The sequence below is a fragment of the Odocoileus virginianus genome, chromosome 28, assembly GCF_023699985.2.
Source record: "Odocoileus virginianus isolate 20LAN1187 ecotype Illinois chromosome 28, Ovbor_1.2, whole genome shotgun sequence".
In the NCBI taxonomy this organism is placed as follows: Eukaryota; Metazoa; Chordata; class Mammalia; order Artiodactyla; family Cervidae; genus Odocoileus; species Odocoileus virginianus.
In genome coordinates this window covers 23,514,492-23,657,861 of record NC_069701.1, presented here as the reverse complement: position 1 = coordinate 23,657,861, position 143,370 = coordinate 23,514,492, and the positions used below count along the sequence as shown (strand labels likewise).

The 143,370-nt window shown below is 47.7% G+C and overlaps 2 protein-coding genes and 2 long non-coding RNA genes across 9 annotated transcripts in view; 2 read left to right on the top strand and 2 right to left on the bottom strand.

The window, feature by feature from the left end:
• The window catches only part of TMEM86A (transmembrane protein 86A), a 4,431-nt gene extending 1,821 nt beyond the window's left edge, over positions 1-2,610 (top strand). Inside the window, exons 2-3 of the mRNA XM_020893543.2 lie at positions 472-736; positions 1,102-2,610. Coding sequence (XP_020749202.1) covers positions 472-736; positions 1,102-1,538 — 702 coding nt within the window. The 3' untranslated portion in view covers positions 1,539-2,610. The remainder of the gene's footprint in view (positions 1-471; positions 737-1,101) is intronic.
• A 25,628-nt stretch (positions 2,611-28,238) lies between these two features.
• Positions 28,239-84,932, bottom strand: PTPN5 (protein tyrosine phosphatase non-receptor type 5). 6 transcript variants are annotated; one of them, XM_070457302.1, is made up of 17 exons: positions 84,453-84,932; positions 70,105-70,255; positions 67,290-67,362; positions 66,387-66,742; positions 62,117-62,195; positions 41,856-42,049; positions 41,201-41,308; positions 40,872-40,949; positions 40,139-40,380; positions 38,810-38,999; positions 36,143-36,227; positions 33,258-33,337; positions 32,935-33,072; positions 32,289-32,399; positions 30,034-30,194; positions 29,833-29,946; positions 28,239-29,422 (listed from the first exon to the last, which is right to left on the bottom strand). In XM_070457302.1, exons 5-17 carry the CDS (start codon positions 62,139-62,141, stop codon positions 29,329-29,331), a joined length of 1,620 nt encoding a protein of 539 aa, XP_070313403.1. In that variant the 5' UTR covers positions 62,142-62,195; positions 66,387-66,742; positions 67,290-67,362; positions 70,105-70,255; positions 84,453-84,932; the 3' UTR covers positions 28,239-29,328. The 6 variants fall into 6 exon arrangements, with proteins under 6 accessions (XP_070313403.1, XP_070313406.1, XP_070313404.1 ...); XM_070457305.1 differs by lacking the exon at positions 66,387-66,742 and adding an exon at positions 53,850-53,981; XM_070457303.1 differs by lacking the exon at positions 66,387-66,742.
• LOC110137286 (uncharacterized) lies at positions 74,181-77,104 on the bottom strand. The gene is made up of 4 exons (XR_002313891.2): positions 76,816-77,104; positions 76,112-76,318; positions 75,925-76,014; positions 74,181-75,755 (listed from the first exon to the last, which is right to left on the bottom strand). It is a non-coding gene; the product is annotated as an uncharacterized lncRNA (long non-coding RNA).
• On the top strand, positions 84,021-106,866 carry LOC139031813 (uncharacterized). Its single transcript, XR_011484332.1, has 3 exons — positions 84,021-84,110; positions 89,115-89,193; positions 106,262-106,866. It is a non-coding gene; the product is annotated as an uncharacterized lncRNA (long non-coding RNA).
• Positions 106,867-143,370: the final 36,504 nt, after the last annotated feature.

Here is a 143,370-nt window from a genome sequence, read left to right as displayed (position 1 = left end):
CACTGCTGAGGATCACGAGTTGGCCAGCTGTGGCATCTCTGTGGTTTGCTGCTGACTCCCCTCTATTCCAGACAGCTGGGGATTGATGCTGCCAGAGAGAGGCTGAAGGGGCTTTGTAGGGGGAGAAGGAAGGGGCAGAAAGGGAGAAGCCTTGGGCTGCAGGACGGGACACTATCCCAAAGTCTGCTTTCTGCCCAGTGACTATTCTGGTCCTGCCCCAGGGCCAAGAATGGGACGTGAGTAGCAGGCACAATGGAGCCCTTTGTCTTCCTAATCATTTAAGCTTCAAGTTAATGATGGGCTCTTTTCATACTGGCTGCTTGGGACAGGTCAAACTGGGTTTCTGTGTCTGTCCTCCCTGCTGTGGAGGTGGGCCTGTCTTTGGGGTGAATGCCTGGGCTGAGGGTCCTGCTCCGAGCCCCGCTCTGGGCTCCCATGCTCTGAATGCTGCCTTTGTCCCGTGTCTTCCAGGTGAAGAGTGAAGGACCCAAGCTGGTGCCCTTCTTCAAGGCTACCTGTGTGTATTTCGTGCTCTGGCTGCCCTTGTCCAGCCCGTCGTGGGTCAGCGCCCTCATCAAGTGCCTGCCAATCTTCTGCCTCTGGCTCTTCCTCCTGGCCCATGGCCTGGGATTCCTGCTGACCCACCCCAGTGCCGCCCGCATCTTCGTGGGGCTCGTCTTCTCCGCCATAGGCGATGCCTTCCTCATCTGGCAGGACCAGGGTTACTTTCTCCACGGTCAGTCATCACAGTCGCCACCTGGGAGGAATCTTGGGGTTGGGGGCTAGAGGACCCTTGGGAGGGGCCAAGGATTTAGGAAAGAGAATTTTTTTTAAAACAAGAACGTGGGGAATTAAAGGGGTTCTGAGGCCAAAGACTGTTGGGGCCCCTGTTGGTGGACGACCTTGCCAGCGATTCGGTGATCTGTCCTGGAGTACCACAGGAGAGTTTGGAGATATCTTTGCCTACCTGGATTTCTTCCCACCCCCGTTACTTCCCCGGGAGAGCTCCTGGGTTATCTTAAGCATTCCACTCCTACCCCGACCTCCTGTTTTCTCACCTGAGTTTGCCTTCAACATCCCATCATCCCCTCTCACTCCCAGGTCTGCTGATGTTTGCCGTGACCCACATGCTCTACGCCTCAGCCTTTGGCATGCGGCCACTGGCTCTTCGGACAGGTCTGCTGATGGCAGTACTGGCGGTCCTGTGCTATGCCGTCTTCTACCCAAGCCTCACGGGTGCCTTCACCTACCTGGTGGGGGTCTATGTGGCCCTTGTCGGCTTCATGGGCTGGCGAGCAATGGCAGGGCTACATCTGGTCGGGGCAGCCTGGCGCTGGACTGAGCTAGCAGCAGGCGGTGGTGCACTGCTGTTTATCATCTCAGACGTGACCATCGGCCTCGACAAGTTCTGCTTCCCTGTGCCCTACTCGCGGGCGTTCATCATGTCCACCTACTACGCCGCCCAGATGCTCATCGCCCTGTCAGCTGTCGAGAGCCGGGAGCCAGTGGAGGACTACCGACTGAGCAAAGCCAAATGAGGGTCAGGTTCTGGTTACCCCTCCCTTCTCCTGGGACTGGAGTCCAGAACCTGGGAGCCTGCCAGAGTTGGATTGAGATGGCCACAGTACCAACCTGGGGCAGCAGGTATCACCTGTGAAATGTGCAAGTTTGAGGGATAAGCAGGAAAAAGATCCTTCTAGCAAAGCATGGTCCAGGACCATGTTGAGAACTAAAAAAAGCCAGCCTAAAGCTCATTGCCGGAGCCAGGATCTTCCCACCTCTACCCTACCTGGACTGTCAGAGCCCCTCTGGGGGGCCGTGGTGCTCAGCCTCTTGACCTCCCCCACTTCTACTAGACGAAAGAGTCCGACTCACCCATTTCCACTCTTTCAGATTTACACAGAGTTGAGAGAGGAGGGGAGGAGTCTGTGCTGAGATGCCCAGGGCTTGAAGCCCCTTTCACAGGCCCCTAGATGGAAAGACTGGATGAGAGTGGAGTCTCCCTTTCCTGCATCTATCCTCATTACTTGAACAATCTTAATGTCTAAGTGTTGGGTGGGAAGGTGGAGGGGTGTCTGTCCAGGTAGGCAAGACTGGGGACTACTTTGGCCTTGGAAGTTCTGCGTACCAAGGATTCAAGTTGGTCCCATCTCTCAAAGGGCATCCTAGAGCTCAGGCCCCACACCACTACCCTCAGACCCTATCCCCAGGGCTAGGGTGAACCATGCCAAAGGAAGGGGCCAGCCTGTGTGTGTGTGTGTGTGTGTGCGCGAGTCTTGTCTGTATGATCTGTCTCCCAGCCTGCCTATGTCTTACTCTGCCAGCTGTCTCTGACCTGCTGTGTGTCAAAGTCTCACGGGGAGAGGGCCTCAGGGAGCTGCTGAGGGGTTGCTGAGCCTGGCTCCGGGAGCTGGGCCACCCCCCACATACACACCCACTCTCAGTTCTTTCCGCCCTGCCCCTCCTGCTCTGGGAGCAAAAGGAAGGGGCTCCAATGACACTCTCGGGTCATAAGACCCAAGGCACATTCAATGCAAGGGGAGCAAGAATGGGACTACTCCATCCTGTTGCTCACATGAAAAAAAAAATAAAAAAAACCCACAAGAGTCACTGGCTGCCCTGCTTGTCTGCCTGTGTGGCACGTGCTGCCTGTCCTGGAGAAGTGGGGGTGGGGGCATGGCACCAGGGGCCCTGGATGTCCTCACGGCGCGGGTCACAGTCCTGGCCAGTGCATGTTGGCGCCAGGCTGGCTCTGTGACTGGTGATACTGTGCTGGTTGGAGTAGGTCTCACTTTCTGGTCACGTGTGTGGGTGAGGACGTAGTTCAGGAGGATGGGGGATGGGTAGGAGTTGCCGCCATTCAAACTTGTCCTTAATGCCCTCCCCTATGCACAAGTGCCCCGCATCTCATTACTTGGTGCCCTCTACTGCGACCCACCTCCTGCCCTCCCCAGCCCAGACTTGCTACCTGCTCCAAAATAACCCAGATTCCCTTCACGCTCCTCCTCTTCCCTGGAGTCTGGGCTCAGCTGAACAGCTGGGAGGAATGAGATTAGATTGTATGATTCATGCTTTAGATGTGAAGCCCTGGCAGAATAACTTGTCACCTGACTCCAGGGGCATTTTCATCTTAATGGGCAGCTCCCTGACCCAGAGTAAAAAGGGAAGTCATGGATGGTAATGAATACTCCCATCAGTAGAGGGGTTGTACAGTTGTGGGGATGTGATAGACTCAAGCCCCGTATGGGTGTTGGATGAATCAGTAATTTTCAAACTAGCATCTGTACAAAGATTAGTGTTGGGAGCTGAAAGTGAAAGTCACTCAGTCACATCCGACTCTTTTCGACCCCATGGACTATACAGTCCATGGAATTCTCCAGGCCAGAATGCTGGAGTGGGTAGCCTTTCTCTTCTCCAGGGGATCTTCCCAACCCAGGGACCAAACTCAGGTTCTCCCACATTGCAGGCCAATTCTTTACCAGCTGAACCACCAGAGAAGCCCTGCTGGTGGGAACTAGCAAAAGAATAAAGTAGAGGAGGGAGGTTCAAAGACCCCCATCCTTGTTTCAAGTCCAGTAGCTTAAAATTTTTTAAGGAAGAGTTTGCTGCTGTCAAACATAGTGAGGTGGATGACCAATCCCTTCTAGCTTTCAGATTCTCTTGATTCTCAAAAAGAGTATGAATATGCATGAGTGTGTGCTCAGTCACCTACTTGTGTCCAACTCTTTGCAAGCCCCTGGACTGTAGCCCACAATGCTCCGCTGTCCATGGGATTTTCCAGGTAAGAATACTGGAGTGCGTTGCCATTTCCTTCTCCAGAGGATCTTCTTGACCCAGGGATCGAACCTGTATCTCCTGCATTGACAAGTGAATTCTTCACCACTCAGCCACCTGGGATGCCCAGATAGTAGGAACCCTGGACACTAAAGAGGCAAGGTCTTGATCCATTTAAATCCCAGAACTGAAGACATACCTACTTGTAGGCTTAGCAGGCTGGGGAGGAAGTTCAAAACTTCCCTGCTAAGCCCCGAGGGGAGGGCAAGGTACAGTGCAGTTGTGGAGGAGGGGAAGGCAGGGCAAGGCCCAGCCAAAAGGGGACTGGTCACTCCCCATGTGGGTGGGTTTAGAGCAGGCTCTCAGGGGTTGGGCTTCTGAGTATGCCCATCCCACTCTCAAGTCCTATTTCCTTGGTCCCTGGTGCACACCATGGTCAGGAATATACGCAAAGGCACCCTCAGTGTATTGTCCCATCCCTTCAGTGAATGTTTATGTTGACAAACACCACAGAGCATACAGGGCCTCCCTCACTGGGACCACACAGAGGACAGGCCAGGAAGCCCCACGTCACAGCATCCTCCTGATGCCTGGGCCGGGCTGGAGCTCACTTAAGGTACTTTGATTTCTTCTGCAGACTCTCAGTGACAGATGCTAGAATTGACTTGTCATCTTTGTCTGAAAGAGCAAAGAAAGTATTTGTCAGTGTGAATGACCCTATGGACAAGGGAACCTCCAAACTCCTGGACCTTGAGTCACTATGCAGAAACCAGGGGCTGGACCCTGCCTAGGATCCTCAGTCCTTCCCAGCTGCAGTCTGCCAAGGTCAGCCGAGTGTGTGGGACCAAGAACTGCCAGTTATTCATTTAATGTATGCCACGCATTGTGCCAGGCACTTCTATGCACTCTCATTTAATCCTCATAACAGCCCTAAGAAGTAGATGAGAAACAAGCTTAGAGTGGCTTGCCAAGGTCACATGGCTGATTAGTGTTAGAGCCAGGGCCTTGTGCCCATGTGCTTACAACCAGAATTAAGTTGTCAGGGATCTCTCTAGCTGTGGAATGAGAGCTGGATGTCTCCCATGGTGCCTTTCCTGGCCTAGTTCTGTTACACAGTTCAGCAGCCACTGTGGAGGCATCATCTCAATGCCAGGCACTTAGCTGAGTACTTGAGAGACAGAGCAACAGGACATGGTCCTTTCCCCAGAGAAAGACATCTGTAACAGGATGGTTAGAGTCTGTAACCATGGAGATTGGACACCAATACATGCCCTGGAGACTTCAGAGGGTGGCAGAGGAGGAGGGTGGAGAGGTAGGTGGTGGGGGGTGATTTTTATCTAACGGATCATGACAAAGCTAGGAGGCTTAAAGCAAAGGGGGAAGAGCAAGGTAGGTCATCTTTGCATTTAGAGAGTTCATGCAACTAGCTGTCTAGCTGTGAAAACAGTAGAATGTGTAGGAAGAAATAAAACATTTCCCCTACCTGTGCACACATGAGCGGAACATGGCGCATCTGTGTGCAGAGGGAGGGCCTCCATCCTATCATTTCTCCCTCGTGTGCTTCAGTCATGTCTGACTTTGCGATCCCAGGGACTGTAGCCCACCAGGCTTCTCTGTCCATGGGATTCTCCAAGCAAGCATACTGGAGTGGGTTGCCATGCCCTCCTCCAGGGGATCTTCCCCAGCTAGGGATCGAACCCTCCTCTCCTGCAGTGGCAGACAGGTTCTTTACCATTAGCGCCACCTGGGGGGAAGCCTTTATTCCCTTCAGCGCCTCCTGTCTATCCTTATCCTGGACCAGTATAGTTTTGTCTTCGTTGCACATAAAAATATATTGAAAATTTTGTCAATATAAAAGATTCCTTTTAGAACCCTGCCAGGGAGATTGTGCTTGTCAAGTCTGGTTTAGACTTGATCACTACTGTTTTTTTCAAGTGCACGTTTAGGCCCACCAAGGGTTGCAAACCACCCTGATGCTGGGAGAGATTGAAGGCAGGAGGAGAAGGGAACGGCAGAATATGAAATGGTTGGATGGCATCACCTACCGGAGGGACAATGAGTTTGCGCAAGCTCCAGGAGTTGGTGATGTACAGGGAAGCCTGGTGTGTTGCAGTCCATGGGTTCGCAAAGAATCAGACACAACTGAGCCACTGAACTGAACTGAACTGAAGGGTTGCAAACTACAGACTCTTGAGGGATTGCCAACTCCCAAGTCTGCAGGGGCCAGATACATAGCAAATGATACGGAGAAGATGGCAGAGTGGTTTGAACTATGGTCAGTTAGAGAATATTTACACCACCCCATGGCAGATTAAATAAAAGACTGTGTCAGCCATAGGAAAATAATCGATCACCCCCCCACAAGACTGCCATTTTGCGCCTCCGCACCAGGTAGGACTCAGCCCGGGCACCCACGACCTCCAGGCCTGCCGGAGCCGGGCTCGGCGCCCTCACCGTGGACGGTGGGCTTGGAGCTGCCGCCGTCCTTGCCCAGCTGTTCTCCACCAGCACGCTGTACTCGCCGCTGTCTTTGAGCGTGCAGGTGGGGATGACGATGGTGCACACACCGCTAGTGGGGTTGTGCCAGAACTTGGAGTTGGCCGTGATGTTGACGTGGCCCTTGCAGAGGGTGACGGTGGGCCGCGGGCTCCCCAGGAAGGCGCGGGTCACGGTGCAGTCCTGGCCACGCAGCACCGTGTGCGGCTTGAGCAGGGTCAGGAAGAGCGGCACGTGGTGCCAGTCCTGCTGGTACGGCTTCAGCTTGGCGCTCAGGTCCTCGACTGTGCGGGGGTCGGGTGGGGGTGGGGGACGTGGCGAGCGGTGAGCTCACCCCGAGGTCTCCACCCACCGCGCTCCCTCCTAGAGCTCGGAAGACGCCCCGGAGACCCAGCTCACGAAACCCCGATGACCTGGGTTAGATTCCCACGCACTGTCAGCTCTAGGGCCCCGACTTCATAGTGGTTCCTGAAATTCTCCCTTTGTCACTCGCCCACCCCCATGCCACTGCTGGTTCCAAGACCTAAACCAGGTTCGCGGGCTTTTGCGCTTTTTCAGACCTGGGCGTCCTAGACTTCTTTCCGGCCACCAGCTTCCGGACCGGGCTGTTGGCTGGCTCCCCCCCCCCCCCCCCCCCCGCCCCAATTAACTTATTTATTTTAATGGAGGCTGATTACTTTACAATATTTGGTGGGTTTTGCCATACACTGACATGAATCAGCCACCGGTGTACATGTGTCTGATCTCCCCACCCCCACCGGTCCAAGCTTTCTCCAAGGCGCCCCAGCCTCCCCGTCTCTGCTGTCTCCAATTGAGATTCATACTTCAAGTTTCCCGCAGCTATCCCAACCCTTAATCCCGTCCCTCCGGGGTTTCCGGATGTCATCTCCGCTTCTTGGACCCTCCCTGAATCCTCAATCAGGACTTCAGTTAGCCCCTCGGCTGGAACAGCTTGTCAGCTCCACATCCCCGTCCCCCACCGACATCCTCTCCCCTCCTTCCCGCCCCCTACCGGCATCCCCGCCCCAGAGGAATCTCCCCACCTCCACGTTAGTCCCACCCCTCAGAGTCCCCCGAAGGAATCTCCTCTCCTAGGCTTCCAGACCTTAGCTTTTCTCCCCAGGGTCCCCAACGTTAGCTCCTTCACCTCAGTGCTTCTCAGCATTGGGTACCCCTGGCAACCCTTACTTCATCCCCGCCATCAGGGATCACAGATCTGAACTCCTAGGTCCCCAGACTCACTCTTGTCCTTGTTGACGAGCCAGGCAGGTGTCACTGGAGTCACCGCTTCGTTCTGGGCCAGCACTCGGAAGAAGCGCTTCCTGCGGGGAGCGAGGCGAGTGGTTCACCGCGTACTTGTTGCTGAGGACGCGGTCGGCCGCCGTGAACCAGGTGGCTGTGCTGGCATCCCGCCCCACTACGGCGTAGTGGGCCTCGCCGCCCTCCTGCAGGTCGGAGCTGTGGTTCCAGGTCAGAGTCACCGTGTTGGTGACCTCCTCAAACAGCTGTAGGTTTGTGGGTGGCCGCGGAAAATCTGGAAGGGTCCGAAAAATCCATCAGCCTCCCTGGGGAAATACCGTGCCCGAATATCGTGCTCCACACCCCCGCCGAAATATCGTGCCCCCATGCCCGCCACCTGCCAAGTCCTAAGGATGGGATGGGGCACCTTCATCTTCTAAGTTTCAAGCAGCCAGAGTCTTGGAGCCAGAACTATTTATGAGTGTAGCTCCAGCTCTGTCATTTACTAGCCCTGTGAACTTAGGCAGATTACTTTCGGAGACCCATTTCCTCACTTGCAAAAAAGACTAACAATAGCTATCATAATAATGTTTGGGTAAAGTACCCATTTAATAAAAGTTCACCCCTTCAGCCCTTGGGGGTTTAGGGCTTTATTATAAAGCTTCCAATTCTCTTTAAGAGGTCACCCCAATTTGGAGGGGCTGTTATGCTTTTAACAGAGGGAGGTACAAAATGCGTCAATGTAAAGGAATGTTTCACATACTCTTTAGCATAGTGATTAATGTAAATTTAGAAATACACAATGTGTTAAACCTCAAAACCTGCAGTTTCCTGCGACTTAAGATGATGAAAAGGCTCTTTCTTAGGTTTTACCCACCATCTTTATTATTAAAGTTCTAAATGGTATCTGGGGGGAAACTAAAAATTAATAGGAAGCTCATTTCAGCTGTGGTTCAGGAATTCTAATGAAGCTATATGGCAGTGACACTGTGGGATTGTGAAGTTTCCCCAAAAGGGCTTTCTAGGTGACCAAATCACACGCTTTGACAGTATTTCCAATAACATACAGGCCAGTTACCCCAATTTTTAATGGACTCATTTCTGTCTGTCTCTCTTGCCTCTTACTTATTCTCACTGACCCCACTCTGCATATGCCCTGAAGCTCTCCAGATACGATTGCAGAAACTGAAACAAGGGCTTAGTCCTAGTTCAATGCCTCTGGGGTTTCAAGATTCTGAGAAAAAGTGGAAACAACTCTGTGCATTAAGGCAAAAGCTAAGAGTCTTGCTCTGGGTGCCAAAGGAGCCTGACTACCTTAAGGAACGCCGTTACAGTGGTAAGACTCCAGCAGCAGAGGGGAGTGGAGGCAGGGATGTCTACCCAGGCCTCTGCTCCTTGTCATACCTGCCACACGCACGTGGAAGTCGTGATACACCTCTCCAGACACATTCTGGAGCTCAGTGCGGTACACCCCTGAGTCAGAACACTTGGTGCTGTTGATGAGGAACTGGGAGCGGTTTTTGCTCTTGGTGATAACTTCCCGGCCCTTGGTAGGGATGCCATCTTTCAGCCAGATCACTTTGGGTGGTGGGGAGCCCTGGGTGGTATTTGGGGGCAGGCCCCCTCCCGTTGTCCAGGAGTCTCCTATCAGGCTCTGGTGCCAGGGGTCTGGCAAGGGGCAGAGGCAGAGGCTATGACAGCCATGGTAGCCATCTGTGTTCAGTGGTGGGCATCTGGGGGTCAGGGTCAGGAATGACTCACAGAGAAGGAGGCGTGGATGCAGAGGGCTGTCCCAGTGCAAACCATCATGTGACTCTTCAACCAGGCACTGAGGTCAAACTTGGGAGCAGCTGAGATGGAAAAGACAAAGATGGAACAAGCAGCGCTCTATCGAGAAGACTCAAGTTTAAGCGTCCCTTCTGAAGCCTTTCCCAATCTCTTCCCCTTTATGTTGTCACTTCAGGCCAGACAGGCAGCTAGGAACCCTGCAGTGCTGCAAAGCATTTGTTTTTTTCTCATCTGTCTCCCTCTATTATCATGTAAGACTTTTTAAGGCAGATCCTATGTTTTTTTCCCCCCTATATCCCTACCACCCCCTTTGACACACACTATCTGGCATACAATGAGTGAGATTTTTGGTTTTGGGGTTTTTTGATTCTGTTTTGTTTTTGGTGGGGAAGCCCCTGGGATTACCCCTAGCTCCATCCAGGCAGGAATATGGATGACTTTTTCTTGATCACAGCATCGCCCTATTGTCTCCTACAGGATGAGGTCCCAGAGAGGAAGGGGTGGAACTAGGATGCTGGGGCCTTGACCTCAGCTCTCTCTGCATCTCTCGCCTGCTGGTGGCATGGCACAGACCCCCTCATCCAGCTTTACTGCCTCCCCAACCACAGCCTCGTTCCCTGCCAGGATTCGGAAGAAGTACTTCTGCCCCTCGGTGAGGCCGCCCGCTGTGTAGCAGGTGCCTGAGATGGGGATCTCTGTGGACTTGGACCACTCCATGGTATCTTCAGCCCGCATTTCAAGGATGTAGCCAGAGGGTGGGTCTCCCCCTGCAGGCTCTCACCAGGCCAGGGAGATGCTGGTGTTGGAGGAATCAGACGTGCAGGCCTTGCACCAGGCCTGGGGTGTCCCAGGTAACATAGACAACTCATCCACCTCCACACTCTTCCCACTCAACCCCAAGCTCAATTCCCATGCTCAATACCCCTGAAAACTTTCACCACTTCAACTTTGAACACTCACAGTTGACATGTTCAGCACCTAGCCTTGCACCCTCAGTCAGTTCAGTTCAGTCGCTCAGTCGTGTATGACTTCGCAACCCCATGAATCGCAGCATGCCAGGCCTCCCTGTCCATCACCAACTCCCGGAGTTTACTCAAACTCATGCCTATTGAGTCGATGATGCCATCCAGCCATCTCATCCTCTGTCGTCCCCTTCTCCTCCTGCCATCAATCCCTCCCAGCATCAGGGTCTTTTCCAATGAGTCAATTCTTTGCATGAGGTGGCCAAAGTACTGGAGTTTCAGCTTCAGCATCAGTCCTTCCAATGAACACCCAGGACTGAACTCCTTTAGGATGGACTGGTTGGATCTCCTTGCAGTCCAAGGGACTCTCAAGAGTCTTCTCCAACACCACAGTTCAAAAGCATCAATTCTTCGGTGCTCAGCTTTCTTTGTGATCCAACTCTCACATTCATACATGACCACTGGAAAAACCATAACCTTGACCAGACAGACCTTTGTTGGCAAAGTAATGTCTCTGCTTTTTTTTTTTTTTTTTATGTCTCTGCTTTTTAATATGCTATCTAGGTTGGTCATAACTTTCCTTCCAAGGAGTAAGCGTCTTTTAATTTCATGGCTGCAGTCACCATCTGCAGTGATTTTGGAGCCCCCAAAAATAAAGTCTGACACTGTGTCAACTGTCTCCCCATCTATTTCGCATGAAGTGATGGGACCAGATGCCATGATCTTAGTTTCCTGAATGTTAAGCTTTAAGCCAATTTTTCCCCTCTTCTCTTTCACTTTAATCAAGAGGCTTTTTCGTTCCTCTTCACTCTCTGCCATAAGGTGGTGTCATCTGCGTATCACGATGCAACACTTTCAGCCTTGACGTCAGTGCCCTCCAAATTCAATATGCACTCTATAGTCAAACCCTCTGCATTCAAAACTCCAGCGTTTAGCCCAACCATCTCTACCACATCCATTCATGTGCAGTGTCCCCACCTCACCACCAGAACTCAGCACCTGCCCAACCATTTACTCATCACCCTGCTCAGTCCTCACACATTTCTCTACCACCTCACCTAACCAAACATACTCAACTTCTAATGAAAACTTGTTTTTCAGCTGCCTCCTTGCTGTTCCTAACACTCAATCTTTATTTGCTGGCTTTCTCCTTTGTGTCAAACTTGTCCCTCTCTCAGGCTGGCAGCTCCCAGAGAGTAAAGACTGTGTGACCCCCTCCTGCTAGACTTTCCTCAGAAGAAACCCCCTTTCTACCTCAAATGGCTATTCCTACTATGTGCTGGGGCCTAGCAGCCCTGCACTCACTCGCTGGGTGCTTGGCTACCACCGAGTTGGATGACATACTGGATGTCCAGGGCCTGCCTTATTCACAGCTACAACTCAGAATTCATATTCTGTGTCCCCCAGGAGATCATCCACAGTGTGCGTGGTGCCTGAAATTGGAATTTGAGGGGTCATGAGGCTGGGGTGGGGGGTGTCCATGTGGTAGGAGACCATAGAATGAGTGGATGTGGATGAGGGTTCATTGGTTTCCTATTAAAACCTGCAAAAGAATAGGAGGAGGAATTATGTTCCGAGCAGCAGGGGAACATGGGTCCACCCAGCAAAATCTCCCTTGGGCCCTCCTGGGCCCTTGTCTCTAGGACCTCACCCTGGGTGGGGTCCTTGTTGACTGGCACCCACAGCTTGCTGCCTTTCTTCCTTCGCTCCACAATGTAGCGGAGCACTGGGGCTCCCCCATCTTGGGGGGGGCATTCCATACGACGGTCAGGGGCTCATTGGTCACATCAGTCATGTAAGGCTGGGAGGCAAGACCGGGGGCTCTGTGGGAGACAGAGGGAGACAGAGAGGGTACAGGTTAGGAGGGGGAGCGTGTGGACAGTTGTGCACCTCATGCTGAACTCTGGTTCCCTCCTTAAAAACCTCAAGCCAATGATTCTTAACTAATTCTGGTTGTACACTAATGTCAAGTAGGCAGTAAAAAAACCCAAAACACCCCTCCAACAAGTAGTGTCTGGGTCGTATCTCCTGATTTAATTGACCTAGGGTGGAGTCCAGGCATCAGCATTGTTTTAGAGACCTCAAGTGATTCTAATGTGAAGCCAAGACAGAGACCCATGAAGCCAAGATAGAGAACCACGACTTGAATTTTCCAACGTGTATCATCCCCAATGGCACAATTTTTAATGTACTGTCTTGACACATGGAAACATGGAGATCAGGTGGGAGGCCTGTAGCAAGTAATTAACCAGCAATCATAATTAAAATGCCAAAGTTGTCAAGAGTTTTCTTTGGAAAAAGCAATTAGAGTGGGTTCAAGGTCATCCCTAAAGTAACATTGCTCTCCCTTGGATGAGGGATGATTTCTGGAATGGAGGAACAAGTGGAATTACTTTTCTGCCATTGTGCATGGTTCTGGATATATACACAGGAGCGTGTTGTACATGCGACCTCACTGGAAAACATTGAGAATTTCTGTCCAACACGGTTTTGCTCTTACTCTAGAATCCATCTATCTCATAGGGTAGCTAGAGATGACCCTGTGGAATCCCCCACTAGCATTTCTCACCAGCTGAAGGCCCGCGCACTGGCCTCTGAGGTCCCCAGTGAGCTATCTCACTGACCAATAGCGTTTCCTGCAAACACTTCCTCTTGTCTCCAGAGGGTAGTTTACTCCTTCTGAATTGACAGCCAGGATAGGAAACTGGTAGTCTTTCCCTTTTTCCACCCTGGTGGAGAATTTGGTGACTTTGCTGTCCACTTCCCCAATCTTAATCCATGACTTCTTGCCGACTGCCCACGGTTCCACTATGAACTGTGTTATAAGCCTCTGGCCATTGTCCTTAAAGGCCTTCCACTTCACGTGCACAAATTACCTGAGAGCTCCAGGAAATCCACCCAGCCTTGGGGAGGCTTGGGACAGTCTGAGGACAGAAGATAGCCTCAGAGAGGGGCTTTGGAGCAAAGAACCAGAAGGGCTTCATGCCACTGGTTGGAGTCCACCAGACTGGAACATAGCTAGATCCTGAGCTTTGCAGCTCTCTTGTCTGTCTCTGTGTCACTGTTCTCCTAAGACCTGCTTAAATAGCTTGATCCTTGCTCTCACAAAGATCCTCATCTGCCTAGGAATGGGTGAACTGGAGACCTGAGGGGCCCCTGCCTCAGCTGATTCCCACTTGTCCTCTTCTAAGGCCTCCCCTCCTCTCAGCTTCCAGAACTCCAGTATAACAGTTAATTTTGTAATTCCATGTCTGCTGGTTTGTTTTTTTTTTTTAATCCCTTTTAGGTTGGGGGACTGCTGGGGATAATTCATCCCTGTGTCCACAGCACTGACAGCACAGAGGAGGTGCTCAGTCATGCTGCTGAACTTAACTGAAACCCACTCCATCCAGCCCCCCACCTGATGGAGATGCAACTGGGGGAGGTGGTGATGGTATGTATGTGTTGCCCGTTGAATATGAGTTCACTAAGGCCAGTTCCACGTCTCTTTAACGTTATGTTCAGACCATCCCAAATCCCATTTCTACCTGCATTTCAGCTTTCTCTCCAATTTCACTTTATCCTTGACCCTATCTTACTCCCTTCACCCTGTTTCACTTCCAACTCCAAATTGCTTCCCAACAAACTTCGCTTTCATCCCTAAACCCCACCTCTCTTTCACCTCATTTTCACCTTACTTCTAACAGTGTGGTCATCTCCAACTCAATTACAATACTTCAGTAACATCTGAAGGTCAGTAATGTGCTGTGTACTCATCTACAGTCTTTAAATTCACTCAAAAAAGGCACTTTAAACAACCACCCTATCACAGATGAGAAACTGAAGCTCAGGAAAGTTAATTGACTTGCCCAAGGCCACTGAGTTAGGGAATTAAGAAGCGGTTGTCTTCTGGCTGCAAAGCCAGCACTCAGCCCCATTCTCAACCCAAAATCCAACTCTGTCCTCAGCCCGCCTGGTGCCCTGAGCCCAGGGCAGCGGGTGTCCCCAACCTGGCCGAGCCGGGGCCCTGCGCTCACCCAGCATGCTGAGGTGCAGAGTGGCTGTGGCGGAGCCATGGTCATTCTTGAGCCCGAGCAGGATCAGGCTGCTGTCCTCTCACACACACTTTGGTTTTCTATTTGGTTTTTTTTTTTCATTTATTTTTATTCATTGGAGGCTAATTACTTTACAATATTGTAGTGGTTTTTGCCATACATTGACATGAATCATGATTTACATGTGTTCCCCATCCCAATCCCCCCTCCCACCTCCCTCCCCATCCCATCCCTCTGGGTCTTCCCAGTGCACCAGCCCTGAGCACTTGTCTCATGCATCCAACCTGGGTTGGTGATCTGTTTCACCCTTGATAGTATACTTGTTTCAGTGCTATTCTCTCTGAACATCCCACCCTCGCCTTCTCCCACAGAGTCTTAAAGTCTGTTCTGTACATCTGTGTCTCTTTTTCTGTTTTGCATATAGGGTTATTGTTACCATCTTTTTAAATTCCATATATATGCATTAGTATACTGTATTGGTCTTTATCTTTCTGGCTTACTTCACCCTGTATAATGGGCTCCAGTTTCATCCATCTCATTAGAACTGATTTAAATGAATTCTTTTTAATGGCTGAGTAATATTCCATAGTGTATATGTACCACAGCTTCCTTATCTATTCGTCTGCTGATGGGCATCTAGGTTGCTTCCATGTCCTGGCTATTATAAACAGTGCTGTGATGAACATTGGGGTACACATGTCTTTTTCAGATCTGGTTTCCTCGGTGTGTATGCCCAGGAGTGGTATTGCTGGGTCATATGGCAGTTCTATTTTCAGTTTTTTAAGGAATCTCCACACTGGTCTCCATAGTGGCTGTACTAGTTCGCATTCCCACCAACAGTGTAAGAGGGTTCCCTTTTCTCCACACCCTCTCCAGCATTTATTGCTTGTAGACTTTTGGATAGCAGCCATTCTGACTGGCGTGTGATGGTAACTCATTGAGGTTTTGATTTGCATTTCTCTGATAATGAGTGATGTTGAGCATCTTTTCATGTATTTTTTAGCCATCTGTATGTCTTCTTTGGAGAAATGTCTGTTTAGTTCTTTGGCCCATTTTTTGATTGGGTCATTTATTTTTCTGGAACTGAGCTTCAGGAGTTGCTTGTATATTTTCGAGATTAATCCTTTGTCTGTTTCTTCATTTGCTATTATTTTCTCCCATTCTGAAGGCTGTCTTTTCACCTTGCTTATAGTTTCCTTTGTTGTGCGAAAGCTTTTAAGTTTAATTAGGTCCCATTTGTATATTTTTGCTTTTATTTCCAGTATTCTGGGAGTTGGGTCATAGAGGATCCTGCTGTGATTTATGTCAGGGAGTGTTTTGCCTATGTTCTCCTCTAGGAGTTTTATAGTTTCTGGTCTTACATTTAGATCTTTAATGCATTTTGAGTTTATTTTTGTGTATGGTGTTAGAAGGTGTTCTAGTTTTATTCTTTTACAAGTGGTTGACCAGTTTTCCCAGCACCATTTGTTAAAGAGGTGGTCTTTTTTCCATTGTATATTCTTGCCTCCTTTGTTGAAGATAAGGTGTCCGTAGGTATGTGAATTTATCTCTGGGCTTTCTATTTTGTTCCATTGATCTATATTTCTGTCTTTGTCGCACGCACTTTGAAATGGCGAGCAGCGCCTGGTCGTCGCCACGCTGCACGGACGTGGTTCCTCTTCTGTCATTTCCCTGCCTTCCTTGTACCACGTCTCTCTGGGCATCGGCTTTTCCCGGAAGGCCACCTTGATGTTCGCGGTGTGCCCCACCCTCACGGTCACCGTGTGCGCAGCCAGTGGCTCTAGGATGGACCATAGACGTTTGGCGGATCTGCAAGGCGGGGCGGCAGGAAGGCACGCCCAGCAGGGGTGGGGGAGGAGCCCACGGGGATGGGGGCGGGGTCACGGGGTGACTGAGGGGCTAGGGGTAGGTGGGCGGGCCAGGCGTGGTCTCGCTTTATCTACAGCGGGCAGCGACCTTACCTGCGATAAACACCGAGGCTTCCCTCTTTGCACCCTTGGCCCTGAAGGTGTATTTGCCCTCAAGGTCGGGCCCCATACTGAGGAAGCTGAACTTGTGTACCGCACCCTGCTTCAGGATCCGCGCGCCAGGATCTGCAGGGGCGAGGGCTAGTCTTGGGTGCGAATGTCTGCCTGGTCGGTCCCTTCGTTCTTCACTCCCGTCCCTGGCTCCTGCCTTGGACCTCTTTGCTATCCTCCAGTCTCAAGCCCTCCACCTTCTCATCGCACTAGGAACAGTTCAGCTGGGCTCCCGGTGGCCGCGTTCACGTCGGATATTGCGCTCTTGACAGTGGCCAGGCGCTCTGGCGAGAACCGGGCGGGGCTGGGTTAGGGTATGTGGTGGAAGGGAATTAGGTTATGGGAAAAAGGCTGGTGGCGTCTATCAAAGTCATTTATGATGAGCAGGATGTTTAAAAATGGGCACGTGGGTAAGGGGTCAGTGAGGGGATTAGGGCCGGTAGGTGGGGTTTGGGGGAAAGTCAGTGGCATTGGGAAATGGTAGGTGGGGTTTGGGGGAAAGTCAGTGGCATTGGGAAATGGTAACCAGGAATTCTGGGAGATGGCTAATGGGGGGCTGATCATTAGAGCATATGGTCAGTGGGAGCTCAGGCTGCTCAGGTGAAGAAGACTAGATGGTGGGATGCAGATGGTCTGCATCTGGGATGCAGAGCTGTGATTATGCTGGTCGGTGGGATGCCCAGGGTTTATTAGGAGTAGAGGGTGGCCAGGGTCAGTGAGAAATGGCCAGGGATAGTGAGTAGGGCCTGGTCAGGGTCAAGGGGTATAGGATGATCAGATTTGCTGGGGGTGGTCAGAGTCTCGAAGTAAAGGATGGACAAAGTCAAGGGATTTCAGATAGAGTTCTAAAGATGAAGGACAATCAGGGTCTACAAGGTCGAAACAGTCAGAATTTGGGATATGGGGGTGGTTAGAGTGGGGAGGTAGAAATAGATCAAGACCTGGAGGAGGGTTGATGTCATGGGGGACTGGTGTTCACCCCATGGTAGGAAAGCGGAGGGTCACTCAATGGGGACTGACAGGGTGGGTGTATGCCTTCCATGGTGACCATGGCAGTGCTGTAGTAGTCAGTGACGTCCCATCCTGCATGGCTGCCACAGTGTACTTGCCACGTCAGGGAGCTGGGTATCCTCAATGAACAGCTCTGCTCGCTTGCCCTCATGGTTCATGCTGTACTTGGAGCTTTGCGCCAGCAGCTGCCCATCCTTCTTCCAGTACGAGGTCACATCCTTGGATGTCAGCTCACACTCAAGGCAGGCACGGCTCCTCTCTTTCACATGCACCTTCTTGAGGGTGCTCACAAATTTTATAGAGATGCCTATGGACAGACAAATAAATGGTTGCTTCTGCTCCCAACCTCCTACAACCCTTTCTGGCAGCTAGATGCTGCCGTGGTCCTCTTTTTGACCCCAGAAACTACAGGGCCCTGTGACATGAAGTGTGTATCCAACTCACAGAAGTACCCGACAGGGAGATTCCCAGATCTGCTCCTCGCTTGCTAGTTGACTCTATGCAGTGTATTCACTTCCTAAATCTGTTTGTTTGCTCATATGCAAAACAGGGCAACAGCTTTTACCTCCTCACAGCACTGCAGTCAATATCTCTAATGCCCCCTTGGCTCTCCACCATAACTGCATTGTCTCTCTGGTGTCTGGACCTTTACACTGCTGGTCCTTCTGCTGAGAATGTGCTCTTCTCTTGCCCCTTCTCTGAAAATAGAATGCATTTTTGTTTTTCTTGGTAAAGCTTTGCCATCATCTTATCACATCTTTTCTGACCTTGCAAGGTGGTACCTCTTCTCTGGGTTCCCACAGCCTCTGTGTCTCCCCCCATCACAGCAATGATTATTCCATGTCACATGTGTCAAGAGTGGTTCACATGTGTGACCTACCATTATGTGTGACTCTCCAAACTAGCTATAAGAATGTATGTAGTCAAGATGTAATGTATGATAAGTGCTGTAATATATGACACTAAAGCCATAAAAGCTAATTTCTTGGCTCATGATCTCCTGGCTGATAGTAAGATCTTAATGTGTCTTAATTCCTTGCTTAAGAACTTTTTTTCTAATTCATTTCCACACCTACATCTCCCACCAGACTAGGAGTTAGCAGAGAGGAGAACTCTCTATTTTTCTAGTATCCATCAAAGGACCTTGCAAGGAGGCAATGGATAGATACATGGATGGATGGATAGATGGATGGATGGATGGAGGGATGGATGCCCACATGGAGGCTGCTGTGGCATTAAGTCCACCACTCAAGCTCTGGCCCAAACCCTCATGGTCAGTAGTGGGCTGGGTCTTCTGAAGCAGATCTCCTGCCTTGGCAGAGAACTTGTCACCATCACTGAGTCTGGCATCCTGAATCTTAAGTGTGTGGGTCAGACCATCCTAAGACACTGTGATTTCATACTTTTCATCCCTCTTCAGCTCCTTTCCATTGAACTTCCACACAGAGTCGGGCACTTTCTTAGAGAGGCAGATCTCAAACACAGCTGTCTGGCACTCTGTCACCTTCACCGGCTTCATCTTTACCAGAGGCTCATCTGCAGCAAAGAATAGGAAGGGCAGTCCTTGGGCTGCATCCCTGGTCCCTCCTGAGGGGTAGGATGGTGAAGGGGGGCATAAAGACTCAGGTATCATTAGCCTCTTGTAGCCCACAGCTGGGGAAAACATACTTCCTTTTGTTCTGCTTGTGAATCTTGGAGTCCCCTTCCATGATGTTCACATGGTCTCCTTCCCAATAACATTAACAGTACTTTTAGAAAGAATATGTATCTATGTGACTTTAGATACATGCCAGGCACTATTAAGGCAGGAAGGTTCTACAGTTCACACAGGAAGATTCTACTATTATTTCCCATTCTACAGATGGGAAAACTGAGGCAAAGAGAAGTTGAATCACTTGCCCCAAATACACAGCTCGTAAGTGACAGAAGGTGGGATTTGGACTCCAGTAGTTCACCTCCAGAGGCTGTACTCCTGTGCTACATTGCCCCACGGCACTTTATCTCATAGTCCTCTCCATATCCCCATGCTTCTCTCCTCTGTTAACCCCCAACCCCACGCAATCTGTGCAGGGCCCCACAGTCCTTCCTCCTGTGTCTCCATGGACACCGTACTGGGTTATTCCTTTGCCCTGACCCTGACCATGTCCTCCTTGTGGCCTCTGGTGCCCACACTCATACCCGGCACCGTGAGCTCTGCATTCATCCAGCTGTTGCCCACGGCCAAGCTGTAGGTGCCTGCATCACTCATGTTCACGTTGGTAATGGACAGCATGTCCACGGTGCCCATCTGCTTCACATCATACTTCCCCAGGAAGTACCGGATCCTCAGCGGCTCATTATCCTCCTCATGGACTAGGTAGAAAAACTGATGAATGGATTTAAGAGATTTCTATTCTATTCCGTAAGGCCAGGCTGAGCTGAAAGGAGCCATATCTGCCTTTCTAAGATTCTCAAACACAGTCAGAGGCCCCTAACATCTTTCTAGCCTCATTTTCTGGCTTGATGGGATCCAGGGTTCCTGCCTCCCCCAAAGCCTGAACTCTTAATATGCATGAGTTCACTAGGTGCTTTCTCTTAGAGGTCTAGATCATCAGTAATCTTCAGGACTATCTAATTCAGCCTTTCAGATGCGTAGGGTGAGGCACAGAGAAAGGAGAGTAATTGTCTCAAATCAAACGCAAACAGGTGGAACACCTAAAAGTAAAGCCCAGCTCCCAGCCCACTTCAGCCATGTCAGATGGCATCCTTTTGATGGGATGCAAAAGAGGACAGGGCTTATGGGTAATGAGAGGGTCTTGGAAGGAAAGGGGTGAAGAGAAAAAAATGATATTCCAATCATATCCCTCCTTAGGTGCTCTCCCCACCTTGACCCACAGCATTTTGACATTGGGGTCCTTCGGTTCCATGATGCAGTCAGAGACCACCGTGGTGTCCACCTTGGCTGTTATGTCTTCCAGGGGTTTCAGAATTCAGATGGCCTGAGGGAGTGTGATATCAAAAAGGCAGGTGTCAGAGGCATCTAGAATGTGCCCAGTCTGTGTCCCCAGTCCTGGAGAAGCCCTCTGAACTTCCGGGGACAAATGACTAGGCTGATTAATTAGATAGCTGCATTCCCCTCCCTCCACATGGAACAACTTGAAGATAGAGGGGGAAATAGACATGGTAAGGGAAGAAAAAGGAACACCATTCACGGAACAGTTACTGAGTACAGAGGTCCCATTGTATATAGGTCCTCTAATTCTGGTGCAGATGTTTCACAATGACAAGTTGATTGAATGAATGAGTGAGAACAAATGAAAACAAATGAAAAGGGCAAAAGTAATTTTCATTTTGCAGATGAAGAAACAGATTTGGAGAGACCCCCAAGTTCACTCAGTTAATAAGGCAGTAGAACTGGACTTGGAACCTAGGTCTGTCAGATTCCAAAGTCGATGCAAATATATTAGGGAGCAGTCGAGAGAAAAGAGGTGGAAGGAAGGCGACCTGAGTTCCTCACTGCCCTGTCAGTAGAGAATGCCCTTGACTAGGCATGGGCAGGGTGGGGAGAGCTTGCCACCAGGAGTCCCAAAGGCACTAGCACTTTTGGTAAGGCCCAGCCCCCGGCCTGCAGCCCCCATTCTCCCTGATGGCGACTGACCTCCACATCCACTTTCTTCATCCCTTTGAGCTTCTTCAGCAGCCCCCAGAAGTCAGTGAAACCATACTCCATGCAGACCTTCTCAAAGTCCTTCTTGGGCACCTTGGAAAAAAATCTTCAGCATCTCTTTCTCATCTGTCACCTTCTTCTGCCTCTTCTTGGAAGCAGGGGGTCCACTGGAAGGAAGGAAGTGGGTGCCAAGCCTGGCTTTAGTGCCTTTCTCTGAAGACAGAGAGAGGCTCTCCCAACCTTGAGATGCCCCTTCCTACTCTATGGATTCTTAGAGCCTGGGCCATTAACGCAGGGCCCTGTTGAAAAGCCTTCCAGAAGCTCCAGTCTGGAGGGTGGGGGGACCACACCCTGGAAAGAGGAGCCTCCCAGTCTCCACCTTTCTTCAACATCTTTTTGAAATCCAATTTTTCTTGAGCTGAGAACAGAGAAAGAGACGGGGTCAGACAGGGGGAGTCTGGTCCCCAAGAGGAAAGGCCAGGAGGATTGGACTGGCTCACCTTCAGTTACCAGCAAGGATATGGTGTAGATGGCATCTGCATGGTCATTGCTTGCAATGTACTTGTAGTTGTCAGAGTTGTCCGAGGTCAGTGACTCTAGCTGGATCAGAGTCAGGCCATTAGTAGGGGGTGGGGGAGGGAACCACAGGGAGACAGGGTGTTTTGGGGGGAGGGGGAGGAGCTGAGTGCTGGATGTATGTGTGGAGGACTGAGCTGTCTCTATGACTGGAAGGTGCCAGGGAGCAGTCAGTGTGAGTGTGTCTATGTGAAGCCTGATTCCACATTGGATTCTCCCGCTTGGCTGTGAGCTCCAGGAAGACAAGGACTTCCTCTGAGTTGCAACTTTATCTGCAGTTTCTGGCACAGTTTCTGGCACTGGGCTGAGTGCTCCTTTATTTAACACAGACTTACTCCTCTGTGTCAGGTATTGGGTTGAGCCCTGAGGAAATAGGGGTGAACAAGGCTGTCTTGGCACCTGTAGAAAGGTGCTTAGGTACCAGTGGGTTTCCTGAAAGGGGTTGCTGACTGAATGAGCTTGTGTAAGGAGTGGCTGGCCAGGAGCGGGCTCTGGGGCAGCTTGTGTATGCTGTGGGTGGTGCTAAGGTCCAATGATGGGTCTTTGGGAGAGGAAGGAAGCAACTGGCATGGGTGGGGAGAAGGGAAGCTCTGTCCCTTTCACAGTGGGAAGTCAGGGCAGATCCAGGAACAGAATTATAGGCCTAGGTCCCCCAGGGATCCATTCCACCCTTTCTCAAAGGGTCTGGGCCCAGAGGCTGCAGAACATGCTTAGACCTTAGGATGATCAGCCCTTGGCATTGCTCTTCTGGAATATTCCCCCGAAGAACCCAGGAATCCTCACCCTCACCTGCACTCTATGACTAGCCCTTCCCTTCGTGCAGATCCCACCTCACCTCAGCCTGGTTCCACCCACCATGGTCTCATTCCCTTCTAGCCACGCGCATAGCTTTGGTCTCACGTTCCTTTGGCGCTCATTCACCGGCTGGAACCTCTCTCTTTTCCATCTGGTCCTGCCCCCTCCTTGTTCTGGCATTGCCCTAGCTCTGCCTTGCCCCGCCCCTAATTTTGGCCCCTTGCTCACTCTGGCAAGGATGCCCTAGCTCCTGACTCGGCCTCTCTTATTCTGCCTCTCCTCTAGGGCATTGAGAGCCCCTTTTCTCATCTCCCAGCTCTTGGGTCTCTGTTGTGGATCTCTTGGCTGTGAGAGGACCTGGTGCCCCTCCCAGGGTCTCTGCCTCCGGCCTTAGGGGTCACTGGCCCTGGCACCTTCAACACGTGCTCCTTGTTCACACTGTCATAGGAGATCTTGGCAGACCCCTTGATGAGCATGCCGTTCTCTCTCTCTCAGGAGATGCTGGGTTTGGGGTTCCCCCGTGCCTTGACTCAGAACATGGCTTCATCCCCTGCAGTGGGCACCTATTTTTGCCCGTTAGCCTGGAAGCTGCACCTCTACCTGCTCTCAGCTCTGGGCTGGGGAGAGACCCTTGGCCTGTCTCCGCCAGTGGTTGTGTATTGGGGGGACAGCGGCGGGGGTGGCAGCAGCAGTGAGGGGCTGGGGCACTGGGACAGAAAGGGAAGCTCCCGGGGCCTTGGGGAAACTCGGGGAGGGACGCACCCTCGGGTGAGGAGACCAGCTGAGGCTTCTCCACCAACTCCGGGACGTTCTCGCCAGCAGAGATGTTTGAAGCTGAAGAACTCTGTGGAGCTGGAGAAATTCCTCCTCACCACTTCCTCTGTGCCGACAGGCGAGAGAGGTCAGAATGGGCTCCAGGCAGAGCTTAGCCTGGGACCTTTTCTTAAGGGGACAGTGGAGCACTTTAGGTCTGCGAGAACTGGAAATGCTTTGGCCAAGAAACGAGGACTTTAGAGAGTCGGTGGGTCATTGTGTTACGGCAAATGAAAACCCCTAGGGGAGCCAAAGCCTCATTCATCCCTCAAAGGTCAATCTTTGCAATCTTTACTGGGTCAAGATCTTGTGTTCTACTTCCCCCTCTGCCCGCCGGCCCCCCCACCCCCCGGCTTTTTTTAGAAGGAGATTTCTTTTTTAGATTTTATGGGTCTCTTTGGGTTCCTCTCCTGGAAGTTCTGGTCCCCCAGTAGCATTAAATAGTGACCAGAGGTCCACAGGCTGCAGATGGTTTACTGCTGGTTTTTATTTGACCTTTCCAATGTTTAAACAGGCTTCCCTGGTGGCTCAGAGGATAAAGCGTCTGCCTGCAATGTGGGAGACCCGGGTTCGATCCGTGGGTCGGGAAGATCCCCTGGAGAAGGAAATGGCAACCTACTCCAGTATTCTTGCCTGGAGAATCCCATGGACCGAGGAGCCTGGTAGGCTACAGTCCCCAGGGTCGCAAGAGTTGGACACGACTGAGCAACTTCACTTTCCTTTAATGTTTAAACAAAAAGGAGCCCTACATCTAAAAATTGAGAGATTTCACATAAAAATTCTAATTTCTGGATCCTTAACACTGGATGCATATTCCTACATGGCAACAGGCAGTGGGAGGTGAAGAGTGACTGTCCCTTTCGATGGGCTACATTCTGGACAGTTCACCTCAGACTGTCTTTTGCATTCATGTTCCCTGCTGGATGCTATCTGCCAGTGGTTTGCAAGTCTGGCTGCAAATCAGGGTCCCTGGAGATCTTAAAAACACTACCAGATTTAACCATCTGAGGTGAGACTCACATGTCACTGTTTTTTTTTTAACTCCCCTCTCCTCCCACCCGTACCCTAAGGTGGTTCTGGTGTGCCGTCAGGGCTGAGAATCACAAATTACAGTCACTTGAGTTTGCAGATTCTGGTCTTGAGTCCTGGCTGTTCTACTTGGTATGTCTCACTTGGCCTGGGGGAGTTACTGCTTATCTGGCCTTGACCTCTGTGCACAGAGGACTGACTGAAGGAGGGATGACTGGGAGGACAGGTATTCGATATCCTGGTCCCTGGCCATCTTTGAATCACCTTCCTCTAGAGACGACATGGCTAAAACAATCTGTTCTGTTCTGAGATCATTTCTCAGCTTTCCCTTGGATCTGCCCTCCCTTACGTCTGGTCCCCAAGTCTGAACACCTGGAAGCTCAAGTCACTTGTTTATGTATTCATCCTCTCTCCTCTGGCAGCACCAAGGCTTCTCTTAAGTGGAGCAAGGCCAGCATTATTCTTAAGTTGATAAGGCAGCTACCTCCCTAACTTCCTCCATGCCTTAAATTCTACCATCAGAAATTTGTGCATTTGCCTATGGCTTTGATCTCCAGCAATTAAGAGTTCAATCACTAACACATATCCATGTGATTGATTTTTCCTACGCTGTTTTCCTGGAGATAGCGTTTGTGGACAAGCATCTGGCTGGCTTAGCTTTATCAAATCATAGATTAGAAGCACAGGTTGGGAGGGTTGTTGGTGGTATCTCGGGCTTCTGAGGGGCCCACTGGTCACAAAGATGGGAGGAAGAAAGGCTGCCTCTACCTAATTCCACCCCCTTACCAGCCATCCCACTCTATTTGCCTCCCACGATCTTGGTTGTCTAGGAGAAGGTCTGCACGTGGGTGGTAGAGCTGGAGAACTCCATGGACACGTGCTCCTGAAGCATCTGCTTGTGGTGAATGGTCGTCATGGTGACAAGGCGTGGGCACTCACCTGGGAGGACCAGAGAGGGGATGAGGCCGTGAAGGACAAGGAAGGGAGTGGGAGGGAGGCTCAGAGATGTTGTGTGTGTGTGTGTGTGTGCGCGCACAGGGGGGTAGGAGAAGGGACAGAACAGGTGAACACAGAGAGAGATGGCTGTTTACAGTGAGGGTGAGGAGAGGCTGGGTGGCAAGCCTCTTCCCTCCGGCCTCTCTTCTCTTCCCTTGGTATCTCCCTGGTTGGTTCCAAGGACCAATGGGCCTGTCTCTCACTGAGTAACCGCAAACCATTCCAGATCCTTGGAGGGGGAGGAGATAGGGTTTAGACTTACCCAGTGAACCCAGCAAGGCCCAGAGGGAGCTAAGGATACCTTTTGATAGCTACATGGAACTGACGGGGTGGGGCGGTGCTGGATGCTTCATCAGGAGGGAATGAAGTCAGACCTGAGAAGGAACTTCCTGACTAAGCCATACTGGAGCTGGCCTTGAAAGGAAACTGGATCTTCTCGCTGGGCCCTGGGGAGCCCTGGCATTGGGGGAATGCTGAGACAAATGACAGCACATTCCTACAGCTCTGCTTTCCTTTCCAATATGATAAAGACAGAGGTCGAGTCTTTATTTCTTGTAATTTTTGAATTGGTAATTCAATCACATGGTTAAAAAACAAAACAATAGAAACATCTATGTAAAGAGGCTCCCTCCTTCTCCCAGCCCTCCAGCCCTCCACAACAGGTAACCACTTGTGGTCTTTATGCTCCTTCTGGAGCTCTTTCATGCAAATTTGAATATGTTTTTGTCTTCATTCCCTGTTTTTTTACACATAAGGTAGCGTATTATACAAGCCATTCAGCCCTCTTTTTTTTTTTTAATTCTTTTTATTTATTTAATGAATTTATTTGGCTGTACCAGGTCTTAGTTGTGGTATATGGGATCTTAGTTCCCTGACCAGGGATCGAACCCAGGCACCCTGCATTGGGAGCATGGAATCTTAACCACTGGACCACCGAGGAAGTCCCTCAGCCCTCTTTTTACTTTGTACATCTTGGAGGTCTTTCCATCCCTGTTTATGAAGTTTTCCCAGTCTTGTTAACACCTACATAGAATCCCATCGAATAGATGTACATACCATCTTTTATTTAACCAGAGTGGCAGTTTTAATATTTATTTTAATTTATTTGGCTGTGCTGGGTCTCAGTTGCAGCACATGGTATCTTTGATTTTTGTCGTGGCATGTGGGAATCTTTAGTTACAAGATAGTGTCAGTCGTTCAGAAATGTCCAACTCTTTGTGACCCCATGGACTACAGCCCATCAGGCTCCTCTGTCCATGGGATTCTCCACAAGAATACTGGAATGGGTTGCCATTTCCTTCGCCAGAGAGTGGCAGTTTTTAAACCCCAATTTTTTGTATATGAGAAACTGACATCTGAGAAATAACCTGTCCAAGATCACTTGGACTAGAATCCCGGCCCCTTGACTTCCAGTCCAGTGCCCTTCTCGAGGACCTCAAAGCCTTCTTCCAGGCCAGAAGGTTTGGGGCTAAACTTCGCCCCTTCATCTGATGCTGTCTCTCTACCTGGTCCCTCCAGGTTTGGAGACATCTCCCCAGCTCCAGCTCCTGCTGTCCCCTTCAGGGCTCAGAAGGCAGAGCCCCTTTCCTCAGGGAAGAGGGAAGCCTTACCTTCGCATCAAGAGTCCTTTCTAACCCTGAAGACTGTGTCCACCCTCCGGCTTTGGAGACCCAGCTGGTGCCTGGGCTGTAGACTGACCTTCTTTTGTCCCAGCAATGTGGCCGGCAGGAGTCACTGGTTCCTTTAATGTCTGGCCCCCTGGGGGCGATCCCTTACTCAGGCTCCACAGCTGCCCCAGCCAGCTGGCACACTGCTTTGGGGGGTAGCTGGGGCCAGGGCTGGAGGAGGTGCAGGGGCCTGGGCAGGCGGGTGGCCGAGCATGGTGGTCTCGGGGTACTTCTTCTGTTCCTTTGTGCAGAGGTTTGTGTTCTCACGCTGCTGGGCGGGACCTCTCTGAGCTGAGGGGCTCAGGGAAGTGTGTGCGCCCAATAGGGCTTGGGGAGCAAAGCAACAGGTCTGTGTTTTCCAGGGACCAGGAGCCGGTGACTGGGGGAGTCCAGGGAGCACCATTCAGGCCGTGCTCTGCCCTTGGTGCCTGCACAACCTGAGTGGCCTCACGGGGCCACCCCTGGGAGAGAAGGGGAAATGTCGGCTCTTCCTCCCCATCCCACTCTTGCTGCTCAACCCCCTGACCTGGGTGGAGGGGTAGGAGGGCCCATCCTCTTGTTGGAGAGCAGGCCCCCTTCTCTGGGACCTCCGTCTAAGCCACTCCCCTGTTCTTTCCTCATTGTCTGCAGTAAATCTGCAGCCCAGACCCTTGACTAGCCCACTCAAGGCTCTGTGACCTTGTAAGGACCTGCTGGCTGGCCAACAGTCCTGCCCTGGACTCCCTCTTGCCCTGGGGTGACCCACACCTGTCAGCAAGGACAGGACAGCTACATTTGCTGCATCCCTGGGGGCTGGGGTAAGAATAGAGGGGGAGTGTCAGGAAGGCACAGGATCTTGGTCTAGGGGCAGATTCTCCAGGTTCCTTGGGCGGGACTACTCTCAGCCCAGGCCTTACAAGGCAAATTGCCAGGCTGCAGCTGCTGTTGGGACCTGCAGGGCAAATAAGTGGGCTGGCTAACAGGGAGGGGCCTGTGTAGTCTGAAGGTCCCCCTCCTCTGGCCTTGGCATCTCTGGCCCCTCTGTCGATGTTAGTGGCCTGCCAGCCACTTTTCCTTCTATGAAAGCCTCCGACATTTGCCCCTGTGGCTCCGCAGGGCCCCTGGCTCCTGGCTGGGTGAGAGGGCGCTGGTGTGTGAGAATTCTGCTCAGTGAGTGGACTTAGGAATTTCAAATCTGGATTCACGCCATCTCCCAACCTCCACAAGGGGGCACTAGGGATCTCAAGGGCCTGGGTCGGGTGGGTGGGGGGTTGTGCGCGCGCGCGCAGATCTGTAGTAGTAGGAGGGGCAGGAAGATGGGGGTACCAGGAGGCAGGGAGTGGAGGGGAGGGTCAGTCAGACCCAGGAGGCCGGGAGTGGAGGGGAGGGGCAATCACACAGACCCAGGAGGCTGGTTTTGCTCAAAATGCTCCATTTATTGCTCTATTCAATGACCATGAGCAAATTATAAAAAGACACCAAATGTCTCTGTCTGCCGTGGAATAAATATTTAAAGTCACCAATAAAAACACGTGGCTCCAAGATAACACATGTTGCCAAAGAGTCATGCACGCCCTGCTGACGGGCTCTCAACACACGCATGAACACGGGACACACGCAGAGCTACACGTGGCGAGACTTCTGGGAGGGCCAGAAGCGACACAGAAAAATGCTTCACACGGATCTGGGGCCGAGTTCCCACCCTACCCTCGGAGCTCCCCGTCTCCCGCCGTGGCCCAGGTCCCCTGGGTTCATTCTCCCCTATGTGTCCCCCTTCTCACCATTGCCCCACAGGCTAGTCACTGCCTGCGGAGGGCGTCTGATACCTGGGGATCCCCCTGGATGCGATCCTCCTCTCCCACCCCCATCCAGAGACCTCTCCGCAGCTGCGATCTTTCTGCCAACCCCTCAGGACTTAACTGTGCCTGACTTCTGGGGTCTTCAGGCCCTTCCTTCCTTCCCATCCTGGTTCCAGGAACTAGGGGCAAAGTGCAACCGGTCTGCTGGGAGAAGCAGGGCTGGGGGCCTGAGGCAGGCACCTGTTCCAGGGCCACTGGGGGGCTGGAGCTCACGACCCCTCTCCCGGGCTGAGGAGACACAGTGTTCGGTACAGACAGCAGAGACGATGGATAGACAGAACACGCTGCGGCAGGACACGTGGAGTTGCAGCAGGGAAACGTTTTGGATCAAGTAGCAGTGGAACCATCGTTAAAAACTGAGGCCCCAGGTCACGCGGTTTGGGTCAGGCCCTGGGGCCCCAGGCCTGGCCTGGCACACCCCTCCCCCACCCTCCCCACTCCCCAGTATGTACAGTAGGAAGAGCTATGTTGGGGGGGGGGGGCAGGGGTCCGGCCGAGGCAGCGGGGGAGGGGGGAGCAAACTGAAGAGAAGGAAGCGGGAGGGACGGGGAGCAGGCCGGGACCTGAGGCAGGGTCCTGGGTGCTCCTGCGAGGAGGGCCCCGACTCAGGCTGGGAGGTACCAGAGGACCTCGGGGAGGCGCGTGGTCACTCCGGAGGCTGGCGGGACAGCTGCTTCTCGTAGAGGCTCATGACGTGGTGCACGAACTGGTACTGCTCGCACGTCTGGATCATACCGCCCCTGCCCGGCAGATGGAGGGACGGGGTCGTGGAAAAATGGCTGCGGAGCCGCCCCCAGTCCCACAGAGTGCCAGTCCCCCGGGACGCACATCAGGGCCTCTGTGCAGCTTACAGAGGTCAGCCCTTGCCAGCCTGCCACTTCCACCTGCCCTTCCTGGCCCTCCCCGCTCTGGCATAGACAGCGGGGACAGAGGCGACATGACCCTCCACTCAGCCTCTGCTCCTCTGACCACTCTGTTCCTCTCCCCTCTGCATCCCAGCCACCAACTGCCTGGATCCGGCTTCTCCGCCCATCTATCCACAGGTCGGTCCCCGTGGGGTGTGTCCCCCTAACCTACGCCCTATGCACAGGTCAGTCTCTGCTACCCCCTCCCCCACCCCGGGTCCCCACGAGCCCCACCCTCAGCTGACCTGTCCTGACGGAGCTGGCACGTGGTCTTCAGGATGTCCACCACGCCCTCGTGCCGCAGCTGCTGGCAGCAGATGCTGGTGGCGATGAAGCAGCCGGTCCTCCCAATCCCTGCGCTGAGGGCCCAGGGCACCGGGGTGAGGGGTGGGGCCGCCCGGGAGCCCCGCCCCGCCCCGCCCCAGTGGGTGTCTGGAAGGACCCACCTGCAGTGCACCACGATGGGGGCGCAGCGGGGCCCCTCCTGCTGGGCCGCCTCCTCCACCTCCCGCACCAGGTGCAGGAGTGGGGGCGCGCGGTCTGGGGTCTTCTGGTCGGGCCAGGACGTGAACCAGTAATGCTTCAGGCCTCGCTCTTCCGTCCCGCTCTGTCCAGGAGACAGACGCCCGCCCAGATACACGTGAGCGCTCTGAGCCCAGAAACCAGCCCAGAGATGGAGATGGCAGGGGAGGAGGAAACACAGAGGGAGGCCACAGGGAGTGGGACCTCGGACCTCTGCCATCTACACCGTACCGCCCAGGGGCACCGGTCAGAGACCCGAAGCCAGCTGGGTAGCAGGCACTGGTGGGCAGCGTCAGCACTGGTCTTCACATGGGTTCTGCCCTGGTGACTCCAGGATCTTCCAAGAGAGGTGAAGAGCCCCTTCTCCATTTCACTGCTATCTCCTGGTTGCCCCTTCCCAGACAGCCCAGTCACCCCCACAACAGGCAAGACACTTCCTCTTGCCTCAGTATACTTTCCTGCCCACCACCACCCCTGGCCCCCCCCCAACCAGTGTCCCAGTGCTATCCTCTCCACCACAGCCACCTTCACTTTGTTCTTCGCCATCTCTTGGCTGTGTGGGGCCCTCCCCTCCTCTTTTCTGATCACCCAGATCCACAGTGGTCCCAATGGTCTGTCTACAGCCCATGCCGTTCTACTGCTCAGAACGCTTTGATATCTCTTGTTGCTTTAAAGCTAAAAACCCACCCTCCCCACTCTTCGGTCGGGCAAATAAGACACATGGTACAGGGTCTACCTCCCCAGGCCCAAGTCCTCCTCCTGTAAACTTGTACTTGATGCTTTTGCATCCCAAATGGTTTGCAGATCAAACCGCTGCTTCCCCATCTCCTGTACATTTATTCACAGAGCTGTTCTATCTTCTGTGCCCTTACTTTTAGTTTCCCTTTGTCTGGAATGCTCTCTCCACATGTCTGCCCCCCGGCCAACTCTTATCCTTCGGAACCCCATTCGGCACCACCACTTCCAGGAAGCCCTCCCTGAGCACCCTAGCTGCCGACATGTCCTTCTGTGCTTTTACTTATTTCTAGGTCAGTACTTACCATTTTACAGGTGCTCCTTGAGAAGAGAGTCCAGGCTTTGGACAGCTCTCTGTTTTCCCAGTACCCAACCCAGAACCAGGCTCAGGGCAGGTACTTGTAAAGGTTATGGACAAAAGTAAATGCCCAGTGGTCCCAGTTCTTCCCTGACCAGCCCCACCGCACTGAGATGATGTGGCAGCCCCAGCCTCTCTTTCAGGGGAAAAAGGAAGCTGCTCTATGGGCTACCTGGCTGTTATAGCTACCATAGCCTCTGTTCTCCACCTCTGAAATGCCCTCAAGCAAGCCTGTATCCTGGAAGTGCTTACTGGGCACTGCCCTTGAGGGGCTGACTTCTCCTTGACATGCCGTCTTTCACCTTCTCCAGTGGGAGGGGGCAGCTCAGATGAACAAGTCTCATGCCCTTGACACCCTATCCAGACCCTGTGGCTGCCAGCATCAGTGGACCTCCCTGACTGTTTCTGGATAGGATGTCAGCTTCCTGGCACCTAGGTCACCTCTTCCAGACCTTGGGATAATTCCAGTGGTACCACTTTCCCCAAACAGTGGTCATAAGATTTCTCAAAAGCAGAATGCACTGATTTTCTTCACTCCAAAAGAACAATCTCCTCTATTATGCTGAGCCTGGAGGAAGCACAATCTTCAGGGTGGGAGGATACCTCCCCACACTCTTCTGGGCTGTTCTGTACTGCTCATAATTTTTAGGTCCTCTTCTCTTTTTCCTGTAACCACAACCTCCCTGTGCTACCCAAATGCAGCAAAAAGCGCCTGTCCTCTAGTGGAAAGATTCGGTACTACAGGTTGGAAGCCCAGCATCCCAGGTGAAGGGATGTTTCCGGGTAGAATATGGAAGCTGCTGAAGCCCCCTCTTCCAGACAGTCCTGGCCTTGGGTACATCTGAAGCAGAGCTGTAAGACATTGTGAATGACAGTGTGGATGGACAGATGCCAGTGATATGAAATATACTGAGAATTTGGTCCTCTGATCTGCAAGATCACTCACCCCTTTCCCCCTCATCCCTGCTCATCAATAAAGCCTGGAGTGACACATGCCTTAATTTCAGCTATTTCGGCCTCTGGAACCTTGTTGGCTGTGGAGTGCCCCCTCCTCCCAGCCCAGTCCAGCCCTGCCCCAGGCCTCACCCTGAGGGCAATGAGTCGGAGCCGGTAATCCTCAGTGTGGATGACTTTCCGCACGGTGATCTCCACGCCATCGTATACCACCTGCTCCTCCGGCCAGTACTCGGTGCACTTCTGCAGGGGCCCAGATCAGGCTGAGATACTCCCAGCACCCCAACCACACCCTCCCCAGTGCCTGTCCCAGGGCCAGTGGGGAGACAGATAACAGGGCAGTAGGTTTGCAGTTAGAGAGCTCAAATCTCAGCTTTGTAACTTGTTAAGTTACTTCCCTTTTCTGAGTCTCAGTTTCCTCATCTGGGAAAATGGAAGTAATACTCAATATGAAGGACCTTCATGGGACTTCAATTAAATGGGCTGTGATGAGTATGGAAGTAGCCAGCATCAGCCCTGGCAGGCTGGGCAGCAGCAGAACAGTGTGTTTAAGATCCTGAGCCCTGGCGGTGGACAGGCCAGCTCCAGGCCCTGCCTCTATTTGTGTGGCTCTGAGTAACTGATTTAACCTCTCTGAGCCTCACATTTCCTTCCCTGGGCAAGGCAGCAAGGTGAACATACCAACCTCCCAAGATTGCTGTAAGGATTAACACAGAAACAAGATGCTTGGCGCAGGGCATCAAACAGCAGGCACCTGGTAAGGTCCAGCGGGGCCTACCTCGTTCATCTCCTCGATGTTGGTGATCATGACAATGATGGGCGTGTGCTCCTGCCACACCATGCGCCAGAAGTCGCCGACCGTGCTGACGATGGGTCCCTGAGTGGCGATGTACACCTTCTCTTCCCCACCGTAGCCCTGTGACCAGCCAAGTCCAGGTCATCAGGGTCACTTGTTGTGCTCCTGGGGCCCATCTCCCCAACTCAGCCTCTTCCCCGGGGGGGTGGCAGGAACCGGACGGACTTAGGGACAAGCCTAGTGGATGGACCCCATTGACTTGGGCCTCCCTTTTAGGGAGAGACTGTTGGGATGGGGTTACATACCCGAATGTAGTTGGCGTTGATGTAGGAACTCAGAGGGTCGTCAGGGTCTGGTGAGGTCAGACATACTCTGCTGTGAGGGTCTGAGGTAGTGGAGACAGGTGAGGCTGGGATTTGAACGTGCAATCCCTCTGGTGTGGGCCCACCTTCTCTGGCCCCTGTCAGGGCACCTACATTTCTTCTGGGACCGGAAGTTCCTTCTTCCCTTGCCAGAAGCAAAACACTGCCCATTCCTGTGGCCCACTCAGGAAGGTGAGGACCCAGGCTGAAGAGAATGGTACAGGGAGGCCTTGGCTGTCTCCCTCTGTAGGGTCCAGGCCACCCTTGCCTGCATCCCTTAATCTGCCCCGTTCCTTCTGTGCTCCATGGTCTGGGGAGGAGACAGCTCAGACAGTAAGAAATTCCCTACGGGATACATCCTAGACAGCAGGGCCGGCCAAGAGTTTGAGTATACATTGTCTCCAACCTGCTGTATAAGCTTGTAAAGCACATGGCCTTTTTAAACCTCAGTTTTCTGATCTGTAATATGGGGTAAGGATGCCTAGTTCCTCGGATTGTTGGGAAGACACGTGAGAAAACAGATGTGAAGTGCTATGTCAACTGTAAAGCACTTTATAGCTAAGATTTGGGTAGGATGCCAGGGGAGACTATCACAATGAAAGGTGTAGTCTTCTGCGCCTGAGATGAGACAACACACAAGTCTACAAGGGTTCACCCCCACCCCAATCTAGTCACCGGTCAAATCCAGAGCAGCAGATTCTCACTACGTCGTGCTCTGCCCCCTAGACTAGGGTTTGTCCTGTTCCGCTAGAGCCTCCCTGTATTGATTTAGTCTGTTCTGGAAACTCGCAGAGGCTGGGACTGAGCCAGGAGGTAGTGGAGTGGGGCCTGGGGGCCTGGGTTCTGGGGCTCTGTCTAGCTTTGTCACCAGCTCACATCTCCTCCCTCTCTGGCCCCCACGGTCTTTCCTGTGGAAGGAGGGTTGGACTCAAGGCCCTGCCAGCGTGCCCCGTATGGCTCTCAAAGGCTGCATAGAAGCGGTCAGGAGTCTACACCGCCCACCAGTGAGCCTGGCTTCAAGTCCTCGTGGTGTCAGTCAGGCCATTCAACGAGTACTGTGCCTTCTCCGTAAACTGGGAACATTCCTTCCGTCACAACCTCACTCATCCTGTCAGGGTTCAAGAGTGGCCGTTAATAATGAGTCCTCAGACCCATAACTTAGGCCGGCACACAGTCACTGGAGAGCGAGTTGGTGCTGTTACTGATATCACTGCAAGTATAAATGAAATCAATATAGAAATTAACAGGTCAAAAGGAGGATCCCAAACCTGGAATATGAAATGGAAAGGGATACCCACAAACCTCCCCTCTCCAGTCCTTTCATGCCCCGGCCCAAGTGCCTGAGGTTTGGGCAGGGGATTGGTGGGGGTGAGGCAGCTCTCGCGGCGAGGGGCGTGCGGGAGAGTCAGGTATGGGGAAGCGCGAGGGTGAACAGACGGGGGCTCTGTGTGACCAGGGGACAGGAGCGGGCAGCCCTGCACGGGCCCCTCCCTCCTCTCATGGCACCCAGATTGGGATCCAGAAGTAGCCTCCGAATGAATGAGAAAGCAAGCCTCGGGGTGTCCCTGATCCGAGAGGGGCCTCTACCACCCACCCCAGCCCAGTCTCTGAGGGCACAGGGTCGATTCTTGCTGGCTATAGAGAAGATTCTCTGTTGGGCTCGGGGGCTGCAGGCGTAGGGTATGGCTGGAGGCTGGACTCCTCTCAGGAATCCAGTGGGGACCAGATGGAGTGATGGCCTGGCTCTCATACTCCCCCAGCGGCTATTCTGAGTGGCCGGCAAAGCCTGAGACTGTGGGGTGCCCGAAGCCCTGCCTCCAGGTAGGGCTGGGTGGGTGGAGGGGGGAGCGAGAGGAGGGAAGAGGTGAGCAGCCCTGAATCCTGGCCTTAAATGGTGCTTTGTTTAACTGGAACTACCTAGACACTGTGTAACCATAGCAACCACAAGTCGATATTTTAAAAGTTAAAAATAAGTCATGACATCTTACATGTTCTTGGAGATGCTGATGGCAAAACTGCTTTTTTAAAGCCTCCTTACTCCATAAACTGTGTGGAGTAGGTTTGTGGGGATTTGCTTTCGATAAGTCACCCCCCAAGCTAGCCCTAGGGCCTTGGGCCAGAACTTGGCAGGGATGACAGGCAGACAGGGGCCTGATGGAAGTTACCTGAAAATGACATCCCAGGCTAAACGAGGAATATCGGGTTCCCTGGTCTAACTACCCCCAAAGGGGGAAAGTCCCTATCAAACCTTCCAGGGGGACCACGCATGCATGCTAGCTTGAATACCCTAGCCAATGGGGAGCTTCCTACCTGACGGGCAGCTCGCTCTCTTGTGGGGTGGCTCTGCCTGTTAGAGGGTTCATAATCTAGCCAAACTGAACTCCAGGTGGAAAAAAGAGCACAATTTTGAGGTTACAGAGGCCTAGTTTCAAACTTGGTTCTGTACGTCTTAGCTGTGTGATAGTGGATGAGCCACTTAACCTCTCTGAGCCTTAATGTCCTCTCCTTAAAACCTGTCCACTCTGAAGAGACCAGGGATATGACCACAATTTTCAGCCACCATGCACTGTCTAGGAGCTGCCTGTTATTGTTCCTCTTTTTCTCTGACTTTCCACAGAGCCCAGCACAATGCTTGTCCAGAGCAAAGATCTGGAGAGTGCTGTATGAAGGAACCAAGAGCCCTCTGCCCTTTAAAGGGGGGTGTTTCCCTTCACCGGGCACCCCCACCTTCCATCCCTTTGCCTGGTGACCCTGGAGGCCCATGCTGGAGTCAGTCTCTTAATCCTGCCTCAGAGTTTAAGGGCACCCAGGTGAGGGGCAGTACTCACTGGGAAGGATGGTTTTATATCGGTTCTTTCGCACCAGCCCAGGGATGTCATACTCTTTTGGATCCACAAAATTCATGGGGATTTCCTGTAGGAGGAAGACACAGGGTTGAGGGCAGTTGTGGGCTGGCGTGATGCATGCATTCATTCAACAAACATTGACTATTAAATGAGTGAGTACACATGAAAAGCATCTAGAGCAGTCCTGGCACATGCTGAGTGCCTAATAAATGTTATCTCCACCACTGTTTTTGGAGGGCCGGCCTGGCACATGGTCCGCACTCAGTGAACGTTTGATGAATAGAGAAGTGACCTGGCCAATCACTGCCTTCTTCTGCACCCTGTACTCAGCCACATGAGTGGCTTTGCGGACTCATGTTTCTACCCCAGGTAGGTCTCTCCCTCAGGACCTTGGGTTGTGCTGCTTGCTCGGTAGTTAACATCCATCCCGTCCTCATCTTCTCCTGTCCATCGTAAATGCCACCTCCTTCAAGAAGCCTTCCCTGATTCTCCAGCAGGGAGGCAGCCTCCTGCTGCTGTATTTGCACCTCTCAATCGCTCTGCATGTCAAGAGCACCAAGTCTGAACTTCTCTGCCTGGAATGTGAGGTCTAGGAGCTGGCCTTTCTTTACCACCAGTCGCTCTCAAAAGCCCCACCTTCCAGCTGTGCCCATCTCTTCCCTGTAGCTAATTTGTCCGTCTCCGCCGAGCCTCCACATCTGAGTTCGTGGCACTCCACGTGTGGGGAGCACTGGTCGCATCCCTCTTCATCACCCCTAATCCTTCTCAGCCTTTACTCCTCAGTGACTGTCCTCTCTTCGCGCCCCTTCCCCCTGTCCACACACTTTAGCACCCTTATCATCTCTCATCATCATGAATCACAGTGTTCAGTGTGGTCACACTAAGAATGCACTTTGTACAATGAGGATCACCATACTCACTTTCTAGGGTGGTTGTGAGAATCAGAAGAATAAAAAGCAGGTGCAGAAGTGCCCGTGGGGTGGGTGTGTGAGCACCCCCACTTCCTCTCTCTCTGGGCGAAACTGACAATAAACTAGAAACAGGAGATGACAAGGACATGCCACACAGCCTCAGGGGAGGTGTGGCCACGGACAGCACTGAGGCTGGGTAGCCCAGGAGGGCATCCTAGGGGCCTCCAAGGTGAGGGATGATGACTGTGAAGGCGCGGGGGTGGGGGTGGGGCGAGGGCCAAGTGTGACGTGGACAGTCCTGCAGGGATGGGGGCCTGAGTCTGGAAAAGGCGGCTGGGGCTGGCTCAACTCAGGGAAGGCAGGCTGGGCCACACACTAGAGACTCTGAAGCTGCAGCTCAGAGGTGATGGAGGGCTGCCCAGGGAGGAGAGCCATCCGGTTCCGCTAGGGAGCAGGTGGCCTGGGGCAAGGGGAGCTGCGAGGGAGGCACGCAGGCTCCCCATCCCTCAGGCTTCTCCCAGGAGGACTCTCTCCAAATGCTCCTGGCTCTTGCCCATTCCTGCCCACAAGGTGGGTGAGTTATCGGATGAGGTGTTTGATTGAGGAACTCGGCTGTGGGGCACTAGCCCCTTCCTTCCTCCTCCTCCTCCCCCGACCCTCCCACTAAGAAAGAATTACAGGGCACCCCCATGGGGTGAGGCTGGCAATGTGCCAGCACCTCCTGGGGTGGTGGGAAAGTTGCTTCATTCTGGAGGTTGGTATCAGGAAGCTCACTACTGCTACATACGTAATCCTCATGTTAAACCTAGCCTTGGGACTTCGCTGCTGGTCCAGATATAAAGAATCTGCCTTCCAGTGCAGGGAATGTAGGTTCGATTGCAGCTCAGGGAACTAAGATCCTACATGCCTCTGGGCAACTAAGCCTGCCATGCCACAACTAGAGAAAGAAGCCTGTGGTCTGCAGCAAAGACTCAGAGCAGTCAAAATGGAAAAACAAAATACAAACAAGAATAAAAACTACCTAGCCTTTATCAGCAAAAATAAAGGTGGTTTTGTGATCTTCTCTATCTTAGCTCTTAACTGGTTGAGTGCCCGGGCAGGTAAAACAGGGGCTTCATTTATAGGCCCCTCAAAGTCCAACAGGAGGCAGTTGGAGGCTGCTGTAGGAGTCTGGAGGAGGAGGTGATCAGGACTATCCTAAGCTGAAGCCACAGAACTGAGGGATTTCAAAGGAGGACGAACATCGTTTGGTGATGCCAGGCAAAAGGAGAGTGGGGAAATGGGAGAGTCAGAAGAGAAGGCTTTCAGGAACTGTCTGGCAGGCCAGTGGTTAGGATTCAGTACTTTCACTGCTGGGCTCCAGGTTTAATCCCTGGTGCCGCACAGTGTAGCACCCCACGTCTCCAAATAAAGAAGGCTTTCTAAGGTTTTCGGAGGACAGTCCTAGGTGATGATGACTTAAGAATGCCACAAACACCAATCACCTGATGGGCACTTTGCACACATTCTGCATCTTCTGAATCCTTGCAACACCCTTGTTATCTTTATCCCCATTTTCTGGATGAGGAACTGAGGCCCAGAGAGGAAGCAGCTTGCCCAAGACAGTAGGAGAGGCAAGCATGAAACGATGTTCATCAGATGCTGAGTTTGGGGTACCCTGTTCCAAAGCCTTGCTCAGGGGACCAACATGAGCATAAAGGGCTGGCTCCTGCAGGGGCGCTGGCTCAGGGGGACTCACAAAGAATTCTGCCTGCAGCAGGAAGGGGTCCAGGGCCTTCTCGTGAAGCTCTTCGGCCTGGAGCACGCGGGAGGCGCTGAGCAGGTATTCTCGGGCTGACTCCTCACGGGGGGACATGAGATAGCCGAAGCCCTCCTCGTTGCAGCCCGGCGTGCACATGTCCAGGGTCAGGGAGACGTTGGAGCCCCTCCTGGAAGGACCAGGAAGGGGGTGGTGAGGATCAGGGGCAGGGAGGACCATTAGCTGGCGCCTTGGAGCAGGAGGATGAGGGAGTGGGAGATGGGGTGGGAACCGGATGGGTCCCAGGGAGAGGAGTGGGTGTGACATCACCCCAACACAGTGTGAGGCTCAGCCCTAAGGCTTAAGCCCGCCACCCGCTCCTGCCTCCTGCAGCAGAGTAACTGAGTATGGGCTCGGGCCCCAGTCCCAAAGATTCCATGTGAGGCTCCTCAATACAGTCCTTCCCTGCACTCTCCTGTGACCCTTGCCAGAGGCAGCTCCCAGAGCCAGGGGAAGCTCACCGAGAGGGCACGTGCCTGGGGCAGAGAAGCAGGGCCCCACCCTCTGTACCCCAACCCCCGGGGCTGCAGCCTCCAAGGACGTCTCATCCAGGAAAGGCTCAGGGAAGACGGGATCCCAGGGGTAGCACAGCGGAGCAAGGATAAGCGGACTGAGCAGACCCTGCTATGTGTTCAGAGTCTAGTGGCCCATTACCCTCGTTACCTAGAAAGGGAAACTGAAAGCCACAGAGGGGATAAGCATTGCCCAAGCACACACAGTAAGGGAGTGGCAGAGCTGAAACAAAAACCTAGGTTTTCTGACTCCTCCTCCAATGCTCTTTCCACGACATCATGTGGACTACACAACCCTGGTGGGATCTAGCTAACCCAGCCAGGCTCTGCAAAGAGGGTGCTGACACCTCCCAACATGTGCTTTGTGGAACTCTTCGAGACACCACGAAAGCAGGCTTCTGTGGTCGGATGACTTTGAGGAAGGCTACACGCAACCCCTTGTCAATTTACAATGACTACAAGTATGTTAAAGGCTCCTAACAAGTACTACGGCAAAGAAACCTATCCGAGCCACAGAGTTGTATGTGTGAGTGTGCACATGTGTACACCTGTGCATGCCTATGTGTCTGTGTGCAGTAATAAAGTTTCTTAGTGTTCACTTCGGGGCATTCAGATCTGCATGAATCAGACTTGAAGAGCACATGTCTGCATTGGTGGGGCTATGAGCTCAGCTCTGCCCTGGGCACTGGGAGTCAGAGTCAGGCATCTGCCCTTCCGACAGGGAGCCGAGAGCTCCATGCGCCTCTGCCGCACCCACCTCTCCTGCAGACCCATGGCCTTGACGGTCAGGGAGGTGGGGTCGGCCTCCAGCTTGATATCCATCACGCAGTCGAACACAGGGGTCTCGGGGACGGGGTCCAGATCCAGGAAGTCATCCTCGACTTTCTCCTCCATCCACTCCGAGTAGGTGAACGAGGGCTGACGGCTTACCGACTGGCGCCTGTCCTCAGGGGGCAGTGGGCTGGGTGGTTCTGAGGGAGTCCTCAAGAGGAGCCACACCTAGTTGGGGGCACAACTGGCATCATGGACCATGCTGGCAGCAGCCCCTGGATGATGGCGTGCCCAGGGGCTTGAGCTCCCTGCCCCTCCGTGTGTCTGGAGCAGGCTTGTTGTCCTGGGAACTGTCTGCAGGGCACCACCGCTCACCTAGATGGGAGGCTATCCCCCAACCACGTCCTCCTGGCCCCCTCCTTCCCCAACCCTCAGGTTCTTATGCTTTGAAGCTTTCTTGGTGGGGTGGGGTGTTCCTACTCCGGTTTTCACACTGCCTCAGCTCCCTTCCCCAGCCGAGAACACTGCAAACCAATTTTGAGAAAGAAGGTGCTTCTCCCTACCCCCACCCCAGCCTGGGCACATTGGTGGGAGAAGACAGGTGCCTCTCCTCAGCCCTACCCACAGCATCTAGTCTGTAGGTCAAATGGGACAAGGTGAGGACGGGGTCTTGGGGTCACGGGAGGGGAGCAACGAGGTCGGGTCAGGAGGAGCCTTACCAGGGTGGTGACGAGGATCACACACAGAGAGATCAGCAGCAGACTGGGGACGTCCCAGGTCCCAGTGCCCAGCCAGGCCTGGGGAACATCAGACAAACAGCTCAGGGTGATAGAGGTGGGGGGGTGGGGGGTGGGGGCGCGTTCTCATCTATTTCAACAGGGATAAGATTGAGGCTCTGAGAACTTTGTACCTGGTTCTGGGGAGGGGACAGTTTTCCAGCCTTTCAAGGTTTATCGTCTGAACTCAAAGAAGCCCCAGGCAGGGGCTGGTGGGACTGGAGGCCCCCAGGCGCTCCGTCCTACTCTGGGGCTCCCTGGAGCTTACTCACCGAAGGTCCCAGCCGCTCCAGGAACGTGAGCGCGGAGGAGACGATGTCTGTGGTGTTCTGCGTCCAGATGGGGCCAATGCCGCTGAGCCAGAGCATCCCACAGGCGAGCTGGGGTGGCCGGGGCCAGTGCACTGAGTTCGGAGTCTGGCCTCCTTGCCCCCCATATCTCCCCGTCCCCCCACCCTCAGGAGCTCACCTGGAGCCTCAACCTACCGCCTACACCCCCCACCCTCCACCAAGGTCCAGACCATGCAGCAGAGGCAAGGGCCTGGGACTTTTCCTGGAGAAAATCTGACTTAAGGGAGCCTTTGCGGAGGGAAGCCCGCCACCCCACCAGGTATACACATCACAGGAAGAGTCTCCTAGAGATACCTCCAGAGACAGGAAGTCCTCAGAAGGACCCCCGCAGGGCAGGGGGGCTGGGGGCCGGGTCTGCATTCCTGCTTCTGAGCTCAGAGCAAGAGGGGCTCAGCCCTCAAGGCTGTGGCTTGGAACTCCAGCCTTCTCCTCACACCGGAGAGGCCGCAGTCACGAGGGACACCGGGAAGGCCCCTCAGTCCTCTGTGTCCTGAGGCGGCCATCTTGGGGAGGAAGTGGAGGCCGTCCCTCAACCAGCCCTCCCTCCAGGACCCGGCAAGGCCTGTGATGTCCTTACCAAGAACTGGGATGCAGCCAACAGGCACAGGCTGCTTCTGGCAGTGAGGGAGTGGCTCCCGGCGCCTCGAGGTGGTGGCTTCTGAGCTGGCTCTGAGGGCGGTGAAGCAGGTGGGGGCGGTGGCATCGCTCTCTGTGAGGCCGCGGGGCCCTCGGCCTGGTCCAGCGCCTCCATCCCTACCGGCTGGGGGACACCTGCAGAAGGTGACAACGTGGCCGGTGACCCCAGCCCTGCCGACCCCGCGGGGCGCTCCTTCTGGGGTTGCCGTGGCTCCCTCTCAATCCAAGATCAGTCAGCCTGGCTCCACTTCCAGCAGTCACCCTCGATTAGCAAAGCAATATTCACCTACCTTCGTCAGAAAGAGCTAAGTGTGGGTGGACAAATTATTTCTCTTTTATTTCTCCAGTAACAGAGTTAAAATGGCAGGAGGTTTTTCAGGGAGTTAACATCGTGGTGTTTACGCAGCTTCATTCTGTTCCCATTTCTTAAGGAAACAAAAAACAACCACCTCAAACTCAATTAAAAGAGAGAGAGACGGGAAAAAAAGGCACGGCATAACCAGGCCGTGACCCTGAGCAGCTCACCCACGCCTGCCCGCCAGGTTTTTGTCTCTCATGCTCTGTACCCTGACTTGACAAGGTCACAGCCACATGCCCCTGCCCCACCTTGAGACAGCGGAACTGATGTCAAATGTCTGGGATCCAGTTCTGGGTCTTTCCCTGGTTGTGTGACCTTGGAAGAGTGGTCTCCTCCTCTCTGACCTCAGTTTCCACACCTCGAAAACGGGGGCAAAGTTCCTCACTTGGTTTTCTGTGTTTCAGGGAGCCCTGGCGTTTTTCTCGGGTGAGCCAGCTATGACCAGGTGCTCTGAGTCCCCCTGCCCAAGCCTCAGCCATGGAAGCTGTTTGATGGTGTTCTGTATACTGCGTATCCTCTAAGATCATTTCAACACAAGGCGCCACCACTAAACAAGTCTGAACAGCACTGGGCTAGAGCTGAGGCCCCAGTGGAATGGGGGATTCCGGCAGCATGACCTTACTGAACTCCCCATCCAAACTGACACTGGCTAGTCTACTGCCAAGAGAGGGGCCATGGGACTTCCCTGGCAGTGATCCAATGGTTAAGACTCTGTTTCCAAAGCAGGGGGCGTGGGTTCAATCCCTGGTCGGGGAAGTAAGATCCCACATGCCATGTGATTATGTGGCAAAAAAAAAAAGAGAAAGAGAGAGTGGAACCAACAAAACAGATGTGTATGGCTTGACAGTGAGGGGTTGGGACAGTTCACATATTATGTATATGGGACAATGGACTCCTTTTCTGGATGGGGGACTTGGAATACTCATAGCCAAGACACCATGTCTGCATGCTCGATTGCTTATGTGACAAATATTTACTGAGCATCTCCCAATTGCCTGGATCAACAGCGTGGTGCAGAGAGCTGGGTCCAGGAGATGCCTGTACTTCTATGCAAGTATTTCCCTCTCTTCCCAGACCTGACCCTATATGGCTCCCGGCCTGCTGTGGTCCAGCCACACTTCTTGGCAGTTCCTCAGGTAGCCCAAACCCTGTGTTCTGCATATCTTGTCCTCTCTGCCAGGAACATTCCTCCAACATCCTGCTCCCCTCACCTGCCTCCAAAACACTGTGCCAAGTTAATGCCTACTCATCCTGTAGAACTCCATCATTTGTCTCCTAGAGCAGGTCCTCCCCGTCATACACACCTGGCAACCCACGTCTCTGCTTCATACGGCCAGCAGAAACAACACACTTGGGGCACAGCCCTGCTCAGAGTGCTTTGCGCATGTTAATCTATTCACTCTTCATGGTACCCCATGAAGCTGGCACTCCTGTTAGCCTCATTTTACAGAAGAGGATGATGAGGTGCAGAGAGGCTAAGTGGTGGGTTTGAACTAAGCCACCTGGACAGGGATTTGCTTTAGGCCATACCTGAATGGTCTAGTGGTTTTCCCTATTTTCTTCTATTTAAGTCTGAATCTGGCAATAAGGAGTTCATGATCTGAGCCACAGTCAGTTCTTGGTCTTGTTTTTGCTGACTGTATAATGCTTCTTCATCTTTGGCTGCAAAGAATATGATCGATTATGGTATTGACCATCTGGTGATGTCCATGTGTAGAATCTTCTCTTGTGTTGTTGGAAGAGGGTGTTTGCTACAACCAGTGCATTCTCTTGGCAAAACTCTGCTAGCCTATGCCCTGTTTCATTTTGTACTCCACGGCCAAATATACCTGTTACTCGAGGTAGCTCTTGACTTCCTACTTTTGCATTCCAGTCCCCTATGATGAAAAGGACATCCTTTTTGGGTGCTGGTTCTAGAAGGTCTTATAGGTCGTCATAGAAATGTTTAAACTTCAGCTTCTTTGGTGTTACTGGTTGGGGCAAAGACTTGTATTGCTGTAATACTGAATGGTTTGCCTTGGAAATGACCAGAGATCATTCTGTCATTTTTGAGATTGCACCCAAGTACTGCATTTCAGACTCTTTTGTTGACTATGAGGGCTACTCCATTTCTTCTAAGGGATTTTTGGCCACAATAGTAGATATAATGGTCATCGGAGTTAACCACCCCCCCCCCCTTTCCATTCCATTTTAGTTCACTGATTCCTAAAATGTTGATGTTCACTCTTGCCATCCCTTGTTTGACCACTTCTAATTTACCTTGATTCACGGACCTAACATTCCAGGTTGCTATGCAATACTGTTTTTTACAGCATCACATTTTACTTCCATCACCAGTCACATCCACAACTGGGCAATGTTTTCGCTTTGGTTCTGTCTCTTCATTCTTTCTGGAGTTATTTCTCCACTCATCTCCAGTAGCATATTGGGCACCTATCAACCTGCGGAATTCATCATATATTTTTGCCTGTCCATACTGTTAATGGGGTTCTCAAGACAAGAATACTGAAGAGGTTTGCCATTCCCTTCTCCAGTGCAGTAATACATAATGGTTTTTATGTGTTCAAATTTATAATGTTAGTATAGTGCCTAGCATAGAACTAAAACAAATAATAGGTTTCTAATAACTACTGATTGATTATAGTTAAGAAGAATTAGCTATCGTACATGAACCGTGAACTTCCAGATGTTCAATCTGGACTTAGAAAATGCAGAGGAACCAGAGATTAAATTGTCAATATCTGTTGGACCATCAAAAAAGCAAGACAATTCCAGAAAAACATCTACTTCTGCTTTACTGATTACGCCAAAGCCTTTGACTGTGTAGATCACAATAAACTGTGGGAAAAGCTCCAAGAGATGGGAATACCAGACCACCTTACCTGCCTCCTGAGAAATCTGTATGCAGGTCAAGAAGCAACAGTTAGAACCAGGGAACAACAGACTGGTTCCAAATTGGGAAAGGAGTATATCAAGGCTGTATATTGACACCCTGCTTATTTAACTTATATGCAGAGTACATCATGTGAAATGCCGGGCTGGATGAAGCACAAGCTGGAATCAAGATTGCAGGAAGAAATAACAATAACCTCATATACACAGATGATAACACCCTTATGGCAGAAATCAAAGAACTAAAGAGCCTCTTGATGAAAGTGAAAGAGGAGAGTGAAAAAGATGGCTTAAAACTTAACAGTCAAAAAACTAAGATCATGGCAACTGGTCCCACCACTTCATGGGAAATAGATGGGGGAAACAATGGAAACAGATAATTTATTTTGGGGGCTCCAAAATCACTGCAGATGGTGACAGCAGCCATGAAATTAAAAGATGCTTGCTCCTTGGAAGAAAAATTATGACCAATCTAGACAGCATATTAAAAAGCAAAGATATTACTTTGCCAATAAAGGCCCATCTAGTCAAGGCTATGGTTTTCCAGTAGTCATGTAATGATGTGAGAGCTGGACCATAAAGAAATCTGAGTGCTGAAGAATTGATACTTATGAATTGTGGTGTTGGAGAAAACTCTTGACAGTCTCTTGGACTGCAAGGAGATCTGACCCATCCATCCTAAAGGAAATCATCCCTGAATATTCATTGGAAGGACTGATGCTAAAGTTGAAACTCCAATACTTTGGCCATCTGATGCAAACAATTGACTCACTGGAAAAGACGCTGATGCTGGGAAAGACTGAAGGTGGGAGGAGAAGGGGACGACAGAGGATGAGATGGTTGGATGGCATCACCGACTCGATTGACATGAATTTGAGAAAGCTCCGGGAGTTGGTGATGGACAGGGAGGCCTGGCGTGCTGCAGTCTATGGGGTTGCAGAGAGTCGGACACTACTGAGTGACTGGACTGAATCTGGACAGGCCCTTGAACTACACTACACTCCCTACAGTGTGTCCAAATTATTTGTTGAATATCATCTTTCCCAGTCCTCTGTAAGTTCCATGACAGAAAGAGCAGTTTCGGTCATCATGATTGGCCATAGCATATAGCATCAGTCCTAGCTTGTAAGGTCTACAATAAATATTTCCATGGTGAGTGAATGAGGATGGACAAGTGATAGACAAGGATGATAATATATTTGAAAAGTTGTGATGGGAACTTCCCTGGTGGTTCAATGGTTAAGAGTCCACTTTGCAATGCAGGGGACATGAGTTCAATCCCCGGTACAGTAACTAAGAGCCCACATGCCTCGAAGCCTGTGTGCTGCAACTAGCAAGCCTGTACACCACAACTGGAGAGCCATGCACTGCAACTAGAACCTAACACAACCAAATAAATAAGTGAATACATGAATAAATTTAAAGAAAAGAAAAGCTGTGCTGACGACAGTAGATACTATAGATGAAACATCCAACTTGGCACCTGGCATCCATCTTGGCACTAAGTGCTCAAGATATATCAGATAATAATGACCAACATAACTCCTGCCTTTAAAGGCTCAAGTCAGCTGGGTAAAACAGACCAGCGGATCCGTATTTACCATACAGCACATTAAGTGAAAAATCTAAGTGCTGGTGGAGTCTAGGGGCCTCTGCCTTTGCCCTGGGAGGCTACTGTTACTAAGCACATGAGCAGACACCTCAGATCCTGGCCAGCAAGGTGAAAAAGAAAAGCCACTGTTAAGAGAGAGATCACATAGGAAGTCAAAAGTTTCCACGATTGATAAACGGAAGGTCAGTTACTCAAGCTGCAAGTTTTCCACCCACACCCTCAGAAACAGTGGTTGATACGTGATGGCAAATATGGATTGGTGGGACAGGTACAGCTCAGAGGCCACCAGGCTTGACTTGTGACACACACACTGGACTCTGGGCAATCCCTCTCCTTCCAGGGTCTCAGTTTCCTTAATTTTAAGAAGAGGGAGAGCTCAGTGCTTTTCAGATGTTTCTCCCATCTTCAGAGCGGAGGGGACATGGGTCTTTGGGGGAAAACTACAAGTCACAAGATCTGGACTTTGCGGCATTGTTTTAAAATTCATGGGTGTTCTTTACTCTATTCTGTGGCATATCTGCGCTTGTTTTGATCTTAATGTTTTTTTCCCCTCCCAAAGCTTGGAATCAAATTTATGCTTCAGGAAAATGTTCTACATTTATCCTGTGGCTTTGCCCTCAGGGGTACATGCACCCCAGTCTGAGAAGCCTGGAATCTGCCTGCAATAAAACATCATCATGCTGCCGTTAAAAATGACTCTGTAGATGAATATTTAATAACAGGGGAAGAAATTTCGATGGTGTGGTGTAAGAAAGGCAAAGTTACAAAACAGCCTGCTCTGCTTGGCCTCAAAAACTAAGAAAGTATAAACATGCATATAAAAAGGTGGAGAATCCCTGATGAATGAAGAGAGGTTGGGGACTTCCCTGGAGGTTCAGTGGTTGAGAATCTGCCTTCCAATGCAGGGGACAAGGCTTCAATCCCTGGTTGGGGAACTAAGATCTCATATGCCTCAGGGAAACTCAGCCCGTGTGCCACAACTAGAAAAGCTCATGCAATGAAGACCCATTGCAGGTAAAATTCAACAACAACGACAAAAAGATGACAGATTAACTCAAGTGGTGCTCAGAGAGCATGAAGCACAGTGGACGCTGGGCACATAGTAAGTGCTCAATGAACCTCATACACGGTGCATGGGAAGAACAGAAGTAGGGTAGTAACAATAGTTTTTGGAGGATGGTGAGAATGGAGTGATATTTTTCATTGTTACTAAATTTCCTATAATAAGTAAATAGGCACATACATATAGAGATAAATATATATGCATATACATATATATTTATTAATATTTGTAATGAGGAAAAGTATTTTTTAAAGGAGGGTACTATTCTGATATTACAAGGCCTGATTAATACTCCTGGGTTCAGGGCCCTGACTCTCACCTGTCACATCTGAATCCAAGTGGGGGACTGGAGAGATAGAGAGGAAGTGCAAGGCTCTGTGAGACCCACCCACAGGAGTGCAGCCACTCAGAACACTGGCCCCCTGATGATGCTCCATCATCACTTTCGCATATGAAAGATGGCAGGTTAACTGCCTGGCACCTTATGGGGGTGGAAGAAAAACTGTAGGTTTGAAGGGGCCTGTATGTACCTTTCAGAGACAAGGGTGGAGGCTGGTCTTTTTTTTTTTTTTTTAAACTCACAGAATACCTGGCAGTCCTGGAGTCCAGGTGAATCCAACTAAGCTCTGTACCTTTCAGGGCCAGGCTTATTTAAAACCTTTCCTGGACAGAAATCTAACATGTCTTAACTCGGGAAGATGCCTACACACACACACACACACACACACACAAACATGCTCAGTTCTGTATATAGTTCTGGAGGGGATCCATGGACTTCAGGTTAAGAACCTCAGATCTCAGGGGTGGGGAGCGAAGGCCTGTGATCAGGTGGCAGAAGTGGGAAGGTAGAGAACTGGGCTGATTTTAGTCTCTGCTCACTCATGTGTGAGTTCAACACACGTTGAGCACCAATTTTATGCTGTGCCAAGCACCGGACTAGGTTTTGTGGATTCACACAGAGCAGTGAACGGGCTTCCTTGGTGGCTCAGAACCCGCCTGCAATGTGCGAGACCTGGGTTTGCACCCTGTGTTGGGAAGATCCCCTGGAGGAAGGCATGGCCACCCACCCCAGTATTCTTGCCTGGAGAATCCCCATGGACAGAGGTGCCTGGCGGGCTACAGTCCATGGGGTTGCAAGAGTCGGACACGACTGAGTGACTCAGCACAGCACATACATCAGTGAACAGCACAGTGCCTGCCCACATGGACCCCTGAGGTCTTGGGCCACTTCGCTCTTTGGGTTCTGTGCCTAGAGATCACACGGGCCCTTCTCCTCACTCTGCCCACCCTTCACTCGCTGTCCTGCTCTGGAACGAGCACGCCAGCTCTCTGGGCAGGCCCCAAGCAGCTCCCAGAGCGCCTGTGTGCACGCAGCTGCTTTTGCTCCTCTTGGCAGCCCCGTGAGGTAGGCATGAGCATCATCAGCCCCGTTCTGCTGGTGAGAGGCGGGTGCCTGTGTCAAGGACTGGCTTTACAGTAGTTCACAGCGAGGTAGCTCCTCTGTCACGCACAGAGCCCTGACTCAGAGGCAGCTTGCTGACAGCGACAGAGCACCCGGCTCCTCACCGGCCTGCCTCGTGCATAGGGTGAAGGGGATTTTTCAGGCATGGAAATTGGGCTGAGCGAGCTCAAGTGGCTTGCCCAAGTACAGGCAGACCCAAGAGGCAAACCCTGGCCTTCCTGATACCCAGTGATCTTTCTGCTTTCCCAAACTGCTTCTCGGGAAAGGGTCACTACGGCAAAGGCGGGGAGATGGTGAGAACCTGGGAGGGAAAGAGGGTGCCTCTGTGTCTGGGGGATCCTTGAACCCTAACCAGCAGCATGGGGGTGGTGGTGCGGCTTTTGTGCCTGATCCTGGCTGATGGCTCCTCAAAGCCTGCATCATGTGAAAGGGAGGCGAACGGGAAGGCAGGGGCTCTGTACCATGGGCCAAAGCTCTAGGGGCTCGGGTAGGGCATGCAGGCAAATGGCCTTGAGAGTTTACTTGGCAAGTGGAAACACCGCGACCCCTCTCCTGTCACCTGGCACCCAGGTCCCACCACCAAACTCTGCAGCCAGGGTGTGCCCTGGGGCTGGCAACACCCGAGCCTAAGAACCCACGGCTGCTCCTGCTGGTGACTCATCCTTGGAGCTGCCAGCTGCCAGCCATCAGGACTGGAGCCGGAGGCTGGCTCAGCCTGTTCCTGTTGACATGAGGAGGGAGCTCCTGGCCCATTCAGCTTTTCTTCCCTTCCCAAACGTGGCCAGGAAGGACCTCCCGACCATGCCCACACAGTCACAGGGCTGCTGACCAGCAGAACACCACACTTAGCCTGGCCAGGGCTTCTAGAACCACTGATGGGCAGAGCCTGACTGGCCCCAAGGGGCATCTGGTCTAGTCCGCTGCTTTCTCAAACAGGAAAACAGGCCGAGAGGGAAAGTGGCTTGCCGTAGGTCAGCAGCCAGCCGCAGGCAGAGCCAGGACCCCTGAGGACTAACGCCTACCGAGTGCTCACCACATGTGAGCGCTGTTCTAAGTGCTTCATATATATTAACCCATTTAATCTTCAACAGTCCTAGGAGGTACCTCTCTCACTCCCATTTTACAGATGAGGAAACTGAGGCACATGCGAGCTAAGTCACTTGGCCAAGGTCAGCTAATAATGGGCAGAAGCTAAGATTAGAACTCAGGCAGCTTGCAGCCAAAGCCCATACCACGAACCAACCCACCAGATAAGACTAGCTCTGGTGATCTGCTCTCCTTACCAGGGCATTCTTAAGAACGCATGCGTGACCCTCCATGCGTTCACAAGCATGGCCTCATCCTTGTGGGAAATGGTGCTTGGCACCACAGCCCAGCACTGTGTCTGAAACCTTACCCTCAGACATGGAACTTGCTTATAGGATCGCTGCTCCTACCTCACTGTGGGGAGGAAGGGAGGAGAGGCTAGAGGGGCAGGAGGATGAGTGCTGTTTGCAGACCCCCAAGGAGGCTGTGCTAGGGGGAGGGGGCCTATCAAGAGATGAGAATATGACCAACGTGTGGCTGCTCTTGGGAAGCAGATTTCCAAGTACCTCAGAGACACTATGGGTTCAGTTCCAGGCCACTGCAATAAAGCAAATAGCTCAATAAAGCAAGTCACACTAATTATTTGGTTTCCCAATGCATACAAAGTTACATTTATACTCTCCTAAAGTCTACTAAATGTGTGGTAGCATTATATCTCAGAGAAGGCAATGGCACCCCACTCCAGTACTCTTGCCTGGAAAATCCCATGGATGGAGGAGCCTGGTAGGCTGCGGTCCATGGGGTCGCTAAGAGTTGGACACGACTGAGCGACTTCACTTTCACTTTTCACTTTCACACACTGGGGAAGGAAATGGCAACCCACTCCAGTGTTCTTGCCTGGAGAATCCCAGGGACGGGGGAGCCTGGTGGGCTGCCGTCTGTGGGATCACACAGAGTCGGACACGACTGAAGTGACTTAGCAGCAGCAGCAGTAGCAGCATTATATCTAAAAAAAAACACAATGTACAACTTTAAAAAATAATGCTGCTGTAAAAATGGCACTGTCAGACTTGCTTGACACAGGGTTGCCACAAACCTTCAATTCGTGAAAAGCTGGAAAAAGCGAAGTGCAGTAAAGGGCAATACGCCTGTAGCAAGAACCAGCTCCTGGACCTGGCCCCACCCAGTCAGGCCTGCAGCCCCTGCAGCCCCTACAAGGGGCTTGTTTCTGGACAGGAAGCTTGTTCTGTCAGGACTCCCAACAAAAGCTCTGGAGTCACCTAACAGACTTAGGTTTGAAGCCCAATGCTGCCACTGATGGCCTGTGTGGCCCTGGGGAAGCGATTCAATCTCTCCTCTGGACAACAGATGCACTCAGCCTGGCTAGCTGGGGTCTGAGGATGCTATCAGGTGAAAAAATGCCCCGTGCTTTGCCTGGTCCCTGGCACACGGTGAACACTCAGTAAACAGCAGCAGAATTTAGAGAGGAAGGGGAAGACGGGAGGGGAGCATGAGGGGCAGGCAGCAGGACTTTCCTTTCATCTGCCAGGTGAGCCCCTCAGGACAGTGAGTGCCCCGCACCCCGTGTGGGCAGGGGCTCTGAGGCTGCCGGCGGGCACCTGGGGTCGGTGGATGGAGTGGGCATGGGCTGGGGGTGGCGGAAGTGGGGCAGCTTTGTCTCTGTCAGTTAATTAAATCTGAAATGCTAACAAGCTTCCAAAACAAAAGGCAGCTCAAGTACTCTTTGGATGGGATATAATAAAATGGTTCTATCTGAAATTGCAAACAGCGTGGTTGCTGCAAACAAAGGCTTGGTTCTTTGTGCCTCTCTGGAGCGGAGGCCCAGAAGTACAAGGGTGAAAAGGGTCAATGAAACTCTGAGGGTGCAGTGCCCTCCTCCCTCGAGCCCACGGTGAGAACTAAAAGAACAGATGGAAAGGCCCTGGGAGGTGGGTACCAGAGGTTCCAAGTGCCTGAGACTAAAGCAGCAACATGGAGTGAGGTGGGGGACAGACTTGGGAGAGCCTCTTGCTCATGCTCCCACAGATGAGGAAACTGAGGTCTAGAGAGTAAAAGGCAGAACCAGGATTGGCGTGCATGTCTTTAACCCTCTGTATCGGTTCTCACTCATTGATCCAGCAAGGGATGTTTCACAGGGCCGTCTGTGGGTGTCTGATAGCCTAGGGCCTCCCTCCCTGGAAGCAGGAGGCTGGGTCCTGACTTGGATTCCTTGGTGGGTCCTGGCAAGTGCCCTCAGAGGTCTTAGAAAGTCCAGGGGATAGGGGGTGAGCAAGGTCGACCCAAGATCCTGCCTCCCCCGTCCAGGGACAGATATGATAACAAACATGAGCCCAGCAGAGGCTACTGCCTTCAGAGAGCACTTGGCAACCAGGGAGGCTCATGACACTGGCCAAGTGTCAGGGGGCCTGGGTAGCAGTTCTGACTCTGTCAACTAGTGGGCTGTGTGACCCTGGGCATCTCATGCCTCTGTGGGCTCTCAGAGGTCTACTGTAAATTCAGAGTGTGCCGAGCGGTCTCTAAGGGTCCTTCTAGAGCTAAAGATCCACTGTTCCCTTAAAAAAAAAAAAAAGCAGACAAATCTGAGCTCTTGCTGTAGTTTTGTTCAATGGCTTCCCCTCATTCTTGGGATAAGGAGCCGGATCCCTGCCATGGCCATCTAGAATGGCCCAGCATGCTCCTGGGTATCTCCCCAGCCTCCACCCACACCACTTCCTCCTGGTTTTCTGTGTTCCGGTTTCTTTCCGATTCGCTGCTGGAACCAATCTGGGAAGTAGAAAACTCTGGAAATGAGTGCTTCTGCTCAAAAAAAAAGAAAGAAAGAAAGAAAAAAATCCTTACACTGTCCCAAGAAACACATGAGCTGAAGTTCCCCTCTGTGCTACCTGCGGTGGGGTGAGAGGAGGGGGGCACCTACATGCCCATCCTTGGGGGAGCCAGTAGGCCATGTGCAGAGCCAGAGACACACTGGAGAATACACTGGCAGGCCTCGGAAGCAAAGGGTCAGAGGACACATGTCACTGTGGAAGGAGCTCAGAAACAGGGCTGCTGACTAAAAGAATGAGACTGAATGCAACAGACACAAGTTTAAAATACACACACATGCACACAATATTGCCCCCTGTTCTGTAATAGCACACAGAAACAAATGAACAAAATACACATAAATATCATTAATTACATGAAACATTAACTACAGGGAGAAGGGCCATGGCAGTGGGAGACAAAAGAGAGAAATAAATGAATGAAACCAGAGAGGGGCCTTGTGAGGACCTCTGAAGATAACCAGGCCGCACACAGGGGAGTATGCCTGACAGTCTTCTAAAGCTACCAACCATCATTACCCTCCCCTCTCCCAGGTCTAAACAAAACCAGCTGAGCTGGAAGTGGGGCCAAGGGCCAGAGTGGAAAGAATGAATGAAAGCAGAGGACCCTTCAAGCTGTCCACATCCTGGAATTGGGAGACTTGTAGAGAGAGGACTCCGCCACGATTCATAGACTTACTGAAACGGAGCTGACTGCCAAGGACCCCTGAGTTTCTCTTTCTCTGAACTGGTTCACCAACAGGCCGTCAGTAATTTCACTGGCTTTCTGCAGGGAGATTCCACGCCTTGGTGACTGTCTCCATAGATGTCCCTGCAGGATTAACCAACTCCTGTTAAGATCCCTGGGGTTGGGGCTTCCCTGGTGGTCCAGTGGTAAAGAATCCACCTGCCAATGCAGGAGACATGGGTTTGATCCCTGGTTCAGGAAGACCCCGTGTGCCATGGAGCAACTAAGCCTGTGTACCACGACCACTGAGCCTGTGCCCTAGAGCCCAGGGCCCGCAACTACAGAGCCCACAAGCCACAGCTACTGCAGCCCGAGTGTCCTAGAGCCTGTCTTCCACGGCAAGAGAAGCCACCGCAATGAGAGGCCACAACCAGAGAGCAGCTGCCACTTGCTGCAGCTAGAGGAAAGGCCACACAGCAATGAAGACCCAACACAGCTTAAAAAAAAAAATCCCTGGGGTTGGGTCAGCCCCAGGCTGCCAGGCTGAGCAGGACCCTGAGCTCCCTCCCTTCTGGCCACACCACTCCCCAGGAGATGAGAAGTCCACCGGGCCCAGGAGATGTGCCCATGCCCCTCTTTTCAGGCCATGTTTTGAAGGTAAGGACCCCAGGACCCTCTGTTCAAGTGGCCTGAAGCCTTCAGGAGGGCAGGAACACCCTTCTGAGGGGAGACAGGGCCTTCCACAAGGGTATCTTTAGGTCTGAGGGGTGACCAGGGGTCAGCTAGCAGGGTGGAGTGTGGACCACGCTTGCACGCACGGATTGACGTGCCCCTACGCATGCACACGAGGGCCCTCACTGCAGGACTGGGCAGGGGGTGGTGCCCCACCTGCGGTCTGACCTCGGTCCCTGCCAACGTCAGGAACAGGCCTGCCCATGAAGCTGCCTGCTGGAGGTGCTGTGAACAACACACGGTGACATCATGCCATCATCAGCACCTACTGTTGTCTTTTTAAAAAAATAATTTTCTCTTTGTTTATTTTTCGCTGTGCTGGGTTTCTGTTGCTGCGTGGGTTTTTCTCTAGCTGTGTCAAGCAGGGACTACCCTCCAGTGGTGGTGTGTGGGCCTCTCACTGCAGTGGCCTCTTTTGTGGTGGAGCACGGGCTCTAGGGTGCTTGCACTCAGTAGCTGCAGCTCCCCAGGTCTAGAGTGCAGGCTTAATGGTTGTGGAGTATGGGCTTAGCTGCTCTGCGGCATGAGGGCTCCTCTGGGATCAGGGATCAGGGATTGAACCCGTGTCTCTTGCATTGGCAGGCGGATCCTTTACCACTGAGCCACCAGGGAAGCCAGGGAAGCCCCTACTGTTGTCTTATTCACCTCCTTCCTCTGCCCCACACCCCTGGGGAAGCTGCTGGTCCCAGGCCAGGCCAGGCCTGCACTGGTGCTATTCGGCAGGAGCCGAGGCCCCAGCATCAGCAGGCTTGCAAATGTGAACACCTACACACAGAAGGGGGATTGGGGAGTGTGAGTTTGCATGTATAAATGTGTTTGGGTGACTGTGAGCAAGTAAATGAGCAAGGAAGTGAGCAAGCGAGGGGGAAGTACAAGAGGAGGGTGAGCATGTGGAGAAGAGTGTGCTCATGCTGGGAAAAAACCTATGTGTGCATGTGCACACAGGGGAGCGTGTGCACGCCCTTGTCCACCACAGCACCTGGGAACTGCATGCCGTGAGGGCTGGGGACAGGGTGGAGAAGCAGAGGGAAGGAACAAGCCTGCTTATCTGCAGGTGCAGGAGAAGGGGGCGTGGCTTCAGGAAAGAAAGAGACCTAAAGAGGAAACAGTGAACAAGCAAGTGTGTCCGCCTCTAAGCAGCATCTGTAGTGGAAAGGGCTGGATGACAGGGTGATGGACCTGAGAGGTCTTGGGTGTGCAAGAGGAAAAGACTCGCAGGTGTGGGAGCTGCGTGTGCCCAGGGGACTGAGTGTGGGTATGACGTGCACGTGAACACATAAGCATGAGGCTATGACAAGTGAGAGCAAACAGGAGCACGTGTGCACCTGCATGGAATGCCTCCGGGCATGCGAGCGAGTGTGCCTGTCCCGGGGGCAGCTGTGGGCTGCCTGCAGGTGTCGGCGATGCCTGATGATGTTTTCACCCAGAAATCTCAGTCTGGGAGGACTGGATGACCTGCTTGGCGCCAGCTCAGGTCTGGGTGACCGCGGCCCCGGGAATGTTGGCCGTGTCGCTCCCACCTGGCATCGCGTGTAGGAATGAGTGAGTCACCCAGGCATGGCTGGTCCTCACTCTGCCTTGCCTCTTAGCCTTGCCCAGTGGGGAAGACAGCTGGGAGGGGAAGAGATTACTCAAGGGCTGTATTTTTACACCATCATTATGCAACTGCTTGCCATGCCTGTGGGCTCATTCTAAAGGCCCAATGTCCCAAGTCTCTGGGCCTGTATATCTCCATCTCCTTTTAGGTCCAAGTGGAAGCTTATGTCAGTGGTATTGGCTGATGAAAACTGTGGAAATAAACTCCGGGAGTTTGTGATGGACAGGGAGGTCTGGCGTGCTGTGATTCATGGGGTCGCAAAGAGTCGGACACGACTGAGTGACTGAACTGACTGACTAACTCCTTATCAGGTTTCAGGGCTACCCTATTTATAATGCCAAGCCCCATCCCATCCCACCCCCTGAGTCCAACCCCTCCTTTCTTGACTTTAATTTCTCCATAACACTATCACCATCTGCCCTACTATATATTTTCTTTATTTATTGTCTATCTTTTCCTTAATAGCAATGCCTATGTATTTTTTTTAAACATTTATTTATTTGGTTGTGCCAGGTCTTAGCTGCAACACATAGGATCTTCAATTTTTACCGCAGCACATGGAATCTTTTTTAGTTTCAGCATGTAGGACATAGTTCCCTGACCGGGGACTGAACCCAGATCCCTGCACTGAGAACCTGGACTCTTAGCCACTGGATCACCAGGGAAGTCCCACAAATGTTTATATAATACTTGCTACATTCCAGGCACTGTTCTGAGCTCTATTCATTCATTTCATCCTCCAACAATTCCACATAGGAGTGAACATTATTCTTGCCATTTTTGTAAATGGAAGGCACTGAGAGGTTAAGTAGCCTGCCCACAATCACCCCAGTGGTGGAGCCACGTTTGGGTTCAGAATGCCTGCTCTTAGCTAGTTCACGATCCTGTCCCGTGAGGGGTAAAATTTTCTCAGGTTGGCTCACTGTTGAATCTCTAGTACTTACAGAGTGCCCGGCACATGGAGGTGGTCAATGAATAGTGAGTAAACAGATGAAGAGATGAGTGAATAAATGCTGCCACAGAGGATGGAAGAGAGAGGCAGTTGCCTTCGAAGAGCTCACGGCCCCATGGAGGAAACAGACAAAAAGTTATTTCAGTATCAATCAAGATGTCTAGAGGGGCACATAACTTGCCTGGGCCCTGGCAGGCAGGCTTCCCAGAGGAAGAGCACAGATGGAGACAGACATGGTGACGTCACCCAACTCCTCCTAACTCCTCCCTGGAGACATACACATCTTAGTTATTTCTGCCTCAGTCCACAAGGTGCCAGGAGAAGATGATGGCTTAATGGTGACAAGGAAACAGAATGGGGAAGTGGCTCCTGGGCTCCGGAAAGAAATTGCCTGGAGTGAAGCCTTCCTCTACCAAACACTGGCTAAACGAACCTAGACAGACTCTAACTTCTCTGGACCCTGGTCCTTTCTTCTACGAGACAAGTGAAAGTGTTAGTAGCTCAGTTGTGTCTGATTCTTTGCGACCCCATGGACTGTAGCCCACCAGGCTTCTCTGTCCATAAAATTGCCCAGGCAAGGATAATGGAGTGGGTAGCCATTCCCTTCTCCAGGGGATCTTGCAGACCCAGGGATCAAACCCAGGTATCCTGCATTGCAGGCAGATTCTTTATCGTCTTAGCAACCACGAAAGCCCCTTTCTTCTATGATATGGGGGACAGCAAATAATATCTGATTTCCCAGGGCAATCATTGTTTCCTAGGGAAACAATGGAACCAGTGACAGATTTTATTTTCTTGGGCTCCAAAATCACCATAGATAGTGACTGCATCCATAAAATTAAAAGATGCTTGCTCCTTGGAAGAAAAGCTATGACCAATCTCGACAGCATATTAAAAAGCAGAGACATTACTTTGCTGACAAAGGTCTGTCTAGTCAAAGCTATGGTTTTTCCAGTAATCATGTATGGATGTGAGAGTTGGACTATAAAGAAAGCTGAGTGCTGAAGAATAGATGCTTTTGAACTGTGGTGTAGGAGAAGACTCTTGAGAGTCCCTTGGACTGCAAGGAGATCAAACCAGTCAATCCTCAAGGAAATCAGTCATTGGAAGGACTGATGCTGAAGCTCCAATACTTTGGCCACCTGATGCCAAGAACTGACTCACTGGAAAAGATCCTGATGCTGGAAAAGATTGAAGGCAGAAGGAGAAGAGGACGACAGAGGATGAGATGGTTGGATGGCATCACTGACTTGATGGACCTGAGTCTGAGCAAACTTCGGGAGGTGGTGATGGACAGGAAAGCCTGGCATGCTGCAGTCCATGGGGTGGCAGAGAGTCGAACATGACTGGGCCACTGAACTGAACTGAACTTCCTAGGGCAGCAGAGAGGATTGAGTGAGATATGTAACAATATTACGATGCATAAGAAATTTATAATTGGTCATTCAGATGACCAAAATATATATTTCTCATATACACTTGGCCTTTAGCCACAGTTCCTAACTCACATCTTCCAAAACCTTCGGAATTTCCTGAGCTATAATAGCAATGGGATAATATTTGGTCACATCTTTAGTTCCTGAAAATGCTTCAGGGAAGGTGACTTTTGGATCCCACCGAAGGGTGGGGGCTGGTAGCCAGGAGAACCATGTGATTAGAGCACTGGAACTTTCCAGTCCCAGGTCGAACCTCAAGAGAGAGAGGCTGGGGATGGAATCATTCACCAATGGCCAATGATTTAATCAATCATGTTTATGTAATACAGCCTCGGGAAACATCCAAAAGGACAGGACCTGGAGAGCTTCTGGGTCAGTGAATACACGGACGTGGAGAGAGTGGTGCTGGGAGAGGATGGGGCTTCCGAGCCCCTTCCTGACACCCTGCCCGACGCATTGTCTTCCATCTGGGTGGTCATCTTGTGTATCCTTTACTATCCTCTTGTAATAAACTGGGGATCTAAACATGTTTCTCTGAGTTCTGAGAGCCATTCTAGCAAATCTGAGTGGGGGGAGTTGTGGGAAACTCTGATATATAGCCAATCATAGGTCAGAAGTACAGGTGACCTTCAGGACTTGCGGCTGGTGTCCTGAGTTGGAGGGGGTTGTTGGAACCTCCAGTTGCTGGTGGGTCACAGAAAAGCACAGGTAACAACCTGGGCTCGCGACTGGCGTCTGAAGTGGAGGGCCGACTGGTCGGTTCGAGCCCTTTACCTGTGGGGTCTGATGCTCTCTCCCAGTAGCAGTGTCAGGAAGGAGCTGACTCGCCACATACCCAGCTGGTGGCCCCGCCCCTTGGCCTACATGTAAAAGCATTTAGTACAGTGTCCTGGCGCCAGGCGGGCAATGTGCTGGCCTGTGGAGGTGACCACTACTCCCCTTCCATTCTCTGCTGGTTGCTGGCTTTTGGGGGGGGATGGGAAAGAGGGTTGGAACACATCACGCTTATTACTGCAGCCTCTCTGCACTGGCTATAGGCTATTTTCCAGAAGCAGCTCAAAGCCGGGCAAGGACTATGTTTGTTATTCCTAGCATATTCCACTATATTCCTAGCATAGCATCTGACACACAGTAGGTGCTCAACAAGTATTTGTGAAACGACTGCTCATGTGATTGCATTTACTTCATCCTGGTGAGGATAAATGTACATATTGTTGTCTCCATTCCCAAACAAAGGACCAGAGGACCAGCAAGCTTAAACGACTTGTCCATAAACACACAGCTTGCACACAGAACAGCCGGATTCTAAGGCCAGACCCAGTGCTCCTTCCACCACATGATGCTACTCTGGATTCCTATACACTATGTCCTATTTTCTGAGGATTTTTTTCTAGCCAGTGGGGCCATCCCTGGTTGTGGAATCATCTCTGAATTCTATGACTCATTTCTGAATCACAGAACTGTTTAATAGTTGAAAGGACTTGTGATGTCATCTCGACCTCCCACCCTTTGCGGAAATTTCCATGTCTGTCCAGACAATACTTGAATGCCTCGAGTGACGGAACACTCATTTTGTCTTGAATTATCAAGTTCCATGATCGGATTTTATTTAGAGTCAAAAAGAAAGTTCTGTAGCCTGTGGGCCAACAAGGCCTCTTTTTTTAATTTCTATGTATTGGATTTATGCCCTCTTCCTGAGACATACAGAATGGATATGCTGTCCCTTTCACAAGACAGCCTTTCAGATGTTTGTAGACAGCTCTTATAGCCCTTTGGAGAATTCTTTTCCTCGAGATAGCTGTTTTGGGTTCCCACAAGGACTCTGGGGCGATGGCATCCACCCTAGCCCATCTTAACAGGCCATCAAAAGTGTTTTGAGCAATGGCACCCCCTACTGGACAAGGTTTGAATTACGACAAAGCGCCAAATGCTCATTAGGAGGCTGGAGGAACTTAATCTGTCACTGGGGCCCCAGCTTCTGGTGTGAATAAAACAGCTGCTTAAACAGTCATGGCTTTAGAGTCACACCTAGTTATTTTCTGTGTCTGTCTTAAAGAGGGTCGCTGAAGACTCGATACTCTTAAGTTTCCTTACTAATCATGAGGTTTCTGACAAGCTACAGGTCTGAGCTGAGCGTCGAAGAATTGATGCTTTTGAACTGTGGTGTTGGAGAAGACTCTTGAGAGTCCCTTGGACTGCAAGGAGATCCAACCAGTCCATCCTAAAGGAGATCAGTCCTGGGTGCTCACTGGAAGGACTGATGCTGAAGCTGAAACTCCAATACTTTGGCCACCTGATACAAAGAACCGACTCATTGGAAAAGACCCTGATGCTGGGAAAGATTGAAGGCGGGAGGAGAAGGGGACAACAGAGGATGAGATGGCTGGATGACTCGATGGACATGAGTTTGAGTAAACTCTGGGAGTTGGTGATGGACAAGGGGGCCTGGCATGCTGCAGTCCATGGGGTCAGAAAGAGTTAGATGTGACAGAGCTGAACTGAGCAGGTCTGAGACTTCAAAATTAGAATTCAAAAGCTGTTGATTTTTCCTTAACAAAGAGGTTCAGCAAGGGAGGGGCTTCCCTGGTGGCTGCATTCCCTGGTGGCAATGCAGGAAACCTGGGTTCGATCTGTGGTCAGGAAGGTCTGCTGAAGGAGGAAATGGCAATACACTCCAGTACTCTTGCCTGGAAAAATCCCATGGGCAGAGGAGCCTGGTGGGCTAGTCCATGGGGTTGCAAAGAGTCGGACACGACTGAGTAATTAACAGTAACACTTCTGGAAAAGGAGATGTGAAAACGTATGCGGTGTGATAAGATTATGGTGATTTTTTTCCTTTTTTTTTTTTTTTTACTTGTCTTTATTTTCTAATATTTCTACAATGAATATTTGTTATTAGGAGGGAAAAAGCCAATAAAAACTTTCATAAAAGGTAAAAGCACACAAAAAACTCCCCCCACCCTCCTTCCTTCCTTCCTTCCAAGGCGGTTTATCATGACTTGGGTATCTGGTCTTTAACTGGGACGGGCTGCCACGTCATGGGCAGGAGTGCCTTGGTAAGGTCTGCGTGATGACAGCAATGGCCATGGTTCACACTCCATGCAAGAGCAGTCAATGGGACTCAGGCAGTATAATTGGACATTCACAGCCAGGCTTCTTCCCAGCCCTGCCAAGGAGTTTCTCCACGCCGTCCCCCTACCCGTGACTCATGCCATGCTAAGGCTGTATTTCCTCATCTTGCCTTTCAAAGTCTGCCCAGTGGTCATGTCCCAGTCAAGTCTGGACTCCCTATAGCTCTTCACCAGTCTCTCCACCCTCCCCACTCACCCTCAGCTGCCTGCTCTTCCCTGCAGCTGAGCCTCGAGCAGCTCCAAACGGTATCAGAGAGACATTAGGGATTAGAAAAACAAATCTTCACTGCAACGAAGACCTATGGACCAGCCGAGTCACTCCTCTCGAGCTGATTCACAGCCACCCAGGCTCTCCTCCAGCCCCAGGGTCCTGGGGGGCTCTCTGCCTCCATTCAGAGCTCTGGGAGCACCTGGGTGCTGGGAAGACTCACCGGGCAGCCTCTCGCTGCAGCACATGTCCAGGGCCCCTCCCTCGGAGTCATCAGCAGCGTGGTTCTCTCTCTCTCACTCCTGCAGCAGGACAGAAAATGGGAGGTGAGGCTGCTGATGAGTGGGGGATCAAGACAAAACCCTGAGCAAAGAGAAATAGCCTTCCTTTCTTGCACTGGGTCCTTAGGAATAACCCTGTTCCATTAGGGGGACCTGAGGAAAAGACCAACCTACGGAGGGGTCAAGCTGGAGAGGCAGGGGCAGAGTTTTGCAGGTGTCTTCCACGTGGAATAACCAGCAGCAGCATCACTAAAACCACCATCAGCGCCATATCTCTGCCACAGAAGGAGGGCTTGCTTCATGCAAAGCACTTTACAAACTTTATCACACCAAGTCTTCATCAGGACCCCATGAATTAGGGATCATTCCACTTGGCTCAGAGAAATTAAGTAACCTGCCTCAGGTCCCACAGCACCTCCGGGTAGAGCAGGGTATGAAATTACAGTCTAGGACTCCGGGCTCACATTTGCACTGCTGTGCCATTCTGCCTCCTGGTTTCTGTGGGTTTGAACCATGGGTGGTCAAGAGGCATCCGGGTGACATACAGTCTGTGTCCAGCCCTCCCCATGTCCTGCACATTCCCTGTGGCTCAAGCAGTACAAACTGGTATGCAAAACTCTTCTCTAGAAAGAGCTAGAAAAAGTAGCTGTCAATGTATTTGCATATTCTAAATGTTCTATTTCCTTCTGAATTCAAAAAACTCTCTTTATCAGGGTAACTTTCAGGACTATGCTGGGGTCTGGAGTTTCTCCTTTACCTAGGAAACTGGAAGAAGTTTGCTGGAGATTAGCCAGACCCCAGGGAGTTTCTGTGGACTTGCCTGGTGACTCAGACGGTAAAGAAGATACCATCTGGGTATCTTCTGGGTTGGGAGGATACCCCAGAGGAGGGAATGGCTACCCACTCTAGTATTCTTGCCTGGAGAATCCCACGGACAGAGTTGCCTGGTGGGCTACAGTTTGTGGAGTTGCAAAGAGCTGGACACGACTTTCCCTTTTTCCTTTCATTTTTCAGGAAGTTTCTGTAGCCTGACATGTCCTGAGATAACTGCTTTGCTCTCAGGGCCTCTCCTGCTTTGGGAAGGCCCTGCGGTGCGGCGCGGGCTCCAGTGGCTCCGCCTGCCCTCTGTGTCCGACCCCTAGCAGTAGCTGACTGGTCCACCGCTGGACAAGCCCACCAGCTTGGGAAAATCAGAAGCTCTCCCCTGCACTTTTCAAATGTATTCTGGGGGCTGAACCACAGTAGCCACAGTGTCCTGGAGAGAAGGTCCAGAAACATCTGTTGCTGAGGGCCTTGGAGCTGCTTCATTCCTGCTCATCCTGAACCCTGACCAAGCAACATGCCTGTTAAGACCATCAGATGCCCCAGGATCCTTCCAATTGTTGTTCAGTCACTCAGTTGTGTCTGACTCTTTGCGACCCCATGGATTGCAGCACACCAGGCTTCCCTGTCCTTTACCATCTCCTGGAGCTTGCTCAAACTCCTGTCCTTTGAGTTGGTGATGCCATCCCACCATCTCATCCTCTGTTGCCCGCTTCTCCTCCTGCCTTCTATCTTCGCAGCATCAGGGTCTTTTCCAATGAGTCAGCTCTTCGCATGAAGTGGCCAAAGTATTGCAGTTTCAGCTTCAGCATCAGTCCTTCCAATGAATATTCAGGGTTGATTTCCTTTAGGATTGACTGGTTGGATCTCCTTGCAGTCCAAAGGACTCCCAAGAGTCTTCTCTAGCACCACAGTTTGAAAGCATCAATTCTTCAGCCCTCGGCCTTCTTTATGGTTCAGCTCTCACATTCATACATGACTACTGGAAAAACTATAGCTTTGACTATACAGACCTTTGTTGGCAAAGTAATGTCTCTGCTTTTTAATACGCTGTTTAGGTTTGTCATAGCTATTCTTCCAAGGAGCAAGCGTCTTTTAATTTCATGGCTGCAGTTACTCTCTATAGTGATTTTGATCCCTCCAATAAATTCCAGTATTTTAGCTTAAGATGGTGGGATTTGATTTCTGAAACTGGCAGCCAGAAGAAACTTTAATACACCCTTGCCAGTATAGTACTTACAAGAAGTTCAAGAGGTCAGCTGCCTCTCTATCCACTAGCCCTGCAATCCTGCCTCTTGGACGGGTCCTGAGGCCGACTTCAGGCCCGACTGCAAATCTGAAACAGTGAAGGGCAAAGAGGTCGGGGTACAGATGTCCCTTCTGATTCTGACACCTTCTGCTCTCAACTGGCAACTGTTTTACTCCTTCCTCACTCCAGTTGGCAGGATCTCTGAGAATCCAAAACCCCAGGGCCTGGCTGTCCTGCAGAGAGATGAGTACTATCTTCAAGGCTCTTTAAATGTCTCTGGAGTCTCTCCACTTTCCCCCCTCTCTCTGCCACCTACATCTTGGTCCAGGGCAGCATCTCTTGCCTAGATTACAGAGGCGGTCTTTTAACTGGTCTCTGGCATCCACTCAGGTTGGCCTCTGAAACATTCTCCGTATAGTTCTGATATATATGGCTTTGTAGGTTGTGCAGTTTACAACTTGTGCAACTGGATAGAGCAGGCCTGAGCTAGAATCAACTCTTTCACACTTACCATACAAGTTGCTTCTTTTAAAAAATACTTAAATGGCAGCCTATTACACTCAAAACAAAGACAATAATCCTTAGATATGGTTTACTAGATCTTGAATGCTCTGTCCTGCATTCCTCCCTCCAGCCTTATTTCATGCCCCTTTCCCATTGAACCTCTGCACTCTAGCTACATCAGGGCAGGCCTTTTTCTACACGGTGCCTTTGCATATGCTTTTCTCCTTGCCTGGACAGCTCCCCACCCCCCATCCCCCAAGGTCTACTTCCCATTACTTTTTACTCACAGCCTTTGACAGAGTTTGAAATTTCATTTTACCTTATGCCATTATTTGACTAACATTGGATTATAAGTGGCATGAGGGCAGGGACCACCATTTGGGTTTCATTTATCACTGTAGCTTGAAAGTCTTGCCTGGCGCTTGCTTCATAGCGGGTGTTCAATACATAAACAAACACTCGCTGAATACGTGAACGCTGCCCTGACCTTCTTGAAAAAAACCTCAGGCCCCTCAAACATGGCCACTATCTGAGCTGCCTTTGTGAAGGCAGATCTTCGTGACGGCACTTGGAACCCTTCTCCCCCGCTGCGGTCCACAGCAGACCAGTATCACGCAGCCGGAAGCCCTCTTATTTAGCAGAGCAGGAAACGAAGGCACAGAAGGGAGGTCTGCCTGGCCCCAGGTTACACGCTGAGTGGGTGGCCAACGGATGGGGATGGAGAACACCTACCCCCTACCTCCTGATCCACAGCTTTTGCTTTCTTTACCTTGAAGAGCACCCTGGCGGGAGGGTAGCCCCAAAGGTCTGAGCCCTGGCTCAGTGCAAAAAGGTAACCCAGGTACATCCAGATACCTCTGCAAGGGGACCCAAGAGTGACTCACAGCTGCTTTCACACCTCAAGCCTCCCAGGCCCCGAGTCGTGTTCAGAATAGCTCAGCCCTGAATGTGTGCAGCAGACTCTATAAATAAGCTTCCTAGAAAATGACTAATTTCATCATCAGGAAAGCAGAAAGAGTAGCACCTCTCATCTGGAGAGGACAATGAAGCAAGAGCCTGCTCTGGGCCCTGCAGTCGAAGGACTCCAGGCAACCTGCATGTTGAGGCTCTTTAGGGGAGGGTTTGAATTAGATTTCCAAAGGGAAGAGCTGGTGCATTCAGGCTGACTCGAGAAGCCCAGTGTCTGGGCACTGTCCTCCTTCCTCCCAGCCAAGAGCAGAAATAGCTGCTTGCTGTGGATTACTGCAGGCTCCTCTCTCCCCTTATCCACTTCAACCAGCCGGGGACACAGGTGAAGAAAACTGGCCTGTGACCACAGGCAGCCACTTGCTAGACTGGCCCCTCACTGCTACTCTTAGAAACCAGAGAACTCCCGAGATAAAGGGACTTGGAGATCACCCGGCCTATCCCTCCCTCACCGATGGAGAATGTCTGGGAGGGGAAAGAACATTTCCAAAGCCACTGCCCCATTCAACAAGCGCTCACCGAGCAGCTTCGGGGAACAAGGCAGCAGAACTAGGAACACAGTGGCAAACATGCCAGGCCCTTCCCCCCGCAACCCCCAGTCTTCTGGGGAGACACACAGGCAAACACGATTGCTCCCACACCTGCTTTAATAGGCTGCATGCACATGGTACCTTGGGGAGCTCAGCTTGTGGTGAGGGGGTAGAGGGGATGTCTTCGGCAAGGGGAAGATAGCAGCCAGTTCTTAAAGGATGTTTCTAGGTGGATGAGGGGTCACAAGGAAAAGAACTTCTTTCATGGTGCAAGCAGACACAGGAGAGCATCCCGGAGGCTCGAGATGGATAGTGTATTTGGCATTAACTGGAAGCAGTAGGTCAGTAGGCTGGGGAAGTGATGTAGGCAGGACACAGCAGATGCACCTGAGCAGAAATCCTGCCACCCGGGTGGGGCTTCCCTTGAAGCAAGAGGGGCCCCGGGCTCCCGCGTCCCTGGGCTGAGGAGGTCTGTTGTAGGAACGGTGACTAGTGGCCTATGTTTGAGGAACAGACAGAAGACCCAGCTGGTGGTTACCTGATCTGGTCCCAAATGACAAATGGGGTAAAATCCACGTAACATAAAATTCACCATTTAAACCATTTTAAAACATACAGTTCCGGGGTACTTATTACATCCATAACATTGTGAAACCACCACCATCATCTAGTTTCTGAAGAGTTTCATTGCCCCCAAAAGAAAAGCCGGTACCCTTTAAGGAGTCCCTCCCATCCTCCACTCCCTCGGCCTCTGGCAACCACTAATCCTCTTCCTGTCTCTCACAGATTTGCCTGTTCCGTGTATTTCAACTAAATGGATCTTACAATATTGTAGCCTTTTGTGTCTGGATCCTTTCACTCAGCATAACATTTTCTAGGTTCATCCCCACTGTAGCATGTGTCAGTACTTAATTTCTTTTAACGGCTGGATAAATATCCGACTCCACGGGCAAACTACATTTCACCCATTCATCATCTGATGGACTTCTGGATTGCTTCCACCTTTTGGGTGTTGTGAATAGTGCTGCTATGATTCAAACTTACCTTTTAAATTCCGCTGCCCACTTGCTTATGACTTTGGGCAATCCTCTTTCACTCTGGACCCCTGAGGCTTCATCTATAAAATAAGGTGGTTTAGATCCTAGGCTCCTGGAACCTTAAATGTCATCAGTGTCATTCGTCCATTCATGTGTGAAGGTATTGGTGCACCTGGCGGGGTGCTGGAGACTCGGCCTGGACCAGCCCACCTTATCTTCCAGGAGCTCATGGCTCATGTGGGAGACAGATCAGGTAACACCGGGGGCTGGGTGAAGAGTGCTAACAGGAGGCCTGCCTGGGATGGACTGTGGGCACATCACCTCTGCCTGAAGGGTGGGATGGTGGATGCGTGGGTGCTCTTAGGAGGCGTCCTGGAGTGGATGCCAGCTTTGCCCAGGATGCATGCAGAGAAATAGCTGACAGGTTTGGGGAGGGAGGCAGAGGAGTCTTCACTCTCTTTCCAGGTGGGTGAGGAGGAGCTGGGACGCTGAAGCCAGCATCCCTGGGTGGGAGGCTGAGCCCCTAGGAACCTCCTGACCCTACCCCAGGCAGATATGCCCTTTACCTTGGGTTTCCTGCTCCTGGGGCTCTCAGAGCTCGCTAGAGCAGGAGTCCCCAATATTTGGGATCTAATGCCTGATGATCTGAGGTGGAGCGGATGTAACAAAGAATACATAGAAATAAAGTGCGCAATAAATGTAATGTGCTTGAATCATCCCAACACCATCCCCCACATCCATCCGTGGAGAAATTGTCTTCCACAAAACTGGTCCCTGGTGCCAAGAAGGTTGGGTACCCTGGCTCTAGGGTCTAGAAGTGTCCACATGGAGCCTCTACCACCTCCCAAAGCTTGAATCCCATTACACGGCCATGTCCTCAGAACAAAACCTGTTCACTCTCACTTCCAGGCCTCTGCTGATGTTTCTTTCCCCCTCCTTTCAAATTTTACTAATTCTCCCCATCACCTCTTCCATGAAGCACCTCCTGATCTCCAGGGAAGAATTAAGCTCTCCCATCTCCACTCCCACCCCACACCGGCACATGCTCCTCTGCCTCTGACTTTGTTCTGCTGCTATAGTTAGCTGTTTGTGCACCTGCCTCCCCTAGCAGTGACTTGAGAGCACGTTCACCCCGTCAGCCACCCCTGCATCCCAGGTGTTCAGGGCCCAAGCCTGTTGATGTACATGTTAAAGGTCAGATGGAGGGCAGTGGCAGGGTCTTCGGGGTAGTGGTTTTGAGGGTTCTGGGTGGGCAGAACCTAGCCAGGAGCTCCCCAAACTGGAGAAGACAGTCACGTCATGGCCAGAAAGGGACCCAGAATGCCACCCAGGTTTTCATCAGCATGTTCAATGTGCAGGGGCAGAGCACATGCTTGCTTCATGGAGAACCAGGCTGACCGCCTCCTGCAAATGAGCCTCGTGCTTTAGAGTCGGCAGGTGGAGCGGCCTCGCCTTCCTTCCCGGGGCGGTGGCAGGGAAGCACATAGGTGCTTGGTCAGCTCCTCATCACCATCCCCTAATGTCCAGATGGGGAGAGGTGCCATCTGCAGTCAAGGCAGAAACTTTTCTCTGGACAAAGCACACAAGACATGAATGGAGAAAAGAGGCCGGCTTTAGGATATCCCCAAAGGGAAACCGAGGCAAGGGAGATTAAGTACTTGCCTCAGGCCACAAAGGGTGTGAACAACTGTTTTCAGGTGGTTAAAAATCCTGATTCCCTTTTGGGAGTTGCCTCTTTTTTCCCCAGGTGCTCTGCTAGTCCCCTGCCACAGGGAGGGCCCAAGACCAGAGGTCAGTTACCTGCCATCCTGTGTCACACCCCAAAACCTCCTAACAAGGAGTTTGTTAGTTTCTGTTGCTGGCAACCACAGTGCTCAGACTGATGCGTGCGGCAAACTCGTGGATCAATAGGCTCTGAGCCCAGGACTCCCAATGCTTAGTTCACTGCTATTTCCATCCTGCCAAGCTGCCTACCCTCCCTGCCCAGCTGTCCACTGTCCAGCCATCTGTCCCCACGTCTGAGCAGACTGCAAACTCACGAGAGCTCTGGATCCCAAACACAGGGTCTGAGAGTTCTCTGCTTGGGACGTGCCCTGATGAATGATGACAGCTTCTCCACCCTGCTCTGATGGTGGGGGTCAGTGGCATGGGCGTGGCAGACAGCCAAGGGGAGGGGAGACGAAGGGGTGCTGGACAGGCCCAGGCTGCAAAGGGGTGGGGGCTGGGCAAGATGGAAAGGTTTTCCATCTTTCACGTGAGTCTGATTCAGGGTCTGGAACACTCCTGTGTTTGACTAGTGATGACCAAACACCTACAATGTGCAGGCCACAGGGTGAGGCCCTGGGGATACAGCAAAGTACAGGCTCTCAGAGAACAGAGGGGGAGCACAGGGAAGCAAAAGGCAATGGAAGACAGGTGGCCTGCTTGATGGGAGAAGCACAGGGTGTGGGGGCTGCTGGTGAGGCCCCGAGACAGGCAGGAGAGTCAGGGAAGGTTCCCAGGAAGGAACTGATGAGGAGGCATGAAGGAGGGGTGGGGGTCAGGACTTGTGGAGTGACAGAGGGGCAGCTGGGGTGTTCCAGGCAGAAGGGAGGCCCGTGAAGGGGCCTGGAGTTGAGAGGAAGCGGGGCTCGCTCAGACGGCTGGAAAGAGATTCAGTCTGACCAGGGCACGTGGGAAGGGAGTGCGGACAGGGACATCTTCCGAGGTGCTGATTTGTCATATTCTTCCTGTATGTTTTCCTCCTCCCTCCCCTTCTTTCCAGAGACATAAGGCAGACCTTAATCTTCACAACAGCCCTAGAAGGAACATACGATCATTACCTTGTAGTTTCTAGATGAGGAAATGGAGATTCGGAGAAGTCTAGTGACCTGCCCAAGGGCACACAGCTAGTAGTAACAGGTCGGCCTCTTGCTGCCCATAGTCCTCAGTTCTCTTCTCTTCTGGCTTTTGGTCTTCGTTGCAAACAGCACTCTGAAATAGGAAGAGTGAACATGAAGAAAACGGCAGACTACAGCAGTTACCTTGTGCGTGTTCTTTGAAACAATCCTCACCTAGTTCTTTGGGGGCAGCACCATTTTACAGATGAAGAAACTGAGGCTCAGGTGGTGAAGTGACTCGGCTAGACTCATACAGCAGGTGACTTAGTGAAGAAGCCCGGGGGAGACTCCTGTCCCCAGGGCTCTGAAGGAGTTCACAACTGCAGGGCCGTTACCTCGTATGTCCTCCCCAGGAAGAGAAGGAAGCCCTGCCCGGGACCCTGGCCTCAGGTTGCTCCACCTGAAGCAGCAGCGCAGACAGCCCGCCTCGGGAGACTGGCCGGAGTGCAGAGTGTGAGTGATAGTAGCAGCCTTGCTCCACGACTGGGGGAACACACCACTCCATGGCCAAGGGCACAGCAGCCCTGGGCTCTAGTCCAGCGTGTGACCCTGGGCCAGTCACTTCCTCTAATCCGAGTCACAGCATCCACAAGTGAAAATTTAAAAAAAATTAATTTAATGACATTTAAGGGCCTTTCCACAAGGTCTCAAGTTTTGATTCTGGGGGTATCAAGGTTTGATGAGGCAGGGCTGGCAGAGCAGCAGGGAACCAGCAGAGGGCGCTCCCAGCAGCAGGGAAACAAGGCTTTGGTCCATGGGTGGGGCTGCGGGGGGAGAGGCAGGGGTGAGGGGTGGGGCTGCGGGGGGAGAGGCGGGGGTGAGGGGTGGCGTGGGGGGAATGGGAGCTTTCCCACCCCAGTCAGTGACTGACACAGGCCCAGCTCCCCGTGTGGGTCAGTATCTATTGCAGACAGTTGCATCTGTGTGGTGGACAGGAGACCAGAAGATGTGCAATCAAAGAGTGGGATTTCAGGGCTGAAAGGTCGTCTGGTTTAACCCTCTGCCCTCCAAGATTCTGAAAACGCCCCCCTTCTGCCCCCTCTTTCTCCACTCAAGGTATACAGTTTAACTTACAAGAAGGAAACAGACAATTACAAATGTGAAGGCATGATCACATCTCTTGGGAGGGTAGTGTTTTTATGTTTCCATTCTGTTAGATGCTTTCTCCTACTCAGGATGCCTTGGAATGCACTTCGCCCTTCAGGGAAAAGCCCCTGTTCCCCTTCTCTGCTTGAAAAACTCTTTAAGACCCTTTCAAGACCCTGTTCAAATGTGGCCTCAGCAGTACCCTCCCTGACTCCCTTAGAAAGAACCGGGTACCCCCTCGGTTTTCATGCTCTATTCAGTGATTATTTTTTAATTATTATTATTATTATTTTTGGCCATGCCACATGGCATGCAGGATCTTAGTCCCCCAACAAGGGACTGAACCCGTGTCCCCTGCAATGGAGGAATCTTAACCGCTAGACAACCAGGGAAGTCCCTCGGTGATTATCTACTGATGCCTGTATCCCCACCTCACACGGAGCTACCCAAACACAAACCTGTGGACTGTAATCACGGCAGCTTCCTTTTATCGAGTGCTTACGGAGTGCTGGATACGGTGCCAATACTGTACATACGTTACATCACTCATCTCTCACCATAGCCCTATGAGCTAAACACAGTTGTCAGCCCCCTCCTACACACATGTGGAGATGAGGGCTTGGAGAGACTGAGTCACTTGCTCAAGGTCACCCAGTTGGTAAGCAGAAGCAGGCTTCAAATTCAGTTTTCCCTCCACCCCAGACCCAGGCTTTACTGAAACCACCAGGTGCATGGCCTCTGATGTGGACGTTCCTGTTTCCTCACTTAATACTCTGTCTGGCACCAGGAAGATATTCAAGATCTATTCTTGAAAAAAATAAATGCAAATAAGGCTAGGGTTTGAGTGTGTATAAATGGTTCATCAAAAACGCCACAAAACGCACGCTTTGGGACTGGGCAGCCAAATCTGAGTCAAGGCTCCCTTGTAGACTGCCTGATCTTAGATTAAGATAGACTTCTCTGCAGCGCAGTTTCCTCATCTGTGAAATAGGGAAAGCAGTGTCTACACTTCAGAGGGTCTCAGGGAGATTGAGTGATCCTTACATGAAGTTTTTACACGAGATGCATATAAAGTGCTTAGACAGGGTCCAGTCAGCTCTTAGAAAGGCTATCATCATATACTGTGTCAGGCGTTGCCCGCTTTTCAGTTAATACAATCCTTCTGACTCATAGGTGAGGTTCATGGAGGCTCTGGAATGAGCCTGAAGTGAAGTGAAAGTCGCCCAGTCGTGTCTGACTCTCTGCAACCCCATGGACTGTAGCCTGCCAGGCTCCTCTGTCCACGGATTTCTCCAGGCAAGAAAACTAGAGTGGGTAGCTGTTCCCTTCTCCACGGGAATCTTCCCAACCCAGGGATCAAACCCAGGTCTCCTGCATTGCAGGTGGATTCTTTACCCTCTGAGCCTTGTGGTATGCGAACAAACGGGTTCTCAGAAAATAAATAAAAATTTTTAAAGCTATAATTTGTGGCATGTGCCAATTTCCCTGGTGTAAATGCTCCCACCATGGCTGATGTCAAGCTGTGAATGTGAGGGGCCCTGCTGCCAGTCTTGGAAGAGATCAGAAGTTTGACTCAAACGCTTGGTACCTCAGTTTCCTCATCTGTAAAATGGACCAGTAGCACGGAACGCACTACACAAGTGCTGTTGTTGCTGTTTAGTCACTAAGTTGTGTCCAGCCCTTTTGTGACCCCATGGACTGCAGCCTGCCAGGCTCCTCTGTCCATGGGATTTCCCAGGCAAGAATATTAGAGTGGGTTGCCATTTCCTTCTCCAGGGGATCTTCCTGACCCAGGGAGCAAACCCGCATCTCCTGCATTGCCAGGCAGATTCTTTACCATTGACCTACCAAGGAAGCCCATATAAGTGTTAACTAATACTATTATTTTCACAATACTCAGTCTCACTCTTGCTCATCCAGCTCTGACACTGGCCCCATCCCAGCACCTGGCCTTCCGCCTGATGCCCTGGCAGGCAGAATCTCTGTCTCGGTCTTCTTCCTTCTAGGACTGAGGCTTTGTCCACTCTTGCAGCTCTGCCCCCTCCAAACAAAACTAGAATCCTGACCTAGCCAGCGCTGGCGACATACACACCCTGATCATCACAAATCATTCTGGGCTTCCGATCTCTACCTGCCTCTGGTTTTAGCCCCAGATGTCCCTGATGCCAGCCTTGGGCCTGAAGGCCAGGGCCGCCTGTGCGTTGCTCTGGATTGTCCACGAAGATCCTGTCTGGCATCCGCTCCTCTCTCCATCACCTGCAGAACCACCTCTCACAGGGCTCATATGCACTTGGAAAGGAGGGGGCTGGGGTACAGAGCTAGGTCTGTTCCCACCTGCGGCTAGGGAGAACTCTGGCTCTTGCCACACCTCACTGTGGGGTCTAGTCCTCCATCAGAGCCCCCACCCCCAGCCCCTCAGGTCACCCTTCTGTGCTCGGGTTGGGAAGATGCTGCCACTTCAGGGTTTGGTAAAAGACTCCGGCAAAACTGAGACGCAGTCAGAGCCTGGGGGGGCGGGGGTGCAAGATGGAAACTGGAAACATGAGCTGGGTCTGAGGCACCTTTGCTAGGAGAGAGGATACCGTATGAGCCAGGAAGTTGAATGGAATAGGAAATAGGAAAAAAGAAGCCAGGATTCAAGGCTGAAAAGGGTCTAGAGACCTGGCACCGGGGGAGGGCTCCCTGTCACCACGCTGACCTGCTTCAAAGCTGCCTCTCCCAGGCCCCTCCAGTCAACCCCGCACGGGAGCCGCTCCTGCTCTCCATACCAGACGGTGCCACCAGCGGCAAAGCTGTTTCCTTAGGCTTTGCCGGGTGTCCTGGAGCTAAGCAGAGCCCTGCAGAAGATGCCACCAGCTGCAAAGCTGTTTCCTTAGGCTTTGCCGGGTGTCCTGGAGCTAAGCAGAGCCCTGCAGAAGATGCCACCAGCTGCAAAGCTGTTTCCTTAGGCTTTGCCGGGTGTCCTGGAGCTAAGCAGAGCCCTGCAGAAGAGGCCACCTTGGGGATGAATGGGGCCTCTCCGGCAGAACTGCTCTCCTCCCTTTGGAGAGCCCTGGCAGTTTCGGGGTCCCTTGAGTCAGACACAGGGCCCTGAAAGGGCGGGCCCCAAAGAGCTGAAAACCCAGTTTCGTGGGGTTCCCCAGATCCTCTTCCATCATGAACACCATTGTGCTCACTGTTGCTTCTCAGCCCGCGTCTCCCCTGGTCCTCCTTCCTGGACAGGCCTCCCAGCTCCTCTCCCCTGAGCTGTGGCCAGGGCCGGCCGAAGCTCATGCCACCTCCCGGAAGCCTCCCCAGGGAATCCAGCACACACTGACCTCTCTTCCAGCTGAATTCTCCCCCTAGTGTTTTGATCTGTAACTCGGCACCTGGCCATGGACCACACTCCAGCCTGGGCTGCTGCCTGGCTCTCCTGTCCATAACCTTGACTGCTGTGAGCTGCCCAGGCTGGGGGTGGGGGGGATAGGAGATGGGCCTCCTTCTGTCTCCTCCAAGATGGGGAGTCCAGCACACTGAGGACGGGATGGAAGGCCAAGCAATGTACATCCAGCTCCTTCTGCACATTCAAGTTTGTAAAGAAGATGCAAAGGAGATTAAATAGGAGAAAAGAGGGAAGGAAGAAGTGAATGAAAAGGAGTGAAAGGTGAGGGAAGGGGACCTATGTGAGACTCAGGACCAAAGTCACAAGAAGACAGATCCAGGCTGCCTTGGCTCATGCTTTAAGGCTTTCTATAGATTACCCTTGATTATGTAGCTCTGGCTCAACAGACTCCTCTTTGAAAAACCTTTGAAACTCACCTCCTCCAGGCAGCCCTCTTTGATTGACTCTACTCTTTTGCCCATCCCCTTGACTCCCTGAACTGTATCACTTTGCACTTATCAATGTCCATGGCTTTCCCATGAATCCAGATCATCTAGGCAAGGGCTGGAGCTCTCTGCCTCACTGTAGTGAGTTTAATGCTACATTTATCATTTGTGGTCAGAGATTACACTTTTTTTTCCCCACCACCTTTCTTTGACCAATTTCAGAGGGTGGTTTGGATATATTTTGCACAGCTTTTTTAGACCCAATTTGCCTCTAAGTAATCTTGAGACGGGACCTGCTATAATCTTAAATCTGTTTCTTTTCTATCAGGCTCTGTGTGTTGGACCTGTGAGGATATACAGATGACTAAGCCCCAGTCCTGCCCTCAAACCAGCTTGCAGTCCTGTGAGCAGAGTTGAATAGGTGCTAAATGTCAATGGAGGCTGTGGGACATGGGTGCCCGGGAGGGCACAGCGGGAAAATCCAGGAAGCTGCACAGGGAATTGATGTCTGAGCATCCCAAGGACCAAAGGACCAGGAGAATTCACCAGACCGTGCAGAGGGTGCTCCAGGCAGAGAAGACTGCAGCGGCAAAGGCCAGAAGAGGCGAAAGGGCAAGGCGAGCTGGGAGAAGGCCCCTCTGTATGGCTGGACAGTGGGCAGGAGGGGGCCTCGTATCTCATTGCTGAGGGCTTCGTGTATCCTGCGAACACACACAGACTTTAACTCACAGCCCACTTTCCTTGGTAGGATAAAGGCAAGGACTGCCATTCTAGTTGGCATTTAGAGATCTGCATGTGTCGGGGAGAGTGGGGGTGTAACAATACAGATGGATTTCAAAAACTACTTATGACACAAAGACCACACGCTACCTGAGTTCGTTTATACCAAGATCAAGAACAGACAAGTCATCTCCAGTGACAGACGTGGTGAGGACGGTTCCCTCTGGGGGCGGGTACTGACTGATGGAGAAAGAAGGAACTCTGAGAGGTGATGGAAACATCCCACATCCCCATCCTGGTGATGGTTATTCCACTTCATATAGTCATCAAAACTCACTGAATGCAACGCTGAAGGTCTATACATCTTCCTGCTCATAAAACAGACGTTCAAATGTGTGTGAGCATTCTCGGTTGTCATGATGACTGAAGGGTGCTCCTGGGAAATATCCAGAGGAGTGGCCAGGGATGCTGTCATAATAAAGAACTCCCCACCTACAGACCAGCAGGGTCCTTGTTGAGAAACACTGCAGTAGGCCACAGCGAGCTACAAGGGATTCAAAGAGCAGAGAGAACTGGCAACTTCTGGGTTCTGGGAAGGCGGGGCTTTGAGGTGATGGGAGCCCATGGGTCCAGGTATCTTGGGTGTGAAGTGACAGAGGTGGATATGTGACTTCCATGGCCACTCCTGGGCCTTGTATTTGGCCAACTCCAGACCCGGGAGGCACCCTGGGGTGTCCCTCTAAGGCATCCCAGAAGGGGTTGGAAGGAGGGCAGCTAAGGGAGTCAGAGGCAGCAAATGCCAGAGGGAAAAGGACATGCCCCACGCGGGCCTCCCTGCCTCAATAAGCACCAGGGATGCTGACTCCGAGCGTCTTCCTCTGAAATGTAGTCTCAGTGCAGTTGGAGCGGGGGTTTGGGGGCGCCCTGGGAGACCAGAGGCACAGGAAGCAGGGCTGGATGCTGCCCCTGCTCCTACCAAAAACCATGATCTGAAATCATGAGCCACAGAAGAACACAGCCAACTTCCACCAAAATGCTCACCTGACCCCTTCCTTCAGGAAGCTTTCTCTGACCCCCACGCTGGGCAGGTGCCTCTCCTGGGTGCCCACAGTCCTCAGCTCATCACCAGAGCACAGTTACACACCTAGGTGTGAATTCCTGCTCTGTCACTTACTTGCTGTGTGTTTCTGGCAAGTTACTTAAGCTCTCTGAGTCTTTTTCAATACACTGAGGACAATAAAAACTTTTCTGCAATGAACTGTGATAAAAGATCAGTGAGATAACGTAGTAAGCACTCAGAAACGTTAGTACTTATGGCTACCATAGTGAGCATCTGTACAGACCACTGTTGCCTGGATACTCACTGGTGACCTCAACAGATACACACAAGTTCCTTGTGGGCAGGGTCCCCATGGCAGGTTGATTTCCTGGCACAGTAAATACCTGCATGTGTGAATGAATCCCAACTCTAAAAGATCTCTCCTGAGAGCTTTCTTTTTCCACCCACGGTGCCTCTAAATCACAATAATTCTTCAGAAATGGAGGGTGGATTCATTTGTATTCTGTTCCCTTTTCTCTCTTCCCTCCAACGCCATGAAGAAACCTACACAAAATTTACTTAGAAAAATTAATGGTTTCTTCCTGGACCCTCCACTCCTAAGACTTCATTTAGTGGTCTTTTTCGATGAGTACACAAAAATCCTTAATAAAAACCACCCTGTGGTTCCTCAAAAAGTTAAATATAGACGTATCATTTGATCTAGCAATTCCACTTCTAGGCATGTACCCCAAATAATTGGAAGCACGGGCTCAAGTAGGTACCTGCATGTCAATGTTCATAACAGCATTATTCACAAAAATCAAAAGGTAAAAGCAATCCCAGTGTCCGTCAACAGATGAATGGATGAACAAATGTGGCATATACATACAATGGACTATTATTCAGTCTTAAAAAGGAAGGAAATTCTGACACATGTTACAACATAGATGAACCTTGAAAATATACTAAGTGAAATAAGTAAGCCACAAAAGGACAAATGGCATATGATTCCACTTATACGAGGTACCTAGAATATGTGAATTTATAGACAGAAAGTGGGAAGAGGTTATCAGAGACTGGGGTGGGGGGAATGAGGACTCATTGTTTAATGGGTACAGAGTTTCAGTTTTGCAACGTGAAGAGTTCTACGGATACATGGTGATGATGGTTGTACAACAGTATGAATGTATTTAAGGCTACTAACCTACATACTTAGAATGGTTACAATAGTACATGTTATGTATTGCTTCCTAATTTAAAAAAGGCACCCCAAACCAAATCATCAAAACACTGGAGGGACTCCATCTGAAATCTGACACCCCTCTATCACATCCTTAATGCCTGTGACTCTGGCCTCCTGGCCCATAATCTCCCTCTCCATCCTCTCCTTGGCTCTAGCTCTAGTATCCACTGTTCTCTTTCCTCCTCAGGAAACAGGGCCATGTCATCAGCATCCATGAAATCAACCTGCATCTGTTCACGGTCAACATGTTCTTTAACCTTCTTCTCCTCTTCCCCCTCCCCAGCATCCCCGTCCTGTCCACCCTCTTGGGGATGGTTAAATCAGAAGCCTTGAGGATCTGGTCATATATGAGCACAAAAGGTCATATATGAGCACAAAAGTTATGAGAAAATTTTAAGTAAAAAAATGCTGGGTACAAAACTAGATGTGGACTGATTTAAACTATTAAAAGGTACAGATCTGCAGAAGAAACAGAATGGGTTAAAGTTACAGAAACAGAATGGGACAAATAAAATCATGGTTCATCTTACATTTAATTCTACAGTATACTTCTATTATTTTTATGGTATAACTAATTTTTTAAAGACTGGACCCTCTCCTAGGCAGATGATGAAATCTTTGGGTCCACTCCACACAGCCACATGCTGCCCACCACTGAAGTCCACGGAATCCCTCCTGAGTGGCTTCCAGAGAATTGGGGGGAGAAAAAGAACATTTCCGCTCTTAAGAAAAACATCTTAAAGCTTGGTACAGTATGTTTCTTTAGGTCTCTCAGCCAATCATCTCATCACATGAAGGTCTGCATGTTGCCATCACAGTAACCAGATATGGTCAAGAAGTTGATGCCCTTCATTAGGCCAAAGTCAGGAATTTTTACTAAGACACTGCTCGCTTACAAATTGTGGATCCCCTGTGTCTAGCTTGAGGGGATCCCTTCCCAACTCAATGTGCTGCACCCCAGCTATTGAAACTTAAATCTAGACTGTGTCAAGGGGGGACACAGGAAGGAAGACGGCTCTGATTCTATGTGCCACAGTTGAGTGGGAAAAGCTTTCTTCTAAGAGTCTGGGATTTCTGCAGCTTTGCCAGACATTGCTGGCCAAGGCACTCATCCCACACCTCACCAGATGCAAAAAAGATGGAGATAATATTGAAGAATGTGGGAAGACCTTATTTTCCACAATGCCACAGTTGATGGTAAGGAAGCGCTTTTTGGTGATGGTACTGTGCAAAAATTAAAAGGGTTAAGTGTTTTTTTTTCCTTCAGCTGACCTGAGTTTCCAGTTCCTAGAAGTAACAAGACATGCAGAAATCAGATGGAATTTGGACCAGGGCACCTAGAGAGAGTCGATGCTTCTCAGATTTAGATTACCTGTCAACTTGCCCCCTCAGAAGGTCCAGCCTAGTATCTGGTTCTGTCTGCTTGATGGAAGCATCCTGTCTCCTCTGTGACAGGACCACTTGTCTGCCTCCCATATATCACATCATCTGAGGGTCACAGGGAGCCACACCCCCACACTGAGACACTGGTCACCATCCTCGGGGAAGACAATAGTGTGGGCCTACAGATATCACAGACCACGTGCTTAATGCCTCAAGGGCCCTAGAAACCCAAGCCTTACCTCCTAGATACAGGGAAACAGTTTGGAAGAGGGGACGGACTTTGTCCCAGCTCACTTAATCACAAGTAAGCTTTGGATTGAACAGATATATACACATGGATAGCTATGCCAACCCTCCCTGGTAAGAATCTCTCTCCTGGTGTGTGGGTTAAATTTTCGGTAAAAGATGCCATATATTTTGAAATGTTCACACATATCCTGTGTTCAACTTAATGCAGAAAAAATGCTTTAAACGATTAACCATCTTTTGGAGTTTTTCCATTCCTACTTGTAGATCCATTTAAACAATTAATTAGGTACTTGAAGAATTTATACTTCTATAAGTAGTTTCTCTCTTCCCACCGCCCTCTCTGCCTTCTTTGGAATCTGTCAATGTATTGAAGAAGATGATTCCTTGTCCTGCCAATATGGGCCTTTGTGCTTGAGATGAGTTTCTTTAAAATCTCTATAAGGGAAATGGCTGAGGGCATGAGTTAGTTGCACAAGGGAAAATCTGAAATAAAACCAAAAGGCTGTATATTTGCACAGGAAAGGTGATGAGGGAAGACCATAAAAGGTTACCATTTTAACTGTATTACAATCATTTCAGGTATGTTTTACCGTTTCATCTTAGTCAACAGTCACACTGAATATGCAGACATGACTCAAACTTTCATACTTGAATGATATCACAGATATTCAGATCATCTGAGCTTTATCATTTTGATCATACACAGCTTACTGTACCCTTACCTGACTATGCTACAATATCTTTATTTAGCCCAAGATATGAGGCTTTAAGAGAAAGAGAAGGTTAGACAGCATCTCAACTCAATGGACATGAATATGAGCAAACTCCAGGAGATAGTGGAGGACAGAGGAGCCTGGAGTGCTGCAGTCTATGAGGTCACAAAGATTCGGACACAACTGAGCAACTGACCACCACCACCACCACCACCACCACCACAAGCTGCCTATACAAATGGTGATTTCCTACTTGTTAGACAACTGTTTAGTGAGCCACTGCTGAGAGTCAGGCTTGGTTCTCTGAGCATGAAACACACTTGGAGAATGGGACTTTAATTCTCTTGGATCCATTAACATCATGCGATTTCTTATTACTCAGGCCTGTGTGATCTGGGCCTGCCCCTCTCTCTGTTTTCCTTCCCACCCTCCCTCCTGACCTATGTTTTATAGCCACACTTGCTGTTCCCTGAAAACACCAACCTATTCTTACCCAGGGGCCTTTGCACTTTTGGTTTCCTCTTCCCAGAATCCTCTTCCCCAAGGTCTCCTGCTCACTCCATTCAGGACTTGCAAAGGACTTGCAACGTTTTCACTTCCTTGAAGACGATTCTATTTAAAGGTAAAGTTCTTCCTCCCAGTCACCCCTCACTGGGTTGTATCTGTCTCCAGAGTGTCGCTCACCTCTTGAAATGTTATCCTTTGCTTATGTTTTCTTTTCTGTCTCCCTTGGTAGAGGTAGTTCATCTTTTTTAGCAATGCGTCTCTACAGAGACTAGAACAACCTCGCGCAACAGATGTTTCTATGTGAATAATGAATGAAGCAACGGGTTCTGGACAGTTTGGGGTGCTCGGTGAGCCAGCTTTGCAGGAGCTGTTCTGGTGCCCTGTCCGATCATGGCCCCCGCCTCCCGGGCCGCCTCCCCCACTTCCGGTTGGACTCTGCGAATGGATGCTCAGCCACTCAGGTTCCAAGCCTTGCCATGATTTCTCATTCCTCTCTTCTCTCCTCCCATATCCAGTCCACTGCTGATTCTGGCACTGTGGCCTCTGCACCAAATCCTCCTTCTCCTCATTCTTACAAACCTCCCCTGCTCCCACCCCGCTCAGACCCTCCTTATGTCTTACCTATAGGACTCTCATTGTTTCCTACCTGAGCTCCGTGCCAGCAGGCTTTCCCCCTCCAATCTGTTCTGTGCAGCCAGACTGAGTTTCCGAATGGCCATGTCTGATCACGTCTCTCCCCTACTCAAAAACTAAAGGCCGAGCCCTTGGCTTGACACTCCTGCCCCAGCCACTGCCTCCACGTTCCTACCCAGCCTTCCTTCTCACAGCTCCTCTTTTATCCTTTTTGCTCCAGTGGGAATGAACCACTTTCCAGTTTCTACACTTGTCCTAGAAGCCCCTACCACCAGCTCTCTGCTCTTGCTGTTTCCACTACTTGTAATATTTCCCTCCTCCCTTCCACCATACAAATCATGCAGACCCAGCTCCAATGCTACCGAGCTTCTCCAAGAAGCCACTTCTCATCTTCAAGAAGAATAAAGCCTTCCTTCTCAACTCTGTCCAAGGGATCAGCTGTCTCTTTCAGGACAGGTTTCAGGAAAGGAGAGGCAAAGTGACACAGAAGAAAGAGTTCAGTTTAAACTCTGAGTTTTAACTTCCCCATCTATAAAGTGGGAATAATAACACTATTGATATCATAAGATCAAATATGTAAGTGACAGCCTGTAAAAAAAGCTTTGTATATAAGTGATCAAATTCAATCACCCTTAGGCATGAAATTAACTGATAAACAAAAGTGCGCCTTCTCCTAGGAAGCTTCATGGATGTCCTATGCTGGCTGAGCCCTAAGTCCAGGAATAGATCAGTGGAGGAGGGATTTTTTTGAGAGACAGGGCCTTTCAGGATCTAAAATCTTCTGTCCTTGAGCAATCTTTAAGAAGAGAAGAAGTAGAGGGTATATCCGTAAGGCCAGGGCCTAAATGGTATTAATAGCTACCTATTCGGAGTTTTTCCTATGCCCCAGGCACTGTGCTAAGTACCCTACATAAATGATCTCATCATAGAGTAATAGAAGAGGAAAACCAGGCCCACAGCAGTTATATAAATTAGTGCTTCCTCCCTCCCCCCACCACACTAACAGTTCAGACCTGAAAGCTATCCTGAAAATCTCCAATCCAATGATCTTATTTTTTGGGTGAAGAAATTTCGACCCAGAGAGGTTATAAGCATTCACTGAAATTGTCCAGCCAGGAAGGAGACCTGGAACCCAGATCTCTTCACTCTGAGGGTGAGAGACACCGTGTTGCAACTCAAGGGCCACCACTCATTATGAAGTCTATGCAAATGGTGCTTCTGGAGCACTATGCCGTTTACATACACAACAACATGAGTGGTTGCTCCTGGAGTGATGCCAGCTGGTCACCCTGTCTCTGCTCCTTGCCAGGCTGCTCCCTCAAGAAGGAAGCTCCCGAGACAAGAGCCTCAGGCCCCTAGAGACTGAATATTGTCCTTGCCAACTCCCCCATCCAACAGAGTCTTTCCAAAGGTGACTGACTTTATCCATTCACCAGCCACCTTGCACTCACTCCATCAACACACCTCTCAGGACACCCCTCTGCACCAGGCACTGGGTTCAGCTTTGGGGACACCCAGCTGCCCTTGAGGGAGCCTTGCCCTGAGCCACCACCAGAGCCTGATGGGGCTGTCACTCAAGCCCCCCGCCCTCCCCCAGCAGCTCCATCAGCAGTACCAAGAGGCGGCACCCAACAAACATCAAGGAGGGAGAGATGGCCGGACAGGAAGGCCCTGGAGGCCTCTGCAAAGGGATGATGAAGGGAGCTCGGTTGGGTCAGAAGGCTGGGGCTCTTAAGGAGCAGTGGCGAGTGGGGGGAGGCATATCGGCAGGTCAAAGTGTTGGGAGGGGGTGGCTCCTCAACCACAACACCACCTGGTCCAATTGAGGACGCTGGTTCTGTGATTTCCGGGGAACAGGACTGAGACCCTGGAATCTGATCTCCTGTCCAGGTCTGCTTCATTCTCCCACACTAAATCTCAAACCTGGAGTACCTGCTTAAGAGAGATCTCCTGTGAGGCTGAAAGAGGCAAATTGAAGGCCAGCCTTTTTTTTTTTTAACAGGTGCCAATGAATGGCACCTGCCGCTCCAAGGGGGTGAGGGGGGCAGGGCTGGAATCACGAAGACTTTACTGATACACTGGGGTAAATGTTTATGTTCTAGGGTTTCGGTGAGGATAAGGATGGAATTGTATAGGAGAGGAAGTAAGTCTGAAAGCCAGGGATGCTAGATCCTAAGGCAGGCTTTGCCTTGAACCCTCCTGTGACCTTGGTCAAGCCACCTCCCTGGGCCTCAGTTTCCCCATCTGTAGAATGAGGGGGCTAAATGAATTCCCAGGGTTCACCTGGTCCTGACCCTCGAAAGCCACACGACCCCTGGGACGGTAAGCCCCTCAGAGCTCTGACTCGAGCAATCTCCAGGTTTTGCAGGAGTCTGGGCCTCAGCCGGCCGAAGGGGCACGCTGGGGGATGGGAACGCGCTGGGCTTTTATTTTGGGGGTGGGTGGGGGAACTGGTGGTTTAAGCTGCACGGTCGGGGGAGGCGAAGCGAAGGCTGGGAGCCACGGTTAACAAGGCCAGCGGGCTAGCGGCGATCTCCAACCTCCCCCCGGAGCTTCGGACCCTGGAAAGGTAATGCAGGCAGGAGCCGCGCACCCGCCACGGCAGCAGAGGCTCGGACCCGGGACCGCCATCGCGATCCCTCCCCTCTCGGGAACCGCGCACGAGCTTCGTGGGGAGTGGCTGCTGCTCCCTCTCCTCTCCCCAGCGCCGGGTCCCCTCCCGGGCGTGGAGGACCCCTCCCCCAGTCCGGGGGCGTCGGGAGCCCCATGGGGGCGTGGCGGGGGCGGGCGCCGGCTTCTCCGCCCGGGGGTCTGGAGGAGATCTCAGTTGCCGGGCCTCCCTTGGAGGGACCCTGCGCCCTCCACCTCCCAGCTCCCCACACAAAGGCGCCGACAGAGGCGCCGCACTTACCGGCCAGAGGGCTCCGGGCGCCGGCGAGCGGGCGGGCAGGCTGGCGGGAGGATGTGCGCGCGCGAGTGTGCGTGTGTCCCTGTGTGTGTCAGCGCGAGTGTGTGAATGTGTGTATGTGACGGGGACCTCGCGGAGCTCTGCGCGTCTGCGTGTGCGGGGGCGTCCGTCCGTCCGTGGGTCCGTCTGCCCTGCGCTCTGTCCCGCGCTCCGTGCGCGCTCCCTCACCGGGCCGCCTCGCCAAACGGGCTTCGGCTGCAGAGTCTCGGGCGCAGCCGCCGGGTCGCTCGGCACCCTCGGCCCCGGCTCCGCCCCGCCCCCGGGCGGGCTTGCGCGGCTCCCCGGGAATTGCGCAGGGCCCGCGGGGCTGGCGGGCGGGGGGGTGGGGAGCTCCGGCGGCGTCCGGGGCCCGAGTCGGGCGGGATCACAGACCCTTCATCCCTGCCTGACCCTGATCTCGGGCGCCTGCACCCCGCAACTCCGCTTGGAGTCCCCGCAGACACTGCGCCCGCGCCGAGGTTGCCTGGACAGGGAGGGCGGGGGAGCGGGAGCACCGCATCCATTTCATTCATGATTTTCTCCTCTCGGGAGCCCCGAGGCCCGGGCCGCGCCGCTACGGCGGCCGTCAGAGGGACCCCGGCAGGGTCGTGAGCACCGAACCCGGTGCAGGGGGGACAGGCAGACGGACGGGGGGCAGGGGAAAGCGAGACAAAGGGGTCACAGCCGGGGCTGGGGGGAATTGTATGGAGGGGGTGCTGTGGCGCTCCCCGCATGACGCCCGCAAGCTGTCATTGCCAGACCTCCACAAGCAGAGTGGTTGCAAATCCGGGGCGCACCAGGGCCGGGTGCCCAGGACCTGCTCCCGCACTGTCGGTGGAGGCACTCGCCTTACCACCCTGCCCAGTTCCGTCGCTGAGGAGTAAAACCTGCCTCCGCCGGATCTCCCCCTCCTGCCGCGCGTCATGGGGCGTGCATCTGTCTAGGCTTCATGGAGGGGGGCACCGCGGGGCCGGAAGTTCAAGGAGCTGCCCACGCACCCCACAGTCCCACGTTCCTCAGGCTGGCGCCCCATTCTGTCCCCACTTTTTGAGATATTGGGAGACACACAGGGCCGGGATCCTAAGCTTCGTTTTTACACGGGGGGATGCCAAGGTGCACCATCACAGAGCTACCACCCTGATTCCAGCTACCGCCCTCTTTCGCCTGGAATTCTACAACAGCCTGCTTCCTTCCCTGCTGCCACCCTTGGCCCCCTGCACGGTCAGAGCGAACCTTTGAAAACCTAAGTCAGATGGCCTCGCTCCGTTACTGCAAACCCTTCAATGGCTCTCCACTCATTCAAGGGAAAGCTCCAGCCCCTGCAATGGCCTGCAAGGCCTCCCATGAGCTGGCTTCCTTTTGTTTAACTCTGACTTCACTTCCTACCACTGCAGTCACAGGGGCCTTTGTAGTGCATCACCAACATGGTAGCCACCCTGTGGCCTCAGGGCCTTTGCACTGGTATTTTCTCTGCCTGGAAACTTCCCCCAGATAGTCACATGGCTTGCTCTTTTACCTGTTAAAAGTGTCGCCCCAAACAGGCTCTGTGACCACTCTATTTTAAATGCACGCCCACTCCCCTCATTTTCTCCATGGTAGTCATGACCTTTGTTTTGTGTTCCCTGCCGGCAAGGTTCGCTGGCCCTTCACTTCCAGCTCTCACCTTAGGCCTCTGGCATCCTAGTTCTCCAGCCTCACCACACTCTTCTCTAAACAGACTGCATTTCCCCATTTCTAGCCTTTGTTCAGGCTGTGCTTTCAGCCTGGAATTTCTCCATCCTTCAGCATAAGGCTAATTTTCCCCAAACAGTGTCAGTGTAACATTAGCAGCTACCATAATTGACTGTTTAGTATGTGCCGGGCACGGTTTTGTATGGAATACCGTCCCCTCCATGTCTTACCTAATTTTTAAGTTCCAGTTCAAACACCCCCTTCTCCATGGAGCTTTCTCTCATATTCGCAAGTACTCAGCCCTCATTCCTCTGTTTTCTGTACCAACAGTGCCTTGTCTTTTTTTGTTGTTGTTTTCTAGAAGGGGCACAGAGCCCAGCTGGGTCTTATTATCCTCAAGTAGTTTCTTGTGGGATAAGGGGAAGGACTAAATGTCAGATCAGCAGGCCACGATGCTTGGTGTGTCTGAAAGCATGGGTCCACGTGTCAGCCAGTGCTCAAGGACCCTCTTTCTCTCCCAGAGAGCATCATCTCCGTCCTTCAGCATAAGGCTAATTTTCCCCAGACAGTGTCAGTGTAACATTAGCAGTTACCATAACTGAGTATTTAGTATGGGCTGGGCACTGTTTTGTATGCTTCCAATGTTCTTCATGGTGACTTCTTGAGGCAGGCATTTTGATATCACTATTTTCAGAAGAGGAACCAGAAAGAGATGACTTCCTTACAATCCCACAGTTGTTATATGAGGGGTATGTGTTTCAAATTAAGATCTCACTGATTCCAAAGCCCAAGCTCATAGAACAGAGACCCTGGTGGCTGATGCGTGAGGGAGCCTTAGCAAGGTCACCATGGCCCAGGTTTTTGCTGAAGCCAGCTGGGGCATCACAAGGGCATGGCTCTGGGGGTGAGAGGAGACCTTGCTGTCAGTGGTACCTGGGATGTCCTATGGTGGAAGCTGGTTGTTGCCCTTCATAAAGTCAACTTTGGAAGGCCAGAGCTGCCCCCTAAGCATTCCTACCTATGTGCTCTGGGTTCATAGCCCAGCCCCAGCTGTCAGGTGTGGCTAACAATGCCCAGGTCAAAGGGTTATGGTGAGGAAGGAGCATGATAATATACTTACAGGATAGGAGGGGATCAAAAATGGTCTTTCTCCTTTGGTTCTTATAGGGAATTTCTGTCGCTTAGAGATATACTCAAACTTGTCTTCTACCCCTTTTCTCCCCTGTGCATCCTCTTACTTAAATTTTCCAGATTCCTGTAGTCCATTGAGCATTGCCCTGGGGTACAGGTAAGGAAAGAAAGCAACATTTATTGAGGGCTAGCCTTGTTACTTGTGCGCACTCTCCTTTCTTCTTCGCAAACCCTTGGAAAGGGAGGTCCTGTTGTTACCAGTGAGGACATTGAGGCACAGAAAGCTCAGAGGACTTCCCTGTGGCTGCAGCCCTCACTAATTAATAGCAGTAATGAGATTCTAACCTACATCTGATGCTGCACTTAGCCAGCACCTGTCTTCTTCAATCTCATCACCATGAAAAGCATCTCCATCGATTTCCTTTCTCGTCTCTGATGGGGAAGAAGGAGTGTTCTCTAAGGTCCCCAGCAATGAGGTAGTTGTGAGGTTGGGAGGATTTAGGCTTCCTGAGTCATTCTGTGTGACTCACTTACCCTCTCTTGATGGAGAGAGGCAGAGGGGTTTGGGAGAGAGAAAGATAGGCTGAGTAACCAGAGAGTGTCTTGCTGGTGGTTTCTGATGGACTGTTAGAGTCAATATTTCTTGCTTTTGACTTCTCTTCCAATTCACTCCATCAGTAATGAAATGTTTTGCTTTGGTGAAAATGTTCCCCTCTCCAGATTTTTATTTATTTACTTACTTATATATAACCCGCCACAATCCACAAAGGATTTGAGGTTGCTTACCACTGAAGTAGAAACCATAAAACAATGTTAAAATATCAATAGAGACAGAGAAGCAAGACCGGGGAAGATGTAAATAAACTTTGAGAGACAAGACCAAGGCTTAATCATTACAGCTGATGTTTATTGAGTTCTTCCAGTCTGCAGAGGAACTTGTGTACCTTATTTCATTTAGTCCTTAAAAGAGTCCTATAAGATGGGTGCTCTGATTATCTTTATTTGGGGCTATAGGGAACCAAGGCTCTGAGAGATTAAATATGATGACCAAAGTTATGTAGCTAGTCAGTTATAGAAAAAGTGAAAGTTCAGTCACTCAGTAGTATCCATCCATTTGGGACCCCATGGACTGTAGCCTATCAGGCTCCTCCGTCCATGGGATTTTCCAGGCAACAGTACTGGAGTGGGTTGCCATTTCCTTCTCTAGAGGATCTTCCTGACCCCGGGATCGAACCCAGGTCTCGCACATTGTAGGCAGATGCTCTACTCTCTGAGCCACCAGAGAAGTCATAGAGCCAGTCTTTAAATCTAGTTTGGCTTTGGAACTCATGTCCTTAACCACTGTCCTGTCCTGACTCTCCAAGGGACAGAAGACTACACATTTGCTCACCACTCTGGATTCTTCTAGTGTACTGGATTTGAGTCTCATATTTGGTTCTGATTTTCTTGCATATCAAGAAGGAAGGGAAACAGCAAGTTAAATAGCACTAATACCCTCACAGCCTTCAAGTCTGCTCAATGTCACTTTCTCAATGAGGTCTAGCCTGACTCCTCTTCCAAATTCATACTGGAACCTGCCTCTTCCTGCTCCCTTCAGCAATCCCGATCTCCTTTTGTCTTTGCTTTTATGATGACGCATTTTATCTTCTAACGTATTGGATGCTTTATTAACTATATTGTGTATTTCAAATATTGCTTACTTTTTGCAGCACACAGGAAGTTCTACAGTATAGTCTATAGTAATAAATTCATTTATGAATTGCAAATTAGATACTTCATATGTTTAATATGCTCATTGTTTAATTGTCTGTCTTCTTCCACTAGAATACCATGGGGAACATCTTCTTCTGTCTGGATTACTGTTGGATCCCAAGTGTCATGGACCATACCCAATATATAGCAGGTACTCAATAACAGTTTTGCCGAACACTTAAATGATAATTTCAGAGAGGAAGGAGAGAACCATATATCTGAAGTGGCAAAGTAGGTCATTTTTTTTAATGGCTCATGTTTTCTTTCTCTTCCTTTCCTTTCTCATTTTCTTCCTTTTTCTCTACTCGTTTCCGTGATGAACTCGAGGCAGCTCTAGCACTTAACTCTTAGAGCAAGTCTTCAGGAGGGTTTTCTGACTGTAGATCCTGCCCTTACTGTCATTGTTATAGCAAATGCATCAAGGGACTTCATGATGCTGATTTTGATGGAATCTTTTGACGAAAGATGGACATTTTCCTGACATCGAAGTCTGCAAAGGCAATCCTTTTAAGGGGTCTAAGAATAGTGTCTAAGTACCATTTCCAACGATTTGGGTTTTACAGCAGATCCTGTAGGGATGGAGATGGGAAAATAAAAAGTGGAGTTTTTGTGTGAAACAATTGATTTAAAGGGAGGACATCCTTTGTGTTCCTAGGAGCTCACCTCTGGAGTCATATTTCCTGGCTGCAAGCCTGAAGGGTGAAAAGCCAAGGTCGTTAGTGAGGTTTATCAGAGGAGAAGCTGAGCTGAGACCAGTTGCTGGGGTGCGTGCAGGTGAGGGTGTGATGTGAGCTTCCGAAGGAGCTGGCCACAGATCTCGGGCAAGCCTCTGAGAGCCACAAACACAGGTGTCATCTCAAGGTGACGGCCAAGGGCACCTGGCTGCCAACCCCAGGAAGAAACATCAGAAACACTTGAGTCAGGAGGAGTGAGAGTTGGAGCTTTGGCTTTCCCATGGGCCCTGCTCTGGGCACCTGCAAAGCAGATTTATTCAACAAATATTTTCGGGGGCACCTACTCTGAGTTAGCCATTGATTCAGAAGCTTGAGTACATGTTAGGGAACAGGACAGTCAGCTTCTCTGCCCTCACAGAATTTACATTCTGGTGGGGACACACTGTCAGAGAACTGGGTGGAAACAGAGAATGAAAGGCTAACTTCAGGCAGTGGTAAGTGCAGTGAAGAAAAAGGAAAGAGAGATGGGGTGATGCAGAGCACAGGTGGAGAGGGGACAGGCTTTGGACTTTGGGGGTTCAGGGAAGGCCTCTCAGAGGAGATAACCCTTAAACAGGGACTTGAGTTATCAGAAGGAGCCTGCTGAGCAGGGAAGGGGAGGACCTACCCAGGCAGGACTTTCTCCTCTGGGCACAGCAGGAAGGCCAGGCTGAGAGATGAGGTGGGAGAGGAGGGCAGGAGCCAGGTTGCAGGGGGCCTTGAAGGCTGAGAGGACTCTGGGTTTTATTGTGATGTGCTGAGAAGCTACTGGCAGTTTCTAAGTGGGGAGAGTGATGAGACCTGGACTCAGACCATGTGTGTGTCTGGGACAGGAGCAAGCCTCATAGAAGCGCTGAGACTCCCGGCTCTTCTGTTCTCAGAGGGCCCCCCAGAGACTGTGGGGCCCTGTGCTTCCCAAACTCTCTGTGTCCCAGAATCGTTTGGGGGAACTGTTAAAAAATATCTGGATTCTCAGGCCTTTCCCTGGAAAATCTGGTTCAGTAGGATGGAGGAGAGGGTCAGTCTTAAAGGAAGTTCCCCCAAATGCTTCTGGCTGATGGGCCAGGGTTGGGGGCCTCCATTCCCGTCAAGGCTCCCACATTAGGAGGAGGGTACTGAGGTTCAGAGAGAAGAAATGCCTCTCCAGGGCACATAGTGAATTCAGGGCTGACCAATGTCCTGACCGCAAAGCAGTGCATGGATGGGGTCTCTGGAAACAAGTCGTAGAAATGACCGTTGGCAAAGAGGGATTAATTGGAAGGCCATGGGGAAGTTCATGGATGGAAGGGAAGACTGAAGAAGCATGCTTGGGAAGGGAGAGTGGTCAGGAAGCTCTGGGAGTTTGCAGGGTTGGGAGCCTCCCCACAGTGACATCTAGGTGGTACCAAGGATGCAGGAGCTGCCTTTCCTACCTCTCAGAGCCCTGGGAGAGTGGGAGGTGGATTGGCCGAATTCTGGTTGTGGGCTCACCCCACTGGCTAGGGGGAGGCCACACTTTGATTGACAGTCCCATCCAGACTTCACCTGAGATTTCATCCAAAAGGAAGTCAGAAGGCTGTTACCAAAAGTGCAACCAAAAATGTCCTCTACCTCTGGCACCTCAGAGGGTTGTAATGACCAGTCATTGTTGCCGTCATTGCTGGGATCATAGTAATATTTACTCATTTAGTAATTACAGCATGCCAAGTACTATTCAAAGCATGCTCTATTTATTAACTCGTTCAACTCATACTCTAAGGCTGTGGGGCAGGTACTGAGCTGGGAAACTGGAGCAGGGAACGCATGTAGCAACTAATGCCTAGATCCTGCTTTTGTAGGTTCCAAAGCCCATTTATTCCTGTTGTCTAATTTGCTCCTCCTGACAGCCTGTAAGGACAGGGAACTTCACAGATGGAGAGTGTGTGCATATGCTTTAGAGTCACACAGCTAGTTAGTAGCGGAATCTTCGGAGTCATATGGTCATTCATTCACTCAGTCATCAAATAGCAAGTGAAGTGGCTGTCAGGGGTTAGGCCTGGGGTGAGTTCTGGGAGCTCACTGGTGAACAGCTGCAGCGTCTTCTGTCCACGAGTTTGCCAACTCCAGGGGCAGAGGCAGGAGAAAAGGCTAGAGCATGGGTGAAGGTCAGAAACCAAACCAAACCAAACCAAGGGCCTCATCTTAAGCAGGCAACCATGGAAGGATTTTAAAGCTGGGAACTTGTGTTTTAGGAAGACAACTCTGACTGCAGTATGAAGACTGGCCTAGAACGGGGTAAGAATAAAGGGAGGGAGATAGTTAGGGGGCTGATTCGGTGGGATTGATAGGACTTGCTGATTGGATGGGGGGGGTGGGGGAGGGAGGGATTTAAGGTGAGGGCAAGGTTTTTGACTTGGGCAACCAGGTGAGGGGTGGTGCTGTATGCTGCGGGTAAAGCTAGTTGAGGGGCCATTTAAATGGGTGGGGGAAGCTATACGCTCCATTTGGACAAGTGATGTTGGCAGTTTCAGGGGAACAGGGATGTGGAGAGAGACAGGAGTCTGTGGGCCTTTTGCCTCCAGATTACTCTCTACCCACAATGCCTTGCTAACTTAGACTCTCTGTCTGTAAAGAATACTGGAAAACTGCAGAGTGTCGGATCAAAGGTCAGAGACCGCCTTCACATTTCAGATGAGAAAGCAGAGGCCCAAGAAAAGTTGTTTCTGGAAGACCACAAAGTGAGTTAGACGGCTGAGCTGAAGGCCGCCTCCTCCCTGCCGCCCACAGTGCCCTGGTCCAGATTGTGTACACCGGAAACCTGCAGTTCAATTCAGACTCCAGAAGGGCTCTGTTTGGCCTATCACTAATTCAAATTAGTTGTCATCATGAAAAAAAAAAATTATGACATTGCAAGTACAAATCCATATTAAAAAAACCCCCAACAAAACAGATCTGGTAACTTCAGGCTCACGTGCCTTCGTGACACTGACCAGTGAATGGGGTAGCACTCAGCCCTGCAGCAGGCCGTGTCCAGTTTGCCGTGGTCTCTACTCTTACCCCGTTGGCTGAGGGCCTGTGTTATTTGCCACTTGTCAGGAAGCTTGCTCTGTTGTTTTTGTAAAGGGGAAAGTTACATATTTCCTGGAACCTATCTATGGGATCTCTTATCTGACCCCAGCTTGCTCCCTGTTTCCTTGGTGTCTGTGAGCATTTGAATTATGACCCTTCCCCTCTGTGAACCACAGATTCCTCATGTGTAAAGGGAAGCATCTGAATATGATGATTCCAAGGTCCTTTCCGGTTCTGGCTGGCAAGGCTCTCCAGGTCTGCACTTCAGAAATGAGTTGTGCTATTGACAATGCTTAATTGTTCTGCAGATGGTTTTTGAGGGATTGCTCACCCTTGACTCTTTTGTCCTTGAATTATGATTTATCTAAGCCCTTAGAAGAAAAATGCCTTTTGTTTTGGGAGTTTATCCTTCATCTTTTGATTTGGGGAAAAAATTGAGTGCTTCAAACAATGCAGCATAGCTGCAGTTGCTAGGAAGGGCGAGCAGCCACAGAGGCTGCCTGGAGACAAGGCCATCAGAAAACTCCAGTCTCCCTACCTTACTTCCCTTCTCCTCCCCTCCCTCTTTCTTTCTCTTGCTTTCTTTTTATCTTTTGAGCAAAGATATAAAAGTCAATTTGTTGTTGTTTAGTCACTAAGTCATGTCTGACTCTTTTGCTACCCCATGGAATATAGCCTGCTAGGCTACTCTGTCCATGGAATTTTCCAGGCAAGAATACTGGAGTGGGTTGCCATTTCTTTCTACAGGGGATCTTCCTGACCCAGGGATCAGACCTGGGTCTCATGTCTCCTGCATTGGCAGGTGGATTCTTTACCACTAAGCCACCAGGGAAACCCTGTCATAATCAATAATCCCTTCTAAAAAGACAAGTCTTAATCACTAGTAGAGTTTAGGTTGCCCTGAAATCAAAAGGTAATTTCTAAAGACCATTCCCCACCAGCCAAATATTGAATACTCAGTGAAATGACCTTCAGGGTTTTAATTCTGATTCTACCACTCGATTGTCATCTGACCTTGGGTAAGTAATTAATTTTTCTCTGGGCCCCAATTTTCTCCTCTGTAAAAGAGGTTGGAAGAAATTCCTAGACCATCTTGTATTTCCATGTGAGCCCTAATGTTTTAGGAGACTGCCAGAGATTCAGAGAATAAGATAGCACCATCAGGTAATGTCTCTATGACTCTCCTTCCAGATTGGCAAGGCTCTGGCACCCCTTCACCTTGAAACCATAATATTCAGTTGTAGGTCTTTGGCTTTCTCTGCTCTGGTTATTTAATCAGTGCTAAAGGAAGGATTTCTATCCACCCTTCTCAGTAGATTCGATGTGCCCCAGGCATCTGCCTTTTAGCATCTTATGTTTACCATCATTCCTTTATTATATAGAGGGACAGTGACAGAATCTAAATGTCTCTGGTTAATTATTTTTCTAGTCCACTTCAGACTCTCCTGGTCTCCAGCGTCAGAGATGATTGTGATGATTTAAGTAACAAGTTCGCCCCCTGGTGACGTTTGTGAAAATTGCAAAAAGACAGCCATGCAACAAATACTGAACTTAAATCCTGCCTCTCCCTAGCCTTTAAGGCAGGATTTTAAAAGTGGATATATCATGTCCTGTAAAGTAATACATAGTTTAAAAATGAGAAGGTTATATATGTGAAGCTTGTATTTCTACTTTAAGAACCAACTTTTGCCCGTTTGGCACTTCCACGCTTTTGCCTTTCAGTTCTTAACTTTGCAGTTGGGGTGGAGGATGTATTGAGTTTGACATGGCCATCCTTTAGTTACACCTGTCTTTCTGCAACAGTGGAATTGGTTACTCCAGGAGATGATCAGCTTTCTGTTGTTGGAGATGCAGAAGCAGATGTTGGGGGGGGGGGTGCGTTTCTTCTCCTTCCAGTTGTTAGAAAAGTGTAGGGATGAGGTTACATCCACTGACCTAAATGAGCAAATATTTGTTGAGTACCTGCTATATCCCAGAAAATTCCTAAAAGAAAGGATGCACGAGTTGTGAACAAAACAAAGTCCTTGTTTTATGAGCTTAATTTTATTGGGGGAAATAACCCCCAGTGTTATTTTCTAATCAGAAGTTCTAAGATTCATAATTCCAAGGAATAGTAGTCTGGTTTGGCAAACATTGATAACAGATTTTGGCCAGAGACTTGGGACCCTAAGGACATTTTGTGTATCAGAGTGAGAGCAATCGAGGTCTCTGGGCATCACGCTGACAGACAGGAGCCCTACCACTAGGAGCTATTCTGGGTCCTGAAAGTGGAGAGGCTAGTTCAAGGTTTTCATTCTCCAAAGTACAGTCAATCCTGGGTGCAGCCTGTAGATGGGAGGAGAGGAAAGAGAGGAACTTGTATAAACATCAGGAGTTGCATATGTTTACAGTTCTCTAGAGTTGGAAGCATCTTTGAGATGATCTTTTCTAACATCATCGTTTTATTTTTTTAGTTTATAAATTGAAATGTAGTTGACTTACAATGTTATGTTAATTGCTGCTGTAAAGGAAACTGATTCAGTTATATATATAATAATATATATTATACACATATAATACACACACACACACACACACACACACATATATGGGCTTCCCAGGTGGCTCAGTGGTAAAGTACCTGACTGCCAATGCAAGAGATGCGGGTTCAGCCCCTGGGTCAGGAAGATCCCCTGGAGGAGGGCATGGCAACTGACTCAAGAATTCTCGCCTGGAGGAGCCTGGAGAGCTGCAGCCATAGGGTCATACAGGGCTGGACACGACTGAAGCTACTTAGCACACACACAGCACGTGTACATATGTATGTGTACATTCTTTTAAAAACGTTCTCTCCCATTATTATCTATTATAGGATATCGAATATAGTTCTCTGTGCTATATAGTCAGACTTTGTTGTTTATCCATTCTATATATGTATAAAACTTACATCTGCTAACCCCAACTGTCCACTCTATTTGTCCCCCAGCCCCCTCAGCCTTGGCAACTGCCACTCTGTTTTCTATGTCTGTGATTGTTTTCTGTTTCATAAATAGGTTCCTTTGTGTCATATTTTAGATTCCACATACAAGTTATATCATAGTATTTGTAATTCTCTTTCTGATGTATTTCACTTAGTATGATAACTTCTGGTTGCATCTGTATTGCTGCAAATGGCATTATTCTGTTCTTTTTAATGGCTGAGTAATATTCCACTATATATATAAATATATATACACCACATCTTTTTATCCATTCATCTGGTGATGCACATTTAGGTTGCTTCCATGTTTGGGCTATTGTGAATAGTGCTATTATGAACATAGGCATGTGTGTATCTTTTTGAATGGTAGTTTTGTCTGGATATATGCTCAGGAGTAGGATTGCTAGGTCATATGGTAATTCTACTTTTAGCTTTCTGAGGAGCCTCCATACAGTTTTCCATAGTGGCTGCACCAAGCTACATTCCCACCAGTGGTGTAGGAGGGTTCCTTTTTCTCCACATCCTCTCCAGCATTTGTTATTTGTAGACTTCTTAATCATGTGGTGTGAGGTGGTACCTCATTGTAGTTTTGCTTTGCATTTCCCTAAAAATTAATCTAACATCCTCATTTTAGAGAGGGAGTAACTCAGCCCCAGAGAGAAATACCTTTCCTGAAATCATAATCAATGATCATTAACAAGTGGGAATTAAAAATTGAATCTGTATGTGTTGTCAGGAGAACAAACATACTACAAACTACTGTGAATAGCATGATTCTAATTTTGACTAAAAATCTTACGTGATTATTTTTTGGAGGTGAGATTGCAATGGTTTTAAATTTTCTTTGGTATGCAATGGTATATTTTAAAAATATTCTCCAGTGAGGATGCAGAATTGTAAAAAAAAAATTATTCAAAAGAACTTGTATTTTCAAAACTCAAAATGGATTAAAGATCTAAATGTAAGACCAGAAACTATAAAACTCCTAGAGGAGAACATAGGCAAAACACTCTCCGACATGAATCACAGCAGGATCCTCTATGACCCACCTCCCAGAATATTGGAAATAAAAGCAAAAATACACAAATGGGACCTAATTAAGCTTAAAAGCTTTTGCACAACAAAGGAAACTATAAGCAAGGTGAAAAGACAGCCCTCAGATTGGGGGAAAATAATAACAAATGAAGCAACAGACAAAGGATTAATCTCAAAAATATACAAGCAACTCCTGCAGCTCAATTCCAGAAAAATAAATGACCCAATCAAAAAATGGGCCAAAGAACTAAACAGACATTTCTCCAAAGAAGACATACAGATGGCTAACAAACACATGAAAAGATGCTCAACATCACTCATTATCAGAGAAATACAAATCAAAACCGCAATGAGGTACCATTACACGCCAGTCAGGATGGCTGCTATCCAAAAGTCTACAAGCAATAAATGCTGGAGAGGGTGTGGAGAAAAGGGAACCCTCTTACACTGTTGGTGGGAATGCAAACTAGTACAGCCACTATGGAGACCAGTGTGGAGATTCCTTAAAAAACTGGAAATAGAACTGCCATATGACCCAGCAATCCCACTTCTGGGCATACACACCGAGGAAACCAGATCTGAAAGAGACACGTGCACCCCAATGTTCATTGCAGCACTGTTTATAATAGCCAGGACACGGAAGCAACCCAGATGCCCATCAGCAGACGAATGGATGAGGAAGCTGTGGTACATATACACCATGGAATATTACTCAGCCATTAAAAAGAATTCATTTGAATCAATTCTAATGAGATGGATGAAACTGGAGCCCATTATACAGAATGAAGTAAGCCAGAAAGATAAAGACCATTACAGTATACTAACACATATATATGGAATTTAGAAAGATGGTAATGATAACCCTATATGCAAAACAGAAAAAAAGACACAGATGTACAGAACAGACTTTTGGACTCTGTGGGAGAAGATGAGGGTGGGATATTTCAAGAGAACTGCATGAACATTATCTATAGTGAAACAGATCACCAGCCCAGGTGGGATGCATGAGACAAGTGCCCGGGCCTGGTACACTGGGAAGACCCAGAGGAATCGGGTGGAGAGGGGGGTGGGAGGGGGGATCGGGATGGGGAATACATGTAACTCGATGGCTGAATCATGTCAGTGTATGACAAAACCCACTGAAATGTTGTGAAGTGGTTGGCCTCCAACTAATAAAAATAAATTAAAATAAAAACAAAAAACAAAAGAACTTGTATTTTCAGTGACTTGAAATAAACCAAAACCCAATAGAACACACACACACACACACACACACACACGATTTTTTTTTTCCATTTTCATGAATTTTCCACTTTCTAAAAGTAAGTGTTGTAGAAACTGCTAGTCTTCCCACTATTCGGCTCTTCTCTCCTCTGGCCATACAGCAGGATTACTCTTCCTTATGGTAGGATTACACTACTCTTCCTTGGCTCTCGAACTTATTGTAGGATCATATGACTAATTTTGGCCAATAAGGAGGGACCCATGTGATCAGAATAGTCAGGATTGCCTCAGGGCCACTGCATTTAATTTCCAGCATGAGTCTTTCTAGCACCAGGGAATTCCAGGTCTTGTGTTGAGACTGACGTGCCTTAAGATGGGAAGCTTCCTACACTGCTGAGGAGTGGGTCAGGAGGACAGCTGCACTGAAGAGGTGCCCAGACATGCTGTGGACTTTGACGAAAAGGAAACAAACTTTTACTGGGTTATGACACTGAGATTTTTGTGGTGGTTGTTCCCCCAGCGTTGGTGGTTTAGTCGCTAAGTCGTATTTAACTCTTGTGACCCCATGGACTGCAGCCCACCGGGCTCCTCTGTCCAAGGGATTCTCCAGGCAAGAATACTGGAGTGGGTTGCCATTTCCTTCTCCAGGAGATCTTCCCAACCGAGGAGTTGAACCCAGGTCTTCAGCATTGCAGGCAGATTCTTTGCTAACTGCTGACGAGGGAAGTTAGTCTATTTCAACTAATGCAGTAACATGTGTAACTTATATACTAAAAAGAATTATTACCATTTCACAAATGCAATCAAACATATACCATAATCAGAAATGTTTATGTTCAATTTTATATTGAATTCAAGTTTTAATGGGCTTCCCTTGTGGCTCAACTGGTAAAGAATCCACATGCAATATGGGAGACCTGGGTTTGATCCCTGAGTTGGGAAGATCCCCTGGAGAAGGGAAAGACTACCCGCTGTAGTATTCTGGCCTGGAGAATTCCATGGACTGTATAGTCCATGGGGTTTCAAAGAGTCAGACATGACTGAGTGACTTTCACTTTCACATAGTTTTAATGAAAAATCATACTAAGATTGATTTAAAATCAAGATCACTGATTTTTTTTTTTTTTTTTTTTTTTTTGGCTGCTGCTTGGCATGTGGGATCTTAATTCCCTGACCAAGGATTGAACCTGTGGCCCCTGCAGTGGAAGTATGTAGTCCTAACCACTAGACCTCCAGGGAATTTGCACTTTTTTTTTTTTTTTCAATTATGAGATGTTGGTTTGTAATGAAGAGTTAGTTGAATCACAGACATGTAGTATTGGGAAGGACCTGAAAATTTTATCTTGCACATTCCACAAGTTTGTATAGAGAGAGGTATATAGCAGCCATTTAAAACAAGTAAGTTGTCTAAACTAGTGGGTTCTAAAACCTTTTTGTTGTTGTTCAGTTGCTAAGCCATGTCCCACTCTTTGCAACCCCATGGACTGCAGTATGCCAGGCTTTTCTGTCCTTCACCATCTCCCAGAGTTTGCTCAAACTTATGTCCATTGCATCAGTGATGCCATCCAACCATCTCATCCTCTGTCATCCTCTTCTCCTCCTGCCTTCAGTCTTGCCAAGCATCAAGATCTTTTCCAGTGAGTCAGCTCTTTGTATCAGGTGGCCAAAATATAAGAGCTTTAGCGTCAGTCCTTCCAATGAATAGTCAGGGTTGATTTCCTTTAGGATGGACTGGTTTGATCTCCTTGCTGTCCAAGGGACTCTCAAGAGTCTTCGCCAGCACCAAAATTCAAAAGCATCAATTCTTTGGTGCTCAGCCTTCTTTACGGTCCAACTCTCACAGTTGTACATGACTACTAGAAAAACCATAGCTTTGACTATATGGATCTTTGTTGGTAAAGTGATGTTTGATGCTGTTTTTTAAAATGCTGTCTAGGTTTGTCATAGCTTTTCTTCCAAGGAGCAAGCATCTTTTAATTTCATGGCTGCAGTCACCGCCTGCAGTGATTTTGGAGCCCAAGAAAATGAAGTGTATCACTGTTTCCATTTTTTCCCATCTATTTCCCATCTTTCCAAAACCTTAATGAGCTGAAATTTTGTATCGTGCTCATGCTCAGCTGCCTGAGTGATGTCTGACTCTTTGTGACCCTATGAATTGCAGTCTGCCAGGCTCCTCTGTCTATGGGATTCTCCAGGCAATAATACTGGAGTCTGTTGCCAGGGGATCTTCTCCAGGGGATCTTCCCAACCCAGGGATTGAACCTGCATCTCTTACATCTTGTGCATTGGCAAGCGGGTTCTTTGTCACTGGCACCACCTGGAAAGCCTGAAATATCGTATTGGGAGAACTTTTTAAAAATTGAGACGCCTAAGTCACATTTCTGGGATTTTGGTTAAGGAGGTCTAGGATAGGACCTAGACATGTCATTTTCAGAATTTTGCCATGTGATTTCACTCACAAACTTGGGAATTGCTGGTCTTAAGGATGACTTCCAAATCGCATTTGCCATTGCTTCAAACTGAGCTTTATTTAAATTCTGTATTTGCATTAAAACTAAAATCACTTTTGTAAATGCAGGTCAGATTCTTTAGAAGCAGAATCTGAGATGGGGATTCGTGGGCACGTAATTTATTACGGCGTGCTCTCAGGTGAAGCCTGTACAGGAATGGGGAAAGTCAGGCGTGGGAGAAGCTGCTCAGCAAGAATATATTTCAGCAAAGTCGAGCTTCAGCCGAATCTTGCAGAGAGCTTGGACGTGCACACTGTACTCCAGAGCTTGCCTAAACTTTAGGCAGGGAAGCTGGGCTTCGGCTCACTCTGACTCTGGGCAGTCATTGGCTGGAGGCAGCCTGGGTTGGGGGTGATGTAGATCGTGAGGTGACTGCAGTCACCGAAAGACAATTTTGGGGTGGAGTTTGGTTATCTCTTGGCAGGAATTCAGTTGGTAGTTGGGGAATACGTGTACCAGGCTGGAAAAGAGGATCTTGGGGGCACCAGTAACTTCTCCTGTCATCTACCTCCCTCACCACTCAGATCCCCTTGCATCTCGGGCTGAATTTACTTTGTTTTGTCCCAGCTTCTCCGGCAGTCTGGATGGCCACAATTCGTAGTGAAAGTTACAAGTGAGGATGGGATGAGTTATAGCCCCCGCTCTGTGGCTGGCCCCGGGACTGCCATTGACACTCATCATCTCCCTTGTTGCCCACCCATTAGAGAGTCGTCTTCACCTCTGTTTAGCATTTCTGCTGGTCTGGGTGGCTTGACTAGACCCTTAGGGGGTCTGAATGCCTTATTAGCACGTCCTTATCAGGCCTTGGTTGCTCTCTGTTGCTCATTTACAGTTAAACTTGTCAGGAGAGTAAAAAGAGACACACCAGGGGCAAGCATTCCTCCTTGCCCCCACCTCCTCATGGTGGTAAGTGCCAGTCACTCCTGGCAGTCAGGCGAGGCCTTGCTTGGACTGCTGGTGTATTTGCAGGAGGAGCAGAAAGTGTCCAGGAGGCAGCAATAGCGTTGGGTTCAGTGAGACTCTTATTTTGTCCCCTGGTGTAAGCTTTGGAGGAGAGGGCCTCTAGACTCCCAGAGTCCAGGGTTGCAGGTATGGGAAGTGCAGATTCCCTAAGTGGGTCACAGGGAATGAAGGTGAGCAGAGACTCTCTTATTTCTCTCTCCTGGTTCCCGGATGGAATATTTTGCCCTTGGAGGATATTTCATCTATAATAGCCATTGGTTTAAGGATGCCTGGCCCCTTGCCTGTGTCTTTAAGAGGCCATTTAACCAATATCAGATTAGCCTCTTTTGGATGACGTGGTGTGTGATAAGATCAGTGGATACTGTGTGCCTGCTGCTTTCTTCTTTGTCCTTGATAGGGTTCCTTGGGCCAAAGTAATATTGTCCATGGTTTCTTGCTGGTAAACCAGATACTCTGTACAGTAATGGGACAAGAGTGACAAAGGTGAGTTGCCTAAGGTGCAAACCTTAAGATGATAGTCGCTCCTTTTTAAAAAAATGTCTTGAGTCTTTTATTTATTTATTCAAACATGTATTTATTTGGTTGCATTGGGTCTTAGTTGTGGCCTTCAGGATCTTTAGTTCGGCATGTGGGATCTAGTTCCCTGACCAGGGATTGAACCCAGACCCTCTGCATTGGGAGCATGGAACCTTAGCCACTGGACCACCGGGGAAGTCTTGTACTGCCTCACCTTGGTGCTGGCTCTGACTCTGTGAGCCTTAAAATAATGGTGCTACGGAAGACACTCCAGGCAGGAAAGGCAAACGATATACCCAGAATGTGTGCCAGTCCTAGACGGATGAATTGCTGCCATCTCCAGGATGGAAGGTTCCATTTGTAGTCAGAATAGCAATAGGTGGCTTGCTGGGCTCCTTGAAGGATGGTACCATACTGGGGGCTTGAGCGTGGGTCTTTGTTGCTGACACATTGGACATCAGCAGCAGCAGTAGCCAGATCATAGAGAGTTCCTCTCAAAACTGGCATCCTTCCATATCACTCAATAAATAGTTCATAGCAGTATGATATATGCTGCTTCCAAACCCCCAAGAGGCTTATCAATGCTCTTTCTTGGTAGCAGTAGGTATAATGTACAGTATCAGGTATTTTACTTTGAAGGGGATATCCTGGCAAAGTACTGAATCCCTAAACTTCATCAATGTGGGAGGCAGACTCCTGAGTTTTTGTAATATTTATCTCCTGGATATCCAGAGTAGTTGCCACTTCATGGTCACCAGGTCAAATTAATATGCTGTCATCAATATAGTGGACCAGTACAGTACTTTCTGGAATGTCCAGATGGCCTAGGTCCCTTCAGAATATTTTGTGACAGAGAGTGTAATAGTTATCTACTCTGCCCATCCCACCTGAAGCAAACTCCTTCCAGTCCTCCTTCCTTATGGATATTAAAAATAATGCCAGATCCAAAGCAGCGCCATGTACTGGATACCACATTATCATCTTCTAGAGAAGATGCTAAGTGTAGAGTTGCAGCTGCCCTTGGCACGACTTCTTGGTAGATGTGAATAGTCCACTGTCATCTACTGTATTCGTTTGCTTCTTCCAAGGGCCAGACTTGTGAACCAAATGGACATATGGTTGAGATAATGACCTCTGCATCATTTAAATCTTTGAGGATAGTACCAGTCTCTGCTGTTCCCCCTGGAATGCAGTGTTATTATTTTGTCTAGAAGAGGGTATAGTTTCAGGGACTTCTACTTGATCTTTCATACACAGTAGCTTTTACTCCATGGGTCAAGGAACCAATATGGGCTTTTGCTAACTGCTAAGTAAGACCAATCCAACTATATATTTAAGAGCTGGAGAGATGGCTCCAGTTAGTCTGTGGACTTGGTGAATTCACTGTCAGATGGATTTGGTCCAGGACTGTGTTTATTACTTGATCTTAATCTGACACCTCTCTAACAGGAGACGCTAGTGGGTCTGTGGGTGTCTATGTCAGCTCAGATGCTATAAATAACAGCCCTCAAAGATCTAGGTATTTCTTTTTACCCAAACATTGGCACTACAGTTATCCAAATACTTTGAGAAAGGACGGGAGGAATTACTACTATACATATGTATGCTCCCTGGGTCAGGAAGATCCCCTGGAGGAGGGCATGGCAACCCACTCCAGTATTTTTTTTTTTTTTCTTTCTTTTTAAAATTAATTAACTTTTTAGTTTATTTTTTAATTGAGGGATGATTGCTTTACAAAATTTTGTTTTCTGTCAAACCTCAACATTAATCAGAATCACATGGACAGAGGAGCCTTGTGGGCTACAAGCCCATGGGGTCACAAAGAGTCAGACACAACTGAACTGACTGAGCAGGCATGCACCACAGGCATGGTATTTCAGGCTACTTCCCCCAAGAGAACTCAGCCTTTCTTTCTTTTAAGGAAAAAAAAAATCCCAGTTTTTTTTTTTAAGGTTTTATTTTGAAACAATTTCAAACTTACAGAAACGTTTCAAGACTAGTACACAGGAATTGTGCATACTCTCTCACAAAAGCCCCATTCAAGTTTCATCAAGAACATCCTTTACGGCATCTTGTCCAGCATTACATGTCCCATTCACGTGTCAGGCTTCTGCGGTCTCCTCCAGTCTGCAGTAGCTTCCCCATCTTCCCTTAACGTTCATGACTTTTATATCTTTTTTGAAGAGCACAGGCCACTATTTTTGTCAAAGGCCCCTCAAAATGGTTTTGTTTAATAGTTACATATGATTAGACCTGGGCTATCCGTTTGGGCCAAAATACCACAAAAGTGATGCTGTGTTTTTCTGATTGCAACCCTACATAGTATGGATTTGCCCTGTCGCTGATGGTATTAATTTGATCACTTGATTAAGATAGTGTCTGCTGTGTTTCTCCACTGTAGCTACTTTTCTCCCTTTTGTAAATAGTAAGAATTTTGCTGGGAAATACTTCGAAGCTATCATAAACTCCATTCCTCATCCCATTTTAGCACACTAGTTTTAGCATCCTTTGCTATTTCTTGCCTTAATTATTACTTCAGTGGTTGCCAAATGTTGATTTTCTAATTCTATCAATTTTCACTTGGCATTCGACTGTAAGGAAACACTTTTTCTTTTCCCCATTTATTTCACTCACTTATCTATTTGTGTCATTGTGGACTCATTGATGTTTATTATTTACAAGTTATAATCTGGTACTATCAATTATTTATTTTGGTGATCAAATTGTACAGGGTATTTCCAGTGAGAGTTTCATTGAGCTGGCTTCTGTGTTCATTTTACATGTCCCCATCATTCTTTGAACATTTTCTTACTTTCTAGAATAGTAAGACTTTTCCAGGGTCACTTTGTTCTTTTCCTGTTTTAGTCCTGAAATCAGTCACTTTCCCCCCCAAACAGTCTTATGTTCTTTAAATGGACAGTGGTATTTTGAAGTATCTATTAGAGTATTACTGCTTCCAGACTCCCTCCGCTGTCAGAACTAGACATGTACCTGCATTTGTTGTTGGGCAGTGGCTTAGTCCTGTCCTACTCTTTGTGATTCCATGGACTGCAGCACACCAGGCTTCCCTGTCCTTCACCATCTCCTGGAGCTTGCTCAAACTCATGTTCATTAAGTCAGTGATGCCATCCAACCATCTCATCCTCTGTCATCCCCTTCTCCTGCTCTCAATCTTTCCCAGCATCAGCTCCTTTTCTAATGAGTCAACTCTTAGGTGGCCAAAGTATTGGAGCTTCAGCTTCAGCATCAGTCCTTCCAATGAATATCCAGGATTGATTTCCTTTAGAATTGATTGGTTTGATCTCCTTGCAGTCCAAGGGACTCTCAAGAGTCTTCTCCAACACAACAGTACAAAAGCATCAATTCTTTGGTGCTTAGCCTTCTTTATGATCCAACTCTCACATCCGTACATAACTACTGCAAAAACCATAGCTTTGAGTAGACGGACCTTTGTTGGCAAAGTAATGTCTGTGCTTTTTAATATGCTGTCTAGGTTTGTCATAGCTTTTCTTCCAAGGAGCAAGCGTCTTTTAATTTCATGGCTGCAGTCACCATGAAATTATGTACCTGCATACACGTATACATATATATGTGTGTGTGTGTGTCTATATATACACCTGTGTGTGTATATATGTGATTTGTGTGTTTATACCTATACATACAGGTAAATATGGATATTTCCATTTGTATATATTGAAAACCATTAGTTTATATCTATACCTCCAATTCCAATCCAGCACCAGTCCAACAGCATTCATACCTGACTCTCATTATGCTTAATATATTTACTTATTTTCTAAACCTCTGGAATAGAACTCATAACCTGACCCCACTGGACCAACTCTGCCTGGACACCCTCCTCATGGAGCCCTGGTCCTGCTGCTCTGCCTCACCCCCTGCTCTGATGTCATCCTTGCATGGGCTTATCAGCTTCCCTTCCAGGTGATGGGCTCTGGGTCTGAGATTGAACTCATAGTCTGAAAACAAGGTGAGGCATCATGGCACTCTATTGAGGTGACTGACCTCAGCCTTCTACTCATTCATTCTTGATTTCTCTTGGTTATGTATAGTAAGTGATATCTTTGATGCCTGAAGATCTTTATTGCTCCAGGGAATACTGTGCCCGAGAATACTTCAGGTCGGTCCCATCTCCATAGAGTCCTCCAGGTTAGGTCCCCTGGCTGCTGTTCTGATGTTGTTGCTCACTGTGGTTAATTAAGGCTCTCTTGCCTCTAATGATTAATGCTGCTGTTTGTGTCTTTATTACTCCAGGATCCTACTGTCCTGTTGAAACCAGGGAACCCAGTTCTGTGACAGCATCTCCCACTGCCAACTCTGGCCTCCAGAGGACAGCCTCCACGGAGCTTCTCAGTTACCTGATGCCCTCCTCCTCATCCACTCCTTCTCACTTTGGTAGAGGTAGCATCCTATGGGCTGTGCTGAGGAGCGGAGCCCGAAATGGGGATTCCTGGGATTCGTTAGTGGAGTGTTCTCAGGGGTAATCTGTAAGAGTGAGGGAAGTGAATAGGGAAGGGGCAGAGCTAAATATGGAAGTGGTTTCAGGTAGTCAAATCTGATCTTGACTTTGAGTGTAAGCTATTATGTGGTCTGTCCTATCTTGAGGCAAGAAAGAAAGGTTTTTAACTTCCCCATTAGCCAGGTATCTCCTGGTGAGGTGGCCCTAGTCACCCAAGGACAAACCTTTGGAGAAGATTGCAGGTGGAAGCTACTAGCAGTGGCCACTGCACTAGCTGGTGGGTAGACAAATGAGACCAAGGCCATGAAAGAAGTTTCAGGGATCTGGACAGGTCACCACCTCGTGTCTGCTCTACCTGGAAAAATAAACTTTCACATTTTTATAAGGATAAACACATGCTTTCCATTTGGCCCTATACAATTCCACTCCTAGGTATTTACCCAAGAGAAGTGAAACTATATGTATGTTTGAATATATATGTTCATATATACACATATTCTCTCTCTCTCTATATATATATATGTATATATATACATATATATACATATATATAGAAATGAATGTTCAAAGCCGCTTTCTTCACAATTTCCAGAGATTTGAACATTGCCAAATATTTCCAAACATTCAACAGCAAGTGAAAGTGTTAGTCGCTTAGTCATGTCTGACTCTTTGCGACCCCATGGCCTGTAGCCCATCAGGCTTCTCTGTCCATGGAATTCTCCAAGCAAGAAGACTGGAGTGGGTTTCCGTTCCCTTCTCCAGGGGATCTTCCTGACCCAGGGATTGAACCCCAGTCTGCTGCGTTGTGGGCAGATTCTTTACCATCTGAGCCACAAGGGAAGCCCAAGAGCAAGTAAATATATACACAAATTTTGGTACATACAATGGAGTGCAACTTAGGAATAAAAAGAATGAAGTATAGATGCAGTCAACGAAGAAGACATAGAAGATTACACAATGTAATCAGTTCAGTTCAGTCGTAGAGTCGTGTCTTTGCCACCCCATAAACTGCAGAACACCAGGCTTCCCTGTCCATCACCAACTCCTAGAGCTTGCTCAAACTCATGTCCATCAAGTCGGTGATGCCATCCAACCATCTTACCCTCTGTCGTCCTTGTCTCCTCCTGCCTTCAATCTTTCCCAGCATCTTTTCTAAGGAGTCAGTTCTTCATCTCAGGTGGCCAAAGTACTGGAGCTTCAGCTTCAGCATCAGCCCTTCTGATGAATATTCAGGACTGATTTTCTTTAGGATTGACTGGTTTGATCTCCTTGTAGTCTAAGGGACTCTCAAGAATCTTCTCCAACACCACACAATGTAATTGTCCATTCTAAATCAGGAAGAATTATTCTTCAGTAACTGAATACAGATCAATTGTTGTCTGGGGTAATGGACGGGGTTGGAAGATTGATTTCAACAAAGCATGAGGGAACTTTTTGGAGTAAAAGCAAAGTTCTGTGTCTCGACTGGTGGTGGTGATGCGTGTCAAAGTTCATTTTGATGATACATGTATACATAAATGGGTGCATTTTTGATATATAAATTTTAGTTTAATAATGTTTATTTTCCAGTGAGTCAACTCTTCGCATGAGGTAGCCAAAGTACTGGAGTTTCAGCTTCCACATCAGTCTTTCCAATGAATATTCAGGACTGATCTCCCTCAGGATGGACTGGTTGGATCTCCTTGCAGTCCAAGGGACTCTCAAGAGTCTTCTCCAACACCACAGTTCAAAAGCATCAATTCTTTGGCACTCAGCCTTTTTTACAGTCCAACTCTCACATCCATGTATGATCACTGGAAAAACCATAGCCTTGACTAGATGAACCTTTGTTGGCAAAGTAATATCTCTGCTTTTTAATATGCTATCTAGGTTGGTCATAACTTTCCTTCCAAGGAGTAAATGTCTTTTAATTTCATGGCTGCAGTCACCATCTGCAGTGATTTTGGAGCCCCCCAAAATAAAGTCTGACAGTGTTTCCACTGTTTCCCCATCTATTTCCCATGAAGTGGTAGGACCAGATGCCATGATCTTAGTTTTCTGAATGTTGAGCTTTAAGCCAACTTTTTCACTCTCCTCTTTCACTTTCATCAAGAGTCTTTTTAGTTCCTCTTCACTTTCTGCCATAAGGGTGGTGTCATCTGCATATCTGAGGTTATTGATATTTCTCCCGGCAATCTTGATTCCAGCTTGTGCTTCATCCAGCCCAGCGTTTCTCATGATGTACTCTGATGCTGGGAGGGATTGGGGGCAGGAGAAGAAGGGGATGACAGAGGATGAGATGGCTGGATGGCATCACCGACTCGATGGACATGAGTTTAGGTAAACTCCGGGAGTTGGTGATGGACAGGGAGGCCTGGCATGCTGTGATTCATGGGCTCACAAAGAGTCGGACACAACTGAGCAACTGAAATGAAAAATATGATTAGAAAAATATGGAAAGGACAAACTAAGAATAAAAGTTGTCCTTTAAATGGACTAAATACAGTCTTATTGAATAACAGAAAATAATATCACAAATATATAACTCATTCATTTTATACTAGCTCAGATAGTTGTTAGGGAATTAAATGTCTTCATTTATATGGTGTTTAGAACACTACTAGTGATACATAGATGTTAGCTGTGATTATTATCACTATCATAATCGTCATCGTCAACATCAATTTATTGATACATCTTAGCTGTTTGCTACCTGATGAATAATGGGACAAACCCCCAGAGACACTGAAACTAAAGTTTGTTACACTAACCAAAATTTTGTAATAGCTTATTACACATGTGAGCTGATGTGTAAAAGCCAGAGGAAAACAATTGGAAGCGAGCTCTCAGAGGACAATGTAATCATGAGAACAAAAGCCCAGTGTAACTCAGAAAGTAAAAGTACAATAAAAGAGGCATAACACTCCTTAATTGATATACAGGTCTATTCCATCATCAGAAAGGCCCCTTGTACTATCCTTGTAGTCACAACTCTCCCCTTCACTTCCCCCTACCTTGTTCTTAGTAACCAGAGATCTATTATCCACCTGTATAATTTTGTCATTTCAAGAACATTATATAGATGGCATCATAAATAGCCTTCTGAGATTGGCTTTAAAAATTTTATAACTAAATATAGTTGATGTCCAATATTATATGTTACAGGTTTACAATATAGTGATTCACAATTTTTAAAGGTTGTACTCCATTTATAGGTGTTGTAGAATATTGGCTGTATTCCCTGTGTTTTACAGTATATCTTTGTAGGTTACTTTATACATAATAGTTTGTACCTCTTACCCCCTACCTCTATATTGCCCCTCCCCCTTCCCTCTCCCTACTGATAACCATAGTTTGTTCTCTATATCGCTGTATTCATTAGTTTGTTGTATTTTTTTAGATTCCACATATAAGTGACTTCATATAGTATTTGTCTTTCTCTGTCTGACTTATTTCACTTATCATAATACCATCCAAGTCAATCCATGTTGCTGCAGTTAGCAAAATTTCTTTCTTTTGCATGGCTGAGTAATATTCCATGATATATCACATCTTCTTTATCCAATCATCTGTTGATGGGCACTTAGGTTGCTTCTCTATCTTGGCAATTATGATTAATGCTGCTAGAAACTCTGGGGTCATTGCATCTTTTTGAATTATTTTTTTGTCTTTTTCTGATATATACCCAGGAGTGGAATTGCTGAGTCTTATGGATAGTACTGTTTTTAGTTTTCTGAGAAACCTTCATGCTGGTTTTCACAGTGGCTGCACCAGTTTATATTCCCACCAGCAGTGTCCACGGGTTCCCTTTGTTGCACATCCTTGCCAGCATTTATTATGTACGTTCTTTTTCAAGGTAGACATTCTGCTAGGTGTGGAATGATATCTCATTGTGGTTTTGATTTGCAATTCCCTGATAGTTAGTGGTGTTGAGCATCTTTTCATGTGCCTGTTGACCATCTACCTTTCTTCTTTGGAAAAATGTCTATTCAGTCCTTCTGCCCAATGTTTAACCCAGGTGTGTGTTTTTTTGATGTTGAGTTGTATGAGCTGTTTATATATGTTGGCTATAAAGCTTTTAATGGTCATATCATTTGCAAATATTTTTTCCCATTCAGTAGGTTTTTTTTTTTTTTTTTCATTTTTTGATGCTTTCCTTTGCTGTGCAAAAGCTTTTGAGTTTACTTAGGTCCCATTTGTTTATGTTTGCTTTTATTTCCTTTGCTTTAGTAGACAGGTCCAAAAAAAATTGCTATGATTTTTGTCAAAGTGTTCTGCCTATGTTTTCCTCTAGGAGTTTTATGCAATCCCTATCAAAATACCAATGGAATTTTTCACAGAACTAGAACAAATAATTTAAAACACAGAAGATCCTGAATAGCCAAAACAATCTTGAGGAAGAGGGATAAAGCTGGAGGAATCACACTCCCTGACTTCAGACTATACTACAAGCTGCAGTAATCTAAACAGTATGGTTCTGACACAGAAAAGCGCCACATAGATCGGTAGAACAGAATAGAGAACCCAGAAGTAAATCCAGGCACTAATGGTCAGTTAATCTATGACAGAGGAGGCAAGAATGTACAGTGAAGAAAAGACAGTCTCTGTGATAAGTGGTGCTGGGAAAACTGGACAGCTACATGTAAAAGAACGAAATTAGGACATTCTCTTAACACCGTATACAAAAGTAAGCTCACAATAGATTAAAGACTTAAATGTAAGACTGGATACCATAAAACTGCTTGAGATTGGCTCCCCCCCCGCCCAGTATAATCACAATGAAATCCATTCAAATTGTTGTGTATATCAGTAGTTTATTCTTTTTACTTCAGAGTATGGATGTACTATAGTTTGTCTAACTGTTCACCCACTGAAAGACATTTGGGTTGTTTCCAGTTTTTGGCTGTTATAAATATGTTGTATACATATTTTTGTATGGTCAGAGTTTTAATTTTTGTAGGATAAATCCCCAAATGTGAAATTGCTGGATTATGTGGTAAAAGTATGCTTAGTTTATTAAGAAACGGCAACACTTTTTTCCCTGAGTGTCAGTGTATGAGAGAATGGCATTGTATTTTAATTTCATATTCCAGCTGTTTGTTGATAGAATACAGAAATGCAGTTGACTTTTTTTCTCTTTGGCCATATAGCATGTTATTTTACTGAACTCAGTTATCTTACTAATCCTGGTAGCTTGTTGGAGCTTTCTTAGGAATTTCTACCTAAACAGTCACATTGTAATAAAGAGAACTTTACTTCTTCCTTTACATTTGTATGCTACTCATTTATTTTTTCCCCCTTTCACTGGCTAGAGTCTTCAGAACATTGTTAAATTAAAGTCACAAGAGTGGATATTCTTGTCCCTTAAATTAGAAGTAGAAATTCATTCAGTATATCACCACAAAGTACAATGTTAGCTGTAGATTTTGTGTAAATGCCCTTTATCAGATTTATTTAGTCATTTATTTATTTGTGGCTGTGCTGTGTATTTTTTGCTGTGTGAGCTTTCTCTAGTTGCAGCAAGTGGGGGCTACTCTCTAATTGTGATGCATGGGCTGCTTATTGCAGTGGCTTCTCTTGTGGAACAGGGGCTCTAGGCTCAGTAGTTGCAGTAAACAGGTTTAGTTGCTCTGAGGCATGTGGGATCTTCCTGGACCAGGGATCAAACCTATGTCCCCTACATTGGAAGGCAGATTCTTTAACCACTGGACCACCAGGGAAACCCCCTTTATCAGTTTTAGATATTTTATTCCATTACTGTTTTTATATGCTTAAAAATAAGTATATAATTATTATTATCATGAAAGGGCATTAAATTTTGTCAACTGCTCTTTCTGTATTAAGACATTATGTGATTTTTCTCCTTTAATTTGTTAATTTGATAATTATATTGATTAATTTAAAAGTGATTAAAATTTTAAAGACATCTTTTGTATTTACTCTGCCATTTCTAATACCCTTCATCTCTCTAGATCAAAATTTCCATTTAGTGTCAGGACTTTTATTAGGACTCTGCCTGTTGACAGTGAATCATCTCAGCTTTCAACTGTTTGAAAAAAATCTTTATGTTATCTTCCTTCTTGAAAGCTGTTGTCAAATGATGTAGAATTCACAGTTGGCTTTAAAAAGAAACTCAGTCCTTTAAAAGTGTCACTCCATTGTCTCCTGGTTCTCATAGTTTCTGAGAAGTCTTATAAATTTACCTTTTGTTTTGTTTCTCTCTCTGTAATCTTTGTGTATTCTCTGGATGTCTTGAAGATTTTCCCTTTGTCTTTGATGTTCAACAAAGTAGGTATTGGGGCTTCCCAGCTGGCTCATGCAGTAAAGAATCCACTTGCCAATGCAGGAGACGCTGGTTGGGAAGATCCCCTGGAGAAGAATATGACAACCCACTCCAGTATTCTTGCATGGAAAATCCCATAGCCAGAGAAGCCTGGTGGCCTATAGTCCATGGGGCCCCAAAGAGTCAGACATGACTGAGCACACATGCAAACAAAAAGTAGTAGGTATGAATCTGATGTCCATACCCATAAGTTGATGTCCTAACTTCCAAGGTGATTATATTTGGAGATAGGGCTTTTTGGAGGTAATTCAAGTTAAGAGGTAAAGGGGTCATGAGAGGTGAGGGGCCTTAAGCCTCTGGGTTCTGCCATTCTCAAAAAGTTCTTCCCTATCAGCATGGTCTGCTCACCCTCTCTGGTGGCAAGAATGGAGGATATATAAGAAGTTGCTTAAGAGTGATCTTATTTTCAAAGCTAGTGATAGTTTTTGCAATTAGTCCACATCTTTATGGCTCCACCTTGGGGTGCAGTATGTGGGGGATCATGGTGCACTCTCAGGAAGAGACAGGGAACAGGAAGCTTCCCCTCAAAAGCTTTGGGTGCTTGCAACCTTGAAACCTTGACTGGCATCAATGTCTCGATGGACATGAGTTTGAGTAAGCTCCGGGAGTTGGTGATGGCCAGGGAAGCCTGGCATGCTGCAGTCCTTGGGGTTGCAAAGAGTCAGACACGACTGAGCGACTAAATTGAACCTTGACTGTGGGAGATTTGATCAGGGTTGACAGTACCTTTCTTGATTCTGGTCCCCTCTTCTATATGGTTTTGTCCTCCCCCAAGCATTCAAATCTGTGAAATGGGAACAGTGATAGACAATATTCCATATAGCAGATAACCAACTATTATTTGTGCTCATCGGGACATCAGAACATTTCTGAGCATGTGTACAACACTCTCAGGCTGGCTGACCGAATTCACACGGTGGAATGTAGGTGAGCAGGGCAGGCCTCTAAGAAGTGAGCTTGTTTCACCAAGAGAGCTCATAAAGTGCCCTTCATTGTCTCTGCCAACTGTTGCCCCTCAAGGCTCTGTGATGTTCTTTCCACCCAAGGCTTCCTTCCTATGATTGCCTTCCTGGCGGCATTTCTAGAGAGATGAGAGTCCTGGACACTGTTTTCTTTTCCCGATCACTTGCATTCACCTATTTCTGTTTCTAGCTCAAGAATTATTGACCATTCTTCTGTGCTGCATCTGAAATTTACCTTTTGGCAGATTCAACATCCTCCCTCCACTCTCTTACCCTCCCCCATATGCTTACATACTCACACACAGACACTCACAAACACTCCAATACATACACACCATGTAACTTTTGGTTGTCTATTTTATTTTATTGTGGACTAGAAATGATAACTTTTTCCCCTTTATGTGTAGCCTAGCTGAAAGGTTGTTGGGGAAGCAACAGAGATTCATACTGACCATCAGGGATTCTGAAGATAGGCTATTTGGCAATAAATCTGGGGTCTGAACTTAGAGCAGATCTTCTAAAAAGTGATTATTTTTGGGTCTTCATTGCTGCGCATGGGCTTTCTCTACTTGTGATGAGCAGGGGCTACTCTGTGCGGGCTTCTCGTTGCAGTGGCTTCTTTTGTTTCGGAGCACAGGCTCTGGGTGTGTGGGCTCAGTGGTTGTGGTGTGCGGGCTAGTTCCTCTGTAGTTTGCAGGATCTTAGTTCCCAGACCAGGGATTGAACCCATGTCCCCTGTATTGGCAGGTAGATTCTTAAGCACTGGATCACCAGGGAAGTCCCTGGGTTCTGAATTTAAAGCTTTATGACCTCAGTTAATGCTCTGTGCCTTAGTTCTTTGTCTAGAAAGAGAAGACAGTGTTAGAAACCACCTCTTAGGATAATTGTGGACGTGAAATGAGAACCATGTACCTAGTGCCCAGCACCCATTGGATGCACAGCCATTGTTATCTATTATTATCAGCTGTGCCTTTGCCCTCTGGCTCCTGGATCTCCCTGAATTCATGATTTTCACTCATACCAACCTGGCAGTAGAACTCAAGGCCTCATCTAGCTGCATCACTTATTTTTCTGGGTGATGATGCAGATGAAATTCGATGACACCTAGGATTCAGCTAAGCGGTAACTGTTACCATGATTTCCCCTCAAACAGATGTGTGTTCCAGGATCCTTGGAGAACCTGCTTCACTAAAGCAGGGGCTGGCAAATGACAACCTGGAGGCCAGATCCAGCCCACTAACTGCATTTGTAAATAAAGTTTTATTGGAACACAGCCCCATCCCCTTTGCTTAGGTGTGGTCTATGGCTGCTTCCATGCTGTAGCGGCAGAGTTGAGTCATTTCAACAAAGATCCTGTGTCCCACAAAGCCTAAGACATTTTCTATCTGACCGTCTACAAAAAATGTTGATTCCTGCACTAGAATGAAGGATGAAGACAGATTAAATTTAGTTTGAGGTAGAGGTGAGGGCGGAAGATTAGCTGTTACAGGTCACACCTGGCTGAGCTGAGTCACAGATGCAGTGACTGCAACTGGGAGGTTAAGGTCGGGGAAGCTGGGGAGACCAGACAAAGGAGGCTTTCAATGGCATTCTGAGTGTGCTCGATCTGCAGTCCAGCTTGACCTTGCAAATAAAACCCATAACCAGGGGGGACCACCAAGAAAGAAAATTATGCTCAACAACAGAGAAGTAAGTGAAGTGTATGTTCAGGAAGGGGGCTGCCTTGAGTGGAGAACAATAAGAGGAAATCTGACTTCTTGTGAGGCAGGAAGTAGTTGCCCCTTTTCCCTGGGGAAAGTGATGGGAGATTCGTTCCTTGTGGACCAAAACTCCGAGATGAGAATAGTGGGACAATTAAGTGAGGAGGCCGGGCCCTGCCCAGACCATGTATTTCTCATTCTCGAAGCCAGGGGCGCTCCCAACCACACATGTGCAGAAAGGCTCCTAAGAGGTTAAAGACGAGTGATGTCAAGAGATTCTCTACCCATGTGCCTCTTCAGTAGGATCCATCTTGGCTAAGAGATGTGTGGGCATGCATAGGAGGATCCAGATATACCAACTGTGGACTGTGAACCAGGCAAATCTAAATGATGGGCTAGGAAACCCGGAAGAAATGCCCCATACAAGTAATTCAGACTGCCACGAGGGTGTGACTCAGCGACTCTCTCTGTCTGAGCCTGCCCATGTGTCTTTCCACACGTTCTGTACTCTTTTTCTTCTTAGTAAATACTTCATTGGTTTCACTGCTTTCTGGCTCTGTGGAACTTCTTTTCTGCAAAGCCGCAGGGCCAGGGCCCTTGTCACTGACCACTGGTGTAGTGGTCAGGATTTGGTGCTCTTACCGCCAGCTGGGAACCCAAGCCCTGCTTCAAGCCATGGCAGGCTGAGGACACTTGGATGGTAGGCAAAGAGACAGAAAGCTGAAGCCGTCAACGTAAACTGAGATCTGGCTCACAGCACAGAAAGCACAGAGCCATTTAATCCCCGAGTGGAAGGCATGTGGAGGCTCTATGGTCCAAACCCCTCCTTCTATGGAAGGTGATACTGATGCCAAAGAGAGAAGGGGTGAACCCAAGTTTACACAAAGAGTTTATGTACAAGGGGCCAATATTTGATCTTTTTTCCTTTAATTCAAGTATGGTAGAATTAATGTACAATATAGTAATTCACAATTTTTACAGGCTTGCTCCACTTATAGTTATTATAAAATGTTGGCTATATTTCTCAGGTTTTACAATATATCCTTGTAGCTTATTTTATATGTAAAAGAGTTTGTTCCTCTTAATCCCCTACCCTTATAGCCAATATTTGATCTTAGTGCGTTTCCACTGAGCTAACCTTGAACCCTGCTCCTACTTTACTTTTGAGATGCTATTCTGGGGCTGGGCTGAGATCTTCTCCCCAGAATTTAAAGAGAGAGGCTTTCAGTTGTTCCAGCATAAACAGACAGCTGCAGTTCTCCATTGAGAATATATATATTTTTTCTGATTTGTACTTTGATCTGGTCCTAGTATTCTAGATTGAGAGCTGTTGTTAGAAGTAACCAGTCAGTGAAAGTCGCTCAGTCATGTCTGACTCTTTGTGACCCCATAGACTATACAGTCCATGGAATTCTCTGGGCCAGAATATTGGAGTGAGTAGCCGTTCCCTTCTCCAGGGAACTTCCCAACCCAGGAATAGAACTGGGCTCTTGTGCATTGCAGGTCGATTCTTTACCAGCTGAGCTATCACGGAAGCCCCGAGTAACCAGTGAGAGGTGTGAAAAAGAATCTGACTGGCCTTTGCCTCTGGTTCCTGGGAGGCAGCATTTAAATGCTTGGAATTTCTAGTGTGATGAGAGTGAATTTACCATTCTTGGTGGGTCTTTCAGACTAAACTTGGTAGTTTATGGTAATGAGGTGATTCATGGTGAGCCCTGGATAATTTATGCTAATTCAATGATTCAGGATGGGAGCTGGCCAAGCTAGAAAGACCAACCATGTTATTAGAGGGTTGGGGTTTTGAGACCTGGGGAGGGGGAGAGGTCTGGGGATTGAGTTCAACCACATGGCCAATGAGTCAGTTGTTTTTTAGTCCCTAAGTCGTATCCAACTCTTTGCAACCACATGGCCTGCAGCACGCCATGCTTGCCCGTCCTTCACTATTTCCTGGAGCTTGCTCAAACTCATGTCAATTGAGTCAGTGATGCCATCCAACCATCTCATCCTCTGTTGCCCCCTTCTCCTCTTGCTCTTAATCTTTCCCAGCATCAGGTGCTTTTCCAGTGAGTCAACTCTTCGCCTCAGGTGGCCAAAGTATTGGAGCTTCAGTATCAGTCCTTCCAGTGAATATTCAGGGTTGATTTCCTTTAGGATTGACTGGTTTGCTTTCCTTGTTGTCCAAGGGACTCTCAAGAGTCTTCTCCAGCACCACAGTTCAAAAACATCGGTTCATCAGCCCTCAGCCTTTTTTATGGTCCAACTTTCACATCCGTACATGACTACTAGATTGACTATTTGGACCTCTGTCGGCAAAGTGATATCTCTGCTTTTTAAAATGCTGTCTAGGTTTGTCATAGCTTTTCTTCCACGGAGCAAGCATCTTTTAATTTCATGCCTGCCATTACTGTCCACAGTGGTTTTGGAGCCCAATAAAATAAATTAATCCTGCCTACATAATGTAGCTCCAGTTAGCGACTCTGCGTACTGGAGCTCATGTGAGTTTCCCTAGTTGGCAACACTCTGCATATTACCACCCATTGGTGTGCCAGGATGGTGATGCATTCTTGAGGGGGATGGAAGCTTCATGTTTGAAACTGTCCCAAATGTCCTGCTACATGCTTCTCCTTTTGGCCAATTCTGATTTGTTTCCTTTTGCTATAAAAAATGTGTAACATAAACATAGTACTTTCCTGAGTTTTGTGAATTATTCCAGAGAATTATCGAAGCTGAAGGGATAGTCCAAACCACTGAATTTCTAGCCAGCTGCCTAGAAGTGAGGCTGGCCAGGGTCCCCTGAACTTGTGGCTGGTGTCAGAAGTGAGGGCAGTCTTGTGAGGACTGTGCCCTTCACCTGTGGGGTCTGGCCTAACTCCGGATAGTTGAGGTCAGAAGTCATTGCCGAAGTTCACGTGTGTATCTTTTGTCAAGATGCAGTTGAGAATGTTCAGTTAGGAGAGCGTCCTTGGGGCTGAGTACTTCTGATCTTGGTACTAAGTACAGTTGCAGTTCCCCTGGGAAGATGACCTATATTGTATCATGAATGTGTGACGGACGAGACTTTGGTCCTGTGGGTTTGGCCTCAAGAGATTTGCAAGATCAGCACTTCAGCCTCATTTCTGGTGTCCTTTTGTTCCCAACTCTGAATGTCTTTTTTTTCCCCACATATTTCATTCATACTGCCGTGGATGAACCAGATTCATCTTGGGTCTTAAAAACCTCTGTTTCCAGATCTGGTTTATAGCTGATCTCTTTTTTTCTCTAGTGTGTCTTCTTAGAGGGAGGTTCATCTAACTTGATTTACACACTCATACACACGTACACACACACAACTCCCCTCTCCACCTACAACCCTACCCACATTTATATTTGTAAGTGTGGTATAGACATCATTGAAGATTTGAGGTCATGGAAAGAGGCCATATGTTATTAATATATCACATAAACAAATCATCTATGTGTAAATGTTAAAGTGTCCTTTTAGCCCTCCACACTAGAGGTTTCTCACGGGTGTTTTATGCTTCCTGGTACCCAGCCAGGCATCTGCCATCTTTGTAGCCCTCCTCACCTTCCTTTTCTTTTTCTTTCCTTCTTTCTCGTAAGCAAAAATAAATTCTTCACATTTTCTCAGTTGCCTGTGTAGGGGTCACTCACCTCACCTCTGGATTTCTCTCAGAGGGACTCGATCTTCTCTGGGAGGAACCAGTCAGGGGTCTCCCATCCAGCCATTTTGCTCTCAGTTGTATTTCTGTATTCTAACAGTAAACAGTCAGAAAGATGAAGTTAAAAAGTCATGTATATACTAGCATCAGGAAGCATAAACTACTAATTTGATAAAAGGTATGTAAGACTTGTAGGAACTAAAAAAAGTTGGGGAGAAAAATTAAGAAAGATATATCAGATATACCTTCTTTATGAATTTACATAATATATACCATGTTTAGGAATTCAAAGATTCTTTATTCTGATATCATTTACATCCAAATTAATTAACAGATTAAACACAATCAAAATCCCATCAGGATTTTTATAGGAATTGAGAAGTTTCTTCTAAAATTTATATGCAAATGCTAAAATAACCATCCTCCATTTCCGTGGTGGCTCAGATGGTAAAGAGTCTGCCTGTGGTGTGGGAGACCAGGGTTTGATCCCTGGGTCAGGAAGAGCCTCTGGAGAAGGAAATGGCAACCCACTCCAGTATTCTTGCCTGGAAAATCCCATGGGTGGAGGAGCCTGGCATGCTACTGTCCATGGGGTCACAAAGAGTCAGATATGACTGAGCAACTTCACTTTCACTTTCAACTTGAAGGACGTATGCTACCTGATATTAAGACTTACTGCAAAGCTAGTCATCAGAACAGTGGATGTTGGTTTAAAAATAGACCAGAGATCAGCAAATTTATTTTGGAAAGGACTAGATGGTAAATACTTTAGTGTTTGATGCCATATAGTCTTTTACAGTTATTCAACCCTGCCGTTTTAACACAAAAGCAGCCACAGGAAGTATGTAAATGAATAGGCATAGTTATGTTCCAATGAAACTTTATTTACAAGAAACAGAACTCAGTTGGGTTTGGCACATAGGCTGTAGTTTGCTGACTGCTGGACTAGACTAATAGAATAGATCACAATGTCCAGAGATAGACCCTTACTTATAAGTATAATTTTTGACAGAGGAGCTAAATAATTAATTGGGGAGAGAGGAAGACCTTTTCAAGAAACAAGTTAGAACACCTGGATAACTGATGGGGAAAAATGAACCTTGATCCCTTCCTCAATCTCTGCACAGAAATTAGAATATGGAAGAGCAAAAATGATAATACCCTTAGAAGAAAACAGAATACGTGGAGAATATTTTTGTTTTCTTTGGAGTAGGCAAAGATGTCTTAGAAAGCATAAAGCACTAAACATAAAAAGTAAAAACTGATAACTTAGATTTCATGAAAAACAAAATCCACTGCCCAATAAAAGATATTTAAAAAATAAATAGGTAAGTCCCAGACTGAGCAAAAATATTTGCAAGACATAAATTTAACAAAGGGATTTATTTAGAATATGTGAAGAACTTGAAAAAATCAAAATAAAGAGCTAAACAACCTAATAAAAATGGATAGAAAAGATATTTCGAAAGAAAAGAGAGAGAAATAAGTGATTGACAGCCCATGAAAAGATGTATCCTCTTTTGGAGAAAAGGTTAGTATGTTTCAGGTATCATGGGATAGGTCTTTCGTGTTGGAGGGAAGCTTGATTTTTCTTTATTGTCTTTATTTGGAATTAACTATAGCTTAGGGAGGTGGTTATGGGTGCCGCATTGACAGCAGGTAGACCTTGTTGGGTTTGAAGTTCAAGTATCATCTTGGCTAGGCTGAACTATGTTTCCCAGAACTCCTTTCTCTTTATGCTTCTACTTAAAGTGGGCATAAAGAGCTAGTTTGCCCAAGATGTGGTGGTTGGAAAGAAACCAGCATTCCTACTGTTTGTGTGTGTGGAAGGTCGGGGCTGGGGGACCAGGATGTTCATGCGTGTTGTGGCTTCTCTCTTGGCTCATCTCATTGGCACGAGGCAGCCGCTGGGCCTCCAGCCGCTCCGCCTTCCCCTGATGCTCCTGCGGCTGCTCTGACTCCTGGACCAGGTGTGTGGTTAGCTCCATAGGAAGGCAGCCAGCTTCTGCAGGCTTCAGCAAAACCGCAGGTGCTGGGAGAGACTGACCCAAGTTCTGGTTGGTTCTCATGGGCTTTAGCTCATGCTCCTGAGGTCCAGCTTGTCCTGTGGGCCTCAAGCTCTAGCATCAGACAAACAGGCAACAGCCTTGTAGAAACAGTCTAACCAGAACCTACAACTGTGTCTGATCAAATATATGTACATATTTACACAATGATATAGAGAATCTTCTGTAAGTACTACTTCTCTGACTGAACCCTGATTAATACAGAATCACTGCATGAAACTACTGACACCTCCCTGGTTTCCTGAGGAAGGCTTCCTCCGCTTTTCTTCACCTCAGCTGTGTCATCCAAAACCCTCAGAAGAGCCAGCTTGAGGGCCAGCCACCCCTGCCTCTCGTGCTTAAAGGAGCCAACAAAAAAGCGAATGATGGGATCGGCACTGCTCTAGAGGACCATCCCAGCCTAAAACAAGGATGTACCGAAATCCTCCTGCAGCCAGTGCAGCAGAAGCCTTTGGATGCCTGAGGGGAGGCTGCCGAGGAGGAAGAGCAGCACCATGAACAGGGTGCAGAGCCTGGTCGGCCGCCCCTGCTGGGACCCACAGACGATCCTGACCGGCAGGGCCAGGCTGGAGCTAGCAAGAATACCAATAAGAATACCAATACCAATAAGTCACCAATAAGGACATCCGTCACCCAGCGATGATGAAATCAAACATCCAACACCAAACACGGTCAAAATCCCTAACCTGGAAGCCACAGGAATTCCCTGCCGGGATAGCCAGCAGCAGGGACAGGGCCCAGAGCAGGGCATCTGTGACAGCTGACGTGTTTGGGCAGTGGCAGCCGTGCCAGATGGGGCTGCAAGGCAGACATGTAGCCCTTGGGGCTCATGGCACTGAGAAAGCTCCTCTGTGTGTGTGTGTGTGTGTGTGTGTGTGTGTGTGTGTGTTAGTTGCTCTGTCGTGTCCAACTCTTTGCTACCCCATGGACTGTAGCCCACCAGGCTCCCCTGTCCATGGGATTCTCCAGGCAAGAATACTGGAGTGGGTTGCCATTTCCTTCTCCAGAAAGCTCCTGAGAGATAGGCAAAGACAGGCACAAAGTTGAGAACAATGGGGTTGTGACTGTGGCAGGAAGTGATGAGTGTCTCCAGGGGACTTGTAATCTGGCAACAGAGGAAGAATAAGTTGGCTTTCGGCCAGGCCGAGGATGTAGATGGTGAAGATACATCACTGTGCACGTGGAAGCCCAGGAGCCAGAGCACAACCGCGTTTCCTGCCAGGCCTCCCGTGGCAGAGCGGATGTTCAACAAGAGCGGGGTCAGGGTCAGTATGTCACATTCAGAAAGGGTCTTGTCACTTCGACTCATGAGTATGAGTTCAGTCTCCCTGGCTGGGGTGATTGGATCCAAGCTCAGAAACCCTCCACTGGTGCTCCTGGGCACACAAACAAATAGTGAGCATCTGCTCTCGTGTGATCATCCGTTCTCACAGCCACTCTGCTAGGCAGAAGTTACTGTCCCCATGTTACAGAGCAGGGAACTGGAGGCTTGCAGAGATTAGGATACTTACCGAGGTCCACATGGCTTAGAATCTGCCTGTAATGCAGGAGACTCAGGTTCGATCCCTGTGTTAGGAAGATTCCTCGGAGCAGGGAATGGCCACCCACTCCAATATTCTTGTCTGAAAAACCCCATGGACAGAGAGGAGCCTGGCAGGCTACAGTCCATAAGGTTCACAAAAAGTCAAACACCACTGAGTGACTAACACTTTCACACCAAAGTCCACACAGCCCTGGAGACCTGGAACCTGGATTTAAACCCAGTTCTCTCTGACTCAAATGCCTCGGTTCTCTACTACAACATGGACCCTCTGCTGACATGGGGGTGTTATGGAGGCCCACCCCCACCAGAACTCACTGTCCAGAGGTTATGCCAAGTCCCCAGAATTTCCTGAAAAGAGAAAGTAAATGGGACGGAATCTGAGAGGGCGAAGGGCCAGATCGTTACTTCTGTCCTGGGGCAGAAATTCCCTCCCAGGTGAACTATGTCAGGAAGACGCAGAGATGACTGCAGGCCGCCCTCATGACTAACAGCGGCCCATCCACTGGGGAGAAAGAAGGCTGTGCTTTAGGGACATGAGACGAACGTGATCTCTGCTAGGATGGGTGCGAGGGTGGCCGGGCCAGGTGGGTTAGCAGTGGCTGTGTGTCAGCTCCATGAAGACAGGAAGCCTTTCATGTCCCCACAGTGTGTTCTCAGTAAGTATCCATTCAGTGTGTGAATGAATGAGTGAATGGAGGAGCCCAGTGAAGTTGAGCATTTGGAATAAAAGTTAGTATAGATGTACAATTAAAGGCATTAGGACACACATTTGTAACACGATGAAGGTCTCATTCTTGTGGAGAGCTGTGTGTATTTAGAATGACATTTCTGCCCAAATAACCTACATTGATCACTGAGGTGCCTTCGAAGTGAGGACTCCACAAGGCTTTGCTGAGCGCCTAGAATCATTTCGGTGCACGGTTTAGGGGTAGGATTTAGGGCTGAGCTGCATACAGTGGAGGAAGAGCAAGTGAGGGGAGGTCAGAGGGCCCCTGAAAAGGGGAGTTTGAAGTGTGGGGGTGTCTGGGGGGGACTGTGAAGGGGGGTGCAGCGTGTGAGCAGCAGAAACCCACTCCATTCTCTCTCCTGGGGGAACGTTGGGAGAGTTTGCTTTGCGGGCTGAGTTTTGGTGCAGGATGAGTCTGTGAGTCTATGAGGGGAAGTGAAAAAGCGGCAGGGCTTGGAATGTAGAGACGCTGCTGCAGAATGCACCCAGAGAAACAGCACTAGCTCACCTCTGGGGGTGGGAGAGCTGACTGAGGGTTTATCAGGTATGGTCTCCTTTAATCCTCACAAGAGCCCTATGAGGTAAGAGCTAGTATTGTTCCCATTGTACAGAGGATGGACTGGAGCACAGGGATGATGAGTGTTTTGCTCCTGGTATCACACAGGGTGAATCTGAACCTGGCAGGACCCAATGCAGCCAAATAAATAAATAAAATATTTAAGAACAGTAATAAATAAAAGATCTTAAAAAAAGAAGAAATAATAGAAAACAAATCCGAGGGCTTCGCTCGTGGCTCAGATGGTAAATAATTCGCCTGCAGTGTGGGAGACCTGTGTTTGTTCCCTGGGTCAGGAAGATCCCCTGGAGAAGGCAATGGCAACCTACTCCAGTATTCTTGCCTGGGAAATCCCATGGACAGAGGAGCCTGGTGGGCTACAGTCCATGGGGTCACAAAGAGTTAAACATGACTAAGTGACTAAGTGTGCATGCAAACACACACACAAATACATCTTCTGAAAAGAAGGACAGAGGGTGATTGAAACATCATATTAATACAAAACCTGAATGAGGACAACATTGTAGTACTGATCCACACATAGAACAACTTACAGTGGAAAAAGCTCAGAATTGGACACAAATGCATATGGAAATTTACTGTATGACAAAGGGTGTATGTTAAAGTACTGGGTAAAACATATACTATTCAATGAATGGGATTGAGGCAACTGATAATCATGTAAAAATAAAGTTGAAAACATACTTTGTATACCATGTTAGCATAAATCCAAGTATACAAAATATTTAAAAATAAAGAAAATGTAAAAACAGTAGAATGGGAAAGACTAGAGATCTCTTCAAGAAAATTAGAGATATCAAGGGAACATTTCATGCAGAGATGGGCACAATAAGGACTGAAATGGTATGGACCTAACAGAAGCAGAAGATATTAAGAAGAGGTGGCAAGAATACACAGAAGAACTATACAAAAAAGATCTTCACAACCCAGATAATCAAGATGGTGTGATCACTCACCTAGAGCCAGACATCCTGGAGTGCGAAGTCAAAGGGGCCTTAGGAAGCATCACTATGAACAAAGCTGACGGAGGTGATAGAATTCCAGTTGAGCTATTTCAAGTTCTAAAAGATGATGCTGTGAAAGTGCTGCACTCAACCACTAAATTTGGAAAACTCAGCAGTGGCCATAGGACTGGAAAAGGTCAGTTTTCATTTCAATCCCCAAAAAAGACAATACCAAAAGAATGCTCAAACTACCGCACAATTAGACTCATCTCACACGCTAGCAAAGTAATGCTCAAAATTCTCCAAGCTAGGCTTCAACAGTATGTGAACTGAGAACTTCCAGATGTTCAAGCTAGATTTAGAAAAGGCAGAGGAACCAGAGATCAAATTGCCAACATCCATTGGATCATGGAAAAAGCAAGAGAGCTCCAGAAAAGCATCTACTTCTGACTTATTATTGACTATGCCAAAGCCTTTGTGTGGATCACAAAAAACTGTGGGAAATTCTTCAAGAGCTGGGAATATCAGACCGCCTGACCTGCCTCCTGAGAAATCTATATGCAGGTCAAGAAGCAACAGTTAGAACTGGACATGGAATAACAACTGGTTCCAAATCGAGAAAGGAGTACGTCAAGGCTGTACATTGTCACCCTGCTTATTTAACTTATATGCAGAGTAGACATGAGAAATGCTGGATTGGATGAGGCACAAGCTAGAATCAAGATTTCCAGGGGAAATATCAATAACCTCAGATAGGCAGATGACACCATCCTTATGGCATAAAGCGAGAGGAACTAAAGAACCTCTTAATGAAAGTGAAAGAGGAGAGTAAGAATGTTGGCTTAAAACTCAACATTCAGAAAACTAAGATCATGGCATCTGGTCCCATTACTTCATGGCAAATAGATGGGGAAACAATGGAAACTGACAGATTTTATTTATTTATTTTTGGGCTACAAAATCACTGTGGATGGTGAAATTAAAAGATGCTTGTTCCTTGGAGGAAAAGCTATGACCAATCTAGACAGCATATTAAAAAGCAGAGATGTTACTTTGCCAACAAAGGTCTGTCTAGTCAAATCTATGGTTTTTCCAGTAGTCATGTATGGATGTGAGAGTTGGACTATAAAGAAAACTGAGCGCAGAAGAATTGATGCTTTTGAACTGTGGTGTTGGAGAAGACTCTTGAGAATCCCATGGACAGTAAGGAGATCCAACCAATCCATCCTAAGGCACATAGTCCTGAATATTCATTGGAAGGACTGATGCTAAAGCTGAAACTCCAATACTTTGGCCACCTGATGCAAAGAACTGATTCATTTGAAAAGACCCTGATGCTGGGAAAGATTGGGGGCAGGAGAAGGGGATGATAGAGGATGAGATGGTTGGATGGCATCACTGACTCAATGGACATGAGTTTGAGTAAATTCTAGAAGCTGGTGATGGACAGGGAGGACTGGCGTGCTGCAGTCCATGGGGTCACGGAGAGTTGGGCACAATTGAGCGACTGAACTGAACTGAATAGTATCTGGATAAACTCTCAGAAAATTCCTTTTTACTCAAAATGGAAAAGATTTTCAAAGTATGGCAGAAAATTCAGAAGATATTAAAGAAAAGATTAATGAAGACAACATAATGAAAAATTTTGGCATGGCATGAACCACCATAATTAAGATATAAGTAATAAGTTGAGAAAATATTAGTTACTCATATCAAAGATGAAGAACTAATTTCTCCTAATTGCAAAATTTCTATAAAATTATAATTCTAGGTCTAATAAGCCAATAATAAAATGACTATGGGTCACAAATTCACAATTTCTAGAAAATAAAAATGGCTCTTAAACATGTAGAAGAATGAGGAACCAAACATATAATGAAACATGCAAATTAAAATTACACAGTTGTATTTTACTCATTGAAATATGAAAGACCACACAGTTTGGTAGTGTGCTGTGTGAGAGATAGTGTGGGGACAAAGCACTCTCACGTGTTTCTGGTGTGAGTGAAAGCTGATAGAGTCCCCAGGAAGGGCAACTTGCAACATAGATCAACATGTATAAAGTGTCATAGTTTTTCTACCTGTAATTGCTCATCTAGCAACTTACCCTGAGATATTTGTCTCTTCAGTCAGTTATCAGTTCAGTCGTTCAGTCGTGTCTGACTCTTTGTGACCCCATGAACCACAGCACGCCAGGCCTCCCTGTCCATCACCGACTCCCAGAGCTTGTTCAAACTCATGTCCATTGAGTCGGTGATGCCATCCAACCATCTCATCCTCTGTCATCCCCTTCTCCTCCTGCCCCCAATTTTCCCCAGCATCAGGGTCTTTTCAGATGAGTCAGCTCTTCGCATCAGGTGACCAAAGTATTGGAGTTTCAGCGTCAGCGTCAGTCCCTCCAATGAATACCCAGAACTGATCTCCTTTAGAATGGACTGGTTCGATCTCCTTGCAGTCCAAGGGACTCTCAAGAGTCTTCTCCAACACCACAGTTCAAAAGCATCAATTCTTCTGCGCTCAGCTTTCTTTATAGTCCAACTCTCACATCCATACATGACTACTGGAAAAACCATAGCCTTGACTACACGGACCTTTGTTGGCAAAGTAATGTCTCTGCTTTTTAGTATGCTGTCTAGATTGGTCATAACTTTGCTTCCAAGGAGCAAGCGTCTTTTAATTTCATGGCTGCAGTCATCATCTGCAGTGATTTTGGAGCCCAGAAAGATAAAGTCAGCCATTGTTTCCACTGTTTCCCCATCTATTTGCCATGAAGTGATGGGACCAGATGCCATGATCTTAGTTTTCTGAATGTTGAACTTTAAGTCAACTTTCTCACTCTCCTCTTTCACTTTCATCAAGAGGCTCTTTAGTTCCTTCGCTTTATGCCATAAGGGTGGTGTCATCTGCCTATCTGAGGTTATTGATATTTCTCCTGGCAATCTTGATTCCAGCTTGTGCTTCCTCCAGCCCAGCGTTTCTCATGATGTACTCTGTATATAAGTTAAATAAGCAGAGTGACAATATATAGCCTTGATGTACTCCTTTTCCTATTTGGAACCAGTCTGTTGTTCCATGTCCAGTTCTAACTGTTGCTTCCTAACCTGTATACAGTTTCTCAAGAGGCAGGTCAGGTGGTCTGGTATTCCCATCTCTTTCAGAATTTTCCACTAATAACCACTAATTTACACAGTATTGATGGCCATTTTGGCCGTTGCCCATCTTTTTTTATTGCTTAAAGATGGGCAACAGCCAAAATGGCCATTAGTACTGTGTAAATTAGTGGTTATTAGTCCATCCATACAATGGAATACTGTATAGCTGTATAAAAAGAACAAAGCTGATATGGAAGGACCTCCAAGAAATATCAAGTTACAAAAAGAGACAGTGTGCAGAACAATATGTATATGTATGAAAAGGAAGAAGTACATATATTATACATATATGTACATATAATATAATACATGTATTATATATACTATTCCTTCTCATAAAAATATATCTATATACACTTGTTTTAACATTAAATATCTCTGGAAAGATTTAAAAGACTAATGACCATAATAACCATATTCATCTTCTCCATTTGGAGAAGACACAGATGCCTGAAGGCCTGGAATGGAATGACTGATTTCAATGAATGCTTTAAAAAAAATTTTAAGCTACGAATGTATTGCTATTTCAAAAATAAAATTTTAGAACAAGGAAAATAAATAATATAGCCAAGAGGGTGAGACAGAGATGTGAAGAGGGAGGTGAGAGAAGAAGAGTAAATGGAGGAGGAGAAGGAGGAGACAGAGGAGGAGAGAGAGTGAGAAATAGATTGAGAAAAGAGATGCGCCATAAAGGCAAGCAGAGAGAGCAAGCTGTGGATGGCGGGGGAATGGAGACCTGGTGGTCTTTAAGTTAGGAGATGGAAGACCATGTTTGTGGTTGCGGAGATGATCCAGGAGAGAAGGATCATTGCAGAAGCAGGTGGAGAGGTAACCACTGACTGCACTGTTTCTGTGTAGGGGAAGGGTGGGAGCTGGCACACGAGTAGAAAAGATGGCTTAGGATAGGAGTGTGTAGAACTATTCCCTGGCATGCAGGAAAGGCAGAGAAATGAGCTCAGAGGCAGACTGGCTGGTAGATTTGGTGTGAGGAGATGGAGAAGTTTTCAGCAGAGCATCGTCTGTGAGTGTTAGAAGAGTGAAGAGGAGGTTTCAGGGGAGAGATGGTGTGAAATGTTTCCCTTGGAGAAGGGTGTTCATGGAAACATTACATAATCACTCAGCAGAGCCAAGTGGATACCTGAGGTGTGTGGACCCACACTGAAAGTGAAACCTCTGGGTGTAGTTGGATGTTGTTCTTCATCCATACTCAGCTCCCTGCAACAGGCATGGCGTTAGTGAGAGTCAGATTCAACCAGGGCAAAAGGCTTGGCACGTCATATGGAAGGCAAGTAAATACATGAAAAGATGTTCGGTATTCCTCACCATTAGGAAATGCAAATTAAAACCACAATGCCACCACACACTACACACTTCTTAGAATGGCTAAAAAAAAAAAAAAAAACAGTGATAGTTTCAGATATTGATAAAGATTTGAGAAACCGAATCTTTCATATCATATGTTGCTGATGGGAATGTAAAATGGTACAACCTCACTGGAGAACTCTTTTGCGTTTTCTTAAAAAGTTGAACATACACTTAACCATATAACCCAGCAATCTATTCCTGGCATTTGTCCTAGAAAATGGAAAACTTATGTTCACATAGAAACCTATATACAAATGTTCACAACAGGTTTATTTATAATAGGAAACTGAAAACAAACTAGATATCCTTCCACTTGTGAATACTGAAACCATATGTAGTACATCTATACCATGGAATACTATTCAAAAATGAAAAAAACAACATCATCAAACTATTGAAACATACAACCACTTGGGTTGAGGACATATGCTCAGTGAAAAAACCCCAAATCAAACGGTTTGCCATTGTACAATTCCATTTATATAACATTTCTGAAATGACAGAACTATCGAGATGGGGAACGGATCAGTGGTTGCTGGTTGCTAGGGGTTTGAGAAGGGGGATGGAGTGGGTGTGACTATAAATACAGAGCTGAAGGGAGTTTTTTGGTGGTGAAGACTTTCATATCTGAAAGTGTTGGTCGTTATACAATAGAAGATGTGATAAAATGCCCTAGGATTATATATAATGGCATGAAAAATGAGTGCATGCAAAAGTGTGTGAAATCTAAGTGAGATCTGTAATGTTGATAGTTGTATACGACTATGATCAATTTCATAGTTTTGATAATGTACTTTATGAGGATGTTACTGTTGGCAGAGGCTTGGTGATGGATAAAAAGGACTCTTTGTACTATTTTTTGCAACTCATTAGTCAGTAATTTATTCTGAAAAGTGAAAAAACTAAAAGGTTAGTTTGTTGGATTGACTCCCTACGTGGATACTGAAGACACAGTGAGGCCAGGGTTATGCTCCGGAGAAGTCTGTAAACCAAGTGTACAGCTAGAAGATAATGTGATAAGCATTCACATACCCACTGTTAAAATTAAGCATACATTTAAAATTTTGTCATATTTTTTCCAATTTCTTCTTAAAAATGAATAAAATGTTACAGATGCAACTAGAGGTTCAAACCTGTATCTCTTCTTTCATTGATCTCTTCAGAACTTCTGAAGATGACATATGTTATTCTTTCGTGTGTGTAACAGGATATTGAAACAGAAGTTTTGCTCTAAATATCAAAGATACTATGTTGTTGTTGTTCAGTCACCCAGTCGTGTCCGACTCTGCCACCCCATGGACTGCAGCACACCAGGCCTCCCTGTCCCTCACCATCTCCTGGAGTTTGCCCAAGTTTATGTCCATTGCATTGGTGATGCCATCCAGTCATCTCATCCTCCGATGCCCTTTTCTTCTGCCCTCAATCTTTCCTGGCATCAGGGTCTTTTCCAATGAGTTGGCTGTTCACATCAGGTGGCCAAAATACTGAAGCTTCAGATTCAGCATCAGTCTTTCCAATGAGTATTCAGGGTTGATTTCCCGTAAGATTGACTGATTTGATCTTGCAGTCCAAGGGACTCTCAGGAGTCTTCTCCAACACTCCAGTTCAAAGGCATCAGTTCTTTGACGCTCTGCCTTCTTTACGGTTCAGCTCTCACAACTGTAGATGACCTCTGGGAAGACCATAGTGTTGACCATACCGACCTTTGTTGACAGAGTAATGTCTCTGCTTTTCAACACACTGTCTAGGTTTGTCATAGCTTTCCTGCCAAAAAGCAATCATCTTCTGATTTCATAGTTGCAATCACCATCCACAGTGATTTTAGAGCCCAAGAAGAGGAAATCCCTTCACAGATCACTGCCTTGTCATGGTGAAGGGGCTGCATAACTCAATGAGGCTATGAGCCATGCTATGTAGGGCCACCCAAGACAAGTCATGGTGAAGAATTCTAGCAAAACATCCACTGGAGGAGAGAATGGCAAGCCACCCGAATATACTTGCTGTGAGAACTCATGAACTGTATAAAAAGACAAGATACTATAGATACTACATTTTGAAAAATGGGGCTTCCCTGTGGCTCAGATAGTAAAGCATCTGCCTATAATGTGGGAGACCTGGGTTCGATCCCTGGGTCGGGAAGATCCCCTGGAGAAGGAAATGGCAACCCACTCCAGTATTCTTGCCTGGAAGATTCTGTGGATGGAGGAGCCTGGTATGTTACAGTCCATGGGGTTGCAAAGAGTTGGACACGACTAAGCAACTTCACTTGCTTGCACAGAATAATATGTAGAATTTAGGTAGAAATTTTTTGATAACTGCTTACCAACTCATACATCATCATCCATGTCAAAGTTGTTAAAATTTTTAGAGTTGAATTTTTATGTGAGGAATAAAACATCAAATTCAATTTAAAAATGAACCGTCTCTCCTGCTCCCAATTTGACTTTTGCAGGCGAAAAGACTGCAGGAGAGAAACGGATACTCTCTGTTGCTTCTCTCTTTCCCTCCCCCACTTTCTCCTTGTTTTACCTTCCTACTGTTTCTAGGTGTGATTTCTGACCCTGGAGGATTGGACATATTCCAGGGAGGAAGATCAGGAGAGGAGGACTTGCTTTTTATGATTTATCCTGTTGGGGTAACTTTGTTGGCTCTTTCTGGACTTAACAATATTATAGAGTTGGTTCCAACTGATTGTGAAAAACTTATGCCAACCTTTATCCCTTCAGGATCATGAGAAGCACTGCTCATTGCTCATAGCATTCCGGTCTTAAGAGGGATCTAGCAACCAAGACCAAATACTTGGGGTGTCACAGGGAATAAAACTTGTTTACATACTGATCACCATTCTCTAAACAACCTCTGTGCTTTTATTAGCAATGCCACTATGAACTGCTTTTTATCCCATTTTCATCTGTCTAGATCCTATTGATCTTTCCTTCCCAACCTAAAAGATTGGTGTGGTTGGCAAAAGTGAAAGGTTACTTGCTTGGTAAATTGTAGAATCAACTGTAACTCCAAGTATATTAAGAAGCCTTCCCTGATCTGCTTACCACCATGTACATCCTTATTAATGAGATCATATTCCTCTCTGTGTTCGTATCCTGGAATAATTCAGAGCCAGTCATAACAGTATGTTAGGTATGTATAAAAGCCCTTCTTCCACATTCTAAGCTCCCAGAGAACAAGAATCAAATCTCATCTATTTGTATAGCTAGCATTGGTAAACATTGACAATATTGGTGTCTAATACATACCCTACCATCATACAGAAAGAGCATCAAGCAACCTTCCTGAATTCCAAAAAGTGAAATCACTCAGTTGTGTCCGACTCTGTGACCCCATAGGCTGTAGCCTATCAGGCTCTTCTGTCCATGGGATTTTCCAGGCAAGAGTACTGGAGTGGGTTGCATTTCCTTCTCCAGGGGATCTTCCCAACCTAGGGATCGAACCCAGGGTCTCCCTCATTGCAGGCAGGCAGGTGCTTTACTGTCTGGTCCACCAGGGAAGCCCACCAGGTAGCTGCCAAATACAGCTTCAGATGAGAATGTATGTGCTCATGATTATAGTCAGAGTACAGAGACGTGAACTTCTGAGGCCACCTGACTTGTAACTGAAGTTACCTTCCTGTCTATGGTGAAGTCAAACCCTGCTGCCTTATTCTGAAGACAGGTGCCCAACAACAAATGGCTTAAAACTCAAACTGGTGCAACCTGTTACCTCACTATCTGCTTGAGTTGCCTTGTGACCCAAGTTGCTCATGAGAATCTGGATTCCCTGACCCTAGGTCCAGTGCTTTTCCCAGCCTAGCACTTGCAGGTTCTATATTCCTGCATTTTCTTTGTTGTTTAGTTGCTAAGTCATGTCTGACTCTTTTGCAGTCCTATGGACTATAGTCTGCCAGGCTTCTCTGTCCATAGATTTCCAAGGCAAGAATACTAGAGTGGGTTGCCATTTCCTTCTCCAGGGGATCTTCCTAACCCAGGGATGGAATCCCTTGGCAGGAGGATTCTTTACCACTGAAGCCCATATTCTTGCATATCCCAGGATATTTGGAGGCTGGAGGCAAGGACTTCCTCTGCTGGAATATAGGGTAATGAGAATAAGTAGAGGTGCAATGCCTATGCCTTAGCACCTGCAGAGACCCTTCTTAAAAATGCTTTCTTGAATTGTGCCTGGATGTGACGTCAGAGTGTGGACTAAAGACTGCTAGAAGATTCAGCATAGTGAGTCTAGTGATTTAATCAATCGTAGACCTTTTCCTGAAGTTGTTGTCAATCATGGGAGCCACCTGGATTCATATTGCCATGCTTTACCTGGGTGGTTGGGTATGACATTCTTCTTCAGATTGAAGCAATTTATAGTGTTTTGTTATTGTATTTGCATAGTATATTTTGAAGTTAGGAAATGTGTTGCCTCCAGATTTGTTCTACTTTCTAAATATCGCTTTGACTATTCAGAGTCTTTTTGGACCTACACGGATTTAAGAAGATTGTTTTCTTATTTCTGCAAGAAAATGCTATTTGTATTTTGATGGAGAGTGAATTGAATCTATAGATCTCCTTGAATACCATGGACATTTTAACAATATTAACTTATCTAATTCCTGAGCATAAAATGTCTTTCCTTTTATTTGGGTACTTTTAAATTTCTTCATCATTGCTTTGTAGTTTTAAGTGTACACAACTTTTACTGTCTTGATTAAGTTCATTCCTAAGTATTTTATTATTTTTGATAATAAATTATAAATGAGAAAAAATAGAATTTTTAAATGATCCTTTCTCTGGGGACCCTTGACTCCAAAACAACTCTGTAATAGCATGGATCACATTGTGTGGCAGTCTGTCCCACACTAAGCTCCTTCCTTCCACAGACTGTAAGTTCCTTGAAGATGAATATGTTGTCTTTGAACCTCTAGTGCCTGGCACAGGGACTGGAACATTGAAGATGTTCAGTTGTTATTTATGGAAAGAACAGAGGAATACTGAGTGACTCTGCTATGAGAAGCCTGTTTAGTGATATCGTTAAGAGTAGTAGAAGTAGATAGGCTAATTGCAACAGTCTGTTAAAGGGCAATTATAAAAAAAGGATACATTTGTAATAGAAATATTTTATTTTAACCCAGAATTCATTCACCAAAATAAAGGAGCAAGAAGGATTTTCCTTTGACTATGGGTCATAAAATATAGTTCTAGTCTTCCTTGCAGAGAGCACATCCATTCAGCCTTGTCTATGATTTGCAGTTTGGATTTACTAGAGATCTTAACACCGTGTGTATAGCATTCTTCTTGATGATATTTTTCAATATTGCTAAATTTTTTTCAGTTTTGTATAGTTGTCAGGCTCATTCCTAATTAAATTAATATCTTGAGACTAGCTTTTATTGCCTTTTTAAGCTCTCATTAATTTTCATCAAAAATTCCCTTTCTATATTCATATTTCATTGATTTTTAATGTGTTTTGATAAACTTGATAAATTAGGTAGTTACATGAACAAGTCTAACTGGCATAAGAAAGGTTAGAAATAGGCCAATTGTTTCCTGTGAACCAGCTAACTCAGTGCTGGAGTGTCCAGGTGTACTAGATATTCAGTGAATGGTCCTGAGGACTCAGGGTTTAACTGGACATCAATCAATATATTTTCTTAGTGGAATGGACAGGCTTGGTTAAACAGATAAGAGTCTATTAACCAGAGATTTACATAAAAAGTGTTTGCTCCATAAAGAAAGAGCATAGTGCTTTATCAAGTAGGTTTAGATAACATTTGTCAAATTCATGCATAAATAAACAGTCGTAGGTGACAGCTCCCAAAATGTGCCACTAGGGACTTTCGTATCTTTTTTCTCTTCCTGAAGAAAACTCCTGAATATCAAGCATGATCCACCCTAAGGTGAAGCTAGGAGGAAAAACCATTACTGGTTTTGGAAAGAAGGCAACTCATGAGCAAACCCTTTCCTTTTCCTGCATTCTTCTCCCCAGAGGCAGCAAGCAGACCTGCAATGAAAGGGAAGCGCCTTCTTCAGACTGACCAGCTCCAGGGGACACTCTCTGTCCTCTTGAGTGGGAGATGCCTGAAGGATACCCAGTGACTGAGCCAGTCTTTTCTTTTTTTTTTTATTTAATTTTTTTTTTCATTTATTTTTATTAGTTGGAGGGTAATTACTTCACAACATTTCAGTGGGTTTTGTCATACATTGACATGAATCAGCCATGGAGTTACATGTATTCCCCATCCTGATCCCCCCTTCCACCTCCCTCTCCACCCGATTCCTCTGGGTCTTCCCAGTGCACCAGGCCTGGGCACTTGTCTCATGCATCCCACCTGGGCTGGTGATCTGTTTCACTATAGATAATATACATGCTGTTCTTTCAAAACATCCCACCCTCGCCTTCTCCCATAGAGTCAAAAAGTCTGTTCTGTACATCTGTGTCTCTTTTTCTGTTTTGCATATAGGGTTATCATTACCATCTTTCTAAATTCCATATATATGTGTTAGTATGCTGTAATATTCTTTATCTTTCTGTCTTACTTCACTCTGTATAATGGGCTCCAGTTTCATCCATCTCATTAGAACTGATTCAAATGAATTCTTTTTAATGGCTGAGTAATATTCCATGGTGTATATGTACCACAGCTTCCTTATCCATTCATCTGCTGATGGGCATCTAGGTTGCTTCCATGTCCTGGCTATTATAAACAGTGCTGCGATGAACATTGGGGTGCACGTGTCTCTTTCAGATCTGGTTTCCTCGGTGTGTATGCCCAGAAGTGGGATTGCTGGGTCATATGGCAGTTCTATTTCCAGTTTTTTAAGAAATCTCTACACTGTTTTTTATAGTGGCTGTACTAGTTTGCATTCCCACCAACAGTGTAAGAGGGTTCCCTTTTCTCCACACCCTCTCCAGCATTTATTGCTTGTAGACTTTTGGATAGCAGCCATCCTGACTGGCGTGTAATGGTACCTCATTGTGGTTTTGATTTGCATTTCTCTGATAATGAGTGATGTTGAGCATCTTTTCATGTGTTTGTTAGCCATCTGTATGTCTTCCTTGGAGAAATGTCTGTTGAGTTCTTTGGCCCATCTTTTGATTGGGTCATTTATTTTTCTGGAGTTGAGCTGGAGGAGTTGCTTGTATATTTTTGAGATTAATCCTTTGTCTGTTGCTTCATTTGCTATTATTTTCTCCCAATCTGAGGGCTGTCTTTTCACCTTACTTATAGTTTCCTTTGTTGTGCAAAAGCTTTTAAGTTTCCTTAGGTCCCATTTGTTTATTTTTGCTTTTATTTCCAATATTCTGGGAGGTGGGTCATAGAGGATCCTTCTGTGATTTATGTCGGAGAGTGTTTTGCCTATGTTCTCCTCTAGGAGTTTTATAGTTTCTGGTCTTACATTTAGATCTTTAATCCATTTTGAGTTTATTTTTGTGTATGGTGTTAGAAAGTGTTCTAGTTTCATTCTTTTACAAGTGGTTGACCAGTTTTCCCAGCACCACTTGTTAAAGAGGCTGTCTTTTTTCCATTGTATATCCTTGCCTCCTTTGTCGAAGATAAGGTGACCATAGGTTCGTGGATTTATCTCTGGGATTTCTATTCTGTTCCATTGATCTATATTTCTGTCTTTGTGCCAGTACCATACTGTCTTGATGACTGTTGAGCCAGTCTTTTCAAGATGCTAGACAACCATGAGTTTCAGATGGCGAGCTATTAATAACTGAGAATAGTCATTGGTCCAGTCCCATACATTATGGGTTCAAAGGCATACTTTTTTTTTCCTTGAAGACCTCACAGTGTGATGAAGAAGGGACACATGCCAATGAATCATTACAATATAGTATCATAAGTGCTATAATAGAGGAATGCTGGGACTGAGTGAATTCTGTGAGTTTAGGGCTGCGGGGACTGAGCTTAAGCATCCATCTCTAAGTTATCTTGCAGCCAACATGAAGAGGAAAGCCAATGACTTCAAAATAACCAGTTGCCCACATGCAACCCAACAGTCCTTGGTTTAAACACTACATGACATTTCTCTACAGGATTCCTCATAATGGACATTTTCAGCCAAAACTGTACATTTGATGAAACCACAGCTCACAGAGTTAGGAAATCTAACTCTACTCAGAACTCTCTGTCTAAATTTGTCTCATCACATCAAAGCACCCTGCTTGGTGCTTAGGCGACAAGCGCTGTCCTTTCTGCTGCTTCTATCACCCTGCATCCTAGCTTGATTAAGACCTCACATACAACTTAACCCTACTACAGCATTTGGAAATCAAGGGACGCATCTAGGATATAGAATCAGCAGAGTGCTGGATTGGGAGACCACTGGATCTGGAGTTAGGGTACCTGAGTTCTGAGTACTGAACTGTGCTATAGAAATGAAAGATGAATCTATAAGTAAACTTGGGGGAGAACTGACATCTTAATATTAAGTCATGAACAGAGACTATCTCTCCATTTATTTAGTTCTTTGATTTTTTTCATCAGAGTTTTATAGTTTTTCTTATATATATCTTGTATAGATTTTATAAAATCTTACATAGATTTTATAGATAAAATAATAAAGCAGATTTTATTAGATTTATACTTAGATATTTCATTTTGAGGGATGCTAATATAAATGTATGTAGTTGCTTAGTCATGTCCAACTCTTTGTAACCCCAGGGACTGTAGCCCAACAGGCTCCTCTGTCCATGGGATTCTCCAGGCAAGAATACTGGAGTGGATTGCCATGCCCTCCTCCAGGGGATCTTCCTGACCCAGGGATTAAACCCAGGTCTCCTGCACTGCAGGCAGATTCTTTACCATCTGAGCCACCAGGGAATATAAATAAATACTGTGTTTTTAATTTCAAGTTCCACTTGTTCATTGTCGGTATATAGGAAAACAATTGACATTTGTATATTAACTTTGTATCCTGTAACCCTGCTATAATTGCTTTTAAGTTCTAGAGGACGTCTTTAAAAAGTTCTTTTAGATTTTCTGTGTAGACATGTCTATCTGCAAACAAAGTCAGTTTTATATCTTCCTTCCTGATCTATATACATTTTACTTACTTTTCTTATTGGATTAGCAAGAACTTCAAGTGTAATGTTGAAAAGAAATGGTGAGAGGGGACATTCTTGCCTCCTACCTGATTTTAGTGGGACAGCTTCAAGTTTCTTTGTGGGAAAGTTTCAAGTATGCTGTTAGTTATAGAATTTTTGTACATCTTAACAAGTTGAGAAAGTTCTCTGTTTCTAATTTACTGAGTTTTTTATCATGAATGGCTGTTGTTTCATCAAATGCTTTTTCTGCATCTACAGAAATGATCATGATTTTTCTTTTTTAACTATGCTCATGTTATGAATTACATTAACTGATTTTCAAATGCTGAACCAGCCTTGCATATCTGGAATAAATTCCACATGGACATGGTACATAATTTTTAATCCCTTCTTAAGATTCTTTTTGCTAACATTTTGTTGAGGGTTTTTCATTTATGTTCATGAGAGATATCGGTCTGTAGTTTCCTTTTCTTGTAACGTCTTTGTCTGGTTTTGGTATTAGAGCAATGCTGATGTGATAGAATGAGTTAGGAAGTAGTCCCTCTTCTATCCTCTGAATAAGATTGTAGAGAATTGGTATAATTTCATCCTTAAATGTTTGGTAGAATTCCACCAGTTAACTCATTGGAGCCTGGCACTTTCTGTTTTGAAAGGTTATTATTACTGATATAATTTTGTTAAAAATATATATTCAGTATATATATTCATCTTGTCTCTTCTGTGAGTTTTGGTAGATTGTGTATTTCAAGGAATCCATCCATTTCAGGTAGGCTATCAAATTTGCGGGCATAGGGTTGTATGGTATTCCTTTATTGTCCTGTTAATATCCATGGAGTCTGTAGTGCTGTCCCTTCCTTGATTTTTAATATTAGTAATTTGTGTCCTCCTTTTGTTTCTAGTTAGTTTGACTAGAGACTTATTAATTTTATGAATCTTTTCAAAGAAACAGCTTTTAAAAATTATTTTATTCAAGTATAGTTGATTTACAATGTTATTTTCTGCTGTATAGCAAAGTGATTTAGTTATACATATATATATTTCATTTTCATATTCTTTTCCATTTTTGTTTACCACAGGATATTGAACATAGTTCCTTGTGCTATGCGGTAGGACCTTGTTGTTTATTCATTCTCTATATGATAGTTTGCATCTGCTAATCCCACGCTCCCAGTCCATCTCTCCCCCTTCCCCCCTAAACCTGGCAACCATAAGTTTGTTCTCTATGTCTGTGAGTCTGAGAAACAGCTTTTGGCTTCATTGATTTTCTCTATTGGTTCTCTATTTTCAATTTCATTGATATATGCTTTAATTTTTATTACTCCTTTTCTTCTGCTTACTTTATTTTGCTTTTTTTCCCCTTTTCTAATATATGCATTCAGCATTTTAAGTTTCCCTTTAAGCACTGCTCTTACTGAATCTTGCAAATTTTGATAAATTATATTTTCATTGAAAATATTTCAGAATTTATCTTGAGTTCTCTTCTTTGACCCGTGTGTTATTTAGAAGTATATTATTTATTCTCTATGTATATTGGAATTTTCCAGTTATCTTTCTGTTAATTGATGTAGCTGAATTCCATTGTGGTCTGAGAACAGACACTGAAAGATTTTTCTTCTTTTACCTTTGTTAAGGTGTGTTTCATGGCCCAGTATGTGGCCTGTCTTGATGAATATTCCATGTGAGCATGAAAAGAAGGTGTATTCTGTTATTATTGCTTGAAGTAGCCTATAGATGTCCATGATAGCAAGTTGATTTATGATGTTGTTGAATTCAGCTATGTCTTTACTGATTTTCTGCCCGCTGAATTTTTCCATTTCTGATAGAGGGGTGTGAAAGTATCCAACTGTAATAATGGATTCTGCTATTTATCCTTCAAGTTCTATCAGTTTTTGCCTCATATAGTTTGATGCTGTTTTTAGGCATATAGATACTAAGAAATTTTATGTCTTCTTGGAGAATTCACCCCTTTATAATAATTATGTAATGCCCTTCTTTATCTCTGAAACTTCCCTTGCTTTAAAGTCTGCTTGATCTGAAACTAATATAGCTACTCCTGCTTTTAAAAATTTGTGTTAGCATGGCATATTTTTCTCCATTTCTTTACTTTGAATCTGCATGTGTCTGCATTTAAAGTGGATTTCTTACGGACAACAGATAGTTGGGTCTTGTATTTTATACAATATGAAAATCTCCTTTAATTGTGCATTTGGATCATCGACATTCAGAATGATAATCAATGTAGTTGGATTAATATCTACCATATTTGTTACTATTTTCCATTTGTTGCCCTTATTTTTCATTCCTATTTTTGTTAACTACTTTTTCAACCTTTTGTGGTTTCAGTTGAGCATTTATGCGATTCTGCTTTCTTAGCATGTCAGTTAGCATGCCTTTCTTAGCATTTTCTCTCCTTTCTTAGCATAGCAGTTATACTTTTCTTCTTTCCTTTTTTAAAAAACCTTTTTAGCGGTTGCTACAGAGTTTACAATACACACTCCCAACTAATCCAAATCCACTTTATAAAAACACTATACCACTTCACAGCTAGTTTGAATAGCTTATAATAACAAAATAATTCCAGTTCTTCAGTCCTGTCCCTTGTATCATTGCTGCCATTCACTTCACTTATTTATAAGCATATATAAACATGTATGCATGATGACATATACTTATGCATGCAAAATTGAACATAATGTTGTATTATTGTTTTGAATAAACTGTGATGTGTTAGAGCAATCCAGAAAAAAAACATAAAAGATTTTATTTTGCCTTCACTTACTCCTCTTAGTGCTCTCCCTTTCTTTATGAAGATCCAAATTTCTGACCTATATTGTTTTTCTTCTCTCCTATTAATTTCTTTTAACAAGTTAGGTTTATGGGTAAGAAACTTCCTCAGACTCTGTTTGTCTGAGAAAGTCTATTTCTCCTTCACTTTAAAAAGATAATTTCACAGGATGCAGTGTTCTAAGCTAGTGGTTTTTGAGGAGAAGTCAGATGTGATTCTTATCCTTTTTCCTCTGCAGTAAAGTTCTTTGTTCCTCTAGCTTCTGTCAAGATATTTATCTTTGCCTTTGATTTTTCTACAGTTTGGAAATAATATTCCCACATGTACGTTTTTGGGACATTTGTCCTGCTTGGTGCTCTCTGATCTTCCTGGATCTGTGTTTTGGTGTCTGACACTAATTTGGGAGAAGTTTTCATTATTGTTTCAACGATTTCTTCTGTTCAATTCTTTCTTCAACTTCTGGTATTCCCATTATGTGTGTGTTACCCTTTTGTAGTTGTCTCAGAGTCTTTGGATATTATCTCTGTGTGTGTATTTTGTCTTATTTCTCTTTGCTTTTTAGTTTTGGAGGTATCTATTGCTATATCAAGGGAACCCTTCATGCAGGGATAGGCATGTTAAAGGACAGAAAGAGTAAGCACCTAACAGAAGCAGAAGATATTAAGAAGACTTGGCAAGAATACACAGAAGAATTATACAAAAAAGATCTTCATGACCCAGATAATCACGATGATGTGGTCACTCACTATAGCCAGACATCCTGGAATGCAAAGTCAAGTGGGCCTTAGGAAGCATCACTATGAACAAAGCTAGTGGAGGTGATGGAATTCCAGCTGAGCTATTTCAAATCCTAAAAGATGATGCTGTTAAAGTGGTGTACTCAATATGTCAGGAAACTTGGAAAGCTCAGCAGTGGCCACAGGACTGGAAGAGGTTAGTTTTCATTCTAATTCCAAAGAAGGGCAAAGCCAAAGAATGTTCAAACTACCATACAGTTGTGCTCATTTCACATGTTAGTAAATTTATGCTCAAAATCCTTCAAGCTAGGTTTAAGCAGTATGTAAATTGAGAACTTCCAAATATACAAGCTGAGTTTAGAAAAGGCAGAGACATCTGTTGGATCATAGAGAAAGCAAGGGAATTCCAGAAAAACATCTACTTCTGCTTCATTGACTATGCTAAAGCCTGTGACTGTGAGGATCACAACAAACTGCAGAAAATTCTTAAACAGATGGGAATACCACACCACCTTACCTGTCTCCTGAAAAACCTGTATGCAGGTCAAGAAGCAACAGTTAGAACTAGACATGGAACAGATGACTGGTTCAAGTGGGAGAAGGAGTGCATCTTGTCATCTTGCTTATTTAACTTCTTTGCAGAGTATATCATGTGAAATGCTGAGCTGGATGAAGCACAAGCTGGAATCAAGATTGCTGGGAGAAATATCAACAGTTTCAGATATGCAAATGATACCACTCTAATGGTGAAAAGTGAAGAGGAACTAAAGAGTCTCTTGATGAGGGTGAAAGAAGAGAGTGAGAAAGTTGGCTTAAAACTCAACATTTGAAAAACTAAGATCATGACATCTGATCCCATCATTTCATGGCAAACAGAAAGGGAAAAAGTTGAAGCAGTGACAGATTTTCTTTTCTCAGATTCCAAAATCACTGTGGATGGTGACTGCAGCCATGAAATTAAAAGATGCTTGCTTCTTGGAAGGAAAGCTATGACAACCTAGAGAGCATAGTAAAAAGCAGAGATATCACTTTGCTGACAAATGTCAAAGCTATGGTTTCTCCAGTAGTAGTGTATGTATGTGATAACTGGGTCATAAAGAAGGCTGAGTGCTGAAGAGTTGATGCTTTCAAATTGTGGTGTTGGAGAAAATTCTTGAGGGTCCTTTGGACTGCAAGGAAGGAGATCACACCAGTCAATCCTAAGGGAAATAAACCCTGAATATTCATTGGAAGGATTGATGCTGAAGCTTTAATACTTTGGCCACCTGATGCGAAGAGCCAACTTATTGGAAAAGACCCTGATTCTGGGAAAGATTGAAGGCA

Coding starts and splice junctions, on each gene's coding strand:
- PTPN5 (XM_070457302.1), bottom strand. CDS start 62,141: ATGTGCTGCAGCGAGAGGCTGCCCG. Junction 39,000..40,138: donor GCCATGGGTCTGCAGGAGAG/GTGGGTGCGGCA, acceptor TGGTCCTTCCAG/GAGGGGCTCCAACGTCTCCC. Junction 29,947..30,033: donor CCCATCGTGGTGCACTGCAG/GTGGGTCCTTCC, acceptor CTGGGCCCTCAG/CGCAGGGATTGGGAGGACCG.